The 138,170-nt window shown below is 41.0% G+C and overlaps 14 protein-coding genes across 30 annotated transcripts; 6 read left to right on the top strand and 8 right to left on the bottom strand.

Moving 5' to 3' along the window:
* Window positions 1–9,695: 9,695 nt before the first annotated feature.
* Window positions 9,696–13,300, bottom strand: LOC115743862 (ankyrin-1-like). The gene is made up of 10 exons (XM_048278173.1): window positions 13,270–13,300; window positions 13,032–13,094; window positions 12,728–12,898; window positions 12,418–12,549; window positions 12,103–12,242; window positions 11,452–11,538; window positions 11,141–11,269; window positions 10,515–10,664; window positions 10,040–10,141; window positions 9,696–9,914 (listed from the first exon to the last, which is right to left on the bottom strand). Exons 1-10 carry the CDS (start codon window positions 13,298–13,300, stop codon window positions 9,696–9,698), a joined length of 1,224 nt encoding a protein of 407 aa, XP_048134130.1.
* A 3,231-nt stretch (window positions 13,301–16,531) lies between these two features.
* On the bottom strand, window positions 16,532–35,080 carry LOC115743944 (ankyrin-1-like). 3 transcript variants are annotated; one of them, XM_048280351.1, is made up of 14 exons: window positions 34,958–35,080; window positions 34,758–34,820; window positions 34,455–34,625; window positions 34,141–34,272; window positions 33,818–33,957; window positions 32,859–32,945; window positions 32,225–32,353; window positions 24,682–24,804; window positions 21,912–21,914; window positions 18,098–18,118; window positions 17,427–17,528; window positions 17,112–17,282; window positions 16,947–17,026; window positions 16,532–16,688 (listed from the first exon to the last, which is right to left on the bottom strand). In XM_048280351.1, exons 1-14 carry the CDS (start codon window positions 35,046–35,048, stop codon window positions 16,628–16,630), a joined length of 1,374 nt encoding a protein of 457 aa, XP_048136308.1. In that variant the 5' UTR covers window positions 35,049–35,080; the 3' UTR covers window positions 16,532–16,627. The 3 variants fall into 3 exon arrangements, with proteins under 3 accessions (XP_048136308.1, XP_048136306.1, XP_048136311.1); XM_048280349.1 differs by lacking the exons at window positions 32,225–32,353; window positions 32,859–32,945; window positions 33,818–33,957; ... (1 more) ...; window positions 34,455–34,625; window positions 34,758–34,820 and adding exons at window positions 25,271–25,399; window positions 25,865–25,951; window positions 26,560–26,699; ... (1 more) ...; window positions 27,293–27,463; window positions 27,581–27,643 and having other exon boundaries at window positions 34,958–35,067; XM_048280354.1 differs by lacking the exons at window positions 17,427–17,528; window positions 18,098–18,118; window positions 21,912–21,914; window positions 24,682–24,804 and adding an exon at window positions 31,778–31,957.
* Window positions 35,081–36,619: 1,539 nt separating this feature from the next.
* Window positions 36,620–40,963, bottom strand: LOC115743865 (putative ankyrin repeat protein RF_0381). 2 transcript variants are annotated; one of them, XM_030678844.2, is made up of 12 exons: window positions 40,853–40,963; window positions 40,664–40,726; window positions 40,361–40,531; window positions 40,106–40,237; window positions 39,799–39,938; window positions 39,107–39,193; window positions 38,594–38,722; window positions 38,081–38,230; window positions 37,654–37,782; window positions 37,295–37,465; window positions 37,120–37,199; window positions 36,620–36,893 (listed from the first exon to the last, which is right to left on the bottom strand). In XM_030678844.2, the coding sequence occupies exons 1-12, from the start codon at window positions 40,881–40,883 to the stop codon at window positions 36,839–36,841; spliced, it is 1,338 nt and encodes a 445-aa protein (XP_030534704.1). In that variant the 5' UTR covers window positions 40,884–40,963; the 3' UTR covers window positions 36,620–36,838. The 2 variants fall into 2 exon arrangements, with proteins under 2 accessions (XP_030534704.1, XP_048136318.1); XM_048280361.1 differs by lacking the exon at window positions 36,620–36,893 and adding an exon at window positions 36,955–37,011 and having other exon boundaries at window positions 37,091–37,199.
* A 1,283-nt stretch (window positions 40,964–42,246) lies between these two features.
* On the bottom strand, window positions 42,247–47,759 carry LOC115743943 (ankyrin-1). Its single transcript, XM_030678970.2, has 13 exons — window positions 47,591–47,759; window positions 47,420–47,482; window positions 47,128–47,298; window positions 46,600–46,731; window positions 46,310–46,449; window positions 46,052–46,138; window positions 45,378–45,503; window positions 44,578–44,730; window positions 44,084–44,146; window positions 43,481–43,582; window positions 43,126–43,296; window positions 42,951–43,030; window positions 42,247–42,626 (listed from the first exon to the last, which is right to left on the bottom strand). The coding sequence occupies exons 1-13, from the start codon at window positions 47,619–47,621 to the stop codon at window positions 42,572–42,574; spliced, it is 1,374 nt and encodes a 457-aa protein (XP_030534830.2). The 5' UTR covers window positions 47,622–47,759; the 3' UTR covers window positions 42,247–42,571.
* A 1,052-nt stretch (window positions 47,760–48,811) lies between these two features.
* LOC115743866 lies at window positions 48,812–49,978 on the bottom strand. Its single transcript, XM_048280367.1, has 2 exons — window positions 49,229–49,978; window positions 48,812–48,955 (listed from the first exon to the last, which is right to left on the bottom strand). The coding sequence occupies exons 1-2, from the start codon at window positions 49,797–49,799 to the stop codon at window positions 48,876–48,878; spliced, it is 651 nt and encodes a 216-aa protein (XP_048136324.1). The 5' UTR covers window positions 49,800–49,978; the 3' UTR covers window positions 48,812–48,875.
* Window positions 49,979–51,060: 1,082 nt separating this feature from the next.
* LOC115743942 (receptor-like protein kinase ANXUR1) lies at window positions 51,061–54,533 on the top strand. The gene has a single exon (XM_030678969.2). It carries the CDS (start codon window positions 51,586–51,588, stop codon window positions 54,169–54,171), a length of 2,586 nt encoding a protein of 861 aa, XP_030534829.1. The 5' UTR covers window positions 51,061–51,585; the 3' UTR covers window positions 54,172–54,533.
* Window positions 54,534–55,026: 493 nt separating this feature from the next.
* On the bottom strand, window positions 55,027–56,977 carry LOC115743945 (40S ribosomal protein S15-4-like). Its single transcript, XM_030678972.2, has 4 exons — window positions 56,818–56,977; window positions 56,546–56,694; window positions 56,324–56,381; window positions 55,027–55,491 (listed from the first exon to the last, which is right to left on the bottom strand). Exons 1-4 carry the CDS (start codon window positions 56,818–56,820, stop codon window positions 55,243–55,245), a joined length of 459 nt encoding a protein of 152 aa, XP_030534832.1. The 5' UTR covers window positions 56,821–56,977; the 3' UTR covers window positions 55,027–55,242.
* A 6,298-nt stretch (window positions 56,978–63,275) lies between these two features.
* Window positions 63,276–64,269, top strand: LOC115743998 (histone H1-like). 2 transcript variants are annotated; one of them, XM_030679063.2, is made up of 3 exons: window positions 63,276–63,422; window positions 63,532–63,780; window positions 63,811–64,269. In XM_030679063.2, the coding sequence occupies exons 1-3, from the start codon at window positions 63,363–63,365 to the stop codon at window positions 64,054–64,056; spliced, it is 555 nt and encodes a 184-aa protein (XP_030534923.1). In that variant the 5' UTR covers window positions 63,276–63,362; the 3' UTR covers window positions 64,057–64,269. The 2 variants fall into 2 exon arrangements, with proteins under 2 accessions (XP_030534923.1, XP_030534924.1); XM_030679064.2 differs by having other exon boundaries at window positions 63,532–64,269.
* A 740-nt stretch (window positions 64,270–65,009) lies between these two features.
* On the bottom strand, window positions 65,010–69,733 carry LOC115743946 (renalase). The gene is made up of 10 exons (XM_048271360.1): window positions 69,195–69,733; window positions 68,665–68,934; window positions 68,087–68,213; window positions 67,577–67,638; window positions 67,239–67,469; window positions 66,795–66,916; window positions 66,230–66,368; window positions 65,835–66,014; window positions 65,340–65,427; window positions 65,010–65,250 (listed from the first exon to the last, which is right to left on the bottom strand). Exons 1-8 carry the CDS (start codon window positions 69,564–69,566, stop codon window positions 65,853–65,855), a joined length of 1,485 nt encoding a protein of 494 aa, XP_048127317.1. The 5' UTR covers window positions 69,567–69,733; the 3' UTR covers window positions 65,010–65,250; window positions 65,340–65,427; window positions 65,835–65,852.
* A 1,172-nt stretch (window positions 69,734–70,905) lies between these two features.
* LOC115743947 (protein WVD2-like 2) lies at window positions 70,906–75,269 on the bottom strand. 4 transcript variants are annotated; one of them, XM_030678977.2, is made up of 7 exons: window positions 75,037–75,269; window positions 73,212–73,683; window positions 72,711–72,796; window positions 72,512–72,614; window positions 72,346–72,417; window positions 72,082–72,192; window positions 70,906–71,584 (listed from the first exon to the last, which is right to left on the bottom strand). In XM_030678977.2, the coding sequence occupies exons 2-7, from the start codon at window positions 73,677–73,679 to the stop codon at window positions 71,270–71,272; spliced, it is 1,155 nt and encodes a 384-aa protein (XP_030534837.1). In that variant the 5' UTR covers window positions 73,680–73,683; window positions 75,037–75,269; the 3' UTR covers window positions 70,906–71,269. The 4 variants fall into 4 exon arrangements, with proteins under 4 accessions (XP_030534837.1, XP_030534836.1, XP_048129296.1 ...); XM_030678976.2 differs by having other exon boundaries at window positions 75,048–75,268; XM_048273339.1 differs by lacking the exon at window positions 75,037–75,269 and adding an exon at window positions 73,932–74,286.
* A 13,027-nt stretch (window positions 75,270–88,296) lies between these two features.
* LOC115743983 (uncharacterized protein At2g34160) lies at window positions 88,297–89,925 on the top strand. Its single transcript, XM_030679041.2, has 5 exons — window positions 88,297–88,518; window positions 88,825–88,873; window positions 89,145–89,207; window positions 89,303–89,367; window positions 89,468–89,925. The coding sequence occupies exons 1-5, from the start codon at window positions 88,399–88,401 to the stop codon at window positions 89,621–89,623; spliced, it is 453 nt and encodes a 150-aa protein (XP_030534901.2). The 5' UTR covers window positions 88,297–88,398; the 3' UTR covers window positions 89,624–89,925.
* Window positions 89,926–93,255: 3,330 nt separating this feature from the next.
* LOC115743961 (flowering locus K homology domain) lies at window positions 93,256–99,266 on the top strand. Its single transcript, XM_030679002.1, has 7 exons — window positions 93,256–93,372; window positions 93,833–94,200; window positions 96,551–96,800; window positions 97,641–97,789; window positions 97,874–98,155; window positions 98,368–98,562; window positions 98,865–99,266. The coding sequence occupies exons 2-7, from the start codon at window positions 93,838–93,840 to the stop codon at window positions 99,042–99,044; spliced, it is 1,419 nt and encodes a 472-aa protein (XP_030534862.1). The 5' UTR covers window positions 93,256–93,372; window positions 93,833–93,837; the 3' UTR covers window positions 99,045–99,266.
* A 4,019-nt stretch (window positions 99,267–103,285) lies between these two features.
* On the top strand, window positions 103,286–115,494 carry LOC115743904 (probable serine/threonine-protein kinase PIX13). Of its 3 annotated transcripts, XM_048272863.1 has the most exons (8): window positions 103,297–103,463; window positions 103,607–103,914; window positions 104,660–104,804; window positions 109,474–109,496; window positions 113,561–113,696; window positions 113,806–113,948; window positions 114,448–114,571; window positions 114,665–115,494. In XM_048272863.1, the coding sequence occupies exons 1-8, from the start codon at window positions 103,400–103,402 to the stop codon at window positions 114,967–114,969; spliced, it is 1,248 nt and encodes a 415-aa protein (XP_048128820.1). In that variant the 5' UTR covers window positions 103,297–103,399; the 3' UTR covers window positions 114,970–115,494. The 3 variants fall into 3 exon arrangements, with proteins under 3 accessions (XP_030534756.1, XP_048128820.1, XP_030534758.1); XM_030678896.2 differs by lacking the exons at window positions 109,474–109,496; window positions 113,561–113,696; window positions 113,806–113,948; window positions 114,448–114,571; window positions 114,665–115,494 and adding exons at window positions 104,979–105,118; window positions 105,523–105,646; window positions 105,800–106,403 and having other exon boundaries at window positions 103,286–103,463; window positions 104,660–104,795; XM_030678898.2 differs by lacking the exons at window positions 103,297–103,463; window positions 103,607–103,914; window positions 104,660–104,804 and adding an exon at window positions 110,360–110,673 and having other exon boundaries at window positions 109,152–109,496.
* A 2,033-nt stretch (window positions 115,495–117,527) lies between these two features.
* On the top strand, window positions 117,528–126,070 carry LOC115743867 (probable serine/threonine-protein kinase PIX13). 8 transcript variants are annotated; one of them, XM_048272976.1, is made up of 9 exons: window positions 117,528–117,540; window positions 120,545–120,547; window positions 122,361–122,670; window positions 123,017–123,162; window positions 124,611–124,695; window positions 124,832–124,926; window positions 125,170–125,233; window positions 125,387–125,489; window positions 125,709–126,070. In XM_048272976.1, the coding sequence occupies exons 3-9, from the start codon at window positions 122,572–122,574 to the stop codon at window positions 125,861–125,863; spliced, it is 747 nt and encodes a 248-aa protein (XP_048128933.1). In that variant the 5' UTR covers window positions 117,528–117,540; window positions 120,545–120,547; window positions 122,361–122,571; the 3' UTR covers window positions 125,864–126,070. The 8 variants fall into 8 exon arrangements, 4 of the variants coding, with proteins under 4 accessions (XP_048128933.1, XP_048128909.1, XP_048128955.1 ...); XM_048272952.1 differs by lacking the exons at window positions 117,528–117,540; window positions 120,545–120,547 and adding an exon at window positions 121,132–121,376; XM_048272998.1 differs by lacking the exons at window positions 117,528–117,540; window positions 120,545–120,547 and adding an exon at window positions 121,132–121,376 and having other exon boundaries at window positions 122,350–122,670; window positions 123,016–123,162.
* Window positions 126,071–138,170: the final 12,100 nt, after the last annotated feature.

Here is a 138,170-nt window from a genome sequence, read left to right as displayed (position 1 = left end):
AGTAAGTTGTGTTTTGTTTAAGTTTCTGTTTCTACTATTTTATGGGCTGAATTAGTCTAAGATTGACCACATTGTCCTTATTAGGTGGGATGTCGACAAACCGTGCAGGTTACTAACGTCGGACGAAGTCGGCCACCAAACCGAACAAGGGGGCCATTGGGAGAAGGATTAGACAATATGGTTATGGGCTTTTTACGGACGACCATATAGGAATGACTATTTTGAATGTGAGTTTTATACTTACTCATGCATTTATGTTATCTATCATTTTGTTGACAGTAACTTAAGATGGATATCTTGTTGTAGCCTGTGTTTCCGATAGAGATGCTTATCGGTGAAGGTGTCCCAACGCAAGAGTTAATGGCTGCGCCAAAGAAGACTGCTACTAAGAAGAAGATAGAAGGTGCTGCTCCAAGGAAGAGAGCTCCATCAAAGCATTGTGATACCACCAATGAGGCCTTACCACCAACTAAAAAGAGTGTTAGGCTTATGAATCAAGCCAGACCATGAAAAATGAGGAGGCCATTGCTTTTGGTTTTATATTTTTTGTAATTGTTTTTTGGTTGGGAGGTCGTGCATCTAATATGGGATGTCGGTTTCCTTTTAGATGTAAGACTCGGTTCAAGTGCGACACTAAGAGTGCTAGGCATATGAATGAAGCCAGACCATGAAAAATGAGGAGGCCACCGCTTTTGATTTTGTATTTTTTGTTATTGTTTTTTGGCCGGGAGGTCGTGCATCTAATTTGGGACGTCGGTTTGCTTTTGGATGTAAGACTCGGTTTAAGTGCGACACCATTGACACTTGTATGTGGATGTGGATTTGGTTTTGGATTCACTTTTGGTTCCGCAACAATGTTGGATGTAATGACTAAGTTGTAGATTTCAATATCAATTTGCTTTTCACATTTCATTTATTCGCTTTGTAGTTGTGTTATTTTGTTGGTTGTGGCTGAGTTTGTGTTGGTACTTCAGCAAACAAGTGTGAAGTTGGTGTAGGATGCGGTGTGGTGCGAAAGCGATTGAACCAGCAACCTGCTGCATGAACCAATAGTCGCACCACAGCAGCAAGTGTGTTGTTGTAGCAATTGCTGGTGCGGTGCTGGTGAACCACCACCAGCTACTACATTGGCAGCTTGTTGGCTCTGCTGTTACTATTGTGCACCAGCAAGTTCTTGTGGTGCACCAGCTCTAGATTGGAAGTTGGTGCTCGATGTTGCTACGGTGATAATAGAACTGAAATTATCACTTTGTAAAAATTTTGAAACCAAAAGTGACTTTTTTGCAAAAAAATTCAACAATGACTAATCACTTTGTAAAACTTATGGCACTTAAGTGATCACATGCAGAAAGTATTGGCCCTTAAAACGATCAAAATTTGGAACAATGGCTCTGATAAGTAATGTACGAAATTCTTAAAAATCTTGCAATTGCAGTAAAATTTGTAGCAAACGCAAACCAGCAAACATTGCAAGAAACCAAAGGAAAACTAAAGTGCTCATTACTCTTTTTTCGGACAAAGAAATACAGCACGTCTAACCATACATCGCAACGCAAACATTCAATTTTTGCAGGGAACCAACAACAAACTAGTTACTTCAAAATATACAAATACATATTTCACCCAACGTCAACTACGGTAGACTAAGAAAGTTCTTCTTATCGCAAACATTGCATTTCAACATGAAATAGACTACACAAGACAATGATATCGCAACGACCGCTCGATAAAACTTTCTTTCAAATTTCATTCTTGAAACTTCCTCCTTCAACTGGTTGGCTAGAGAAGCTAAACGCTTCATTTCAGCTTGCATTGAGTCCACATCCTCCAACTCGTCCATTAATGTACGTGAAGGTTCATGTCGTCCTTCAAGTAGTTCCAATATCACCTCTCTCGCTCGACCCGAGATTTTTGCATCAACCCATTTCAAATAGTTGCACTTCAAGCCTTCTTTATAACGGCCGCATCCATGGAATCTTCTGCCGGGATTTAACCGAGTCCAAGATGTTCTTCTTGGACTTGGGAACCCACAAAAACAATAACACTCATCTTCTTCTTTGCTTCGTTGAAACGAATTAGAGCCACCGCTGAAACTCCGACTTCGACCCTCCATTTGCAAGCTCCTACCTTCCATCGCAAACAGGCAAAAGGACAGCAACAAAAATAAAGATGAAGATTAAGCTTCACAAATAGAATTTAAGTGCCTCAAACCTCTCGTCGGTGATTAACCTTTGCAAGCCTACAACCAGCTCTCTTCCTCAAACAACTTCAAGAAATCACGAAATCAAGCGGTGTCATTTCATATACGAGGCACACAAGCATTCCAAAAGAACAACATCATTAAAATGGAAGCAAATGTATACCAAAGCACAAAACCATCCCGAATTCACTGGCTCCATCGATCCGACTCGGAAATAAGGTTGCAAGCCATACAAATTGATAAATTTGGCAAACCAACGAAGACAAGATTGAACCATCACGTTGGATTCGACGGTGACATCCCCGTGATTTTCGGGGCAAGCTCAATTGGAGCGCGATTTAGGGCTCTTTGCCGGTTGGGGGTTTCCAATTAGGGCTTTTAAGGTTCTTATTTGGAGCCACAGGTAAACGACATCATTTCTTCCTTATACAAGCTAGCATGGATCTCCGGCAACCCACGTAGGACAACTTAAATAATAAATAATTCCCACGTATGATTTCCGGCAGGCCTCGCTAGACTTAATACTTGAATTAACCTTTTTCAAAAACTTTGGTACTAAAATGTTCCAAAAAAAATATTAGCACTAAAGTGCACACCGTACACAAATATCGGCATTCCTACTGTCCTTTTCCCTAGTAATCGATCTCGAACATCTAGGAAAAATTCCACACCGATTAGTGATCATAAATGTCCAAAAACGTGGGCTGTTTTGGACCCCAAATAGAAGTGAAAGTACCCCCGGACAGCAGTTAAATCAAACCTCGAACAAGAACACAAATTTGCTCAGATAACGTTTCAAAAATTCACTCACCCAATCAACAAGACGAACTTGCCTGGATAATAGCCGAGGACAATAGGAGGGACAGCGAGATGGCATTAGCGGCCGAGCTGAAGGCAATACCGGATCTGATATATGGCCGAGCTAGTCGTGTCACGCCCCGATCCCCCGAGTACGCAGCATCTGTGTCATATCATCCCTCGGGTCATAAAGGATAGCGTTCCCGGCATACTATCGACCCACGATAATGTATCATGCATGCGGAAACGTATAATACTCCAAGACAATAAATGAGACAGGGATAAAAAGGCAGAATACACATTAACTCAAAAATATCGTTTCATTTACAACTCGTCTTTTCTCAATAAAGACAATACACTACTTGGCTCCATACTTCGGAGCGGGGTAGGGTCAACGTATCTACTCCAAACGAGAGGCTACGTCACCCTCATCCTCAACCTCAATTCTCAAAGTAACCATAAGCTTCATCACTTCAGACCTGAAAATGTTGTCTACGACGGGGTGAGATAAATTTCAGTGAGTCAAACGCCTAAACCCCGCTAGAGCACTAATTCGTCCAAAATACCCAATCAATCAATCACACATCATAAGATATACATCTCAATCATAGGTAACTTACATCGGGAATCGGGCATAATGCAAAGCATAAAATGACGTAACGGTCATAATCAATTAAACCACTGGCAAAAGATATCAATTATTATGCATACATAGGACACTATGCGGATATCTCAACCATATACAACATATTCACCATAATACCACACCCAATGCAATGATAACTCGAACTCATGCAAATGTGAGCTTCCGTCTTCCTACTCAATTCGTCCCATACCAAATTTCATAGTCGGGATGTGCTCACACTTGCCTATGAACGAATCACATTAAATACAGTCCATTTATTAAAAGATGATCGGTGCGTCTTGCGCGATTCAATCCATAAAAGGGTGAGGTTCACACTACTCCTTAGCAGTGTCTTCCGTACCAAGCATCATCCCACATCCTCTAGGCGACGGCAACTACAAGCGGTGACTGTACCAAACACGATGAGTAAGCATTCCAATAAGGAGCATCGGTCCTTCACAAGCCGGGACCAGCATCCGACAATCCATGCATTTCGTACCGGAAGTACATAGAAGGTCGTGCAACCGACAAGTCGTGTACCTCGTACCAGTGTCACACGAACTTCACAGGCTAGCATCATTGCTCCATCATATGATCATTCACTTCATCCGACACCTATTCAATTCTTATCTTTGATTATAGCCGGATGCTCACATAATCGTGCTCAAAGACTCAGCCTTCGGCCATTATCATGCTAAAACAAACAGTTTGAGTCACACCGTAACATATGAATACACAATGTTATCCACCAGACTTTGCAAGTCTATACAAGGCGAACAACTAACAAATGATTATCCAATCCAGCCAATAGCCAACCAAGGCAATCAATCACATAAGCAACCCGTATGATCAATCAAACAATCAATATAGACGATCGATTCAGGCAAGGCCAAGCATGCCAATATAAGAATTCAATACGACCTTGCTTATTTAAACTCAATTCATGCATCATTTCATTGTTAGCCAACCCGATTTATCAATCGAACGTACGTTCATCTCTAGTCTATCGCTCGCTCGCGATCAAGCAAGAGTAACCATTCAATCAATCAATCAATCAAATCTAATTATCCATAGAATCCTAGCTAATCGGACTAACTTAATCAATTAGAGCCACCGAACCTAAGCCAAGTTTCTAATCTAAATCGGCCCTAATCAAATTACCTAAACACCTAATCATCTAAATAAACTAATCCAAACATAATTAACGAATCCATCCAACCAAGGATTAGAGGTCAACTCACACTCAATTACTCGAGGCGAGTACGACGGCGATCCTTGAAAATCCTCGAGCACGAGCTTTGGACTCGGGCTCGGAAACTTGGCCCATGAACTTGGCCACTAGGCCCAAATTCTCGGCCACGGACTCGGTCGGTTGGGCTCACGGGCTGGGCCAATCGGCGCACTTTCCCGGACACATGGGCACACGGGTTCGAACACTTGGGCTCCAATTCTCGAACACTTAGCCCACGGCCTTGGCACACGGGCCTGGACACTCGGCACAATTTATCGGCCATCGTCTAGCACACGGCCCAGGAACTCGGCCAATTAGCCCGGACAAGTCCCAGGCGAAAATGTGCCACGGCCCTTAAGATGAACCCGCTAAACAGGGCACCGCAGCAAGAAACAGGGGAACCGGGACTGTGCGGGGCTGGTTTGGGGGATTCCTCGTCCAAAGGAAGGTCGGCCGGGGCTAGAGGGTTCACGGAGGGGCCAAGTGGACGGCGCAGTGACAACTGAGAGGCCAAGACGGCGGCAGAGAAGAAGCGGCAACAGCACGGCCAAAAAACATAAGCGATGCCGGTGCGAAACGGGGAAACTAGAGCGAGAACCGAATAGGGCAAACCAAGCAAAGGAGGTGTCGAAGCTGCAAAGCAGAGGAGCTCGGGGCTTCGGGTGGTTGTATGGTGGGCCTAGGTGATCGGGGGTGGTTGAAGCAGCCACCAGGTGGTCGGAACGGCGAACACCAGCAGCAAACAAAGGCAAACCTGAAGCGGAACGGAGGCGGGAGGCGCGGACCAAAACAGAGGAGGTCACGGGGTTCGGGGCTGGTTGCGCTGCGACGAAGGAGTGACGGCGGGCTTGTGGTGGCGTGAAGCGGTCCAGGCGTCGCACGAACAACGGAGGAGGAGAGGAGAGTGTTTGGTGATGGAAGGGGGCTTCGGTGCGGGAGTGTCGAGAGTAAAATAGGAGGAGGAAAGAAGAAGAAATAAGAAAAAGAAGGGAACGGCAGATGCGGGGGAAAAGTCGGCAACCCCACGTGAGAGCGAGAGAAAAGAGAACGTAAAATTTTGACTATTGAGGCTTAAGTGATAAGAAAGGGGCCCACCATCATAATTTTCTTTGTCTTGAAGCTCATCAAAACCTTAGGGGCGATTTGGTAATTCTGTATGTTGGCCAAGGGCAATTTGATCATTTCGCAACTTAGGGCAATTCAAAAGTTGAATTTTCGGGGTGTCACAAGTCGTCGCCGCACGTGAGCTGAATGGCAAACAATGGTGTGTTAGAGATATGCCCTAAAGCAACTATGTAATAGTTACATGTTAGGGATTTTAGTTGTATTTTCAATTTCTTATTTAATTACTGGCAAAGACGTATTTATTCATTTATCCAATTATTTACTTATATGAATAAATTCCATAAGATCGATTGTGACTGGACCTATTCTTGAGACGTTGAGAATATATGTGACAGGTTCACGGTTATACTGAATCTTTAAAATGTTCCTAGTCGATGGATCATTAAATGGATATCAATGATCCTATTGAGACCAAAGTGTTCTTAACTTCACCATTGAGTATTGGATACTTAAGGAATTGAGAAGTCACAAGTCATTGGGTATTGCGATGCCCGAGTTGGAACACAGGTGCTTGTATTGGACAAGTTCATCGAACGTGACACGCATTGAACGATTAGCAACATGGAAGCTTTTAGCGTGGTCAATGTCTAATCGTTCATGCTTTGGTATTGTGTAAATAATCCTTAGACCTGAGGCACAGTATTGACTTGTGTGTTGGATGGCTATGGTTCACAAGGACGCATATTGATGGTTTGTTGATCTGTCTCTTTACTTGATGGTTATAGTTCATACACATACAAAGTCACACGTGTGCGCAAAATAGAATCTGTGTCCTTGTTATATTCAAGGTATGATATCCTATGCGATTTAATTATGACAATGCATTGAAACCCTCGGCCGGGGTTATATTCAAGAATAAAATGTTTATGTCTAGTATAAATGTATGTCGATTAAATTTGTGCAAATGATCGAATTGATAGCTTGACAAATATTCCATGGTCTTTGTTCGATCGGGATATAGTAAGACAGAGGGATTGAATTACACTCGAGCCGGAGCTAACGGGTTCATTATGTTCTTAAAGAATTCACATTGTCCGGGTAGCCATGACATATTGCTAGATATCACTCATGGCTTGTGGGACCTAGAGATTAATCGGGACAATTAATTCTCTTGGAAGTACTAACGTGTTAGTGCATGTCTTATTGCCAGCTCGGTGATGAACCTAGGGATGTCACACACCTTAACAAATAAATAACGACGTTAAATGGAGAGGCGATATTGTAAATTTGTTTGCAATCACGACTATCGAATTAGTCGGACTAAAATTAGATTAAATGAGATTTAATTTTATTTTATTTTCGGTCATTGACATATGTGCATATAGTGACATACACGTATTGTCCGAACACATATTGATGTGCCCAATTTACGCACATAAGGGTGGTGTACTTTTTGTTTTCATAGTAATAATAATTGTTATTATTATTATTATTATTATTTAAATAAAGGTAATGCACTACGTGGGCAGCAAGTAGTTGCTGACCACACGGTCAACAACTACTTGCTGACCGTGTGCATGGGACACCCACGATTAATGAATCGTGGGTGTTCTTCCACGATCAGCAAGCGGTTGCTGATCGTGGGCGTTTCTCACGATCGGCAACCGCTTAGGGTTATTGAAATGTGAAAACGCATTGACGTAGTGAATTCGATTCAAGTCCAATGTGCGCACGGGTGCGTAAAAGTGTGAGAGAAAATAGAAAATACTCTCTTTGCATTTTACGTTTTTGCGGTGACCGAGAATCGAGCGTGCGGAGAATTGGCGCCATGAATTGCTAGCACAATTAAGGTGGTAACTTTCGCGTGTTCGTTCTTCCGTTCGTCTTCGTGATTGGTGGTGTGTCCGAACTAGAGGCTCAACACTTGTGGGGCTCGGATAGAACGTCTGAACCTTTTTCGTTTCAAGCACGCTTCAAGAGGTAACTCGTTGACCCTCTTTCGTTTAATATAATTTTCAATTGAAACGCATGAACTACGCCTCTGGAAATACGTGTATAGGTTTTTATTTACTTCCGCTACGTTTATGTTTTATTTGCCTATGCATGTCAAGCGAATCCCAACATGGTGGCGTCGGGAGCAAGGACGACCGGCGTTGATGCACTGGCAGTGAAGGCCTCGGCCCTTTTTGGCTTGCTTGCTGAGCTCTTCCTCTTATAGGAAGAAGGGAAGCAACCTCAGTAAATGGCGCCACCAGACAAACTTCACAGGCGCCCTCCTATTTTTATCGGCATGCATGCACATCACTTAATGAAGGAAGCCAAGGGAAGCCCGCAATCGTTTGCTTTGATCAATTCCTCTCACTCTCCGGCTGTATAGGACGATAGCTTGGCCACCGTCCCCTCAAGATTTCTTGTTTTCTTCGATTATGGTCATGAACGCGTGTCCTCCTCTTCTTTTGGCTTTTTCCTCCGAATCATGGCTGTATGCTCGAAGAAGATCGTGGCCGATCACGCGGGAGGGGAAAGCAGCAGCCTAACAAAAGGATGCTGATGATGCTGCAAGGCCAGGACAACGGTCCTGTCGTTGATAGAGTCGTCCCTCCCGGATCCCTTGCTCGATCCTTGTGCCGTATGTTCCAATTATCTGCAGCCGGTCCGGTAAATGCAAATACAAACACATGCTAAAATTAAATGTGTTATGCATGAAATGTAATTATTTCTGTAAGAACTAATTATAATTCTCATTTTTTGTATAAAATAAATGATTAAGGAAAAATCAAAATTTATATGTCAACAAGGATGGAAATGAAATTGGATAAATAATGAAATATCATCGGATGGAGACTCCAATTTCATTGTTGGTCGTTTGATGAATTATGAAACAACACGGAAGTGTACGTATGGAAGTGGATGAACATTCTCTTTTGGTCATGGTTTTGCAGAAAATGAAAAACAGATCAAGTTAATCTGGTTTGCCTCCAGATAGATCGGTCACACGGCTCAACGACCAAGGCCGAGCAAACCATTGTCGATGTATGGTGAAACCTTACAACAGAAAACCTCACCTCGGACAAAACTGCATAGAGCTCATTACCAAGAACACGATCTGCTACTTACGGACAAAATTCGTGCAAGCTAAAAAAGGAAAGAAAAGAAAAATATTAATGCCGTTGTTCTCGGGGAAAATGGCACATGGCTATCACAAGGAATTCTTGTGTTGTCGCATTCTTTTTATCAGTCCCTTCGACTCGAACATCAAGTTTCTTTCTCACGGCATCTCAAGCATTTCAAGTTATGAACTCGTTTTGTCCGTACCATGTAACATCCATCCAGCTTCGACAGCTTCTCTGCAAAGACCAGAAGACATGTCAAAAGGCTAAATTCATATTTCATGCAAACTTGTAGTTAACCAAAAACAACAACCGAAAATGCAAACTTCTGCATTTTCGACCACGAAATCTTCTCCACGGATAGAAGATACGGGATATGGTAGTGTCCCACAACGCCTTGACGCTATCACCCTATGTCGCAATCACAGCCAGTTTTCTGAGGCTTTAGTGTTAGGCACACGCAAACTTTTAGCTTTAATCTTTTTTTTGGTCACGCATTTGCTCGCAAATCTAAATTGGAGAAGTCTGCTCAGCATAACCTGTAAGCGTCTACAAGCTCCTTATTTTCAGGGACAAACTTGACACCCTCGTAGAAAGAATTGGCTGCTTCATCAAGGCTCTGCAGTAGATTTCCCAGTCATATATACGTACACACAGGCACGAAGACTATCGCCAATGATGGCCTAATGGACTAGAGAATAAGTGAACACATGCCTGCAGAATACGCAACGCTGCACCTTCCCTGTAGCGAACTTTGGGCCGATCTGGTCTAAGTTTGCTAGAGGCCTCTGCATCAACTAGAGCGTGTTCAGCTTGTCCCAAAAGAATCCAGCAAAGGCTTCGGTTGTAAAGCAAGGTCGCGTCATTTGGATCAAAGTCTATTGCCTGTGATAACCAAACCAAAAGAGTGGTTATTTTGAGCCATATCTGATACGGTAGCCAGAAAATTTTTCCATCTTTGCTATACAGGAGAAACGAGTTGACAAAAGTGAATCAGAATAAGAACTTACTTGCGTGTAAGCATCTACAGCTGCTTGATAGTCCTCTCTTCGAAAAGCATCATCTCCCCTTGATTTTGCTTCTGCAGCTTTCTGTTTTGCCTCTCCACTTACCTGAGAAAGCTAATGTATCTCAAGATTAAATAGATATGGCACTAAGTCCATTATTAAATTTTCAACCAACTTTCTGCAACCTCAGCTACTAAAGACAAACTTTTACAAACAACATTAGGTTAGTTGCAATTTTAAATCAAATAAAAGCAAATTACACCAAAAATAATTGCCACGGGAAGACTCCCTTCAGCCAAGTTCATGTCTTTGCTGCATTCATAAGATTTATGTACAAAAAGAGGCTTTTTGTAATAAGAGTTGCTTCAATATAGAAAAACCATCTGAATCATCCATCAAAATTTGGAAATTTTCAACAACATTCGTAGGAAGTAGGAGGAGGTACAAAAAAAGCCATACATGGCAGGGACCTCAATACCTCCATATCACCATATTCAGCCTGCACATACACCATGATTCCATCCACACTCCATGGAATAGTTTTGATTTCTGAAGTCTTTGGAAAAAGAATCTCCACGGCTGCACGATTGCCACTTCGTGCTGCAAGTTGTATGGGGGTCATCCCATCCTGTGATGACCAGAACAAATCATGATCTTTAATGAATGATCTCCTGCCAAAAGACCTTCGATGAATCTACTCCAATAAAGGAGGAGAAAATAATAAATGAGACTAACGAATAGGAATTTAAGTTAAGTGTTTAGGGTGGCTTTTCTTTTTCTTCTCTTGTATCGTTGGAATTGTACCTTCAATCAATGTCAAAGAACTTTTCAAAACATATAAACCTTGGTCATTTAGAAATTTTCATAATCTTTACATTTTAAATGTCTTTTTGTAATGGAGCTTTCATAAGAAATATTTGCGTTTTGGTTAGTGCAAAAATGTGAAACAGTCATCAATCCAAAAGAACTGTTCCTTTTTCTCTGCAAATAACTGCATTTGCATTTTAACAAGCTTTCAGAAGAAGAGGAGGGGAGAGAGAGGGGAGGAGAGACAGTAGTTATATATTAAAACATAAACAGAGTACTGAAGCTTTAAAGCTCGACCTCGTCTCTGACGTTGGGATCAGCTCCAGCTTCTAGTAAGCAATTTATGATGTCGAGGTTCCCCTTGAAAGCAGCAACGTGCAGAGGTGTTGCACCTTGAGGCAAAGTAACATTCACCTTGGCACCCCACTGTATGGACATCAAAATATGTGCACATGGGAGTTATAATGCTAGACGTAAGCGCATAAAAGCAAGCAAGGGGATCAGTTGGAGTCCCCGGAGATTTACAGAATAGCAAACGGCAAGGTAGCTTGGAGTACGTGAAAAATAAAGTGATCTAACAACAACTGTGTATCCAGGATGATATGAACCTGAATCAACAGCTTTAAGCATTCAAGCGAACTGTTAGTGACAGATGCAAAGAGCGGAGTTAAATGATCAACAGTTTCTGCATTTGGCTGCAAAACAGAAATAATAAAATTGAATAATCTCAGAACAATGCTGACATAAATGGAAAAGAGACATGAAATAGCAATTTAACAATGGACTATGCAAGCTGTTCCTTGCCATCTCCAATCGAAGTAATATCATAGCAATCATAATGTGATATCTCAACTTTCAATCCACCCATCCACTTCATCATTAATGCATCCAAAGATGAGACTTTTACTTCGAAAATAAAGCTAACTCTGTGCATTGTTCAGGGCCAAATGGTTATTGCTATAGCATCATCACAGAGCAGCTAAATTCCTCTAACCGGGCAACCATTTACACCTTTCTCTTTCTTCCTCTCTCTGTCTATCTATCATTGATTAAATAAGAATATATTTCTTGCCTTTTGTTCATGAAGACAAGTGCACATGCAGAAGGCATATCCATTAAGTTGAAGTTGCGCCTCTCTGTCTCTCTCTCTCTCTCTCTCTCTCTCTCTCTCTCTCTCTCTATGGATACAGATACTCAAGCTCACGAAAAGTCCGTGATGATAGAGAAAATTCAAGAGACTATGTATTTCTCAAGCTTACGTTTGCACGATGTTGTAAGAGAAATTTTACAGCATCTTGCTGAGCACAGCTAGCAGAAAAATATAAAGGGCTGCCTAAAGGGCTTTGACAATCAATGTTGACCCCTTTAGAAAGTAGAAAGTTCAGCAATTCAATTTTGCCTGCGAAGAAATAAGCACAGATAAGCATGTCCATCTTCAGTTCACCATGACAAGATGCAATGTGCACGTGCTCGTGCTTGATATAAAGAATCATAATTTCTAGCTATATCTGGGAAAGCAAATGCGGCAATTTGTAAACGTAGATGCTTACCAAATGTTACAGAAATTGACTTACCTGACCCAGCAGAGTAATGCAATACTGTTAGACCCTTATTATTAGGTATAACATGATTGGCACCTTGATCTATTAGATACTTTGCTGTTTCAATATGTGTCGATGCAGCAGCATGATGAAGAGGAGTGAAACCTGAAAAGGAAACAAATTTTCAGAAAATTATTCATCTCCTACTCGCAGGTATAATTGACAATGAACCATGGCAGGGTAGCCCGAAAAAACTCAAGTTTCGCAAGACCAGGCTTCCACTCATATACAAAAATCTCAAAAACTAACAGAACAAAATAGATACAGCAAAAAGCAGGGATACCCTCAACATCTTTCAGGTTCACATCAAGCCTCAACTCCTCCAAAAAGTACTTGCACAGTTCGATATTGCCCCCTATAGCGGCAAAATGAAGTGCCCCACGTCCCCTGTCATCCTTAACATCTGCAATAGTTCTTGCGATCCCTCTCCCATCATCAAGTTGCGAAGCCAACTCTGTTTCACCACATTATTCAACGGATGTAATGCATTATGTAGAAATCCCAAAGGAAAGAACCCAAAGCTCGGACCGAAAGTGCCAAAAAGAAGAAGAAAAAGACAGCAATAAAAAGAAGATGCCAAGATGTACTCTTGAGTAAGCCAAGATTTCCGGCCCCAACAGCACTCAGAAAATCCAGGACTTTTGGCGACACTGCAAAATTTGGTTCGAAAACGAAGTTAAAAACACTTCATCATCATAAAAAAGCACGCTACAGTCACTGCAAACTAAAATGGTGAAGATGTTCTCAGTTTCCCGTTCAAACGTTCATAACACGTACTCCTCTTTTTCCCGGCCCTTACACACACATACAGAGCGAGAGAGAGACCTCCGGGGGAAGTAGACGCATGAGAAGCCATGGTGGACGCTTTCACAGAGCTCAAAGAGAATGAAGTATGATCGGTGGATCTTGAAAGGGCCACACCCCGCGCAAAATATCAGAGCGGGAAACGGTGCTGAGTGGCGGTAGTTTACAGTTGGATGTTGTTGACTTAGTTTATTCCGTACTAACTGAATTCCAGGGAGAAAATTTGCGTTGCTTTCTTTTAGCGAACAATACATAAAATCGCGCACGTGACATCCAGAATTTGCACTTCCTAATATAAGTTTATAACTCAACTATACTTTCTTATAAAGATTTAAGATTGAAGTGAAACAAACAAATTATTTTTCTATCGACAGCATAAATGTATTTCGAAAAGGTTTCAAATAAGGGTATTGTGCTCATTTTTTCAAATAATGACATGAAATGGATTTTGATTCAAATAAGAATCTAAAGTGGCTATGTTAGTCTCAAAAAAGGGTCTGCCTTGCTGGCTAGTCAAAGGCATTTTCATTGTTTACTTTTTATTTTTTATCCAAAAAATTTCCATAAAAAAGACAAACTCACAAAAGAAAAAATTATTAATACCACAAAAAATCTCAAAGTGGTACACATGTGATAAATTTACCCCAAACTATTTTTTTAACCATTAAAAACCCTAAACAGGTATACCTTTAACACATTTACCCCAAACCGATATACCAATGGCAAATTTACCCTCTGTTAGGTTTTATTAAATTTTATCATCAAATTACTAATTTGGATAACACGTGGCAATTATCGGATGTACACGTTGGGTTTTTATCCCGTATTTGTTACAGGTGTATCAATATGAGATTTTTCATGGTATTAATCCAATATAACATAAACTAACAGAGTGTAAATTTATTACATGTACCAGTTTGAGGTTTTTTGTGGACAAAATAACTAGTTTAGAGTAAATTATCACAATGCACCAATTTGAGGTTTTTGGTGATCAAAAAAATAGTTTAAAGTAAATTTATCACGAATGTACTAGTTTGATATTTTTTTGTGGTCAAAAAAATAATTTAGGTAAATTTGCCATAAGTGACCACTTTGGGATTTGTCATGGTATTAATCAAAAAAAAAAAGACTAAAATCTAAAAAAGAGAAACACAAAAGACACAGGCAAGAGGGTTGCCCCTTCGCACGTAGCAGCCACCCCATCGTCGGTGGGGCGTCGACGGTAGTCGGCAGCCAAATGCGGAGGGGCAGCCCTCCCACATGCATTTTTTTCTTTTTGATAAACTTTTAATTTCTTCTTTAATCTAATTAAAATTAGATTAAAATTATCTTTGGAGAGATTCCTTTATCGGCCGAAATATTTTGTCGGCCAGCAAAGTGTAGCTCTTATTGAGTCATGGCCACTTCAACCCCTTATTTAGAAGGAAAAAAAGAAAAGCACTTCAAGTCTTTATTTGGAACACTCAAAGTTAGTAAGTGTAATTCATTCAAATTCATGGGGTTTTGTTTTTGGCTTATCTTGGCTTTCAAGACACTTTGTCAAACATGATATTTAAATCTTCACTACTATAGAATTTAATTTGTTCGAAATTTGAGGAGACTTCAAATGATTGTATTTCTACCTTTAAATTGGATAAACAACACTTCTAGAATAGAATTTCTACTTCAAAAGTGCTTCTGAAACAGAAATCCATTTGGTAACACAACTTTTAAAGTAGAAATCTATTTGATTACGTAACTTTATTTTTCTACTTCTTGAGCATTTTTTTGCTCCAGGAGTAGTTTGGATCCACTTGAAGAAGTAAAAAAATTTACTAGAAAATAAACTTTCTCTCAGAAGTAGAAATAGAAAACCAGCTTCCGACCAAAAGTTAATTTCTAGAAGTGTTGTCATGCGCGTTGCAGCAAAATGCCAAAACAAAATGCTAAAAGGACAAATCAGACTGGATAACACACCTGTGGCCAAAAGTTAAAAGAGAAAATAGATAAACACCAAATTATCTCACACAACCTGTTTTAGTAATGAAATGAAATAACGTGTACAAAAACTGTTAGCTTGGTGAATTGATCAGGTCTTTGGGAAAAATTATCAAAAAAAATCTTAAAACTAATATACTTTTACCAATTCAGTTATAAATCTTTTTAATTGTACCAATTGAGTACTAAACATTTTCACGTTGTGTCGATTAAGTCCATTAGATAAATTGTGATTGGTAATTACTGACATGGACGCCGACCGCCGTACGTGCATAATTTTTAATAATAAGAGATATGTTGAGTTCTTGGCGGGACTTATGCAACAACGCAACCCTTTAAAGTAATGTGATTCTATGTCTCCGATCGGCTAGAGGAAAGAGGCAAGGCTTTGACAGATCCAATGAAGAAGGATCGGGCTCGGAAACTAGTCTGAAGCTTGTCAAAAGGCTTTTGACTGCGCTGGAAGCCGAAACTCTTGACATCACTCTTTCATTTATTTTTTATGTTTCCTTTTTTTCTTCTCTTTGCCCTCTTTACTTTTTTTATTTTAATTGTGGTCGATGATGGTTGCTGGCCTCTCGCCCGACCTCGACCATGGGAGAGGCTAGCCTCACCGGCCACATTAAAAAGAAAAAAGGGAAAAGAGGAAAAAAAAAAAGAATAAAAAAGAATAAAGAAAAGAAAAATTACTAGAAAAATATTTTAAAAAATTTGTCCACATGCATGCGGCATTTATGTCAGTGATTTTCGGCCAAAATTTACTAGATAGACCCGATTGGTTAAACATGAAAAGGTTTAAGAATTGATTGGCGCAATTAAAAAGTTTACAATTAAATTGACAAAAGTGCAATAGGTTTATAACTTTTTTTATAATTTTTCCCACGTTGTTGAAGGCAACAGATTGAGAATGGAAAATGGAATTGGATAAATAATGAAATATCATCGGACGGAGACTCCAATTTCCTTGTTGGGTTGTGTATTGAACTATGAAACAACATAGAAGTGTATGTATGGTAGTGGATGAGCATTTCTTTTAGTCCTGGTTTTGCTGAAAAAGGAAACAGATCAAGTTAATCTGGTTTGCCTCAACAGACCATTAGAGAAGATATGCGAAACTTCAACTATGATGCTTGGAAACAAAAATCATTTCGCTCTTTTCGGCCTGTCAACGAGCCAAGACGAATAGATTGGTCACACAGCTCAAGGACCACGGCCGAGCAAACCATTCTTGGTGTATGGTGGAACCTTACAACACAGCAAGCCTCACCTTGGACAAAACTGCATTGAGCTCATTACCAGAACACGATCTGCAACTGATGGACAAAATTTGTACAAGCTCAAAAAGGAAAAGGGACAAAAAAAAAAGGTTAATGCCATCGTTCTCAGGGAAAATGGTGCCCGGCTATCGCAAGCAATGTCCCTCCGACTCGAGCATCAACTTCCTTCCAGCTTCCACGGCTTCTCTGCAAAGACCAGAAAACATGTCAAAAGGCTAAACTCATATTTCACCCAAACTTGTAGTTAACTAAAAACAAATGAAAATGCATTTTCCAGGAACAGATACTTCTGCATTTTAGACTATGGTAAGTGTCCCACAACTCCATGACACTATCACTCTATCTCGCAATCACAGTTAGTTTTCAGAGGCTTTAGTTAGGCGCACACAAATCTAGTTGCGCATTTGTTCGTAATTCAAATTGGAGAAGTCTGCTTAGCATCACCTGAAAGCGTTTGCAAGCTCCTCATTTCCAGGGTCAAGCTTGACTCCCTCGTAGAAAGATTTGGCTGCTTCGTCAAATCTCTGCAGTAGATTTCCCAGTCATATACAGGCACAAACACTAACGCCAATGATGGTCTAATGGACTAGAGAATAAGTGAACACATGCCTGCAAAATACGCAATGCTGCACCTTCCCTGTAGCAAGCTTTGGGCCGATCTGGTCTAGGTTCCCTACAGGCCTCTGCATCAACTAGAGCGTGTTCAGCTTGTCCCAAGTGAATACAGCAAAGACTTCGGTTGGTAAGCAAAGTCGCATCATTTGGATCAAAGTCTATCACCTGTGATAACCAAACCAAAAGAGTGGTTCTTTTGAGCCATATCTGGTATAGTAGCCAGAAAATGTTTCCATCTTTGCTATACAGGAGAATCGAGTTGACTAAATGACGATACATTTGCACGGAAGTGGAATCAGAAGAACTTACTTGTGTGTAAGCGTCTACAGCTGCTTGATAGTCCTTTCTTTGAAAAGCATCATCTCCCCTTGATTTTGCTTCTGCAGCTTTCTGTTTTGCTTCTCGACTTAACTGAGAAAGCTAATATATCGCAAGCTTAAATAGATAGATATTCGCGCATGCAATATGTACACATCAAACATTACCCGTAAAGCGTGTGATCTACAAGCCTGCACAAATCACATACATGATGGATCAACCAAATAATTTCATGTCTTTGTTGCATTCATAAGATTTATGTACAAAAAGAGGCTTTTTGCCATCTTGTAGTAAGAGTCGCTTCAGTATAGTTTTCCGCTTCAATATAGTTTTCCTTCACAAGTCGGGCTGACATATCTTGTTGGAAATTACCCTCCATTGACGACCATCACTTTCAAGATATGAGACCCTAGATACAGAAAACCATCTTTCTGGACGTAACAGTGAGCAAGGTAAAATGAACCTCTGCCTTCATCCCATTGGGCAAACTTATCAGTAAAGCTCTTAAGCACTAACCAATAAAATCTGAATCAGAAAAATCATCTGAATCATCTAGCCAAATAAAGACTAGAAAAATCCATCAAAATTTGGAAATTCTCAACAACATTCACATGGAGCAAGAGGAGGTAGAAAAAAGCAATACACAGCAGGGACCTTGATACCTGCATATCACCATGTTCGGCCTGCACATGCACCCATGATTCCACCCACACTCCATGGGATAGTTTTGATTTTTGAAGTCTTTGGAAAAAGAATCTCCACGGCTGCACGATTGCCTCTTCGTGCTGCAAGTTGTATGGGTGTGATCCCATCCTGTGATGACCAGAAAAAACATGATCTTTAATGAATGATCCACTGCCAAAAGACCTTCCATGAATCTACTTCGATAAAGGTGAAGAAAATCATAAACGAGATTAGTGATTAGGAATTTAAGTTGAAGTGTTTAGAATGGCTTTTCTTTTTCCTCTCTTGTATTGTTGGAATTTTACCTTCATTCAATGTCATAGACCTTTCCAGAACATATAATGTGATTGTTTTTAGTTTGAACAAATAACACGTTAATAATTTTTGAAGGAGCATGGACCACGCAAAAATATGAAACAATCATCAATCGGACATGAAATTAAAACATTAGGATTACTAAAGCTTCAAAGCTCGACCTCGTCTCTGACATTGGGATCAGCTCCTGCTTCTAGTAAGCAATTCATGACATCGAGGTTCCCCCTGTAAGTGCCAACGTGCAGAGGTGTTCCTCCTTCAGGCAACGTAACATTCACCTTGGCACCCCACTGTATGGACAACAAATTATGCACACATGGGAGTTATAACGCTAGACGTAAGCACATAAAAGCGGGCAAGGGCATCAGTCGGAGCTCCAACCAGCCACATTACTGTTTTCAAATAAAGTATAAGTGGTACTTTTGAACATTAAAAGGAGGTAAACAGACATAACCCTTCTGTAAATCTTCTGGATTAAATTGAGTCTTCCGTGGAACTTGATTGTTCAGGGATGCTGATTCCATTATGTGCTACTATAATCAAAGTTTAATTCATAGAATAGCACACTGCATGAACCTATGCAAACATGCATATCAAACTAGCCTATGCAATATAGTGGTCAACAAACCTATGCAAATTGTGAGCAGAAAGGCAGCTTTGAGTACAAGAAAACTAAAGTAATCAAACAACAACTGTATATTCAGGAAGAAATTAGCTCTTAAATGTGTAAAAGTCATACAAACCTGAATCAACAGCTTTAAACATTCCAGCGAACCGTTAGTGATGGCTGCAAAGAGCGGAGTAAAACCATCAACAGTTTGCGCATTGGGCTGCAAAATGGGATTAATAAAAATTAAATGCCAACTGCTCCACCACATCCCAAAACTCCTTTTCTGTCGCTGCTATTGAATAATCTCAGCACAATGCTGATACAAATGGAGAAGAGATATGAAAGAGGAAAACAAAGAAATGATTCTGAAAGGTTCCATCGTTGTTTTCTCTCTTTTGTTGCCAAAAAATTGTATGCAAGCTGTTCCTTGCAATCATAATGTGATACCTCTACTTTGAATCAACCCATCCACTTCATCATTAATGCATCCAATGATGAGACTTTTACTTCGAACATAAAGCTAACTCCGTGCATTGTGCAGGGCCACATTCTTATTGCTATAGCGTCATCACAGAACAGCTAAATTCCTCCAACCGGGCAACCATTTCCACCTTTCTCTTTTTTCCTCTCTCTATCTATCTATAATTGATTAAAGAAGAATATATATGTTGCCTTTTGTTCATGAAGACAAGTGCACATGCAGAAGCATATCCACGAAGTGGCAAGTCTCTGTCTATGGATACAGATACTCAAGCTCACAAAAGTCCGCAATGAAAGAGAAAATTCAAGAGATTACGTATTTCTGTAGCTTACGTTTGCATGATGTTCTAAGAGAAATTTTACAGCATCTTGCCGAGCACAGCCAGCGGAAAAATATAAAGGGCTGCCTAAAGAGCTTTGACAATCAATGTTGAACCCTTTAGAAAGTAGAAAGTTCATAAACTCAATTTTGCCTGCGAAGAAATAAGCACAGATAAGCATGTCCATCTTCAGTTGACCATGACAAGATGCAATGTGCACGAGAGAGATACATGGCCAACTTGGTATGAAGAATCGTAATTGTTAGCTATATGGGAAAGCAATTGTGGCAATTGGTAAAATTAGATGCTAACCAAATGTTACAGAAATAAACTTACCTGACCCAGCAGAGTAATGCAATGCTGTTAGACCCTTATCATTTGGTATAAGAGGATCGGCATCTCGATCTATTAGATACTTTGCTGTTTCAGTAAGCGCCAATCCAGCAACATGATGAAGAGGAGTGAAACCTGAAAAGGAAACATATTTTCAGAAAAGTATTCATCTCCTAGCCCAAAAAGACTCAAGTTGATAGTGAACCATGGTAGCCTAGCCCGAAAAGACTCAAGTTTCACAAAACTAGGCTTCCACTCCTATACACAAATCTCAAATATTAACCGAGCAAAATAGATACAGATAAAAGCGGGATACCCTCAACATCTTTCTGGTTCACATCAAGCTTCAACTCCTCTAATAAGTACTTGCACAGTTCGATATTGCCCTCTATCGCAGCAAAATGAAGGGCCCCACGTCCCTTATCGTCCTTGACATCCGCAATAGTTCTTGCCATCCCTCTCCCATCATCAAGTTCGAAGCCAGCTCTGTTTCACCACATTATTATTCAGATGCAGCGCATTATGTAGAAATCCCGAAGGAAAGAAACCAAAGCTCGGACCGAAAGGGCCGCAAAAAAAGAAGAAGCCAAGATGTACTCTTGAGTATGCCAAGATTTCCAGCCCGAACAGCACTCAGAAAATGCAGGACTTCCGGGGACACTGTAAAATTTGGTTCAAAAACAAAGTTAAGAACACTTCGTCACAATCAAAAAGCACGCTACAGTCACTGCAAACTAAAATGGTGAAAATGTTCTCAGTTTCGTGTTCAAATGGTGATGATACATACTCCTCCTTTTCCCGGCCATTACACACACACATACAGAGGGAGAGAGAGACCTGTGAGAGGAGTAGACGCACAAGACGCCATGGTCGACGCTTTCACAGAGTTCAAAGAGTATGGAGTATGATCGGTGGGTCGGGTGTGATAGAATCTTGAAAGGGCCTTGCCTTTTAACTGTTCCTTATGGCCAAACCCGCACAAAATCTCAGTGCTGAGTGGCGGTAGTTTGCAGTCGGATGTTGTTGACTTAGTTTATTCCGTACTAACTGAATTCCGGGGAGAAAAAGTGCGTTGAAAGTCTTTGGAATTGTTACTTAGGTGTACAAAATTGCGCACATGACATTCAGAATTTGCGCGCAAGTGACATCCATAAATTTATAACTCGACTATACTTTCTTATAAAGATTTAACATTTAAACAAAACAACCAAATTATTTATTTGTTGACAGCATAAATGTATTTCGGAAAAGTTTCAAATAAGGATCTGGCCTCGTTTCTCCAATAAGGGCTTAAAGTGAACATTGTTTGATATAAGGGTACAAAGTGCTCTCATTTTCTCAAATAAGGGCATGAAATGGACCTTATTTCAAATCGGGACCTGAAGTGGCTATGTTAGTCGTGAAAAAGGATTTGCCTCACTAGCTAGTCAAGAGCATTTTCATCCTTTAGTTTGCATATTTTTTCCAAAAAATTTCCATAAAAAAGACAAACTCAAAAAAGAAAAAAAAAAGGCTAAAACACAAAAAATACAGGCAAGAGGGCTTCCCCTCCGCATGTGGCAGCCGCCCCATCGCCGGTGGGGTGTCGACCACAAGTAGAGCGGCAACCCTCCCACCTATATTTTTTTATTTTTTTAAACCTTTAAGTTTTTAAACTTTTAATCTGATTTAATTAAAATTTAGATTAAAATTGTCTTTAGACAAAAATACCCTTGATCGGCCGGAATGTCTAACCGCCTAGTGAGGTCAAGCCCTTATTTGAAACGGTCATGGCTATTTCAAGCCCTTATTTAAGAAAATAAGGGCAATTGAGGCTTTTATTTGCAATTTTCCCAAATTTAGGACTTGTAATTCATTCAAATATTATAATCAGTAAGTTAAGCAGCAAAAGGCGAAATCAAAATGCTAAAAGGCGAAATCAAACTGGATAACACACTTGTGGACAAAAATTAAAAGAAAGAAATAGATAAACACCAAATTGTCTCACACAACCTCTTTTAGTAATGAAATGAAATGGCCCACATAAAATTGTTGGCTTGTTGAATTGGTCACGTTTTGAGGAAAAATTACCTTAAAAATCTTAAAATTAATGTGTTTTTACAAATTAAGTTATAAACCTTTTAATTGTACCAATTGAGTTCTAAATCTTTTCACATTTTTTCGATTAAGTCCATCCGGATAATTCTAGTTGGAAATCGTTGATGTGAATGCCGACTGTCCTACGTGACACGAACGGCAATGATTTTTTTCCCCTCTTTACATTTTTTTACTGTGGCCAGCGAGCAAGGGTTGTAGGCCCTTCGGCCATGGGTGAGGCTAGCCTCGTCGACCATAGGAGAGGGCAGCAACCCTCGCCAGCCACAGTAAAAACAAGAAAAGAAGGAAAAGAGAGAAAAAAGAAAAAAAGAAAACAAAAATTAATAACAAATTTGAAAAAATATTAAAGAATTGCCCACATCAACTTAGCCGGCATCTACGTCGGTGATTTTCGGACACATTTAGCCGGATGGATACACTCAACAAAATGCAATAAGATTTAGGATTTCATTGGTACAATTAAAAAGTTTAGAACTAAATTAGCATTAGTGCAATAGATTTATGACTTTTTTGATGATTTTCCCCACGTTGTTGAAGGTAACAAATTGAAGATGGAAAAAGAATTGGATATATAATGAAATATCATCAGATGGAGACTCCAATTTCCTTTAATGGTTTGTGTGATGAACTATGAAACAACATAGAAGTGTATGTATGGAAGTGGATGAGCATTCTCTTTTGCTCATCGTTTTGCTTAAAAAGGAAACAGGGAAAGTTGCTCTGGTTTGCCTCAACAGACCATTAGAGAAGATATGTGAAATTTCAACTACGATACTTGGAAACAAAATCATTTCTTTCTTTTGGGTCCGTCGACGAGCCAAGACCAAATAGATCGGTCACACGGCCCAACGACCAAGGCCGAGCAAACCATTCTCAATGTATGGCGAAACCTTACAACAGCAAGCCTCACCTTGGACTAAACTGCATTGAGCTCATTACCAAGAACACCATCTGCAACTGATGGACAAAATCAAGCTCAAAAAGGAAAACAAAAAAAAAAAAGCAAGCAATGCCCCGCCAACTCGAGCATCTAGTTTTCTTCTCACGGCATCTCATTCATTTCAAGTCATGAACTTGTTTTGTCCGTACCATGGAACTTCTTTCCTGCTTTGACAGCGTCTCTGCAAAGACCAGAATGTCAAAAGGCTAAACCCAAACCCATATTCTAGTTAGCTGAAAACAACAACTGAAAATGCATTTGCCAGGAACAGATACTTCTGCATTTTAGACCACGAAATCTTCTCCATAGACAGAACTCCTTGACACTATCACTCTTTTCTTTAATCAAGGATAATTCCAAAACCTAAAATCTAGTCACGCTTTTGTTCACAATTCAAATTGGAGAAGTCTTTTCAGCCTAACCTGAAACCATCTGCAAGCTCCTTACTTTCAGGGTCAAGCTTGACACCCTCATAGAAAGAATTGGCTGCTTCGTCGAATCTCTGCTGTAGATTTCCCAGTCACATAAAGGTAAACACAGGCGCAAGCACGAACGCAAAGATGGACTCATGGGCTAGGAGAATAAGTGAACACATGCCTGCAAAAGACTCAAAGCTGCACCTTCCCTGTAGCAAGCTTTGGGCCATTCTGGTCTAAGTTCCCTACAGGCCTTTGCATCAACTAGAGCGTGTTCAGCTTGTCCCAAGTGAATCCAGCAAAGACTTCGGTTGGAAAACAAAGTCGCATCATTTGGGTCAAAGTCTATTGCCTGTGATAACCAAACCAAAAGAGCGGTTCATTGAGTCAGATTGAGAGCACTCCATAGCTAGATGTATTCTTTGAGCCATATCTGATATAGTGGCCAGAAAATGTTTCTAACTTTGCTTTACAAGAGAAACAAGTTGACTAAATGACAATACATTTGCAAAGAAGTGGAATCAGAAGAAGAATTTACTTTCGTGTAAGCATCTACAGCTGCTTGATAGTCCTTTCTTCGAAAAGCATCATCCCCCCTAGATTTTGCTTCTGCAGCTTTCTGTTTTGCTTCTCCACTTACCTAAGAAAGCTAATATATCAAACACTACACGTAATGTGAGTGATCTACAAGCCTGCACGCATAATAAGATTCATATGGAAAAAGAGGCTTTTTGCCATCTTGTAATAAGAGTTGCTTCAATATAGTTTTCCATTTCAATATAGTTTTCCTTCACAAGTCGGGCTGGCATATCTTGTCGAAAATTACCGTCCATGGACGATCATTACTCTCAAGATATGAGACCCCAGATACAGAAAACCATCTTTCTTGTCATAACAGCGAGCAAGGTAAAACGAACCTCTGCGTTCATCCCGTTGGGCAATTTTATCATTAAAGATCTTAGGCATTAACCAATAACATCCCAATCAGAAAAACCATCTATCATCTTGACTAGATTATCCATCAAAATTTGGAAATTTTCAACAACAGTACCTGCACCATGATTCCATCCACACTCCATGGAATAGTTTCAATTTTTGAAGTCTTTGGAAAAAGAATCTCAACCGCTGGACGATAGCCTCTTCGTGCTGCAACTTGTATGGGTGTCATCTCATCCTGTGATGACCAGAGCAAATCATGGTCTTTAATGAATGATCCACTGCTAATAAAGGTGAAGAAAAAAGTAAACTAGATTAGCGATTAGGAATTTAAGCTAAGTGTTTAGAGTGGCTTTTCTTTTTCCTCTCCTGTATTGTTGGAATTGTACATTCATTCAATGCCAAACACCTTTTCAAAACATATCAACTTTGGTCGCGTAGAAATTTTTCATAATCTTTAGATTTTACGTATCTTTTTTATTTTCAGATTTTGAAGTGAAACATAACGTGATTGCTTTTAGTTTAAACAAGTAATTAGTCATGGAGCATGGACCACGCAAAAATATGAAACAATCATCAATCGAAAAGAACTGTTCCTTTTTCTCTGCAAAAAGGGGGAAGAGTGGGGGGGTGGGGGAGAGAAGAAAGTTGTCATATGAACATGACATTAGAACTTAAGGAGTACAAAAGCTTTAAAGCTCAACCTCGTCCCTGACATTGGGATCAGCTCCTGCTTCTAGTAAGCAATTTATGATGTCGAGTTTCCCCTTGGAAGCAGCAACGTGCAGAGGTGTTTCTCCTTCAGGCAAAGTGACATTCACCTTGGCACCCCACTGTATGGATATCAAAATTATGTGCACATGGTAGTTACAACACCAGACGTAAGCACATAAAAGCAGACAAGGGCATCAGTCGGAGTTCCGAGCAGCCACAGTACAGTTTTCAAATCGAGTATAAATGGTACTTTTGAACATTAACATGAGGTAAACAGACATTACCCTTCTGAAATCTTCAGGATTAAAGTGAGTCTTCCGTGGAACTTGAATGTTAGCAAGAAATATAGTTTTTGATTCATAGAATAGCACACAGCATTAAGAAGGCACGACTGAAGGATATGAATATCAGTGCAGACTCAATGAAACTTGAGTACAGCAATATAGTGCCAACTAACCTGTGCACTTTGTTGAAAGATACAATGACTATAGTGGAGACATAAAGGCAGCTTGGAGTAAAAGAAAACTAAAGTAATCAAACAACAACTGTATATTTAGGAAGAAATGTGTGAAAGTCATACAAACCTGAATCAACAGCTCTAAGCATTCAAGCGAACCGTTATTGACAGATGCAAAGAGCGGAGTTAAACCATCAACAGTTTGTGCATTTGGCTGCAAAAAAGACATAAAATTGAATACCAACTGCTTCACCCCATCCCAAAACGCCTTTTCTGTCACTGCTAATGAATAATCTTGAATCGAAGTAATATCATAGCAATCATAATGAATAATCTCAACTTTCAATCCACCCATCCACTTCATTGTTAATGCATCCAAAGATGAGACATTTACTTGGAATACAACATATGCTTTAAGTTGATTAAACAAGTCTCAGATTTTTCCCTAACATCAAAAAAATTAAAGAGAATCCACCGTATTCTGGAGGGAATTTGACGATGGAAATACAGCTACATAATGAAAAGCCACTACAACCACTACTGACCAAACATCAATGGCATGACATACAAAATGCCAGTGTATATAAAATTTTCTTGATTTTATTACATGCAGTAAAATCCGAACAAAAAAGCTAACTCCGTGCATTGCGCTGGGCCACATGCTTATTACTATAGCATCATCACAGAACAACTAAATTCCTCCAACCCGATAACCATTTCCACCTTTCTCTGTATCATTGATTACAGAAGAACATGTTTCTTGCCTTTTGTTCATGAAGACAAGAGAGAAAATTTAAGAGATCGCGTATTTCTTGAACTTACATTAACATGATGTTCTAAGAGAACTTTTACAGCATCTTGCTGACCACAGACGGCAGAAAAAATTAAAGGGCTGCAAGAAGAGCTTTGACACTCAATGTTGACCCCTTTAGAAAGTAGAAAGTTCATCAATTTGATGTTCCCTGCAAAGAAATAAGCACAGATAAACATGTCCATATTCAGTTGACCATGACAAGATGGACGCGCTCGTGATTTTGTGCACGCATGCATATACATGTTTGTGTCTGTGCTCGCTCGTGTGTGCATGTGTGTGTGTGTGTGTGTGAGAACAGAGAGAAGAGAGAGAGACAGAGTGATCGCTAACTCAATATGAAGAATCATAATTGTTAGCTATATCTGGGAAGGCAAAGGTGGCAATTGGTAAACATAGATGCTTTCCAAATGTCACAGAAATTGACTTACCTGACCCAGCAGAGTAATGCAAGATTGTCAGACCATTATCATTAGGTATAGCAGGATCGGCACCTCGATCTATTAGATACTTTGCTGTTTCAATGTGCTCCGATCCAGCAGCATGATGAAGTGGAGTGATACCTGAAAAAGAAACAAATTTGCGGAAAAGTATTCATCCCCTACTTGCAGGTATAATTGATAGTGACCCGGCGAAAAGCAGTAGCCCAAAAAGACTCAAGTTTCGCAAAACCACGCTTCTACTCTTGCACGCAAATCTCAAAAAATAACAGAGAAAATTAGACACAGCTAAAAGCGGGGATACCCTCGACATCTTTCAGGTTCACATCAAGCTTCAACTCCTCCAACAAGTACTTGCATAGTTCGATATTGCCAGCTGTTGCGGCAAAATGAAGCGCCCCACGTCCCTTATCATCCTTAATATCCGCAATAGTTCTTGCCATCCCTCTCCCATCATCGAGTTGCGAAGCCAACTCTGTTTCACCACATTATTTGAAGAAATCCTAAAGGACAGAAACCAAAGCTCGGGCCGAAAGTGCCGAAAAGAAGAAGAAGAAAAAGTCAGCAAGGAAAAGAAGAAGCCAAGATGTACTCTTGAGTAAGCCAAGATTTCCGGCCCCAACAGCAGTCAGAAAAGCCAGGACTTTCGGGGACACTGCAAAATTTGGTTCAAAAACGAAGTTAAGAACACTTCACCAAAAAGCACGCAACAGTCGCTGTAAACTAAAACGATGAAGATGCGTACTCCTCTTTTTCCCATCCATCACACACAGTACACACACACACACACACATAGAGAGAGAGAGAGAGAGAGAGAGAGAGAGAGACCTGTGACGGGAGTAGACGAAGGAGACGCCATTGTCCACGCTTTCACAGAGCTCAAAGAGAATGAAGTATGATCGGTGGATCGAGTGTGATAGAATCTTGAAAGGGCCAAACCCCGAGCAAAATCTCAGTGCGGATTGCGGGCGGGGTTAATGCTGAGTGGTGGTAGTTAACAGTTAGTTGTTGTTGACTTAGTTTTAGTTGGTACTAACTGAAATCCAGGGAGAAAGAGTACATTGAATGTCTTTAGAATTATCATGTATACGTCGTCTTCGATCTCTTTTTTAATTGAAAAAAGGGCATTTCCTAGGATAAGTTTATAACTCGGACTATACTTTCCGAAAAAAATTTAAGACTTAAGAAAAACAATCAAATTATTTGTCCGTTGGCAACATATATGTATAGCTCACAAATTTAAGGAAGAGTTGGAGTTTGAGCCGATCTCCTTGTTCTGTTGAGGTACGGCCCCTTGCATCGGCGAGGCGCCGCTATCCTCATTTTGTCGGTCCGATATATCATTCAATAAGTCGTTCACACTCACTGTATAAGCTTGATATATGTTTAATTGATGCCGATTATTGTCCACATTTTATGGACCGCTTAGCGGTTATTGCGTTCACTTTCATTTTGCTTAGGTAAAAATTAAAAGAAAATAAAATAAATTGATATGTTCCTAGTCACCCCGGAATTGAACCTAGAACCAATAACAGGGTATATTCTAACTTTCGGGGTATGACAGATAGCTTCCAAGTTCCAAAAATTGAGGAACATGTTTCAACATGTATGTTTCAAGTGCCGGGTAGAACTTATACGGAACTTAGAATCGATCATCCCTATTTAAAATAAGAGCCCGAAGTAGCCATATCAATCTCAAAAAATGGTGTACCTCACCAACTAGTCGGGATTTTCGTGCTTTACTTTTTATTTTCCTTTCCAAAATTTCTCCATAAAAAATTCAAACTCAAAAAGGAAAAAAAAAATAAAAACATAAAATTAATAAAATAAAATAAAAAAACACACACACACACCCAAAAAAAATTACAGGGGGAAGGCTGCCCCTCCACTTATGGCCGCCGCCCCATCAACAATGGGGCATCGGTGCACGAGGCTAGGGCAGCCCTCTCGCCTATATCTTTTTCTTTTGAGAAACTCTTAGTTTTTTTTTTTTTCATTTTTAATATAATTTAACTAAAATTTAGGTTAAATTGTATTTAGACAAAAATGCCCTTGATCGGCTAGAATATTTAGCGGGCCGGCGAGGGCAAGCTCTTTTTTGAAAGAAGATCCGCTTCATACTCTTATTTGATAAATAAGGGTACTTCGGGCCCTTATTTGGATTTTTTCCAAATTTAGGACTTGTGGCCAATTCATTCAAATTTTAGGGGAATTGTTTTTGGCTTATCTTGGCTTACAAGTCACTTTGTAAAAATGACACTTAAATCTTCACTCAAAAAATAGAATTTAATTTGTTGGAAATTGTAGAAGACTTCAAATGATTGTATTTCTATCATTAAGTTGGATATTTATAATAAGTAAGTTAAGTAGCAAGACGCAAAATCAAAATGCCAAAAGGCGAAATTAAACTGGATAACACATATGTGGCCAAAAAGTAAAAGAAAATGTAGATAAGTACCAAATTGTCTCACACGACCTGTATTAATAATGAAATGAAATGACCGATATAAAATTGTTAGCTTGTCGAATTGTTCACATTTTCGGGAAAATTTACTAAAAAAGTCTCAAAACTAATGTACTTTTACTTATAATCTTGGGAAAATGCCACCAAAAATCCTAAACTATGCCCGTTGTGATACATTTACCCCAAACTTTTCTTTATGACACCAAAAATCCTAAATTTGTACCCATGTGACACATTTACCCCAAACTTGTGCCCGTGTGACACATTTATCCCAAACTTTTTGTTGTGACACCAAAAACCCCAAACTTGTAGGCATATGACATATTTATCCCAAATTTTGAGGTAAACGAGTCACACGGATACAAGTTTAAGATTTTTGATGTCACAAAAAAATAGTTTGGGGTGAATATGTAACATGGGTATAAGTTTAGGGTTTTCGGTGTCATAAGAAAAAGTTTAGGGTAAATGCATCACATAAGTAAAAGTTTGGGATTTTTGGTGTCACAAAAAAAAATTAGGGTAAATGTATCACAGTTGGCATAATTTAGGGTTTCTGGTGGTTTTTTCCCTATAATCTTTTAAATGCATTAATTGAGTTCTAAACCCTTTCATGTTTTGCCAATTAAGTCTATCCAGTCAATTTTAGTCGAAAATCGCTAACATGGATGACAATTTTCTACGTAGCACGGTCGGTTCTAACGTGGAGAATTTAATAATACTTTTTATTTATTTATTTTAGCTTTTTTTTTTCCTTTTTATTTCTTTTCTTCCATTTGCCCTCTTTACAATTTTTTTACAATGGCCGGCGGGAGAGGGTCACCCGCCCCTCACTTGACCTAGGGCGTGGGTGAGGATTGCCAGCCACAGGAGAGGGCATCAACCCTTGCCAGCAACAATGAAAAGGATAAGAAGGAAAAATAAAAGAAAATTAGAAAAGAAAAAATAAAAATTAATAATAACAATCGTCTACATCAACTTGGCCAGCATTCATGTCAATAATTTCTGGCCAAAATTAGCCGGATGTAGTTATTTAGTAAAACTTGAAAAAGGTTTAGGAATTAATTGGCACAATTAAAAAGTCTAGAACGGAATTGACAAGAGTGTAATAGGTTTATAACTTTCTTGATAATTTTCCCCATTATGTTGAAGGTAAGAGATTGAGGATGGAAAAATGAAATTTGATAAATAACGAAATATCATCAGATGGAGACTCCAATTTCCTTGTTGGGTTGTGTGATGAATTATGAAACAACATAGAAGTTTCTGTATGGAAGTGATGAGCCTTCTTCTCTTTGAGTCATGGTTTTGCCTCAACAGACCATTAGAGAAGATATGTGAAACTTCAACTATGATACTTGGAAACAAAATCATTTCTTTCTTTTGGGTCCGTCGACGAGCCAAGAACAAATAGATCGGTCACACGGCTCAAGGACCAAGGCCGAGCAAAACCATTCTCAGTTTATGGAGAAACCTTACAATAGCAAGCCTCACCTCGGACAAAACTGGATAGTGCTAATTACAAAGAACACTATCTGCAACTGATGGACAAAATCCGAACAAGCTCAAAATGGAAAACCAAAAAAAAAAAAAAAAAAAGCCAAGCAATGTCCCTCGGACTCGAGCATCAAGTTTTCTTTTTGTCCGTCCCTTGGAACTTCCTTCCAGCTTCGACAGCTTCTCTGCAAAGACCAGAAAACATGTCAAAAGGATAAACTCATATTTCATGCAAACTTCTAGTTAACTGAAAACAACAGCAGAAAATGCATTTGCCTGGAACAGATACTTCTGCATTTTCAGAGGCTTTAGTGTAAGGCGCACACAAACTTTCAGCATTAACCTTTTCTTTAGTCACGGATAATTCCAGAACACAAATTGGGGAAGTCTGCTCTGCCTAACCTGAAAGCGTCTGCAAGCTCCTTACTTTCAGGGTCAAGCTTGACACCCTCGTAGAAAGAATCAGCTGCTTCATCAAATCTCTGCAGTAGATTTCCCAGTCATGTAAAGGTGCACAGAGGCACAAACACAAACGCAAAGATGGACTCAAGGACTGGAGAATAAGTGAACACATGCCTGCAAAAGACTCAGAGCTGCACCTTCCCTATAGCAAGCTTTGGGCCATTCTGGTCTAAGTTCCCTACAGGCCTTTGCATCAACGAGAGCGTGTTCACCTCGTCCCAAGTGAATCCAGCAAAGACTTCGGTTGGAAAGCAAAGTCGCATCATTTGGATCAAAATCTATTGCCTGTGATAACCAAACCAAAATTGTTTCTGTCTTTGCTAAATGACAATATATTTGCAAGGAAGTGGAATCAGAAGAAGAATTTACTTGTGTGTAAGCGTCTACAGCTGCTTGATAGTCCTTTCTTCGAAAAGCATCATCTCCCTTTGATTTTTCTTCTGCAGCTTTCTGCTTGATAGTTTTGAGTTCTGAAGTCTTTGGAAAAAGAATCTCCACGGCTGCAAGGTTGCCAGTTTGTGCTGCAAGTAGTATGGGTGTCATCCCATCCTGTGATGACCAGAACAGATCATGATCTTTAATGAATGATCCTCTGCCAAAAGACCTTCCATGAATCTACTTCAATAAAGGTGAAAACGAGACTAGCAATTAGGAATTTAAGTGGCTTTTCATTTTCCTCTCTTGCATTGTTGGAATTGTAAATTTCTGCATTTGCATTTGAACAAGCTTGCAGAAAGAGGGGGAGAGGGGGGGATGTGGGTAGTTATATGAACATGAAATTAAAAGTTAAGGAGTACTAAAGCCTTAAAGCTCGACCTCGTCTCTGACATTGGGATCAGCTCCTGCTTCTAGTAAGCAATTTATGACGTCGAGGCTCGCCATGAAAGCAGCAATGTGCAGAGGTGTTCGTCCTCCAGGCAAAGTAGCATTCACCTGGGCACCCCCCTGCATGGACATGAAAATTATGTGCACATTGGAGTTATAACGCTAGACGTAAGCACATAAAAGCAAGCAAGGGCATCAGTCGGAGTTCCAACCCATCTGTAAATCTTCAGGATTAAATTCAGTATAAATGGTACCTTTGAGCTTTAAAAAGAGGTAAATAGACATAACCCGTCTGTAATTCTTCAGGATTAAATTGAGTCTTCCATGGAACTTGAATGTTAGCAAGAAAGAGATGCTGATTCCATTATGTGCTACTATAATCGGAGTATAATTCGTAGAATAGCACATAGCATTAAGAAGGCACGACTACAAGATACGAATAAGCAAGAATGCATGTCAGTTGAGACTGACTGAAACTTAGGTAAAGTAATATAGTGTCAACTAACCCATGCAAATTGTTAACAGATACAATGGGTAAGACGGAGAATGGAGACAGAAAGGCAGCTTGGAGTACAAGAAAACTAAAGTGATTTAACAATAACTGTATATTCAGGATGATATGAACCTGAATCAACAGCTTTGAGCATTCAAGCGAACTGATAGTGACAGATGCAAAGAGCGGAGTAAAACGATCAGCAGTTTCCGCATTGGGCTGCAAAACAGAAGTGATAAAATTAGATAACAATTGCTCCACCGCATCCCAAAACTCGTTTTCTGTCACTGCTAAGGAATAACCTCAGCACGATGCTGATATAAAACAGAGAAGAGACATGAAATAGCAATTTGACAATGTGATAGGCAAACAAAGAAATGATTCCCAAACATTCCACCATTGGTTTCTCTCTTTTGTTGCCAAATATGTATGCAAGCTGCTCCTTGCCATCTCGAATCGAAGTGATATCATAGCAATCATAATGTAATATCTCAACTTTCAATCCACCCATCCACTTCATCATCATTGAATCCAAAGGTGAGGATGTGTCCACAATGATAATATGTTTGTCGATTAGATGTTTACTTGGAACACAGTATGCTCTAAGTTGATTCAACAGGTCTCAGATTTTTCCCTATCAAATTAAGGAGAATCCACTGTAATCTGTACGGAACTTGACAATGGAAAATACAACTGCTCAATGGAAATCCACTAAAACCACTGCTGACCAAACATAAATTCAATGCTAATTGAGATAATTTTAGCACATGCAGGAAACTTAGAACAGAAAAGCTTACTCCATGCATTGCGCAGAGCCACATGCTTATTACTATAGCATCTCACAGAACAGCTAAATTCCTCCAACCAGGCAACCATTTCCACCTTTCTCTTTCTTCCTCTCTCTTTCTCTCTGTCATTAATTAGAGAAGAATATATTTCTTGCCTTTTGTTCATGAAGACAAGTGCACATGCAGAAGGCATATCCACGAAGTGGTAACTCTCTCTCTCTATATATGAATACAGATATTCAGACTCACAGAAGTCCCTGACAAAAGAGAAAATTTAAAAGATTTCGTATTTCTCAAGCTTACATTAGCATGATGTTCTAAGAGAAATTTTACAGCATCTTGCTGACCACAGGCAGCAGAAAAAATTAAAGGGCTGCCAGAAGTGCTTTGACAATCAATGTTGACCCCTTTAGAAAGTAGAAAGTTCATCAATTCAATGTTCCCTGCAAAGAAATGATCACAGGTAAGCATGTCCGTCTTCAGTTGACCGTGACAAGATGCAATGTGCACATGCTCGTGATATTGTGTGCGCGCATGAAGAATCATAATTGTTAGCAATATCTGGGAAAGCAATTGTGCAATTGATAAACGTAGATGCTTACCAAATTTTAAAGAAATTGACCTACCTGACCCAGCAGAGTAATGCACTACCGTCAGACCACCATCATTAGGTAAAGCAGGATCGGCTCCTCGATCTATTAGATACTTTGCTATCTCAATATGCACTGATCTAGCAGCGTGATGAAGAGGAGTATCACCTGAAAAAGAATTAAATTTTCGCACAATTACAATCGATAGTGAACCGTGGCAGGGTAGCCACAACCCGATGAAAAGCAGTAGCCCGAAAAGACTCAAGTTTCACAAAACCAGGCGTCTTCTCTTATACACAAATATCAAAAAACTAACAGAGCCAAATAGACATAGCTAAAGGCAGGGATACCATCAACATCTTTTGGGTCCACATCAAGCTTCAACTCCTCTAACAAGTACTTGCAAACTTCCATATTGCCCTCTGTCGCGGCAAAATGAAGTGCCCCACATCCCTTATCGTCCTTAGCATCCGCGATAGTTCTTGCCATCCCTCTCCCATCATCGAGTTGCGAAGCCAACTCTGTTTCACCACATCATTTGGCGGATCCAGTGCATTATGTAGAAATCCCAAAGCAAAGAAACCAAAGCTCGGACCAAAAGGGGTGAAAGAACAAAGAAAGAAGAAGAAAAAGAAGAAGAAGTCAAGATGTACCCTTGAGTAAGCCAAGGTTTCCTGCACGAACTGCACTCAGAAAAGCCAGGACTCCCGGGGACACTGCAAAATTTGGTTCGAAAACAAAGTTACGAACACTTCATCATCATCAAACCCAGGACTTCTCTGTTTCCTGTTCAAACTGTGACGATACAGAAAGAGAGAGAGAGAGAGAGAGAGAGAGAGAGAGAGAGAGAGACCTGTGAGGGGAGTAGACGAAGAAGACGCCATGGTCGACACTTTCACAGAGCTCAAAGAGAATGTAGGTTTGACAGAATCTTGAAAGGGCATTGCCTTTTAACGGTTTCTTTCGGCCTAAACCCCGCGCAAAAACTCAGTGCGGAGTGCGGGCCGGGCTAATGCTGAGTGATATCAGTTAACAGTTAGATGTTGTTGACTTTGTTTATTCGGTACTAACTGAATTCCAGGGAGAAAAATTAGGTTGACTTAGTTTCTTTTCGTTTTTTTCAATTGAAAACAAAAAAATACGCACAATTGAGTTCTTTTAGCGAACAATACCAGAATCTGCGCGCACGTGACATCTAGAAATTGCACTTCCTACCATAAGTTTATGACTTGACTATACGTTCCGATAAAGATTTAAGACTAAAGCGAAATAATCAAATTGTTTGACCGTTGACAACATAAATGTATTTCTCACAAAATTTTGGGGGGAAAATTCTCAAATAAGAGTTTGAGATGGGTCTTATTTAAAATAAGAGCCTGAGATGGCCTTGTCAATCTCAAAAAAAGATCTAGCTCACCAGCCGGTCAAAGGCATTTTCATCATTTAATTTTTTACTTTTTTCCAACATTTTTCCATAAAAAAGACAAACTCAAAACAGGAAAAAAAAAAAGGAGGGGCTAAAAATTTAAATTAAATTAAATAAAAACACACAAAAAAATACGGGGTTGCCCTTCCACTCGTGGCCGCCACCCCCATCGCTAGTGGGGCGTCGGCAATGGTCGGTGGGGTTGCCGGGCGCCTGGTGAGGGTCGGGCATCCCTCTCACCTGCACTTTTTTTGTTTTTGAAAAATTTTTAGTTTTGTTTAATTTTTAATCTAATTAATCTAAAATATAGATTAAAATTTCTCTTTAGACAAAAATGCACTTGACCAGCCAAAATATTTTGCCTTTCTTTGAAACAGCCATAGGCACTTTAGGCCCTTATTCAAAGTCCTAGAACCCTAACACAAAATTCGAAGCGGTCCGGACTCAGCCAAATTCTCCAGGGTTTATAAGACAAAAGAAGTCCCAAAACAGGGGCACATTCAACGAAAATTTGATGCTTGATTGCTTCACGCCAGTCTTAAAACCTCCTCCCATAATGCATTGATTCCATTTAGGTATGCAATTCAAAGAGATGATCGTCATATCATACTGAAAGTGAGCAGGTTAATGTCATCCCTATCAAAATAGAAAAATTTCAACATATTATTTAAAAAGTGTCCATGTCAACGCCAGTCATGCCAAGTAAAACGACTTACGTCCATGTCAGCAATTTCTAGTCAAAATTGACCAAAGTGATTCAATTAGTAAAACGTGAAGAAGTGTGGGACTTTATTGGCACGATTAAAAAGTTTTCAACTGAATTGATGAAAGTGCAAAAGGTTGAAGACTTTTTTGGTAATTTTCCCAGCGTTCTTGTAAGGTAACAAATTGAGGATGGAAATGGAATTGGATGAATAATGAAATACCATCAGATGGAGACTCCAATTTCCTTGTTGGGTTGTGTGATGAATTATGAAAGTAACATAAAAGTTTCTGTATGGTAGTGGATGAGCCTTCTCTTTTAGTCATGGTTTTGCTGAAAAAGGAAACAGAGCAAGTTACTCTGGTTTGCCTCCACAGACCTTACAACAGCAAGCCTCGCCTCGGACAAAACTGCATAGATTTCATTACCAAGAACACGATCTGCAACCGATTCACAAAATTCGTACAAGCTCAAAAGGAAAAAAAAAACAAAAAAAGAAGGTTAATGCCATCAGTCACAGGGAAAATGGCGCACGGCTGTCACGAGCAATGTCCCTTCGACTCGAGCATCAAGTTTTTTTCTCACGGCTTCTCAAGCATTTCAAGTCAAGAGCTCTTTTTCTGCGTCCCTCGGAACTTCCTTCCAGCTTTGACAGCTTCTCTGCAAATACCAGAAAACACGTCAAAAAACGAACTCATATTTCATGCAAAATTCTAGTTAATTAAAAACAGCAATGACAATGCATTTGCCAGGAACAGATACTTCTGCATTCTAGACCATGAAATCTTCTCCACGGACAGAAGAAACGGGATATGGCAGTGTTAGGCACACACAAACTTGACACATTCGTTCGTAATTCAAATTGGATAAGTCTGCTCAGCCTAACCTGAAAGCCTTTGCAAGCTCCTTACTTTCGGGGTCAAGCTTGACACCCTCGGAGAAAGCATTGGCTGCTTCGTCAAATCTCTGCAGTAGATTTCCCAGTCATATATAGGTACATACAGGCACAAACAGGAACATCGGTGATGGACAAATGGACTAGAGAATAAGTGAACACATGCCTGCAAAAGACTCAAAGCTGCACCTTCCCTATGGCAAGCTTTGGGCCAATCTGGTCTAAGCTCCCTGCAGGCCTTTGCATCAACTAGAGCCTGTTCACCTTGTCCCAAGTGAAACCAGCAAAGACTTCGGTTGGAAAGCAAAGTTGCCTCATTTGGATCGAAGCCTATTGCCTGTGATAAACAAACCAAAAGAGCAGTTCATTCGAGTCAGATTGAGAGCACTTCAGAGGTAGATGTTTTGTTTTGAGCCATATCTGATATAGTAGCCAGAAAATGTTTCTATCTTTGCTATACAGGAGAAAAGAGGTGACTAAATGACAATACATTCACATGGAAGTGGAATCAGAAGAAGAATTTACTTGTGTGTAAGCGTATACAGCTGCTCGATAGTCCTTTCTTCGAAAGGCATCATCTCCCCTTGATTTTGCTTCTGCAGCTTTCTGTTTTGCTTCTGCAGCTTTCTGTTTTGCTTCTTCATCTAAAGCTTTCTGCTTGATATGTCCACATCGAACATTACACGTTAAGTGAGTGATCTACAAGCCTACACGAATCATAAGATTTATATACAAAAAGAGGCTTTTGCCATCACGTAATAAGAGTCGCTTCAATATAGTTTTCCTCTTCAATATAGTTTTCCTTCACAATAACATCCCAATCAGAAAAACCATCGGAATCATCTAGCAAAATAAAGACTAGAAAATCCATCAAAATTTGGATATTTTTAACCACATTCACATGGAGCAAGAGGAGGTAGAAAAAAGACACACACGGCAGGGACCTCAGTACCTGCATTTCAACATATTCAGCCTGGTAATGCACCATGATTCCGTCCACACTCCATGGAATAGTTTTGATTTCTGAAGTCTTTGGAAAAAAAATCTCCACGGCTGCACGATTGCCACTTCGTGCTGCAAGTTGTATGGGTGTCATCCCATCCTGCGATGACCAGAACACATCATGATCTTTACTGAATGATCCACAGCCAAAAGACCTTCAATGAATCTTCTTCGATAAAGGTGAAAACGAGATTAGCAATAAGGAATTTAAGTCAAGTATTTAGAGTGGCTTTTCTTTTTCCTCTCTTGTATTGTTTGAATTGTACCTTCATTCAATGTCATTTAGAAATTTTTCCTAATCCTTAGATTTTAATATCTTTCTAATTTTCTGATTTTGAAGTGAAAGCATAATGTGATGGAGCTGTTCCTTTTTCTCTGCAAATTACTCCATTTGCAATTAAACAAGCTTTCAGAAGTAGGGAATGAGCATGAGATTAAAACTGAAGGAGTATTAAAGCTCGACCTCGTCTCTGACATTGGGATCAGCTCCAGCTTCTAGTAAGCAATTTATGACGTCGAGGTTCCCCCTCAACGCAGCAACATGCAGAGGTGTTCCTCCTTTAGGCAAAGTAACTTTCACCTGGGCACCCCACTGCATGGACGTCGAAATTATGTGCACATGGGAGTTATTACGCTAGACGTAAGCACATAAAAGCAAGCAAGGGCATCAGTCGGAGTTCCAAGAAGCCACAGTACTGTTTTCAAATAGAGTATAAATGGTACTATTGAACATTAAAAAGAGGTAAACAGACATAACCCTTTTGTAAATCTTCGGAATTAAATTGAGTCTTCCATGGAACTTGAATGTTAGCAAGAAAGGGATGCTGATTCCATTATGCGCTACTATAATCGGAGTTTAATTCATAGAATAGTACACAGCATTAAGAAGGCACAACTAAAGGATACAAAGAAGCAAGCATAAATATCAGTGGAGACTGACTGAAATTTGACTTAAATGTGTAAAAGTCATTCAAACCTGAATCAAGAGCTTTAAGCATTCAAGCGAACTGTTATTGACAGATGCAAAGAGCGGAGTTAAACGATCAGCAGTTTCTGCATTTGGCTGCAAAACAGAAATAATCAAATTGAAAACCAACTGCTCCACCCCATCCAAAAACTCTTTTTCTGTCAGTGCTAAGGAATAATCTCAGCACAATGCTGATATAAATGGAGAAGAGACACAAAATAGCAATTTGATTCTCAAACGTTCCACTGTTGGTTTCTCTCTTTTGTTGCCAAAAAATGTATGCAAGCTCTTCCTTGCCATCTCGAATCGAAGTAATATCATAGCAATCATAATATAATATCTCAACTTTCAATCCACCAACATCCACTTCATCGTTAATGCATCCAAAGATGAGATGTTTACTTCAAACATAAAAGCTAACTCCGTGCATTGCGCTGGACCACACGCTCATCGGAGAACAGCTAGATTCCTCCAACCAGGCAACCATTTCCACCTTTCCCTTTCTTCCTCTCTCTATCTCCCTATCATTGATTACAGAAGAATATATTTCTTGCCTTCTGTTCATGAAGACAAGTGCACATGCAGAAGGCATAGCCATGAAGTTGCCACTCTCTCTCTCCATATGGATACAGATATTCGGGCTCACAGAAGTCCGTGACAAAAGAGAAAATTTAAGAGATTAAATAATTTCTCAAGCTTACGTTAGCATGATGTTCTAAGAGAAACTTTACAGCATCTTGCTGACCACAGGCAGCAGAAAACATTAAAGGGCTGGCAGAAGAGCTTTGACAATCAATGTTGACCCCTTTAGAAAGTAGAAAGCCCATCAATTCAATGTTCCCTGCAAAGATATTAATCACAGATGAGCATGTCCATCTTCAGTTGACCATGACAAGATGCAATGTGCACTCTCTCGTGTTTTTGTGTGCACGCTGCATATATCTGGGAAAGCAATTGCAGCAATTGGTAAACATAGATGCTTACCAAATGTTACAGAAAATTACTTACCTGACCCACCAGCGTAATGCAACACCGTTAGACCCTTATTATTAGGTATAACAGGATTGGCACCTCGATCTATTAGATACTTTGCTGTTTCAATATGCGTCGATGCAGCAGCATGATGAAGAGGAGTGAAACCTTAAAAAGAAACAAATTTTCAGAAAGTTATTCATCTCCCACTTGCAAAACCAGGCTTCCACTCTTATACACAAATCTCATAAACTAACAGAGCAAAATAGATACAGCTAAAAGCGGGGATACCCTCAACATCTTTCGGGCTCACATCAAGCTTCAACTCCTCCAACAAGTACTTGCACAGTCTGATATTACCCTCTGTCGCGGCCGAATGAAGCAGCCCGCGTCCCTTATCGTCCCTTGCATCCGCAATAGTTCTTTCCATCCCTCTCCCATCATCGAGTTGCGATGCCAACTCTGTTTCACCACATTATTCGATAGATGCAGCACACTATGTAGAAATCCCGAGAAACCAAAGCTCGGACCAGAAGGGCCAAAAAGAAGACAGAAGAAAAAGACGGCAAGAAAAAGAAGAAAGCCAAGATGTACGCTTAAGTAAGCCAAGATTTCCGGCCCCAACAGCACTCAGAAAACTCAGGAGTTCCGGGGACACTGCAAAATTTGTTCGAAAACAGAGTTAAGAACACTTCATCATCATCACACAGTGATGACGTACTCCTCTGTTTCCCGGCCATTACACACACATACAGAGAGAGAGAGAGAGAGAGAGAGAGAGACCTCTGAGGGGAGTAGACGAAGGAGACGCCATGGTCGACTCTTTCACAGAGCTAAAAGAGTTGGAAGTATGATCGGTAAATCGGGTGTGACGGAATCTTGAAAGGGCGTGCCTTTTTAACTCTCTTCACGGCCAAACCCCGCGCAAAATCTCAATGCTGGGAGGCGGTAGTTAACGGTTTAGTTTTATTTGGTACTAACTGAATTCCATTAGAATATATTTGAAAGTCTTTGGAATTAAATCTTCACTCAAAAAAAATACTTCAATTTATTCGAAATTTGAGAAGACTTCAATTGATTATATTTCCGTCATTAAATTGGATATTAGGCAAAATCAAAAAATGCTAAAAAAATTGAAAGGAAAAATAGATAAACACCAAATTGTCTTTCACACGCTGTATGAAATAGATCCCTATAAAACTGTTAAGCTTGCTGAATTGGTCGTGTTTTTGGGAAAATTACCAAAGAAAGTCCTAAATATATTGTACTTTTACTAATTCAATCTTAAATATTTTAATTGTACCAACCGAGCTCTAAACATTTTCACATTTTGGCAATTAAGTCCATTCGGTAAATTTTAGCTATAAACTGTTAATATGAATGTCGGTCATCCTACATGACACAACCGACACTAACATAAACAACTTCAATAATATTTCAATATTTATTTTTTTCCTAATTTTTTTCTTTTCTTTTATTTTCACCCTTTTCTTTTTGATTATTATGCTCGGCATGGGTTGCCGAGCCCTTGCGACGATTTGGGCGAGGCCAGCCTCACCATGGCCTCACCCAAATCCGACAAGGCAACCTTGCCCGCAGCCACAATGGCCTCGTCCTGACCTAGGCCGACCATAGTTAAAAAAAGAAAAAATTAATAAAAATTAATAAAATAATATAAAAAATAAATATAAATATTTAAAATTCAATTAGCACAAATAGGACGATATGTTTGGAAAGTAATAGATCCGTGAGGGACTCAGGCATTACACCTACAGACTAAAATCACTAACCAATCATGAAAATAGACCAAATATTTCTTGAGACGAGATGGGTGCCTTGATCTTTGCATAGTGCATGAGTGAATTGGTAAAAATTCCATAAGTTAAGACTTTTTAAGTAAATTTTTTCCACGTTTTTGTAAGGTAACAGATTGAGGATGGAAATAGAATTGGATAAACAATGAAATATTAACAGATGGAGAGTCCAATTTCCCTGTTGGGTTGTGTGATGAATTATGAAACAACATAGAAGTGTACGTATGGAAGTGGATGAGCATTGTCTTTTTAGTCATGGTTTTGCTGAAAAAGGAAACAGATCAACTCAATCTGGTTTGCCTCAACAGTCCATTAGAGCAGACAGGTGAAACTTCAACTATGATTCCTTGGAAACAATTTCTTTCTTTTGAGCCCGAGCCAAGACCAAATAGATAGGTCACATGGCTCAACGACCAAGGCCGAGCAAAACATTCTTGGTGGAAGGGGAAACCTTACAACAGCAAGCCTCACCTCGGACAAAACTGCATAGAGCTCATTACCAAGAACATGATATGCAATTGATGGACAAAATCCGAACAAGAGCAAAAGGAAAACAAAACAAAACAAAAAAAAAAAAAAAAGGATAATCCCGTCATTCTCAGGGAAAATGGCGCACGGCTATCGCAGGCCATGTCCCTTCAACTTGAGCATCAAGTTTTTTTTCTCACGGCATCTCAAGCATTTCAAGTTATGTACTCTTTTTGTCCGTACCATGGAACTTCCTTCCAGCTTCGACAGCTTCTCTGCAACGACCAGAAAACATGTCAAAAGGCTAAACACATATTTCATGCAACAACAACTGAAAATGCATTTGCCAGGAGCAGATACTTCCGCATTTTAGACCATGAAATCTTCTCGACGGACCGAAGAAACAGGATACGGTAGTGTCCCACAACTCCTTACTATGACTCTATGTCGCAATCACAGCCAGTTTTCAGAGGCCTTAGTGTTAGGCACCCACAAACTTTTAGCTTTAACCTTTTCTTTAGTCATGGATAATTCCAAAAACAAAAATGTAGTCACGCATTTGTTCGGAATCCAAATTGGAGGAGTCTGCTTAGCCTAACCTGAAAGCGTTTACAAGCTCCTTATTTTCAGGGTCAAGCTTGACCCCTCGTAGAAAAGAATTGGCTGCTTCGTCAAATCTCTGCAGTAGATTTCCCAGTCATATACAGGAACACAAAGGCACAAATACTAATGCCAATGATGGACTAACGGACAGGAGAATAAGTGAACACATGCCTGCAAAATACGCAAAGCTGCACCTTCCCTATAGTAAGCTTTAGGCCAATCTGGTCTAAGCTCCCTACAGGCCTTTGCATCAACTAGAGCGTGTTCAGCTTGTCCCAAGCGAATCCAACAAAGACTTCGGTTGGAAAGCAAAGTCGCATCATTTGGATCAAAGTCTATTGCCTATGATAAGCAAACCAAAAGAGAGGTTCATTTGAGTCAGATTGAGAGCACTCCATAGTTAGATATCTTCTTTTGAGCCATATTTGATATAGTAGCCAGAAAATGTTTCTATCTTTGCTATAAAGGAGAAACGAGTTGACTGAACCTACATTTGCAAGGAAGTGGAATCAGAAGAAAAATTTACTTGTGTGTAAGCATCTAAAGCTGCTTGATAGTCCTTTCTCCGAAAAGCATCATCTCCCCTTGATTTTGCTTCTGCAGCTTTCTGTTTTGCTTCTCCACTTACCTGAGAAAGAAAATATATCACACGCTTAAAAAGATAGTATGTCGACATCAAACATTACACGTAAAGTGAGTGATCTACAAGCCTACCCGAATCACATACATGATGGATCAACCAGGAATATCCCCATTCAAAGGCCTAAATTGGTGAGTGAAAGCTATTACACTAATATTTCATAGAAAACAAGGATACACTAAGCCCATTATTATTTCAACCAACTTTCTGCAATCTCAACTACAAAAGATAAACTTTTACAAACAACATCAGGTATCCCTAATCACCCACCTAGAATTTCCTCTTCAATTCATTATGCTATCAAAATTTCTTCCTTCACGAGTTACTTGCAAATCATTGCCACAACGATAAAGGAAACTGCTTGTATTTTCATTAACCATCAATTTAGTCTACCCGGACCAATAGAAGAAGGAAAGGACAAACAATAAATAGACTACTGTAATATAAAAGAGGATGTGATCAACAAGTGAAAATCCAATGAAGCATTACCTCGGGAAGGTTTTGAATTTTCAATGCAGTATCCTTCTCTCTGCTAGCTGCCTTGACTTCTTCCTGCAAATTTAATTTTTGAGCTAGCAAACAATACAAGAATCACAAGAACGTGATTTCATATCAAATAAACACCAGAAAATATGTGCTATAACCAACAAACTTTCAGTCCAACTAAAGGACTCCCTTCAGATGATGAACTTGTGGATGCCTTAGCAAAACAATTAGTAATTGAAAAGGAGATTGAATAAAAAAAAGGCTCTTTCTTAATGTTGGAAAAAGAATCTGTAATGTATTATCTACATATGTGATTAGCATATTCCCTTAAAAATTCCCCTCTAATTACAAATAACGTGTAAATTATGTGATCAAGCAAAAGCACTAGTAAATACAGAGAAGTTGACATGTGATCTTTTCTGGACAATTCCCTCCAATCCAATGAAGCAACAGAGGAAAATAACACCAAAACAAATGTATTAAGTACCAGCAACTACCTGTGCATTGCCAGCTTCAGTCTGCATATACTCGATGATTCCATCCACACTCCATTTGAGAATAGTGTGAACTTGTGTAGTCTTTGGAAAAAGAATTTCGACAGCTGCACGATTGCCTCTTCCTGCTGCAACCTGTATAGGCTTCAGCCCATCCTGTGATGACGAAAAAATTCTTGACTTTTGCTTGCTGTCTCATAAACCATTCTCAATGACAAGCCCACTCTAGTTATACTCTGTTTTTTGTATTCTTTTCTAACTATTCATATTTACAACAGTGTGAAAGTGACAACATACTACTGCTTCAAGAATTCATCCCCAGACCTATTGTGGATAATGCCTTCAGCATTCTTGGTTAAGCAAAATAAATCTTGGGCTTGTTTGTTTAGAGTTAAATTTAATAAAAAGAACTTTTTCTTTCCTGCCAAAATCTAAAAGGTTGTTGAAATTAAGAGGATCATGACAAAAATATGAGAACCTACGTGTCAACATTTGTATATCATGAAAGCTTCGGATATTTAGGATTCAAAAAAGAAGTCAAACTGCGTCTGCCGCAAGATTTACATTAAGCAAAAAGTAAAGGCTTTATTCAGATATGCCCTTATGTTTTAAGGCACCAAACCATGCAAAACTCTAAACGATCATAAACATCTATTTACCACCTTCAGTAAAAAGAACTCTTTATCGACCATCTTAAGTTAACATAATGACATACCAAACAAGCTTTCAGAAAATGCAAATGCATTAAATGCTAACATGAGATACAAAACTTAGGGAAACTAAAGCCTTTTAAAGTTCTCAACCTCATCCACGATATTAGGATCAGCTCCAGCATCTAATAAGCAGTTTATGATTTCTGGGTTCCCGTTATCAGCAGCAATGTGCAAAGGTGTCGCTCCTCCAGCACTAATATTCACATTAGCACCAGCCTGAATGGAAGGCAAAATCACAAGAATCATTTAAAGAGATAACTTAATTTACTTCTGAGTGCTCATGGAAAAATATGCCCATAAAAGCAAGCACACTGCACAAGGAAAAATATTCATGGCATCCACAGGATAAACCTCAGTTGAGAATAAACTGCAGTTTCCAAAAATCAAAAGATGCAATCAGATGGAAGTCCTAGTTAAATATCCAGAATAACACAAAGTTTATGATGAATATTTTGCAAGCAAATGGAAGTGGATTTCTTCATCTGCTAGTTAAACAGTGATAAGAGAAAATGTAACCAGAGTGTTAGCACAATCTTTAAGCAATAATTGCATAGTTTACAGAACTAACAAGGTAGATAAAAAGGAAAAAGGAAAGACAAGTATTAAGCAAGGTGGATTGAACCTTGAATAAAGCAGTAAAATGTCAAGGATCTTACACACATAGAAAAGGAGAGAAAAGCCTCCAGGGAAACTGAATTAACAAAAACAAACAACAGCATATCCAAGGCACGACTTAAATCTTAAAGGCCAACAAATCCTAGAACCTGAATCAAAAGCTTCAAGCATTCAACAGAACTGGCAGCCACGGATGACAAGAGCGGAGTGATGTCATCGTCAGTTTCAGTGTTGGGCTGCAAAAAAAGATATCAAAGTTGAATACAAAATGCTCACACCGTATTACAATACTCCTGTCTATGTAACTGTACAGGAAAATGCTGGACTAAATCCCGAAAGTACTTTTCAAAAGTACTTTTTCATTAAAAAGATATAAGTACAAGAAATAACAATTTCGACAAGCTTACATTAGCATGATGTTCCAAGAGAACCTTTACAGCATCTTGTTGAGCATGACCAGCAGCCCAAATTAAAGGGGTGCCAGCATCACTTTGAGAATCAATATCAACACCTCTAGCAAGTAGAAACTTCAGCAATTCAATGTCACCTGAAATCGAGTAAGCACAGATAAGCATGTCTATATTCAAATGATACCATAGCAAGATTGTGTGCGTTGGTTGCGGGGGTTGCTAAGTCAATCTAGGGAACCATATATACTCAAACATAGCAGTTTCCAAAGATACAGAAACCGACTTACCTATTCCAGCAGAATGGTGCAGCGCTGTCGCGCCTAAGTCACTAGGTATATCAGGATTGGCACCTCGCTCTACTAAATATTTCGCAGTTTCAGTATGCCCTTGCCGAGCCGCATGAATAAGAGGAGTCTCACCTATAATAGAGAAACAGTTTCCAGCAAATTGATCAGCTTGTGCGTGAAATGGATATTGAACAATTAGCCAGCATAACCCTGGCCAACCAGAGGCAAGAAAAGATTTGAGATCAAATAGAAACTCAAATGGACTCAAAACACATTCATTGCAAACTTAAATTCCACAACATCAGAATGCCAGTATCTTAGTACAAGAAGCTCAAACAAATTCAGTACATAGACACAACATGCTGTCGCTACTAGCCATAACTACTTTCGGGCTCAGCTCCAGCAAATATCATTAACATCACACAACTAGAGAGAAATTAAACCATGACACACACCGCCCCGAAATCAACAAGGTTACAAATAGTCAAAAACAGATAAACACATAAAAAATAGCAAAAGTTGGGATACCGTCATCGTCTTTCGTATCGACGTCGAGCTTCAATTCCTCCAGCAAGTACCTGCAGACCTCAGTCTTGCCCTCTCTCGCTGCAAAATGCAGGGCGCCGCGCTTGTTCGCGTCCTTAATATCCGCTATGGTCCTCGCCGTCCCTTTCCCATCATCAAGCTGCGACGCCAGCTCTGCTCTCCAAACTCAGTAATTCAACACAAATTACAGTGCATAACAGAGAAAACAGAAGAGAAAAAAAGGGCCCCAAAACCCACACTTAGGATTGAAAACAACAGTAGTGCCAAGACATACTCTTGAGCAAATCAAGATTCCCAGTTCGGGCAGCATTCAGAAAAAGCTCAACTTTTTGCCTCACTGCAAACATTAGCACATGAACGAAGTTACGAAATGTAACATTAGGAAAAAAAAATCTTTTCCATCTATTACACACGCACACTCAGAGAGCGAGAGAGAGAGAGAGACCTGCGAGGGCATCAGATGCATCAGGAGCCATGATCGATTACTTCGGAACAACGGAGGAAATCGACAATCTTGGTTCGTTTCGTGCTATGCAGAACGAAATATTTGAACTTGCTCGACAGTTCGTAGGTGGGTCTGTGTACGCTTCTGGAGTGAGAATGTGAGAGAACTCTCCGGGTTTCACGGCAAAGGCAACCCTCCGTGCAGTGAGTCAACACGGGTACGAGACTCCGAGTTGATTCCTGTTCGCGTCCATCGGGAAGGCGGTCCGGCCCGGCCTGAACCGGAATACCTTAGTGCGGTGCTCGGGCGGGCCGGGCTTTAGTAATAAAAAAGTACGGGTCGGCCCGAATTTGTTGGGACAGAATTCCTGAGCCCGATAAGCGGCTTTCCTTTTGGACTCTCTGTCTTTTGGTAATTTATCAAACTTAATGATTCAAAAAATTCAAATAATCTGCCTGTGATTCCCAAACAATTAAAGTGATCATGCTTAATCATCTACTTTAGTAAGTATAATTAATGATCACGGCTCGATCCCTTTATTTAAGTGGATTTGTGCGGCTTTCTAACTTATGTCGAAACTCCTCCAATAACTCGTCATCACATGCGTCATAGCTGTTTAATTGAGTGAATGGAGCTATACGCATTCATGATTATCTTGTCAAAATTGTTACTTTTTTTTTAAAACCCCTCACTTTTTTTCAATTAGTTCCTCGGTTTGTTGAACTCCATAAACAGTTTGGTTAAGGCGATTCAACGGTCATCTTGTTTCGGTAAGGCTCGATTCGACATTCCAACTTCCATGCCCGATCCGAAATCCGATATCACAATGGATATACCCGAGCTTCGCCGTGAAGAACTACGCTTAGCGAGTATAAAGCTATCGGACCGCGATTAGCGTCCGATAAGTCACTCGAAAGTGAGAAACTTTTTCGCCATCTTAGCTCAATCAACGTAAACCCAATTTGCCCACACAAAAAAAGGCTGAAAGCAAAGAGAAGAAAGAGCAAAATGCATTTGCCTTGGGAGTGACAGTCATTTGAGAAGGTAAGAAGCAAATATCTGTCTTACGCCCTTTATATTTGGCTCCGCATTTACACACCGTCAACCTCGTTTTGGCTATACACCAAGTATCATCAAACGAAAACCCTAATTTTAGTTCAGCTTCTCTCTCATCCTCCTCACGTTTTTTACTTTTTTTGCCCCTTCTTCTTCTTCTTCTTCTTCTTCTTCTTCTTCTTTTCTGTACAAGCTAGTCGTCAGACACCACACACTCCCAATTAGGTTTTCAGGATGATTGCATTAGAGAACATGCCACAGCTTGAGCCCAGTGCCTCAACTTGGTCTTCACATGCTGAGGATCATCACCTACAAGTCAAAAAACAGCAAAAACATACAGCATGAGTATGAACATAAGATGAAGCAATTCCTTCCATGTTGACTTTGAAATTGTTTATGACCGTTCAAGAAGATGATAGAGCATTGATTTTGTAGTCGTTGATGAATGAATTGTCAGTTGTTTCATGAAGCAAAATGCATGTTCATGAGAATAATCTCTGACTATGTTTTGTTGATTTTCATTTGGATTGAATCGTTTCAAGCAAAATCAAAGGATTCATGCATCTTCAAGAGTCTCTTCACCTGGGTTACAGATCTTCCAAGCGTCGGAGTCGCTCCTAGGGCTCTCGAAGGACATGGACCGCTCACCCAGCGAGGCCGGCGACGATAGCCCTTGGCTTGGCGGGGTCGACACGGGGCTCAGCGAGAGCTGCCGGTTCACCGCGAAGTAGAGGTCGAGAGCCGGCAGCGTGTTGCACAGCTTCTGCCCGTCCTTCTCCTCGAAGCCGAACCCGAGCTCGATGCTCCCCTTGAGCTCGTTCAGGTCCTCGTCCGTGATGTCCTCCTGCATCGCGCCAAGGCAGCTCTTCCCAAGGATCTGGCGCCGCCGCTTCTCCCACGCGATGTCACGGGGGGTCTCGCACATGGACAGTTGCTTCGTCAGCCGCTTCTGGTTCTTCCACCGCGGCGGCGCCAGCGGCATGCGCTGCAGCTCCTCCAGGTCGGACGAGCTGTCCGGGTACAGCGGGGATGACAGGGCTGACGGGGCCGACGACGAGCTAGAAGACAAGGGCGAGAACCGCTTCGCTTCATTACACCGCTCGCCGTCCTCCATGTCGAGCTGTTGCCGCTGTAAGGCATTTACCGCTTCCATGCCGCGCGTGTTGAGGCCCGGAACAGCACGTCACGGGCCGCTGGCCGGGGGGGCTGCAGCCGGGATTTCGGGAGCAGGGTAGTGTCGAAAATGCAGGTTCAAACTAATTTGTGTTCAAAAGACAACCAATATTATCATCAAGATCATTATTATTTGTTATTATTAGGTTGAATTTGATGATACAGCACCATCCCGACCAGCTCGGAACGAGAAGAAGATGATGATGAAGAGAGCTTTAATGGAGGACACCAGTTCAAAACCTAAATATGGTTAGAAGAGGCGTCAGCCACGCCCATCCATTAGAAGGGTTGTTGTTATTCTTGCGCCGTCCATCTGTAACCAGAAGGAGAACAATCCATGGCATCTACGTTTGAGAATTTACGCATGAAAGGTGAATAATTGGTTTGCATCAGAAGCTTCCATGAACGGGCCTGGTTGATTAACTTGGACATGTTTGATCAGATCTGTCTCATTACACACGTAAAAACAGAAAGCTATGCGCAAGATTCATAATCCGTGTCGTATGGTTTGCCGCCGAAATAACAACAAATCCTAAAAGCCGATCGCTCCGAATGAGTCATCTCCGCAATCTAACAAGTTTAAGACATCCGATGCTTTGAATGAGACTTAAAAGAATCGAGAATTAGGGTGTGTTTCTTCAAGTGAAAAAAAAAATTCGTAAATTAGTATTATGGGTTATCACGCGTTTGGTTTGCTGAAAAACGATCTGTCAACAAAAAATCATTCACAATCAAAGGAAATATGTATGGTTAAAGTTAGGAAAATAGAATTCCTAGCCTGAAAAAGGGAAAATACTTTCCTAAAATATGATTTCCCGGAGAGTATTTCCCTTTGTCATGAAACTTTTTCCAAAACAAAGATGCCCTTAATTCAATTTATTTTCGATTTATGGTTTTGAGACCCTCTTTCGAATGTGCTTAATGGAGTGATTTAGAGGGTAAGCATAGGACTGCTAATTACTTTGGGTAACTGCTATATTGATCAGTTAAAATATGTAATAAATATTTCTGCGTACCGGTGGTTATGGAATCATATGTTGGGAGTGGTACCGATGTAGGATACCCCAACATCATAGTAATCAATCTCAGGATGTACTATTGAGAGCATTTGCATGGAATATTCAGTCTCAATCGCAGTCATGTGTTTGCTTGTGCACATCAAAAGGCCTTTCGAGAAATTCGATCCCCTTCGAGTTCGATTCTATTCATGCACATACATCAGTTATGCCAACAACCTTGTGCAACTGTATTATGCTCTATTCCTGGAGAGTTTTCAGGAGGATTGCTGCTAAATTTAGGCTTCTAGTTTCCTGAATCACTCTCCAGGAAAAAGCGTCAACCTTCGGCAAAACCAACGTGTCGGATCTCCCTCGCCTTCGTCAGTTTTTAACCAACTCCGACCTTTGGATCGATCCTCGGGTGAGCCCCCAAAAATGGACAGCAGAAAATAGGAGCGAGAAGACAGAGACAGAGAGAGAGGTGTTCCATTCATCGTACAAAAGGAAAACAAGAACATTTGTCATGTTTTCTTGCCTGGTCCTGTTCCAGGTGAGTGCAAAGCATGTTTTGAGCTTCCATGGCTGATTGGAGCCATCCGGCGTGATCTCTGGAACAGAACAGAGAACCGAGAATCCGCAGATCATTCCTGTTTTGGCGTACAGGAATCGGTTTCTTTCTCTTTCCCTGTTTTCGGCTGAATTACGACTGATTAATCCAATAGTAAATTGTTCTCCTGTACGCCTAGTGCCTCTCTTTGTTGGGTAATCATGCACAAAATCATCCAGATTTTGCTCTCTATTATTTCTGTATCCCTTCTTTTCGATTCCCTTTATGCGTCGAGTTCGGACCCTGCCCCGTTGATCCTTAGCTGTGGGTCGACGGGCGGCGGGAAGGATGCCGATGGGCGGAAATGGGATTCGGATTCTAAGTACTTCACCTCCAACAACTCAACGTCAGAGAAAGCCACGTATCAAGACCCCTCTCTCCCCTCCGATGTCCCGTACATGTCCGCCCGGATTTTCACCTCCGAAGCAACGTATAAGCTGCCCGTGAAATCCGGCAACCGCTACTGGGTCAGGCTCCACTTTTACCCGTCTACGTATGGATCCCTTGATCCTGCGGACGCTTACTTCTCAGTGGTCGCCGGCAGCATCACCCTGTTGAAGAATTTCAGCACCTCGGTCACAGCTCAAGCTCTCACACAAGCCTACCTCGTGAAGGAATATTCTCTGGCGCCCTTGGAGTCGGATTTCGTGAACATCACTTTCGCGCCTTCAGATAAGCACAGTGGAGCCTATGCCTTTGTGAATGGCATCGAGCTGATTCCAATCCCAGACTTGTTCGACTCGGCACTGATGGTCGGGTTCTCAGACCAACCCGTCGATGCCAAGGCCGCGAATCTACAGACGATGTATAGGTTGAATGTTGGAGGGCAGTATATTCCCCCGAACAATGACTCCGGTGCACTCACTCGAACATGGTACGACGATACGCCTTATCTGTATGGAGCAGTGGCGGGGGTCACAAACGAGGCCGATAAAAAAGTTGAGATCCAGTACAATGACTTGCCTGACTATGTCGCGCCGGTTGATGTTTACAGAACTGCAAGATCCATGGGGTACGATAAGAATTTGAACAGGAACTACAATCTGACTTGGCAGTTTCAGGTGGATGCTAATTTCACCTACCTTGTGAGGATGCACTTCTGTGATTACTTCTGCACTAAGGTCAACCAGAGAGTTTTCAATATCTACATCAACAATCAGGTTGCCCAGGAAGCAGCCGATGTGATCGGATGGGCGAGTGAGCAGGGGGTGCCGGTCTATAAGGATTACGCAATTTTTGTCAGCGACGGGAAGGGGGACGAGCAAGTCACGATAATGATGAATCCCTCTGTCACTGCAGATCCTCCGCCGGAGTACTACGATGCTCTCCTAAATGGGCTGGAGATATTTAAGATAAGCGATGCAGCCGAAAACTTGGCAGGTCCCAATCCGGAGCCATCCGAGATGTTGATCAAGGCTGAGGCCGAGGCCGCGGCTAAGGCTAGTGAAGCAAAGGCTTTCACTTCATCAACAGCAAGCAATGTCAAGTTGATCAGTGGAGCGGCTGGAGGAGCCGCTGCATTCGGTGCCTTGGCAGCAATATGCATCACGGTGTATGTTAAAAAGAAGAGAGTCCCCGGAACCGAATCGCACACGACTAGCTGGTTGCCTATCTCGGGTTTCTCCCACACGGCGGGAAGCAAATCGCACGCCTCTGCTGCCAGCCACCTCTCATCCGAGGCTCAGTGTCTCAGCAGACGTTTCTCATTGTATGAAATCAAACAAGCAACGAAGAACTTCAATGAGTCTTACGTCATTGGGGTCGGAGGCTTCGGCAAGGTCTACAAAGGAGTCATCGATAAGACCATGAAAGTGGCCATCAAGAGGTCAAACCCTTCCTCAGAACAGGGAGTGAATGAATTCCAGACTGAAGTGGAGATGCTTTCCAAGCTGAGGCACAAGCACTTGGTGTCGCTGATCGGATACTGCGAGGAAGATAATGAAATGTGCTTGGTTTACGACTACATGGCGCGGGGCACGATGAGGGAACACATCTACAAAGGAAACAACACTCCGCTCTCATGGAAGCAGAGGTTGGAGATCTGTATCGGTGCGGCGAGAGGACTTCACTACCTTCATACGGGGGCGAGGTACACCATCATTCACAGGGATGTCAAGACCACCAACATTCTCCTGGACGAGAACTGGGTGGCGAAAGTCTCAGATTTCGGGCTCTCGAAGACCGGTCCTAACATGGATAAAGGCCATGTTAGCACTGTGGTGAAAGGAAGCTTTGGGTACTTGGATCCCGAGTACTTCCGCCGGCAACAGCTGACAGAGAAATCGGACGTTTACTCCTTTGGGGTTGTCCTCTTTGAAGTTTTGTGTGCAAGGCCTGCATTGAACCCTAGCCTCCCAAAGGAGCAAGTAAGTCTGGCTGACTGGGCTCTGCACTGTCAAAGAAAGGGTATCCTCGAGGATATCATTGATCCTCAGCTCAAGGGCAAGATCAACCCTGAGTGCTTGAAGAAGTTCGCGGAGACTGCCGAGAAGTGCTTGTCCGAGCATGGACTCGAGCGTCCTTCCATGGGCGATGTGCTGTGGAATCTCGAATTCGCTCTCCAGATGCAGGACAACGGAGACGGTTCAGGCCATTCCTCTCGCCGAGCAGGAAGCAATGTTTCCGAGGAAGTCGCTCCGCGACTGGACTTGAACAGTCTGAGCATCGGCAGCGAGCACGAGCTGGACCAAGATTCGGATGACATGAACGCTGTTTTCTCACAGATAGTGAATCCGAAAGGCCGATAAGGACACACCCTGTTACTGTCCCATTTGCCAATTTACCTAGATGATTCTGACTTTATTTTCTGGTTTTTCTGATAGTAACATTTAAGTGGATGCATGTTCAAAGCAACACCAGGTGAAGCTGCATCTGTACCTGTGAAGTTCAGACTGAATTGACAATTGTTGTGAAAAATCTATAAATTGGCGTTACTTATTACCGCTACTGCTTTATGTTCTCTCATCCCACCATATGAACTTTCAACCTACGACAGCCAAGCTTTGTCCACGGATAGTTTTACTTTCCATTTTCCGGCGAGCTAACGTAACAGAGATCCAGCAAGCCAAGACGCGAATACCACCGGCACTCACACTGCCATGTGCCGTTGATTCCCCACTGGATAATCACATGACTGGCTACTAGCTAGTACCTACTCATCTCCCCTCTCACTTGATCGTGCACACTTACCGGCTAATGAAGGCATGAATTGCTGCAGAATGCTATATCAAGCTGCTCTGAAAATAAAATCAAATCTGAGGGATACAATTTGGTAAACCGGTAGGATTTATTTCGATTAAAGCTTGGTGAGACGTGGGTAAAGGTCAAAACTAATACTCCAGTTGTACACAAGAATTTCTGGAGGACAACTCTCCTCAGCAAAATTGTATCAACCGTAGTTTCAGAAATACTCGATGCTCCATATTGCATTGGCGTTCCAACATACACTGTATTGTTCCAACACATACCGCAAGATCGTAAGGTAACGATCTTGCAAAAACGAACAGTTGCTATCGGATCGAAGTTAAAAAAAAAAACCTAAGCATTTGCAGCCTTTTTCTTCCCGCACCTACCCATTTCCTTACTCAATTACTCCCAGAGCATCCAAGTAAAAACTACATATAAGATAACGAGATGTATACCAGGAAACTGGGTGAAGTTTCAAATTCAAAATTTAAAATTTAAGGTCAGCTGGCAACAAAAGCACGACAAACATAACTAGAAGGACATCAAAATTGAGTATCAAAATCTAGTGTCTCCAACAACTGCTTCAAAATGGACGAACAATAACAAAATATGTCATCGAACACATTGTCTTTTTACTTGAGGGGAATGAAGCGAGAGGAATGGGTAGCACCAATACCGGGCCTTCCATGCTTAACGGGTTTATACGAGATGGAGAACTCAGCAAGATAGTGGCCAATCATCTCAGGTTTGATCTCAACTTGATTGAAAGTCTTGCCGTTGTAAACTCCAATGATACTTCCAATCATCTCGGGAACTATGATCATGTTCCGCAGGTGGGTCCTTACTGGCTCAGGCTTCTCACCAGGAGGAGCCTCCCTTTTCTGTTACAAGGTTCAAATAAAGACCCAAATTATAGCATGTGCTAAGTAACAGCATTGATGAAAACACACCGCAAAGAAACATGAATGTCTATCAGCTGATTCTCAAATATAAAATCACTGAAAGAACCAAGCTTTTTACAACAACTAATAATATCTGGTCATGAAATACATTGGACCTCAAAACTTGACGACTAAGAAGGCAAATTGTATTGCAAAAGTAAGTTGAACCAAACTTTACTGTTGGCCAAAAAAACCCTGCTTACCTAAAAACTTTTTAAAAGATGCGACATCAGACTAACACAGTAATCAGGATCAGAAGATCACAGAAGAGTACTTTATCCACAAATAAGACCATATATAGTCATGCCACGACATGGCCCATAGCTGTCGAGGGAGATGAGAAGCAAGGCCAGTGTGGTTCGACTATCATGGCAATACAATGTTGCAGACTCCTAGCCATCGGAAGCAGGTTTTATATCTGTTCAACAAGACTTCCTTTCACCGTTCGAAGATGTGCCCACAGAATTCTTTTGAAGACTATCATCCCTTAAATCCAAGCCAATGATTTACTAGCCATAACACCATGCAGATCCCCTTTATAAGAATGACCACCAAAATCAGCAGCGTGAGTTTTAACAGCTATTTCCAATAACCAAGAGAGAAAAGTCCATCTTAGCTGACTATTCCATACACCTTAATCGACAATACTAACCAAATCAGTGTTTCTTAAATGTCAGAGATTTTCAATTCTACATAAAACAATTCTATAAAATCATGTCATATAGCATTGCATATATCCAACAGAGATTAAAAAGGAAAAAGCAGATCTTACCGCCTTGCGCAGCTTCTTGATCAAAGCCATTGGCTTTCGCTTCAGACCTCTCTGAAACCTACACAATTCCGCAAACAAAACCGACCTCAGACAATCATTTCCAGCAACAAGAAAACACCGAATGCAAAGCAGACACTTTGAGCCCAAACTTCCCGATTCAGAAACAGAAGCAAAACTCAAGCAGCGCCAAATTCGCAAGCACACTGCAAAATGTCCAGATACCTTCTGCGAGGTCGGGCGGTAAAGAGCTTGACGAGCTCGTCGGTGGACATATCGAGGAGCGCATCGAGGTCGACGCCCCTGAAGCTGAACTTCTTGAACGTCCTCTTCTTCGGCTGACCTGGAACCGCAACATCGGCCTCCACATCCGCCTGTGGAAACCCGAAAAGGCACGAAGAAACGGAGGGCACAAAAAAAAAACCAAACTTTTCCGGTCAAAACGTGGTTAAAATCGGAGAAATCGAGAAGAGAAGGAGATCGGAGCGAGAATTCACCATGTTCGATGGAGAGTCGCGGTCGAGCGAGCGAGCTAGCGGGCGGCGTTGCAGCTCACTGTGGAGATTAGGGTTTTCGGAGGTGGATTGCCTCGCTTTTTCTTTAGCGAGATTTTATATGGTTCTCGCTACGCGGATCGGGTCGGGTCAGGGTTAAGTCGAGTTTTGTAGCCGAACTTATTATTCCTGTCGGACCGCCGCCATGGCCCAGCCATTATTTTTAATTTCCATTTATTATTTTTCGATTTTGGTTTTTTTAAAGTCTTTGCCTTTTGTTATTTTCAAATGCTAATGAATTGAGTACCGAGCACGACCATCAAGGAGCTAGACACGAGCACCAAGGTCTTGAGCGCAACCTCAAGGGACTTGGATCCAACCTTTATGGACCCGGGCCTAGCCGACAAGGACGGACCCAGTCCGAGGTGTTAGTGACTTGGGCATTGGTGTCGTTTGCTTAAGCATGGCCACTAGGGACTCGCATAAGAACCGAGATCCCCCGAACTTAAGAAGCCCAAGCTCAACTTCTATAAAATTGGGCCTTAACTTGAGCATGGGAGTGAGGTAACCAAGCGTGGTCATTGAGGACCCAAGCATGAGAATCGGCACCTCGGACCTTACCTCAAGAGTCCCGAGTCCAGCCTCTATGGACCCAGGCCAAGGAACTAATAACTTGGATGCAAGGATTGAGTACATGAGCAAGTCCGTCGATGCTAGGGGTAGCCTCTCTAAACCCGGGGCCCGGTCATTGGACCGAGGTATGCTCACTTATGACCCAACTACAAGCACCGATGACTTGGATAAAGGAGTTGGGTACTTGGATCTAGGTACCATATGAGAGTATTGGGCCTAACCTCAAGAGATTCGGGCTCGGACGTTAGTGACTCAAGGGTAGGAGCCGGAGACCCGAGCATGGCAATCGAGGACTCAACCCGGATGCTAGTAACTTGTGTGCAAAAGTCGAGTACCCAGGCATGGTCACTTGGAACCCGGGGACATGTACTAGGGTCACACGATCGGCATTTATGGACTTGGCTTTGCCTTTAATAACCTAGGGCGGGGCATTAGTGACTTAGGCACAAGAGCTAGGTAACCGAGTATGGTCGCTCGGGACCCGAGCATGGGCACTAAGCTCTCGGCCTTGGTCTCTATCTATGTAAACGATCCTGGAATCCGTGACTTGGATGTAGGAGTTAGGTACCCAAACACGGCCAATGGCAAAAGCACGTGAGTCTTGCGCTTGCTCTTGAGGGACTTAGGCTTAGCCTTTGTGGACCTGGGCCCGATCATTAAGAAATCTACCTCGGCCTTGAAGAACTTGAGCCTTGTTGACATCTAAATTTTGATTTTTCCTTAAATCATTTATTTCACATAAAAATGAGAATTAATTTTAGTCTTAGCAAAAAATAATTAGTTATGCATAGCATTTTTATTTTCTGTCAATCATGCATTGCCTTGCATTTAGGCCGACAGTGAAGGAATTGAGCTTAAATTGACAGGCTCGAACCCAAGTCAAATTTTTGGCAATTAGAGGGGAGCATGTGCTGAAAATTACAAGGTCATTGGAGCTTATTTTTTAGCTCAAATCAACTCATTCAAGTTGTAAAGGCTTTTAATTAACTATCTATTATTCAAAAAAGGCCTTAATTAAGCCCAAAAATGTGTAGTGAGCCCATAATTTAATTGGAAAATTCAACAAAGGCTTAGATGTGGGTGTGCCGAATTTCTTATGGGGGCTGGACCTAATTTTCAAATCTAATTCAGCCCATTTTTGGCCATTTAAATATTTGAGACCTTTAATAAATTATCCATTTAATTAATTAAAGCCCGAATTAGGCTCAGAATTACGCAATTAAGCCCACAAGAAGCTAGAAAATTCGACCAACCCATAGATCCCTTGTTTGGCCGAAATTTGCAGGAGTTTTAGGGGATTTGGACTCTTAAAGTTCGAATTAAATCAGAATTTATTTAAATTAAGAGTCCTACCTTAGATACGAATTAGAGTTTTAATAGATTCCGACTATTGAAATCCAACGGTCCATATCTAATCCTACTCTAGCTAGATTTCCTAATCCTAAGGTCAAAAACAAATCCTACTCCTACTAGGATTAGCGAACCTCACTCTATATAAGCAACCTTAGGCCTAGGGTTAATAGACAGACATTCTCATGCACATTCTATTCAGAAAATTGAGAGGAAGTTTACAGCATTCAAGGAATTCGAGAGCTTCCCCGAGTTCGAGAGCTTCCCTAAGGTCGAGAAATTTCTTTCTCACACAAAGCCGAAGTACCCCTAGCTCGTGCGGCACATCATCCAGGCCGGACCCCATTGCCCTTCGCCGTTCAACCCCGCTTTGATTCGATTTGGTAGATGAAATTGGTTGAATTTTATGATATTTTTCAGAATTGGTGGAATTTGATTGAAAAACATCTTTTTTGACAATTGTAAATTGTTTGGCAATTTTTTTTTCTAAAGATCAAATTGGATTAATTGAAAAGGATATGAATTTTTGGTGAATTGGACCTTGATTTTCGGCATTCTCTCCCTTTATGGCCGAAATTTGCTTATTGTGGATGATTCTTGTTTTGATAATCACCTCTTACATATTTGGTTGGTTGAATTACATTATCCATGTGGTTATTTGGCTTTATCTTTATGTTATGGCTATGATTGCATTGGATGGATAATATCTTTCTAAATTTGGGGATTATCTGAAAATACTTTGAAAATCCTAAGAGATAATTTCCTAAATTTAAAAAGATTGAATCTTGGCCGATGGGAATGTGGCCCCACATAAATTGGGGTTGCCCCATATAATTTTCAAAATTTATGAATATTGGTGGTTAATTTTTACTTCTCGTCTGATGATTGCATATCATTTGTCATATTTGTTTATTTTTATGTGATTGTCTTGCTTTGTTATAAAGTTTGCACAATTATATACAAATATGCTCATAATATATGCTCCCCTATGTACCTTGACCCTCATGTGTAAAAAGGGCAACATCCAACTTGAATCTCAAAGTACGATTGTGCCCGCATCGAAATTACATACCTTAATCTAGATCTGGATGGAATTGGCCGATAATTTCGTAGAGAATTTTTTATTCCGCCCTTCTTGGAATGGGACGATGAAATTATATACTATATCGATTCATGACTCGAATATAACAATACGTTACGGATAAAAATTGAAATTTTTCGGAATGTAATTTATATTATGGACATATTTGTTTAATTTTTGTTCATTATTTCTTTGCTTTAATTTATTCTGAAAACACAAAAAAATATCATTATTTTTCCGTATGTCATATGGCCATTTGCATTGCATTTTTCTAAAGAAAATCATTTAATTCACATCATCAATTTAAAGAGGTCTTCACAAAAATTGATATCGAAAAGGCATTAATTTTTTTAATCAATGAAACCAAGTTCCCGGACTCTTTTTCTCCGGTTCGTAAACATAATTTAGTTCTCCCACTAATTTACTTAGGTGCTAATTGGCATACCCAGAAAACTATTAGCGACGGCTCCAAATTGAATAAATTTTGCATGAAATGAACCTAAGTTGCGATTTGGCAACACTTGAGAAAGTCCGAATTAGGTTAATTAATTTAATTAACCTGATAATTCATTAATCTGGAATTTTCCGAATTTTAGGTCACGACGGCTTAGAAGCCAATAACTCAGGCAGCCGGCTACTCGGGCAAAGGCATCGAGTTCTCGAGCCCGCTCTCTGGGATGGAGCTTGACCGCCGAAGACCTAAGCACGGGGTGTCGTGATTCCCATGCTCGACTTCGTGATTCCCATGCACGGTGTGTCATTTCCACACCAAAGTTCTGATATTTTGAAAATTCATTTTGAATGTTTTAAGAAGGAAACCATTTTCCTGCATTTAACCTTAGGTTTGTTCGGTTCCTTATGAGAAAAAAATTTGTTGACTAGTTTTCCCGAATATTTCAAACATCAAAGAATGAGGAAAATGCTTTTAAAAATGTTGACACCAAAAAATGTTTGGTGACCAACGAAAGTCATCGACATCAACACCAATGTGTAACTGATGAGTATCAATGGTTTTGGAGACTAAACTACCAATTATTTGGGACGAAGTTATCGATACCGACGTGTAACCGATGAATAACTATATTTTCATCTATTTAAACTTAGAAAATATTAGCTTATTGGAGTGAAGTCATCGACATTGCAAATCAGTTAATTTTCATACTTTAGTACTTTAGTCTTAGTTTCGGATATCTCGTTGTCGATTAAATTTCAGCATTGTATCTTCGTGTCATCGCAATTTATTGCCGATTAAATTTCAACAAAACTTTTTATGTCATCGGATTTCATCATTGATTAAAATCTATTGAAGCATATCTATTCTTTGTGTTCTATTGATACCACTGCTATTCGAAATTTGCTAGGATTCGGCGCACAATTACAACGAAGTAAAGCATAAAATTGAGAAAAAAAAATTGAGACGTAAGGTTTTATCGTGGTTCACAATTAAATTGGGGCTACGTTCGGCAGAGAATTCTACTGTAATTAGTACATCGCATCTCTCCGTTACATCACTTAATTACAATAGAAAAAGATTATATAAAGCGGTAGTTATTTATGGGTCCAAACCCAAACCATCATTGAAAAAATACGGGCTCAAACTATAAAAGCCCTCTAATATCGCAAGATTCCATGATTTTCTATCAATGGGAAGTATGAACACACCCATTGAAATTGTGATAGAACCGTCTTCTCTTAATAAAAACCGAATAACAAAATTCAGTGAAAGATATTTCGTATTCCAGTCAAACAAATAAACAAAAAATCCGTAAAACAAACAAATCTGATTTACGTTTGGCTTTCATGATGAGGCATGATGAGCTCTCAAATTTCAACATTTAGAGGAGATTGGAGATCAACTGCGTAGCCGCGTTTTATTTAGGTCGTGATTAGCCGATGCCATTTGTACTAGGTGTGTTATGTCATTGTCGTTTCAAATCTGAAAACGTAAACGGTCGATCTTTATTTCCATAGCTAGGGTCAATCTTTATGTTTGTATCGGTCGATGTGTGCTTGATTAATCATAATCATTATGGCTTGACTACACTTTTACCTTGCAAAGATTTAGGATTTGATTGCATTCTATACGTGGCGTGTTATTCTCTTTGTGATTAGTGTTTCAAAATTGTCATTTTTCTTGATTTGAAAAGATGAAGAGCAGTCGACACTTGAAAACAAAACAATTGTTCAACAAATTGGAGGCATTTTGATCATCTTTGATTTGGTAACACTCCATTTGTATTGTGAAAGAGAAGAGGCATCTATCCTCGATTTCTACGAATTCCTACCAACACATTGCCTAGTTCCTTCGTCTCGTGACATATTACATCTATGGTTCGTTTCCCCTCCAATCGAGTGGCATTGCTAGGTAGCTGGGTTCGATTGACCGGTAGCATGTACCATAAATTGCATTCATATTGTTCGAGATCATTTCTTCTAAACATGCCTAGTATAACAGCGCATATGTTTTCTAACATCATGCAGAAGCGATTCTTGTTGACGTATTAAGTTAACCGATATTGTTACGACAGATCCGAGAAGCCAAACTTTGAGTTATGGAGATAAACAGGTGTTCAATAAATTGTCGACATCCCAATCGCATCCAGTTATGCCGAGTTCGAAAGAGAGATTCTTTCCTTCAAGGCATTCATTGTCTTTTCTTATAACAAAAATGCTCATCGGTTTCGGGACATCTCATTAAACCTGTAGCCAAGGACTTGATTCTCATCAATAATAATCGCTTCAACATCGACCCACTCCACAGTGTCCCATTCGACTTCATTCCCAGGAGTTCGGAGCACGAAATGTTAGTTGTTGCATCTTCTCGACACATGTTTAATGCGGATCGATCATAAATTCTCCAATCCCATCATGTCGGCTTGGATCATCATTCCCAACTTCACAGGAGACGACGACCTCAGCCTCATTCAGGAATCATAACGACACATCGAGAGAAAAACCGATACGAAGAAGATCACGCCCTGCTCCGGCGAACCCCATCGTCTTCACAATCGATTTTCCCCATCCATCCCAACCTTAATCACCATGCAAGACGCACCATCACAAAGCACACATCTCAAGCTATCCCACCATTAAAGCTTCACTAAAATCCATCCAGTCCATCTCCACCCTTCACTCATGCCAAATCAAGCCAAAAACACAACCCCGAAAAACCCAACGCCTCCCCCCGACTCTTGCCGCTATCCAAAGGAAGGGGAGACGCTAATCCGTCGCTTAACGGCGAAACGACGTTTCCAACCGTAGATAAGCCCTCGCATCCAACGGACCGTATTCAAACCCGGACACGGCCTCGACCCTCGATCCATGTCACTCTCCCCTCCGCCAATCAGATCTCTCCGTTCCATTCTCTCTCCTACTATATAAACTCGCTCCTCTTCAGCCTTTCTCTTTCAAAACTTGCCATCTCTCTCTTTCTCGGGCTACAGTCACGCATAAGCAAGCTCGCTCTCTCTCTCTCTACGCTCCGATGGCTGCCGTGACCGCGAAGAAGGCTCGATCCCCATCCTCTCACCCTCCATTCTTCGATGTATGCGAAGTTCTGGGTCGTTTGCAAGCCCTGATTTTTTTTCTCCGCATTTCGTGGCTGATTCGCGATTTTTTGTTTGTTCGTGCGGTGGTGGTGGTTGTTGTTGCAGATGATAACGGATGCGATCGTGACGTTGAAGGAGCGGACCGGCTCGAGCCAGTACGCCATCCAGAAGTTCGTCGAGGAGAAGCACAAGAAGTTGCCGGCCAATTTCAGGAAGCTCCTGCTGGTCCAGCTGAGGCGGCTCGTCGCCTCCGGCAAGCTTGTCAAGGTCAAGAACTCGTTCAAGCTCACCGCCGCGGCCAAGCCGGCCCCCGCCGCCTCGGCCAAGCCCAAGGCGAAGCCGGCTGCTGCCAAGCCGAAGACTGTTGCGAAGCCGAAGGTGGCTCCCAAGGTGAAGGCGGCTACCGCCGCCAAGCCCAAAACGGCCGCGAAGCCGAAAGCCGCGGTTGGTGTGAAGAGAAAGGCGGCTGAGAAGCCCAAGTTGAAGCCCGCGGCGAAGGCGGGGAAGACCTCTGCGAAGGCGACGCCTGGGAAGAAAGCTGTGAAGAAGGTGGCCGTCGCGAAGCTGAAGAAGACGCCAGTGAAGAAGCCGAAGAGCGTGAAGACGCCGGTGAAGAAGGCGAAGAAGTGAGCCGGTGTTGTGTTCGTCACTAGCGTAGGGGGTGGTGGATTTTAGAGGGGAGGGTTCGGTTGTGTATAGGAGATGGTTTGGCAGCCTTTGACATAGCCCTTTTCTTTTCTTGTTTTTTTTCCTCTTGGCTTTCGAATTGTGCTAACTCTATTCTTGTTAGTGCATGTTTCTATGTAAGATTTCTAAGGCGGAGATTATTAGATGGTTGTGTTTGATAGTGGGGAAATGGAAAGCTCTGAACTTATGTGGTGCTCCAATGGCGGTTTCTTTCATCTGGGTCTGGCGTTCTATCTTCCTCGTCGAACGCTAACTATTCTGTGATCATTGGCGATGCAAAATAGAACTGAAGATTCCGATGATGAGAGCGAAATGGTGTATTGGTCTCTCGTGGACCGAACAGAACTGGGTCCACGCGTATGGTTCGTCTGTATCGGTACTCTTCTCCCCCTTCTGTAGCAGTTTCTGCAACCGTAGAAACGAAGGAATCGTCGCTTTGGCATCTAATTCTACGGCGGAAAAGAGGGGCGAAATAGAAACTTTTTCGTAGACGCTGTCGTTTTGAACTTGGAGCCAGAAATTGCTTTTTTGGAAAAGGTCATCTCCTTTTGAAGCGCTGTTATTTCATTTCGAACATTGGAAACCGCCAAGGAATTCAAATGGGTCGGATTAGGGTAGTGCGTAAAACAGTGGACAATGTAATATGCAGACTCATGGCGAATCCTGCGTCGTTTCCATGTGGGTTCTTCGTTAGAAATGATATCAAACGGGAAAAACGATGCCCGGGAAGCTAAAAGAAACTCGATCGTCGCCTGGAAGGCTGTAACTTGGATCGTCATCGGGGTCTTTATTCACACATTTCCTCTTCAGAAGAGAAAAAGTTGGACTAACAGTCAAGCAAAAGCGATTGAACTGGATTTTTTTTTACCTTCATCCCTTGACGAGTGATGAGCATGTTCACGCAACTGAGGCCGGCTCTAGCACAACCCTTTTGTTTACCTTTCACAAACCGAACCCCATGAACTATAGCGTTTTTGCACGTTTGATTGTGGATGGCGTCCTAGTAAACATTTTGCTAGTCTATTCAATTACACCGATTGGAAGAGCCCGGCATGATCAGATTGGACATGTAATTCTGGCGAAGCCTGACCCAGAGACAATCTCAAGCGAATCCGGTTATTACGAGTCACCCAAGTCCTGCAAAGTGGAACAAAAGACGGACCACGGTCAATGTTAATGCAAGCAAATTATCCTTTTTGACAGGAGAACAGTGTCAAAGTAAATACTCTTTGTAAGAAGCTTCTTGAGAGAGGATTGACTTTGATGTCGCACCAGCGCGGTATCATCCTTCATACTACCAGATTGCCAAACAACCTAACTCCAGAAAAGAATGATACAGGTTACAGGCAGACGTAAGTTTAAGATGAAACCGGCACAATTACCACATCAGTTAGCCATAAAAAATTTTTTGAATCACTGTCGCATTCAAGATAGAGAACTGGGAAAACACGAAATGACGCTTGCAATGGGAATCCACACACGTTAGCGAGAGCTAATGTATTGGTTACAGTGGATATCAAATTTTGGCCCTTGATATCGCCATTTGTGAATGTTGGCTGACCGTCCTCGAGCATTACTACTGCACAAGAATTTACTGGATTTGTGAGATCTGACGATGTTCACTTAACGCATGAGACAAGCACAGAATAGACATCGGACAGCATATGCAAGTAAGTTTGGCTTCCGGGATTATGAGTGCAAAGACAGCAGTGAAGACTCACCACATCTTATTCCCATTTTCATGCAGTAAGCTGATAATTCTGAATATCATCCTTTTGCATTTCTGAGTCCAATCCAGGAAATTGTCCAATGTCACGACCTTCTAGTTGTCGAAACTCATGGTGTAACCCAACTGCAAACTCCTCGGGCGGAGCTCCACCACCTTGAAAGTAGTCACCAATCTGCATGTCAAAGTATAGCAATTAACATTATCTGCACAGAAGATTAAGATTTCATTTCTATTGGAAGACAAAACAAACCCAATAGACTAACAGGAGAGAAAATTATCTTACAGCACACAGTTAAATAAATGTATACTGGAACTGGAAATCAAGAATCCTGTGAGAGAAAATTCCAGAGAAGTTAAAAGGTAAAAGCAGGACTCCAAAACACATACATGATTAGCAAGAGCCATTCCGCTTAGAGCTGCTGACTCTAGGCTAGAACCCAGTAGCCAATCACCGCATATCCCAGCTCTTCCACGAGGGTCAAAGATGCAGGGGATCCTGGGGCTGTTCGTAGGCAGTGCAGCACCCCTGTACCAGATGATGTATGCTGTTAAAAATCATTACCAATATAAGTAGAAGCTTCAAAGATAGGAGATATAGCCTAGCCTGCATACCTGATTATCTTGCTTACAAAGCGATCTCTAGTGTGTAAGAATATCTAAAACCACATCATGATGCTGCCAGGTTCTCATTTTGATGGATCAATCATGGAAATTTCACAATTGATGGAACAGCCCAATAGTTTGCAGTGAGAAACTCTCTCTATCACTAGAGAAGTGATAGGCACAACTGATATAGGTCCAATGGTGATAATGTCGGAAATCCAGGTTGTTCAAAAGACAGGACACCATATAATTTAACCGGATATACAGGTCACACTGTCTTTTTGCCCTCGTATTGAACTTCTTTCATGCTATTGCGAGTAGAAGTTGAAACAGCAAGTAATTTACTCACCAGAGCTGGACGCGGGTATAAATTGGTGTAGGAAGCGATCCTTCTGGCAGTCCAAGAGCTTGTTCAACACCAGCAAGCATACCCGCTTTCACCTTCTCAGCAGTGGCAACTGGGATATTTTCCTATGCGATACACAAGTTTCGCATTGAGTCAAACAAGCATCCTTAATAGATGAAGCGGTGCAGTTTAATATCAAGCCCACATTAATTTTTTCAGGCTGAATGGTCTATAGCAATTCAATAACTCCGAGTTAATTGACAAGCATTTCTGGCACCGGCATCCATATCATTTTCTGTGGTATCTATTAGTGGCCAGTACGTTCCCTATGGAACGAACACAGCCAACAGTTATTTGGACCAGCAGTAAGTGAAATATAAAGTGACACAGATCGACTATTTAAGACGTGATAACTCCCTCCACTCAGATATACAAGTCATAACCAACCTGTGGGACCTTGTTTCGTTTCCCATAAGCCGCTGTGCTGAAAAAGGTCCAACAGTGTGGGCCATTATCGGGAGATCTCACAAGTTTTCTAGAATTATTGGCCATCCATGAGATGGAGTCAACACCTTTCACAAAAGCCCCTTCAAAAGGTGGAGTGGCTGTGTTACTTGGAATAGGAAGTGGATCCTCAAATGCTGCAAGGAGAGCCCATATAGAACTAAGTTCCAGTCTCTGCAGTAAAAGAAGGCTACATGAAGCACTAACTCAATGGACCAGCCATTTCATTAAGTATAAAAGCTCAAGAACCTCAATTTCACCACATGATTTGACTCAAGTACCTTCATTTGCCTAGCAATTAACGGCAACCCTGAGGAAGCTAGCAGACGATTTGCACATTTGCCTGTTTGCCAGAGAATTTATCACCATAAGCAAGAGAAAGTATTCCTTTTCTTCCAAACACTTCAATTGTAGCTCTATAACATGCACGAGTAGTTGACAGAGAATAATCTGACAGTGTTTAGAGCCAGGCGTATCCTCCTCTACACAATTTTTATGAATCCAAGAGACAATGGCCATCAGAGAGGATAAAATAAAACTATGAATCATCATCATCTCACAGATTCCAGTACATAGCATAACGTCAACAAAAGCACAGACTTGATCCTATAGCAGTTTTCCAAATACGGAGACTATGATGAATGACCACATCAGTTTCAATACTAATAAGTGAAAATTATTGCTGACCAAGTAAGTGTGCATTATATTTTTGCTGGATCATGAAAATCAACTCAGAAATGGTACTTACTAATTCCTTAAAATCAGCTATTTAAAAAGACACTAAAGCTTACCATTATGTGCTATAACTATAGCATTAAACTGCCCACAATGCTTTCCATTCTCACTCAAATGCCACATTCCATTAAAAGGCTCCAGTTTGCTTATCCAGCAAGGTCTCACCACATTTACCATAGATGTCTGCATGACATTTTAAACTTTAGCTGGTTAGCCCAGAAAACTCTCAAGGAAAGGAAAAGGCCGGAAATATGGCCAGGAAAGTTCATGCCAAATTCCTCAGAAGATGGATTTAATTCTTCCACAATTTATCACCAATGAGACTGCAGAGTCAAATGTCCAGTCATTGCTCAGCAAATCATGGAAACTCATTTCTAGATATCTTAGCAATACCACTCCCAAAAAAGTAATTGGAGCATTGTTAACTACCAAATATATAGAGCAAAGCTTAATTGAAGCACCACCACTGTCAAATTCAATTAACTCCATGAAATAGCTCTCAAACTTAGCCTAGATTGCACCTCGACATCTTAGTGAGGTATCAAGTTCCTAACAAGATGATATTTTTTAATAATGCACCAACAACAGCGGAAATTGAGAGACACGAGCATATGTATAATGTTACATGAGTTACCTCTGACAACAATGAGTCAGCTAGAGGCCGCATTCCATCCACACCGATATATCTTGGTGGAGAAGAAGGAAGAGGAACAAACTGACCACCAGCTTCAAGCTCCCCAACAGTACCCAGCCACTCTCCGACCAGGCCTTTTTCCCGCCAAACATTAACAATCTCGGCAAAACGAGCATCGCTCACTGAAAAAAACTGTGCCGCGTGGTCAAATATCAGATGCTGAGGTTCTATCACTCTAGTTCCCATTCTTCCTCCCAGACCATGAATTCCCTAGAGCAACAACATTACCATTAAACCTCTGGACCATGTATCCTAACGAAAGTTATCATCCACGGTTATATCCTTCTAAGACAAACGTATTTGTTAAGCAGAGTCAAGCGTTTGAAACTTATATTTCATTGTTGAGTTGCAAGAGCAAAAACAAAAACTATAGCACATAAATTTCAGGTAATACAAAAGTATGGAACTTTAGCTTGTCGCCGCGTAAGATTAGGACGAAACTCCAAGGATTGAGGAAAAAACTAACCGACCGTGTCGAAAACCGTGGACTTGATCCCTTTCTTCTCCAAATTCAGGGCACAAATCAATCCAGACATGCCTCCTCCTATGATTCCGACAATGGGGTCATCAGGTATTGGAGCAGTGAAATCCACCTGCTCTTGATTGAACGTCTTCTTGAGGATGGACCTCCTGGACGTCCCGTAAGATGATTTCCCGCGGTTCTTGGATGTGGGTCTGCTGTTATTCATGGAATGCTTCTTGGAACTTGTACCGGGCTTGTTCTGGGAAGTGCAGAGTATGAAGGGCTTAGAAGAGAGAGAGCGACTTGTAGGTTTGGTGAGGTTGAGGGGTTGGAGGAGGAATGGACTGGAGACGATGGACGGGAAGAGTGTAGTGGTCATGACTTTTGGAATGCAGAGTGGACCGAGCTAATGCTTATCTCTCCCGTTCTCTGCTTTTCTCGGATGATGATTTTGGCAGAGAGTCCATTGCGGGAAGATGAGAATGGATCCATTTTCGCGAATGCCCCTTTTGCCCTCCAAACTTAGCGAAATTGGGTCATCTTCCTGATCCCAGGAAATCACCGGTAAATTATCGGGGCGAGCAAGTCGGACCAACCGAATCGAAAATTGCCTAAACTAATGGTCTGGTTCTCCGTTCGCAGTTTCATAGGGTGACAATCCGTCTCTTCGAGCGATTTTTGCTTAACCCTTCATGTCTCGTTCTTCGTAATGATCATGCTCGCTCTGTTCTTGCTTCTTAGTTGGTAATCTTCAGCTGCTTGTGCTCTTGGAGCTGTTGCTTTTTTGTCTTTCGATTGGGGCTCGACTTTTTCAGATATACATTGTACTTGTTAGGATGCATGAATGAAGTGTGAAGTTTGCCGGCGGTTTCAAAAATTGAGACTCCGGGACCACTAGTCCAGCTCCCGATTCTTGAGAAAAACTATACCGAATCGAGAACCAATCATCCTAGAAAATTGACACTCTTTAGCATATTTAAGCATCAAATGAGACGAAAACAAAAGCCGTTTATTTGACTCGCTTTGAGAGACTTCAGTACTCTTCAAGAGGCTTTTGTCTGGTAGATGAGTTTATTTATCCTTCTTTCTTATTACCTTCTTTTCGTTCTTCGCGACCCCGTCGTAACTCCTACAATTTTCCACGTTCCAACTTAGACAGAAACTTCGACCCCACCCCAAAAAAAAAACTTGGACAGAAACCCGATAAACCATAAGTTTGTCAGCCATAGATAGCGATTGGTGGCTGTCGACCACCGTTGGGGTTATTGCATTTGCTGTCGCAGCCGCCAATGCCGCACAAAGGGAGAGCATCCACGTCGGGCGAGGCGACCACCGTGCTAGTGATCATCTCGAACAAGAACAGAGCCATAGCAAGATGCTGATATTTGCTTGCTTCTTAGAAAGAAAAAGGAGATTCTTTTAGTTGCAACAGACTTCAACATCTACCTAGATGGGATTATTTTCATCCACCCGCGAAGACCACCTGATCTGGACTTACACAATCCGGAGCACATCGCCGAACGCCTGATTCAAGAATGTTCATCTTATCCAGCCTTTGCTCTTGCTCCCAAGTGCTTCCACGAGCAACTCCTGAGCTTTCCTTTCACCTTAAAAGATGCCATTGTACCGGGCATTTCACAACAAAGTAACTTGCTCATATCATGACAGTGGCAAAAGAAGCTTCATTCTCTTCCCTCGACATTCCAGACACAACAGGCAACATGACACAACTAGTTTCATCAAAAGGAAAGGACAAAATATATAATTTCTATAACTACACAACAAACAGAGTCAAGTTCTTTTCCCCAGAAACACTAGTTACTAGTACAGTTGTTCATGAAAGGCACCAACTCTCCGAATATGTAATGATATAACAAGTTCCTTTTTCCTCGACGACAACAACATTGATGCGACAAAGTTAAATAAACATATACAAACTCACCACAACAAATAAGCTGTCTTCAGATGACAAGAAAACAGGCTATTTTCCTTGCAAAAGCCCTAAACAGCACCGAGACACTCAGAGTAGTCCGCTTCATTTTCCCAACTGAAGTTAGATGTAAGAGAGAAAAAACGCTTCGCTCACGATTGGACTGCGACATCGGTAATTGTTTGCTCCAGGATATTATAAGGAGCTGAAGTTGGGTTCGCTGTCTCTTCTTCATGTGGCTGCTCTCTGACTTTAGCTGCGGTGTTACCACGTCGAATCCCCGCTTGATTCTTAGTTTTTGGAGTTTTGGGACTATTGACGGAGCTGGGTTCCTGTTTGCAACTGCCAATGCTGTGGCGGACTGCCCGGGCACAGGCTTTGCCCTTTTCCTCTTGTGCAGAGCTAACTGCATCGCTGCAGCTCTTTCTTCGGCCAAATTTTGGTGACTTTGGCCGAGTGAGTGGCAGCTGTAATACATATAACCATCCTTTTAATGAGAGCTGGCACCAAAACTCAAATGGAAATTAAAGAATGAATCTAAATAACAGGACCCAGCTCAAGTTGAAGTTCAGGTCAGAGAAAGTCATCAGATAATGACCCAAATAGACAATAAAGAAGTAATTGGACAAGCGGTAAATGAGCTAGTTGGTTTTCATTAGTAAATGAAAGCAGTCCCGCGGTACTCTTAAGAGTATTCAAGAGATTCCCCAAAAGGCTTCTTATCCTAATTTGCTATAATCAACTGACAAGCGTGCGCACGTGTGTATGGTGGAGAGAGAGAGAGATCCACACTATTTCATATCTGGCTAGGCTCAAACATCAGGAGTCCTGTTACACACCTATAACTGAAACAGGAATATCTGGTGAACATCACCAACAGTCTATGCAGCTATGCCTACCAGAATCACAACTTTTGTCATAACAGTTCTCCCACACTAACTGAAATAAGTACCCATCATATTACCTTCTTAAGCTCAGTTTTTGGAGGAGGCCCTTCATAATAGAAGGTTGGCACTGGATTGGCTCTAACAACCATGCTCTTCCTGAGCTGCTTGATAGCTGCCTCTTGCTCTTCCTGAAAATTCATCATACAAAGGACAAATCAGATTAGTTAATCAACCGTTTCTTAATGAGTTTGAATTGAAGTTAATTGTTGGAATGAAGAGGACATGAGCAAAGTTGGAACAAATGCACAAGCAAAAACAAGAGGTACGGAAAAAGAACATGCCTTGTTCCTTGCTTCGCATTGACTTTTCTCTGCCTCCAGAGCCCGGTGTTTTTCCTCCAATTTCATGTAAAACTAAATGGAAAAACATGCAATGGATAGGTGAAAAGAAAATGGATGTGGAAACAGATGCCATTGAAAGGAAAATTACAGTTGTCGTGAAACTTACCTCCTTCCTTCTCTCAGCACGTTCACTGGACCTAAATGTTGGAGCTGAACCAACAGTTATCTTGGCTTTACCTGATCTTACTGTTCGCACAGATACAGCAGCTCTATGCAAAATTAAGGACAACTGAGTTGATACCAATAATAATAAATATTGGCCATTCCTTTTATTGGACGATCAGTATACCGTTCATAAAGGATACGAGGAAGCGACAGACCAATTGTCGTCGTCATCTTGATGCTTATTACTAGATTGCAGTGGCTTCCTTGAAATTGGAGGTGTGCTAGGCTGGATGACCCGAAGAAGAAGGAATTGTGGTTAGACCGAATAGTTCTAAGAAAATTCATGATTCGTCGACTAAAGCATATATCCGTGCTTGCAAGGAAAGCGGCATGCTAACTAAGAGGATAGAATGATGCCAAACTAAGCACGCTTTTAGTGCTCCATTTGACACACCCACAATCTCTTCATTCCAGAACATAAACAACATAAATTATCATCTATCAGGAGTATACAGTTAAAAAGAGTTCTCTTCACAGGTATCTACTTGGAGCATGGAGGGTGTCTCGGGACTTTTTGTATGGCTCAGACCATTGTTCTTTATGCCTACCTTCAACATAAAAGACTGCCTTACTACCGGCAAACCATAAGTTAGCTTCTACAGAGCAGAGATGAAAAGCAGATAACTTCGCTCAAGAATTACCTGTGGACTTCTGGAAGGGGAATTCGCATTATTAGCATTCGGCGAGTTCACACTGACAGGAGATTCAGCTCCGACATGTCGCGCTACACAGGTATTCCGCTTTTCAGTAGCCAGCCTGAATGGTTGGGGAACGGTATGATTCATGCGCCCGTTGGCACCGGATGTCGTCACAGGAGAATTCAACTTTTTGTTGCTACTCAGCTTCTGATCCTCTAGCCTCTCATTCTTTTCATCGGCCACGCCACCGTTGAAGTTCGTGCTCTTGACACCCAGCACCTCTTGCTTCTCTTGACATTCTTCGGTTGCCGAACTTTCTATCGTGCACTCCTTCACCTCAAACTCCTTGTCAATACTGTCTTCTGCGATTCTGGGGGCAACATGGACTTTCTCGAAAGAAGCGCCGTTTGCGATCATGGCGAGGCCATTTACCTTCTTGTCCAACTCCACATCTTTGAGTTCCCTCCCCATGGCACTGCATGGTAAGATTAGAAGCAGCAGAATAGAAAGTTAAGAAAAGGAAAGGCGACATAGCAACCAGCAAAAGGTAAAAGAATTCATTTGATCTATTTATATGCATCATTCTTACAAACCAGAAATAAAGAAACAGCAAAGGGCAAAAGAAAGAAATCAACCCAGAAGAACCCAGAAGAACAACTCTGTATATCATGCTCGACAACAAGTTACATCCCAAGTATTTAAACTGTTCTTGATCGTGTTTACCTAGTTCCTTCCACAAGCAAAGCTAATCCTTCCATAAGAGAAGCTGACCCAGAACACCTTTTCTCCCTTCACAAGTTACGGTCAAAGCTCACCAAGACAGAGCCAAAAAAAAGAGAAAACCTTGTACTTCTCACGCAGACAACTCTCTTAAACCATGGATCACCGCAAATCTAACGTTGGAAAGGCGGTGATGGAGCTCCCGAAGGGCTAAACAAATTTTGGATAGCACGCAAACGAAAAGGGAAACAACCCGAGCACGAGGGCAGACAAACACAGAGAAGACGGAGCGTGCTAACTGCCTATTCTACTTAAATGGCCGAAAGTCATTTTCACACCACAAAGCTAGTTCAAAAGCAGAGCGTTGAAAATTCCTCTCCTATTGTTGACTGAGCTTCGACCTTAACCACAAAGAAGGTATTCAGCGCTCCACCACCCGCGACAAAAATCTTAAGCATGTGCAAATATCACCTGGTAATTCCGTGACTAAATCAAACAACAGCAAAGAAAAAAGATGCTCCTAAGTAGGATCAAGAATCAAATTTTGGGACAGAAAAAGATGTTAGAAACAGGGGCAGGCTTTGGAAAACTGGGGAAAACTAGAAATGCCAGACAATTTTCAAGCACACACAGAATAGCTTTGTCAGCGTTTCATCTGCTCGAGCAGAGAGGGAACAAAAATCAAACGGGAGCGCAGAAGATGCGCCAAACAAGCTGAAAATTAGCCCTCAAGAGAAAATCTTGCTCCAATGAAAGAAAAAATGAAAAATCTTAAGCAAGTAAAATCAGCAGGCCCCAAAGAGAGAAGTAGAGAAAAAAAAAAAAACAAATTTGAGCAGTGGGAGGATCCACTGAAAGAAACCCCAGACGGATAGACACAGAAAGAGCACCAAAAAATCTCATTTTCAAGCACATTTCGCATGCACCATTAATTAAACCACCCAAAACAAAACCCCAGCAAGATAACAAAGCAGAAAACCCAACACACCATCTCATCCAAAAAAAAAAAACCACAGCTTGTGCATAAAACCCAACAAGAAAAACGAGAAGAGGAAGACAAAGATTGACCCACATTGCAAGAACTAGATACAAATCCGAAAGAAAGAACCTCGTGAGGACCTGAAAGGGGGCGGAATGCGAGCGATTTGCTTCGGCTCCTGGCCCGATCTGACAAGATCTTTCAACACCCTTCAACCCTTCTCCTCTTCTCCTCCGCCCTCCTCTCTCTCTCTCTAGAAAACTAAACAAAGACGCATTTCCGTGATTTTTTTTTTCCCCCTCTTCTTTGTCGCGCCCCTTTTCCTCTAGCTAAGAAGAGAGACAAAGAGAGAAAGGGAAGGGAAAAAAAAAAAAACAGTTTTTAATGTTGTCTCTGTTGGTGGTGGTTATATATAGTGCGGCTTTTCTAGTGGGCGTTTTTCTGTTTTTTTTTTTTTAATTTAATCGACCCCGTTGTCGAGTTCGATTCTATCCTTGAAGGATAACTTCGGTTGTGGACTGGACGGCGGTGAAGGCTCTTTGAGGTGACGGCGTTTGAGAAATTAACGGCGCAAAGTCTGTGCACTGACTTTTGTCAATTATTATTATTATTTTCGTGTCTTCTTTTCGTTTTAATCTCGTTTGAATTCCTTTGGCTCTTCTTCATTTCGTGCACGCACCCAAAAGTGACGAGTGAGTTCAAAATTTCTGGAGGGGGGCTCTAGAATTTATTGAGAAATTTACTCTCGCGTGGAGAGTGCTTTTGAACGAGGAGATTGATGTGGGTCCCGACCTCGCTCGGCGGCTGACCGGATTTGATCTGGCTAGTTGCGGTTCGGAGTTTTTATCCCTATGATGGATTCGTCCGTTTTCGTCTGGAGAGAGCTAATTTAATTCCAAGTTTCACCGTTGAAATCGGCAATTGCATTTGACAATTGAACCGGCCGAGTCAACTCCAGTGTTAAATCCATTGCGCAATCGATTTGACACTAATTCGGCTCATGAGATTTTTAGTTCTATAGCTTCGAGACCTTTCTCTGCTTTTTTTTAATATAAATTTCTTAAAGTACTCGGACTATTGTTTACCCAATTTGTGTTGCAAAGGTATTATTAGTGCTCATGTTTTCACAAAATTCGAACCGACTTAATAACGCCAGTCTCGCGATTGCTTTAGCGTTTCGGATTTGAAGATTTTGAAGAGGCCTCTTAGAGAGAATATATAGAAAAAAAAAAGGGGGGCATTTAGCGAAATGTCACCAAGGGTGATTGGCTTTAGGATGGATTCGTTTCGAAGTCCAAGTCTCGATTCTGTTTGACCAAACTTGCTACGCGTAAAATCAGCCGGTTACCCGTTCTATTCAGGAACCAGATCTTATTTGACGGTCTTAACAATTCATCGCAAATTACTTTCGCTTGACAATCAAGTAATGACCTTACGGATCTGCGGTTGGGAGAGCGTATTCGCTTCTCGTGGAACTTCATGTCCCGCTCGTTCAACTAGACTCCCGTCTATTTCTTCCGTTTTCTCGATGCTCCATTCTTTTGTCCATAGTGGAAAAAGCTTCGGGTGGACATGGAGCAGGAGATTTCCAGGGCAAATAATTCCGTAGAATACAAGTCACGTTGAATCGGGTGGTTAACCTTCCTAATCTCCAGTTAATTAGCAGACAAGATTTGATTATGGAAAGAAGAATGTTGAATTGATGTGGAAAAAGCGGCAGATACAAACACGACTTCCGTATCGATTGCGGCATTGAATCTGGTTCGGAACGGCGGGCTCGTCTTTTCTACCATGGCGTGTAGAGTGGAAGTTTGACTCCGTGGGCTGACGAAGGAGACGTGGCTTTAGGGTCACTGTATTTTTGGCCTAATTTCTTTTAAAAAACTCAATTTACTTCGAGCTTTTTATTGACTCGAAAAAGGCTCCTAACTTTAGAATCGATGGCAAATCTATATCGAACTTTTTTTGTTTAAAAAAAAATCTCAACCTTTATGTACAGTTCAAAATATGCCCCGAATTTTATTTTGTCTTAAAAAAAAACCACAAATTTTCAGTAAAAATCAGTGGTCTCGACATGAAAATAAAAAAGGCCCACGTTGGCAAAGTAAGTGGCGATGGGTATAGACCAACATGGCATTTTCACATGAATATTAAATCCATCCTAATAAATTTTTCAAAATAAACCCGTTTTAGGATATGAAAATTGTGGACGACTGATGATGACGGTATTTGGACAGAGGGTTAATGGAGCAAATTTGATGTTAGAGTAAAAAATTGTGAATTTTTTCTTAAACAAAAAAAAAATTCAAGGTAGATTTGCGACTGCAACTAAAGTTTAGAGTTTTTTTGTTTTCCGAGACAAAAAAGAAATTTGGGAGAACAGAACCTAAAGTTTTGAGTTTTTTTTTCAAGATAAAAAATAAAGTTCGGAGCAGATTTGAGATTTGATCGGAAGCCGCTATGATGTTGTTATTTATTATTTTAATTTTCTTCATAACATCAGGTACCGACGTGTCCTCCTTTCGCTTGATTTTGTCCTCTCCTCTTTGGAGGTCCCATGTCAGAGACGATTCCTCGTGGGGATTTTTATTATTATAATTGATTATAATATTTTTCCATAATCCCCTTTTTTTTTTTTTTACAGATTTTGGTTTAGCTGCATCAACGACGAAATAATAATTAAAATAAAAAAGGGAAAGATCAATATGTGGTAGTTGATTTCTAGTTCGGGCGTTGGGCTGAATCTGCACAGCAATGACATTGCTTTTGCCATGAGCATGAACAAAAATTAAAGCATCACGAGCTACCCTAACAAGATCGATGCTTGCCGAGTCCGCGGTCGTTTTTAATTTAAGAAGTATTCTTTTTCGTTTTCGATTTCGCTTCAGCATTTTGATATTACTGAAGTATCTTAAAAAGACGTTGAACAGTTTTAACAGTCCGTATATAGTTTTTTCGAAAGATCATGAATGATTGCATATGAACCATAGTCGAAAGAACTCGTGAAAAAAATGAGGCGCAAGAAACATAAAAGTGACTCCTTAGTAGTATCTTTTTTTGTCATACAAAATCATATTATGTGTATTTGTACTCAAATTGAAATTGATTACGGAACGAGAATAGTCCGAGTGGATCCATGACCATTAGAATACCTGCCTATTAAAAATTTAATACGGCTTTCGAACAAAAACTTTTTCTCCCCTTCATTAAAATAGGGAGTTTGATAACTCTATACTTATTATGAATAATTAAGCGAAAATTCTACGAAAGTAAGTGTGGCGTCCAAATCGTTGAACAGTTAGGACATGTTTGGTAATAATTCTGTTATTGAAAATAACTTGTAAGCAAAAATGACTTTTTCTAATTATGTTTTCGGAAACATGAAAGTAGATTTTTTTTTTCACTTATTGTTTATGTTCCAAATCTATTATCGGGCCACCGATCCGTTCCCGAGAGCAAGAAATTAACCAATGTTGCCAAATAGGTTTCTATTATTTTTTTGTTATAGTGAACAGAAAAAAGAACAAGAATTAAAAAAAAAAGGCAGAAGTATTATTGAGCAGGCCCTTAATCACTAAATAAAATCCACATTTTAAATAAATTTGCAATTTCCCCCACAATCATCGTGCTGACCATGTCTTCTCATGACGTCCATTCAACGAAATTGTAGGTAAACGCCACACATAATGCACGCCACAGCCAAGTAATAATTAGTTATCAAAAATGATTAAATTTAAGTTAGATTAATTATTTAAATTTTGGGCTTTGTGATCATGGGAAAGTAGTTTAATTTGGTTGTGGTGTCCCATCATGGCGTCTCTTCAAAGGTATCTGGTACTAAATCAGTTTTGAGGTTTTGTGCTGGTGTAACCAACTTGATAATGGGACTCCTTAATCAGCGATTGTTCCTCGTACATTATCAAAATTGGGCAACTTAATTAATGTAACGTAACTTATTAATTCCATGTTCCATATAGCCAGGTATCTCCCACACGCCTAAATTCATAAATTAATCCCAACTTCTCTTTGTTTCGGTAGCTGGGTGTAATTCTCAAAATACGGTACGAAGTTAATCTCCATGTTGGTGCAGCTGATTGGGGCGTCAGAGAATTTCCAGCATTGAAACTAGAGATTATCCATTCAAATTTCACCAAGTGCAGGCAAATTTCTATGGACCAGAAGTGGGGGTGTTTGTTTTAATTCGATTATAGGTTGGACATGGTCGGTTCTTGGTTCATGACAAGGAATTGATCTTGTCTAGTCCAAATCCCGATTTCAAAATGAGAATCGATGACCTTTGGCCAGGACCATCTACACAAGCCAAAGTTTTGAATTTATTCGATCCCGATTTCCTTGAAATCTACTTCAGAACCACTGAAAACACATGGCATGCCATCCTTTTCAAACATGCATTTTTCAAGTCATCGTCAAACTTTCGTTCTAGAAAAACTCAAACCATGATGGTACGAGGGTATTAGCCATAACTCACGAGCAATAATTTTATTTGTGAATGCACTGCCAATCTTAATTAAGGGATAGTGATGGAAAGCTAACTCGATAATGTGCAAGAACACATCTATATCTGAAAAGGCTATGCCCACCTAATGCGTCTTGATTTAGAGCTTAATCACTTCCAACTTAATCAATTTTATGGACTACACGTATTGTAATCATTTTGGGGAGGACCCCAAATCATGGACGCAAGGGAGACAAGATGGGAAAAGATTGTCCAAATCTACTGTGCTCTGTGTACCTTTTGAACCCCCCAATTTGCTAGAAAAGCCTTTCTTTTCCTGCTTTCTTTTTTACTTTGAATAATTCAGGAGAAATCCCACTTTTTACTTTAAGGCTTGCTTATTTTAACTTCTTCTACATTAATAAAAGGGGTTACTGTCGGTTTTCTCACTGGAACTTAGAATACCATAACCTTAAAAAATTTATGAAGCGCCATAGGTAATTCCATATCTTGGTATTCTTACATTTCCGAAAGATTTTGAGCGTCTCTCGAGTTTTGTAAAAGTTAAATGATAAGAAACCGGTGTCTTTGTCGCAACTTAGAAAAAGTCTAAAGTAACTTTATAATTTTCGTGCCAGAATTTAAAGGAAAAAAAAAATCAAATTTTGAGAAAATGCACGGAAGAGTATACCAGAACATACAAGTCGACATTTAGATATTTCCTATTTCGAGCACTTAAGATTTAAGAAAAGTAACGGGTGCAATCTTTGCAAGATTCGAAATAGAAAAAAAGTCTAAAGTAACTTTATAATTTTTGTGCCAGAATTTAAAGAGAAAAATTAAATTTCCAGAAAATGAACGGAAGAGCATACCAGGACATGCAGGTCGACATTTAGATATTTACTAGTTTCGAGGAATTAAGATTAAAGAAAAGTAACGGGTGCGTTCTTTGGAAGATTCGAAATAGAATAACAAGTCGGAAGTGAAAAATCGCTCCGAATAAACTCGCAAAACCTGGAAGGAAAGTGAAAAGTAAAGCTAATGAATCAATGATAAAACCCAAAGAATTGGGTCCACTAGAAATGCTTCCCACATTCAAGACCGTTTGTTCACAAAGATGAATGTCACAATTTATATAGCACATACCCGGGCAAGTTTATAAACTACTTTGCCCAAGGCATCATTCAAACCTCGAGATTTCTCAGATGCGAAACAAGAAGAGAGAATTCCTTGTCATTAGAAAAGACAAAGATATTATTGGCAACAAAAGGGGCCCAAGGCATGTAGGTACCGCACTAGCACGTTAAAATAAAGAACGTATCTGTGGACCTCGCCATCCCTATATACCAAACGGACAGACCGCACAAGGTCCCTGTAAGAGAGAGAGAGAGATCTCCTTTCCTTGGTGAGGTAAATCTTTAAACAAGGAAGCTCCTGGTTTCAAAGGTTTAACCACGTTCGAAATTGTTTGTTCAGAAAGATGAAATCTCCCAACTCATATAGCCATCGTGGAAGCAAACGGCCCTCCCATTCTGCTAAAGGCAAAATTTGCTTTCTCGTGCTTGTCCGTACTCAAAAGCCCACTGCTTTATCCACTTTTGAACTTTGCACCCGCCATGGAAAAAACATAAAGCACAACCACCCCCATCACTATTCCTTTGCCCTCTTCTCTAATTTGAAATTTCACAGACTTTTTTCTCTGTGGCTCCACCTTTTTTTTGCAATTTTTATTTTATTTTATTTGATCTTTTTGCTTTTCAAGACATTTTGAAATTGGATGTGTGCATACATAAAATTTCAAGATTTGGTGTTTTTCGGTATCCACTGGGGACCAAGAAGGCGAGACACTTGTCCTTTTCCTCCGCACAAGACTTATCTCAGTTATGTTATGAAATCTGCAGCTCTTTTGGAGGTCATCCATGAATGAAATTCGAGAAAGATTCCACTCGGTGCAGACAACTTCTGTGACAACACTAGTGTGTCTTTGCTACAAAGCCAGTTTTTGCTCATCTTGGCTTGAAAAAGTTCCTGTAATTTTGCCTCTGTTTTTTTTTTGTTTGTTTGTTTTTTTGGGCAAAAGTTTGAACAACAGTAGGGTAAATGTTCCAGGATGTTTGTGGTCAAAACTGGAGACTGAAGGGTCAAGTGACTTTGGACAAGAATATCAGTGAACTGTCCAATATGAGACCAGGGGAGACATTCTTTGTTTTTGGCCTCTGAAAATTAGAACCATTTTCCAGAATCCCGGGAACAAGTCCTGAAGCTCCGACTGTAGTTGTTCCTTAAAGGTCACAGTTTAAATTGGTATTTGTTTTCATATCAGACCAAGAATCTAAACTCTGGATGTGGAATTACTGTAAAATACACTCTTTTTTTTTTGCAAATTGGATTAAGCTCGATCTCAAAGATGCCAGGAATTGAATTCGCATAAAGTCGAAATTAAAGCGGAAAAAGATGTGGGTAATAACAATGAGTTGGAGTTGTTCTGGTTGTTGAAGTTAACATTGAACGAGATCTCTGGTCTGAAGATTCCGAGGAACAGGAATTAGGAGGACACGATTGATGAGGTGTTCTCTTGTGTTTTATTTAACGTTCACAGGTAAGGATAGGACATGTTTCGTTGAAAATTTACATATTACTATGATGTCTCTCGCGGTTTTGACGCCGGTTTATTAGCCCGAAAGTCGATCGTAGTCAAGCGTAAAAGGGGTTAGATGTGTTTTCACTCTTTCCCTTTTCTTTGCACGTTTTTTTTTTTTTTTGGTGCGTGCTAAACAAAAATAGATTTGACAAATTTGTAAGCCGACCATTGCGATTCCAACACCTCGTTGGTCATGCATAAAATAGATTAGATGCCTACTCCATATGCGCACAGATGTGTCAAAATGGATTGAAAACACATATTTTAACTCATGGTCAATGAGATCGGTCAAATATGGACTAGTTGAGTTTTAATAAATGAGTTTAAGTTGTGAACTTAATTAGGTTTAAAGACAAACCCATGTTTTAACCCATTTACAACCCATTTAGTCTATAAAGGTTATTAGTTGGGTCAACCCATTCATATATCTTTTTCAATATTTCTGATTTTTTTTAATTTGTAATTTGTTAATTTCTTTTTTTTTCCTTTCTTTTACATAACAAATTAAAAGCCCCATCGCCGCCGGCTGGGTCGAGTTTAGGTTGTCGGCCAGATCACAAAAAAACAAAATAAACTTTTATTATACATAAGTTTTTAAAATTAGTTAAATATGAGAGTGTTAAATTAGTCAATATGGTTCTGATCATTTTCGATCCGATCCTCCCGTCTGATAGGTCCACAACGCGATATATCTACAGAACGACTAATCTACTCGGTAGCTCACCAAATTATAACATGGACAAAAGTTAGAATTTCCGATGCATTAACTGGTCCGAAACCCTGGGAAAGGGGTGGAGTCCTGGGCAAAGGACTGATGAAAAAACTCCACCAATCTGCTGCCCATACCTAACGCAACGAACCCAAACTGTAATTAACCGTGAGGACAGGAGGAACCTCTTTCACGACCCACATTCCAACACGAGCATTTGCATTGAAAATACAATAAATTCATCCCCACCTGCCCCCCCACCCGTTCACTTTCTTACTTACACCTTAGGAATTGCGTGAAGATTGTCAATGGAAACGTGTGGTCGTGTGTGAATTTGTTGGGAGTGGCGTTCATTGACCGTCCTTGATGGTGGGTAGAGATGGAGCCAGAAAAGTGAATGATGGATGGAGAATTGAGAAACCCTAAATTTCAAAATCAAGTGGACTTTTTGCCCACCATGTCCCCCCTTTTGACTATTCCCACTCCTATTAAAATAATGTGGTGCCGGTCAAAAAGTTCCCACCATTTTTTTTTATTATTGGAATTCAGATTGTTTTGGGATTAAAAAAAATTAAGGGATAAGATGAGCTTTGTTCAAGTTTCGCTTTGTATTGGCACACCTAATCATTCCATAACTCCCATTTAATCTTATGGTTATGGGGCACCATCACACTCCATGGGGAGTTGGAGGAATGGAATTCTAACCTATGGATTACATTCTCTTTAACGGCTGGTTCTTCTATCTCAAAAATACAAGATTGTAGAACCTTTTTTTTTTTTAGAGAATTAGCGTACAGAGCTCGACGGCTACTAGGAGATTATGTTAGAATTTTCCTAATGTGGTCTATGTATTGGTCTATTAAAATATGATATGTATTCTTAATTAGTTTTAATATGGGTTGTCTAGTGTGAACCGAGTTAGGCTCAGCTTGCCTGTGATGAGATGACCTGAGTCAGAAACTCTATGTAAATGCTCAAGTCCCTCCTCTAGTCCTCTTAACGCTAAAATCAAAACATAACTTTTCGCGATAGTAATTGTTTCATTGGACCAACGATAAGGAAAGGGAATAGAGGGGAAGGTTCGTTCTAAACCGTCGACGTTCGGCACCAATTCCGATGGATTCCAAACCAGGTGCGCGAATCCCCTTTTCCTCTATCATGTGTGCGTTTCCGAATCTCATCACGACGATCTTCGGGTGTGCCGTTTTCACGGATTACAAATTCGTCCAGGAGACTCTACATCTTGCCCTCGGTTCACTATATCGATGTGTGCGTATTTCCCTTGATTTATGCATATCTTCGATTGAATTATAACCGACGCCGTAGCATGTTGTTACCTTGAACCATCGTATTATGATACTTATAAAGAGGCTCGTGTATTTTCAATCATAGCTACCCATCCCGCAAAATCCCTTAGAATAATTTCCTTGTACTGTACAAGAAAAGCTTCATTCTCATCAGTACAGCAAGATGTGCACAAGTTGAAGACCAAAATTGAAGTAGGCGATTTTGTGTCGGTACCCATTCTTTGAAATTTCCGCCTGGCATACCGGGCTTGCTTTGCTTTCCTGTCTTAAATCCTAGATCTTTGTCATGTACTGGGGGCACCTCTTTATGTCAACCTCGCACCTGCCTCCTTCCACACCATATTCTCTCCCCCACACATCGATCAAAAGAAGAATTCTTTCTCGAAAAATTGGAACAAAATGCAGAGAACGGAAAGCAGAAAACCATGTGTACAAGTCGGAGTCGAAGAAAGCATAATGCCAGTAGAGGAAATAGGCGGCAAGTCTTGACAAAACAGACGGCGAATCGAATTTGGCTTGCCTTTTGTTCAAGAACCCATGTTGGACCACGCCCCACCCCACCCCCCCTAAAATTGCCTATGTTATCTTTATTGTCGGTTTGAGTTTCATGTCAAGGCAATTACTTTGGATGCTATCTCATCTCGACATTTCATAGGTACAGCTATGTGGGTACGGGGAATTTACACCGTGTTAAGATTTCGTGATGCGTTGTCGCACTTTGTCATTTTACAATGAATGCATGAGAAAATCGAGGTTGTTTAATGTTAGGGAAGGGCAAGCACCTTCTTACGGTGCATTATGTCCGGCCGAAAGTGTCGTGTCTCTTGATTGTAATGATAGAAAGGATTTTGCTGTCTTCCCAGCATGTTTCTAAATCTCGGACTAGTAAAGTACGGCGGAGGCGGAGGTTGCAACCTTCTTTGACCTAAGGAAGCCGGCGTTAGTGAGACGACTGTGCTCGGAGAAACGAGAAGTTTTAACCTCAACATGGCCCCGCGGGTTAGGGGGGCGGGGGAGGGAGGTGTGTTTCTGGTGGAGTACTAAGGGGGACCATAAAGACGATTATCACAATGGACCCGGGTCAGTTTTGAAGCCCGACCTCAGTTGTTTCCTAGGTTAGCTTGGGGCCAATTGGACTAGGTCGAGTCTTATGACCAAACGAACTTACTCAAGCCTGTCTCGATTGGTTCGTGCATTCGGTCGACACGACGGCGATGCCTGCATAGATTTCTCCTCCTATATAAAAGTTAGTTTAGGATGCTACCTTCCCGAGTTGAGTTCCACGTTACCCAAACGACTCAGGACGACAAAGTGGGCGCGGAAAGCGCACAGAAACAACATCCACGAAGTTTCCAAGCAAAAAATTAAAATAGCATATGTTCCATTCGATTATGGGCCCAATTTTTCACCGAATTTAAGATTTCGGGGGCATGATCGAAATTAAAATTAATTTTCCCTTGCATTTATTTATTTATTTAATTATGTCTTCCTTGCACGAATGGGAATCTCTCCGAATCGAATCGAGACCCCCCTTTTGGTCCAATCTTAAACGTGTCGCATCCTACATGAAAAAGCACTACGTATCCGAATTGTCATGGCCCATCACCCTATGTCTGTTTTGCCAATCTTAATCACCGACTGATCCGAGCCTAAAACGGCCTTCGTGGCCGTGAATCGTGGCCTCTTATCCTCTCTTGCCGCCCCTCAAAAGGGGTATGGCGATTGGACATAACACCCAGAATTGGTTGGTGCAGGAAGACCAGGTCTCTTGCCTGACCTGAATTTGGGAAGAGGAGCACTCTGGAGATGCCCATGCCTGCTCATCAGATACAGCGCAATGCTCTCTCTGGGTCTGAACCCATTCCGTAACAAGTTGGAATCTTTTAGGAAGCCTACGTGTGGACCTTGCCTTACCATATGCTTTTTCCTTCCCTCGATTCGGTTTTTGTTTCGAGAGATTCGGGGTGAAAGATTGTCCGGCTGGCTTTTTACGATTCCGCGGTGCTTTCGAGATGAACAGTACATCGACAGGAATCGAACGAGTGTCGGTCGCGATAGATCCAAGCAAAGCATTTTGGCCACCGAAGGACTGAATTCCAAGAAAATAGCGAATGAAGACTCTGCATAATTGCGGGGACTTTCTCTTGCTATTTTAGGTGCTGGGGTTCTCCAATTGCGCCCGAATGTTGCTCTTATCCGCAACAGCCGTGGAGAAAAATTCATGCTTTAGGTGGGTTTAAGCTTAGTTCAGCATTGCTACTGACGATGGCCAGCCAAGGTGTGATTAAATTTTTTTTTTTGGGGGGTCACAGTTAGTGAAATTTTGGGCGGAAGTTTCCCCTTGGAATGGGACCATTCACAGGGGGAGAGAGAGCATCCCAATGATCTCTGTCCGGTCTTGTTCCAAGGTAATTAAAGTTTAACAAAGCCCTCTTTCTAATGCACTGTCAAGTGTCAACCTCACATCAGAGTCTCACCCTGTTTCACCACCATTAGTGCACAGCATTCCAATCCAATCATTTTCACACAGAGATGGAAATAGAAGGGGTGGGGCCCGTGGGGGGGGGCCCAAATTGTGGGCAACTTTAATTTGTTAGATGCAATTACTGGTGATGGATACAGAGGCACAGTTCCTAATCAGAGGTTGGTCCCGATGGAGACCACCATATGCATTCCCTTGGCCTTCTTGCCAGAGCTCAGCAAGCAATTTCAGAGTGTTTCGATTTGTCGGTTCGGCTTGTTGCTTCGTTTTCAATCATTTCACGTTCGGCTTTTTTCTTTTTTTTCTCCTCCTCCTCTTTATGGGGATTTCAACATTCCATCTCGATTGATCGTCATAATGACGAGCGGACCGCAACCTTAAACCAATGGTTTCATCAAAGCTTTCAAGAACTGCACAATGAGTACTCTGTTCTTAAGCATGCCCGCTCTCCATTTTGGCTTCTCTTTTTCTTAGCTTTTCCTTGCTACAAAAGCGTCAACGGGGTGAGTCGGGTCGGATCGTGTCCAAAAGTTTTTGCCCGGACCCATCTTTGATTTAGCAAGGTATCGAATTTTTCGCATATCATTGGATCTATAGGCGGGCCCGTGTGGACGGGCCCTAGTCTGATACGAAAATTGCTTGCCTAGGACCGTCCAAATTGTAATTGGGACCTTGTTGGCTCGAGTGCGCTTCGACGGACCCAACATGGTCCTAGCTCATGAACATTAGCTTTCATGAGTCTTTCATAGCTCATTCTTGCTTAATTTCTTCTTCAAACACCTTTGCCAAGACCTTTTCTTCTAGGAACAAAGAGGAGTAAAGAAGGGCAAGTGGGCCACTCCAAAATAGGCGTACCTCTTAGGCCCAAAATAACTCCATGAACGGGCCCATTGCTGGGTCGATGTCAGTGTTTTTGGTCCAGTTCTCACGTGAACATGCACGCTAAAATGGTGTTCGGAAAAGTCACACTCTCCTAAGCCCTTTTGCTTTTATTTGAAAAAACCCTCAAAAGAGACTGAGAACCTGCGGGCCACCGAGACTTTTTTCTTTTTCCCGGTCTGGGGCCGGTGAGACTTCGACGAGGCCAATCTGACGCGGACAGCCTCGCTTGAGGTTGCACGATCTAGGCGGCCGTCGGCTTGGATCACGCGAACCCCGCGACCGTCGGCCTGGGTTGCACGAACCCAGGTGAATGTTGCCTCGGTTCGCGTGACCTCAGGCGAGGCTGGCTGTGGCTCGCCGGTCGCCTGCCGAAGGTAAGGGTTTTTGAGGACAATTTTATAATTATGAAAGTATAGCGGGAGTAAAATTAGAAGGAAAAAAAAAGTCTATTCGTATGCCGGAAATGCGGCATTTTAAAGTATCCGGGGACCTGCTTTGGGCTAAATGCCTTTGGAAATGCAATGACATTTTCCCAAAACTATCCAAAAAAATTGCCAAAATGCCGGGATTTTGGAGGCCCCAAAGCCCTTTGCAAATGCCGAATCAAACGAGGCCCATATTTTGACGGTGTCTTGTATACAGTGGGTCTTTCCCTCAACCATGAAATCGGGTCATCACAGAGCGCAAGGAATCACCAAATACTTGGTCATACTTTCTCAGACAAATGGTCACCTCCCAGTTTTCTCTCGCAGAACAATTGCTGTCTCCCTTTTATTTTGCTGTTTTCACTCCTGGCCATCAATCACAAAGTCACAAAAACAGATTGCCCCACAGACAAGTGGTCACTCTCTTTTCTTGGCAAACTCCCACCATTTTAGGCTCTGGATGACTTCTCACTGTTTATATATAGTGGGGAACTTCCTCTGCATTCTCTTGCGTGATCCCCTTCCTTTTCGTGGTTGTGACCAGAAGTGATAAAACAGATATAACAGAAGAACTTGGACAAATTTTCGCATGACGATGGCTGTTGACACACTGGCGGTGCCGTCGGAGAATGTTCTAGCCCCGAAGAAGAACAGGATTCAGGTGTCCAATACCAAGAAGCCCCTCTTCTTCTATGTCAATCTTGCCAAGGTGCATTATCTTCTTGTTCTTTGCTTGCTTTCGCCTCGTTCTGGAGCGACGCAATGTGATGTCATTCCGTTATAGATTTGCTTGTTAATGAGAGGTATCGGACTCGAGTTGGGTTTACATGGCCGTGTTGCAAGCTGAAAAGTAGTGAATTTCTGGTGATGTAAACCGCGGAAACTTCGTGATTTGTGACAGTTTGATCTGAATGGTAGATCATGTGGATTTTGGGCTTGTGTCCTGCCACTAGTAGTTCTCCAACAGGGTGTGCAGTTTTAATAAATTCTCAAGTTTCTCAACTTTGTGGTGCAGAGGTACATACAACAACATAATGAAGTTGAGCTCTCTGCTTTGGGGATGGGTATTCTATTCTTCAACTCTCTCATTTCACTTTAACCTCCTCCTGTTGTTCGAAATCGATTATTTGTCAGCATATCCTTTTCGTACGAATCTCGTCATAGAATGAATAGACCTGCATAAAATTTGGCTGGCAATGCAGAGAGCAAAGCTTTTATACCACACCTCAGTTGCACATACTATTGGCAGAGGGAACAAATTACTTATCTAGGTTCATTTTCGGATACTGCAAGTCATTAGAAGTATTCTAATAACCGACGTGCATGTAATTGCAGCAATTACGACCGTTGTCACCATTGCTGAGATACTCAAGAACAACGGTGTTGCTACAGAAAAGAGTATGCCTGTGCCTCCTCTTCACGCTACTGTTATTGCTTGACAGATTAATCAATCCCATCTGATATCTTTTGATCATTTTGCTGTGATGGAACAGAGGTTTTGACTTCATCGGTTGGAATGAAGGACGAGAACAGAGGGCGGGTGATCCAAAAGGCCAAGGTTTCATATTCTTTTTTTTTTCCTTCCTATTGCAATTGCAGTCGATCTGGGCATAGTTAGAATCCTTCCAGGCTATTGACCACTCTCATTTTGACATTAGATTGAGATCGTGCTAGAGAAATCGGATAGAGGAGAAAGCCCGCCAGCAACGGCTAATACAAGCACAGAAGCGACGACAACTGATACAAAGACAGAAATGGCGAAGACTGAAACAGCTACAGAACTGGCTGCCACCGCCTCTGATGAAAAGAAGTGACCATTAGGATTGTTCGCGTCAAATTTCGATCTTTACTGAATAGGGTCATTCTTTCTGAATCTATTTTGGCATTGCCCACCTTACTGGAGCAACTCTGTGGCTAGCGTCTTCGTTTTTAATAGCAGAACCAAAGATGGATTCGAGTATAGAGTATGAAGTTGAATAGAATGCAAAAAGAAACATTATACTGAATGGTTAAGTTAAATAGGGGAAGTTGCAGCTGGATGTTTCTCACATGCAGAGTTGTAAAGTACCATTAACAAAGTTTTCTGATTCAATCCTGGCTCTTTTGCTAATGCGCTGGACTGCCGATCCCCACTTTTTTCTTATGTCAATCCTACCTTTTCCTATATATAATGTCTCTATCATATGATAGCAGCTATCAGAAGATTGAGAACATCCAAGGAAGGTACTGTCTTTAGGGGTTTGATATGATTATCTCGCTAACTCATCCCATCACCTCTTTCTGCATAATCAAACAAAAGCCAAAACATGGTTTCAAGCTTACAAGTTTCCTGATAAAATTCATGGAAAACCATAATGAATTACAATGACACAAGATCAAATGAGGGGCCAAAGCAGGAGCAATGTATGGAATGAAACTAAGGAAGCACTCCTGCAAAAGTTGGGAGGAATCGGAATCCCCTCGTTCTAGACAAATTGGCTGTCGACATTTCGGGTCTATTAGACACCCGATTCTTGTAATGAATGTTAGATTTTAGGTTTAGATGCTGCCCTCCGAGCTCTCTATATCGCTTACGGAGATAGCTTTTACCTTCCATTTACCGCTGCGACTCTCCCATTAGATAGCTTTATTCCATGACTTTCCATCCTCACCTGCCTTCCTCACAATGATCTGCACACATTTTCAATCTCCTTTCCTACCTTTAGTTGCCACCCCATTCCCTCAAACCTCCTATTGATGGCTATATCTTCTCTGTTTCAATCCACCCTCACCTACATTCATCATAATGGCTCACATTCATCTCCAACCTCTTTCCGTGTTGTGCCCCTCCTCAACATGGCCCTCAATATCTAGTTTGTTTATTCTATTTCCCTTCTCCTTCCCTCGATATTACTGTGGCAGATGAAGACACTAACAAGCGCCCTTAGCGGCGGCCTCAATGTCGGAAAACGGGCAAGCTTTGGGATGAAGAAGAAGACGTCACTGCCTCGGATGCCATTTCATCGCTGGAACATCGTCAGGCCTGCAAGCTACTAAGATTATGGTGCTTATGCGATTCGTTACAGCGGATAAGAGCCCATGATCCTTTGCTCATACGCTTTTACTGTTGAAACCATGGGAGCTGGATGTACCTGCTCATCACTGGAAGTTCACACACTGCCTTCCTGGGATACAGTTGCATGGTGTCCCCTCTTTTGATTGGTATGCTCTAGGGGCAATTGAAATACTTGCTGCTGGAGTGGGCAGACTTTGTCAAACATGGTATGGATAGAAAGAGCTGAAAATGCCAAAAAACATGAAATGGATAGAAAGAGTTAAAATGCCAAGAAAGTCTTAAACCCTATTGAACTCATTCCAATTCCGTTCTAAATCTTTTAATTTGGCTAATTTTAATCCTAAGCTTTTGACAATTTACCTATTTAGTCCTAAGTCTTTTGTCAATTTGTCAATTTAACGATTTATCTTTCTCAAAAAAGGGAAATCATTCTCCTCAGATTTAGAAGGACATTTTCTATTGATCAGAAAATATTTTTCTCAACCACTCATTCTTCGCCCCCCAAACACTGGAAAACGAGGAAAATGTTTTCTTGGAAGATATTTTCTGCCCAACAAACGAAGCCTAAATCTTGTAATTTGGTTGATTTTAATCCTAAACTTTTGGCAATTTGCCAATTTAGTCCTAAACTTTTTAATGATTTGCTAATTTAGTACTTTTGATCAATTTTGGTCGGAAATCTCCGACATGACAGTTTAGTCAAAGCCGATTGTTCTACGTGGACAATTTTGGCAACTTTTTAACTTTTACCATATATATATTCTTCTTTTTTTCAACCCTAAGCCAACAGGTCACTTATCAATCTTATCAATGACTTTCGGCCAAAATTAGTTAGAAAAACTAAATTGAAAAATTGTTTAGAATTAAATTGATAAATCTTCAAAAATTTTATGATTAAATTGGCAAAATTAAAAGTTTTCGGTATAAATTGGCAAATCGTAAAAAAGTTTAGTTGGCCAAATTATAAGGTTTAGAACTGAATTGGCACAAATACAATAGATTTAATTTGGTAATTTTCCTATTAAATCGATAATCATTTCTCATAATTTTTTTTAATCTTATTCTATCTTATCTTATTCTACTATACAAGCCACTCCCTCCTTAGGATTCCCACCCTTTCCTCGAAGGTGGGGATTCCAATCCCCTATTTTTCTCTTCGTAAATAGGAAGACAGGCTCTTGGAGTAATCCCCCGTGATTTATTTCTTATAAGTTTATTGGAGTCTATTAAGCATGTTGTGACTTAAGACTTTAAAACCAAGTTTCGATTCGCTGCCACATATGAAGATGTTGTGTAGCGGCTAGATGTTCCGTTTCTCCTGTGGACGGACATGACATTATGTAAAGTACTGCAATAATTATAAATCGTATTTTCTAATTCGGAGGGTGAATTTTGAGTTTCACGGAGGAAATGGAAGGTGAAGAATTTCGTTAATGAGTATTCTTATGATCAATCTAGATCGTTGAAAATAGTAATAACTTATATCGACACATTTTAAAATCACGCCATAGCGTAATATTTAAAAAGTTGCGATATTTTACATATTAGCGTTAGTATCTCCAAAGTACAGCTAGTGGCCCTTTACAAAGTGCTCCAGTGCATTTGATTCAGCATTTTGAAAGCCTTCAGGCGAAAATTTGAGGTGTTTGACAACTATTCTCAAGAGTTTTGGTGAAAGCTGTTCTTAGGAAGGCTAAAGCCCTATTAATGAAAATAGTCAATTGCTTATTTTGGCCTCAAAATTTTACTAAAAATTCAATTTTACCTATCTTAAAATGTAAAACCCTAGATCTACTGTTCATATTCCTTTTTGAGTAAGGGTGGCTGTTGAGGGCCGACGAATGGTCACCCGGGGGTTGAGCGACCCCAAGCAAAGGCCGCTTGGGTCGTGCCACCTCGAGCCTTGTCGCCCGGGTCATGCGACCTTTAGCGATGGTCGCCTTGGGTCATGTAACCCCGGTGATGGCCGCTTGGGGTCGTGTGACCCCCAACGATTGTCCCCGGAACGCGTGGCTAAGGCGATGGTCGCCTAGGTGGCGCGACCTTAGGCCTCGTCACCGGGTTTGCGCGACCTCGGGCGGCCTCGGTCGATGGCGCCATAGTTGGTTCACCGGCTGCCTAAGCCTTTGGCCGGTTGATTTTTTAAATAAAAAATGAAATTATTCAGCCAAAGCCCTTTACAATTTTTTTTTTTTTTGACAAACACAACTTAATCCAAAGTTGCTTTTGAAAGAAGTGTTCGCCAAATGATATTTACATTTCCTCTTTAGCCCATTTCCAAAGACGAACCAAACCCGCAAAACTCGAGTTGAAAGGGAAGGGTTATTTTCGTCAGTTCAATAAAAATCCAGCGGTTCCACACGAAATTACATGTTTATCCCTGTCCACAAAAGCGAATTCTCCAGCTATCTCATCGCGAAACAACTCCGTTCTCCCCCTGTTCTCTCTCTCTCCCTCTCTCCCGCGAGCGAAAACCTAGAAGCCAGATTCTCCTGTCTACACCCTCAGGTGAGTAAAGCTGCGATTAGGGCTTACTGTTGTTCATGGGCGTGCATCTGCCACGCTTCTTCTTCGTGGGTTCCCTTGGTTCCGTCGTCTCCGATCGTTCAGGATAGCGATTGTTTTAGCCCCGATCACTTTGTTGAGCTCGATAGTATTATAGCTCGTGCTATGTGCCTGTTCTTCGTTCTTTGTTTGGGCGTGTTTTCTTTTTTCCTTTCAGGCCGAGCCTCCTTGTGGGTATGCATATCTTGGGCCTATTGATGTTTCACGCCACTTAGGGTTTTGGGTTTTTGATTCTTTTTTCGTTTCGATGAGAATTTATGTTCTTGCATTGTGTTAAGTTGGTATTAAGTGGTCGCGCATCTATTCTATCATTTGTGGAAAAAGACTGGCCGCTGCCAATTAGTTGTGGTGTCTTGATGTTGTGGAGATGCGGGCACGTTTATATCCATTTCCTCTTGTGCAGAACTAATGGCTGAAGTGGAGCAAAACCTTGAGGAGCAGAATGATGCGACTGAAGCCGAGCAGAGCCCTGAGCAGGAGCTCGAGCAAACCCTTGAGCAGACCCTCGAGCAGATGCCTGAGGAGAGCGTGGAGGAGTTACCTGCAGACTCACAGCCTGAAGAGAAGCCGCAGGAAGACAGTCCAGCAGCTGGAGCTGCTGAGAAGAAGTGGCCTGGATGGCCGGGAGATAGTGTCTTCCGTATGTTGGTTCCAGCCCAAAAGGTCGGCAGTATAATCGGGCGCAAAGGGGAGTTCATAAAGAAAATTGTTGAGGAGACGAGAGCTCGGATTAAGATTCTTGACGGTCCTCCTGGAACTGCTGAAAGAGCTGTAAGTCCTCTTTCCCACTTTTCCGATGGCTTGCGGTTTTCAAGGTTTACTCATTCAATCTGTCTTGAAGTTCTAGTGGCACATATTTGCTGATTGGAAAACAAATTTTCAAAATTAACGTGTCTTTACCAGATTCTGATTTGGATCAGGTCTTAGTATTAAGCTGACTCCTAGATGGAGAATAAGCAACAGCTCGATGGATGTATGGTTTATTAGTTATTGTATGTGTCTCTGCAAAACAACATCTTTGGGAGATGCTGCAAAGTGTTTCTGGAGAAACTTTTGTTCAAGCTGATCACACAATCCGTGAGCTAATTTTGCTAGAATTTCCTAGATGCTTGTTCTTTCTGGTGTTTTCCTCTATCTATGTGGGGGCAAGCACAATGGCTTGTCATAGTCCATTGACTGGACTGGTGCTAATGCAGAACGGCCAGGTAGCTTATCCTTTCTAACTGGGGCTTGGTGCCAAGAAGGAGACTAAAAGTCATGTTGGCTCATAGTCCATTTTATCAGCAGTATCTAATGGTTAATCCTATGAAAGGTTCCAAAATTTAACAGCCAACAGTGCAAACTAGGATATGCTATTCTTTGTGGTTTGTTGAGGGTAAGACCTAATATTCACCATATAGATGAGTGGAAGTACGAATAACTCTGGGTTGATGGTGTAGATAAAATATAGTGGGAGTTTGGACCTTCGTGAAGTAAAGGCGTGGGAAAAATGTTTTAAGTAATGGGAGTTGTTTCTTGAAAACAGTCATTTGAAATTTGTGAAATCCCAAAGCATATTATAATAAAAAATGATGAGTGGTGACTTAATCAATGCTCAACATTAAAAATACAATCATTATATGACTCGAGTACCGAAAAGAAGGTTAAAAAAAGGAAGAATCACTGAAAGAAATATGGAATATGAAATGCAATTCCTTTACTTTAGTAACCAAAATGGGTCTGTGCAGGTTCCGTCGGCAAATTTAAGGCCACGAATCTATCCTCAATAAGACCCCAATATGCAGAAACAAAGTTCCAGGTTGCAGGGATCAGCTTTGAGCATTACAAAGTGCTGATAAGCTGGCCTGATTAATTTCAGTCACCTCATGTACGAACAACTGTACCAAGAAGCCCTGCGTGCTATCGGGTAACTTCAGAGCCTGGATGATTGATTTGCTGCAGGTGTTAAACACTGCGGGGGGAACCTTATCTACTTAGTCAGCATGTGAAGATATTAAAAGCAGCATTAGATGTAGAGTGCTTATGAGATACTTACAAAGTGCTAATAATACTTCTAATGTCACACTAATGTCAATAAAGAATGTTGTGAGAGTAACGTTGGATGGACTTCTGTAATGCATGCATCGGTGCCCTGTTCATTGGTAAACATTAACTCTCATGATTGGGCATCTGATAGGAAAGTGACGTCTAATCTTTGGGAAAAGCAGCAACAGTGCAATCGAACTTTTGACAAAAATAAGAACGTACCTTTGTAATCCAACGTTTGATAAGTTTATTTTTCAGGCTGGATCTCAAATTCACTTGTTCCCTCTTGTCCCCATGGAATGACGAGAGCAGCAGCTGAGAAATCAATTTTATAAGAAGTTATTGTATGGCACCGCCACTTAAACGAGTAGAATTATACTGATCTTGGACTCTATGTTGTCTCCTTGAATATGGAGAGCATGATTTAGTTAAAAAGATGAAGTGGTGGGCTAATTACGGGAATATGATATGCCATACTTGCAATATAGTTGATCAAGAATATATAACATCTGGAGAGTTTGGTCATTCATTTGCACTGGACGTTTCTGGACTCATTTCTTCGATTACTTCAGAAGCTAAGCTCCAAAATGTACCTGATCCAAACATGGAAAGATAAGTGTCTCCTTGTGTAGGTAGCTTTGGCCATCCATAGGAATAGCACATGCTATTATTTTAGCAAGTAGTTTATTTAGGAATTTGGTTGACGTATTAGGACTTGCTAAAGGAGCTTGAGTTGTTTATACGAGCGATTGAGTAGATGGAATCAAATGGAAGGCAATCATCAGATTTCTTGTTATAGAAGGGGACAAGATTATGGGCCTCCTCTCTATCAATACATTAGGAGCTAAGAATATTCTATTTTTCGGCTCCCATTTCTTTCACCATGTGAGTCTTGAATGGTATCTGGTATAACATCTGGTTGCAGGTAGATAGCTATGCTAGATAACTTTCATAATCCGACCTTCATAACTTGTGAATAATACCCGGTTGCACATATGCCAGATGACATGTAATCTATGTAGGAATTGTCTTTAGCTGGCAAAGACCCGATCAATTTAGTGCTAAAACTGATGTCTCTGCCTGTAATCTATTGAAGGTAATGGTGTCTGCGAAGGAGGAGCCTGATTCTTCTCTTCCTCCTGCTGTGGATGGCCTTTTGAGAGTTCACAAGCGCATTGTTGATGGGTTGGATGGTGACTCTAATCCTCCCTCTGGCGCAGCTGGAAAGATCTCAACAAGGCTACTGGTGGCGGCCTCACAGGCAGGAAGCTTAATTGGAAAACAAGGAGGGACAGTTAAATCCATTCAGGAAGAGTCAAACTGTATTGTTAGAGTTCTCGGCACAGGTTCCTATATATAACTTATTTCCTTTTCCAATTGCAATTGCATTCTGCAGCAGAGTGATTCTATCTTTGTTTGCTAAGCTAGTCTGAACTGCATTTTTTGTGTTAATTTGGTTCCTTGGTACTCCAAGATGCATAGTTGTTAATTTGTCGTTCCATTTGCATTTAACATTTTTGGGAGTTCAGATGCAAAGTATCCTTAATTCTCTCATCTCTGGAACCTATTTGGTCTAGATCAAAAAATGAAATGACCCCTACCGCAAATTCTTTCGGGTTGTGGCTGTCATGCAATCATATGGCTTACGTGCTTAATATTGACGTTTTATTACTTTTTAAGATCATTGAGATTGAGCTGTAGCCTGTGGGTGTGTAAATTCGCGTTCGCTGAATTGTGAAGTTTGTTCCTATCTATCATTGATTTGGTGTCAGTTTCGAGCATGAGTCTATGCAGTTGGTGCATCATGGATGAACAGAATGCTCTTTCATGCACATGCATTGGGTTTACATTCTCCCCTTCTGCGTAAGGAGAAACCTCTCCAATTTTTTAATTTGGATATCGTATTAAGTCCTTAATTTTTATTGTAGCCTTTCAATCGTTGGTTTCCCCCATTTTTCCTATCTGGCGTCATGTAACAAGTACCATGTAAGCAACCATTGGGGACACTATGAGATGGGTGGAATGAAACTTCTCAAAATGATTTGTGATTAAGACTACACTGCACAAATTAAAAAGATTTAGTTCTTGACTACATTTTGTACAAAAGGTTTAGGATTTTTGGTGTAATTTTAACATATGTGTGTGTTTGTCCTTTTGACATAATTTACTTCGACTAAATGGTGCAGAAGAACTGCCAGTGTTTGCTCTTCAAGATGATAGAGTTGTTGAAGTTGTTGGAGAGCCAACAGGGGTTCACAAAGCTGTGGAGCTAATTGCATCTCATTTGAGGAAATTTTTAGTTGACCGCAGTATCATCCCATTGTTTGAGATGCATGTAAGTCCTGTCCTTCCCTTGGCAACAATTTGTATGTTTTATGGTAAAAGACATGTGAGGGCCTTACACTAAATTTTAAATCAGATGCAAAAGGGAAAGAATCCTCCAATGGAGCATATGCCACCACACCAATCCTGGGGTCCACCACCTGGTCTTCCTCCGAATGCTGGTGGTGGCCCTGGTTATGGACATAATTCTCAATATATGCCCCCTCCGCGGCAGCTTGATAGTTACTATCCACCTCCTGAATTGCCGCCTCCTATGGAGCCACAGTCTCATCAGGGTATATCTGCTTATGGAAGAGATGTACCAATGGGGATGCATGCACCATCCAATGCCCAATCGGCACCTTCCATGATCAAGCAGGTAATTGCTGTGTTTCCTCCGTTATTCTTCATCTTGTCATGATTTGGTCATTATTATTTTTAAACTTGATTCAGAAACTTGGGCCGTCTCCCTCCCTCCCTCCCTCCCTCCCTCCCTCCCTCTCTCTCTCTCTCTCTCTCTCTCTCTCTCTTGTTTGCTGAACTTTGTTCGTTTGATCCTTTCCTAACATTGCTACCATTTCAATTTTGCAGATCACACAGCAAATGCAAATTCCCCTTTCTTATGCCGATGCTGTCATTGGGTCAGCTGGTTCCAGTATAAGCTACATTCGACGAACCAGCGGAGCTACTGTTACCATTCAGGAAACTAGGGGAGTTCCTGGAGAAATGACGGTTGAAATTAGTGGAACTGCTTCGCAAGTTCAGACCGCACAGCAATTAATACAGGTAAAGTCCCTGCATTTGGAGAAACGCTGGCTTTTATATCATGTCAAATGTTCCAGCTGTTAATGACTCGGCTGCCATTTGGCCCTAGTTTGAACGTTGTTAAGTTGGTGTAATGGCTTGTGCATATATATATATATATAAAGTGCCTCTACTTCCATGTACATTCTATATTTTGGTAGACACAGTTGTTATAGTTTTTCAACTGAGGAGAGATAAATGTTGTTACTGCATTTCCTTTTGACCAATTTATGTAGGCTTCTGCTCATTAATGGCCCAAAAAAAAAAAAAATCCCATTTTGCAGAATTTTATGGCAGAGGCAGCAGCAGCACCATCGCAGGCACCAGCAGCTGGGCACATGGACCAAGGTTATAATTCTTATGGAGCTCACGGTTCTGTTTATGCATCTCCGGCATCGAACCCAGGACACGCAGCACATGGTGGAGCTTATGGCTCGGTCTATGGGGCCAATTATGGGTATTAAGCGGGGTTGTCCAATTAATGCTGTTGTGTATCTGAGAGGGATGTCAGCTAAGCTCGATAGGCACATTCCATACTTTGTTAAGGATAGTTTTGAATGATTACCTTGCTTTTTCATCAAGTTTATTGATCGTCTAACAACTAAGTAGGTATGTGCATGACATTGTACTCCTGTAAGTTTGTTCAATTTTGAGTTCATGAATTTGCCAGTCGGTTGCTCCTGCAATGTCTGTTTGACGACACCAGTGCATGTCTGATGATGATTCCTAGGCTCAGCTCTACATCTTTATCTAAAGTTAAAAGAGGTGGTTCAGGCAGTGTTGAGCAACACAGCTTTCTGTAGTTCTGTAGACATAACGAAAGGAAAAGCTCATCTTAAATGACATCATCATCTTTGCCTGGCTGTTTAATGCTTTTAAGAATGCATTTTGGATTGGGTAAATACAAAATTAATGGCCAAGGCTGGTGCTTTTTAAGGGTTCCAGGCTCATTGCTGGGAATCATGTAGGCTTTGAGGAAATTGTGGCTTGATGAAACTGGCTTTCTGGGCAGGTGAGCGGCATTCCTGGAACTGTTAACACAGCCAAGCTCGTACGGTAGTGGCCTGTTTATACAGTAGCTCTAGGTCTGCTGCTTTGGAAGTCAAGTGTAGAAACCCAAGAATTTAGAGAGGATGCACGTTTCGAAGGTGCAAGGTAGTTTGATTCGTAGGGCCCTCAGAGAGAAGGCTATGATCTTCAGCTCGGCAGTTAAAAAGAGTTGCTAAGCCAAGCTGCCTGAATTTTTCGAGTGAACCTAAAGATCAGAGCTGGTCTTCCCTTGATCTATTGCCTCAGAGAAGAGAATTAACACGTGCGGTGCAAAACCCTCCATTGACATAGACATGTCCATCAAGTAGAATTGGACATGATCTTTTAAGTGATGCGGGAGCATTAGAGCTTGAGATTTCCATTGATCTAACTCGCAAGCCCTACTCAATTCTCATCATGTAAGCAAGTGGGAACAACGGCCAGGATTTAATCCAATGGGTCCAAAGCGTCCAAGAATGGGCTTCTACAATTTGGAAAGTGTATGCAAAACGATGATCATGGTTGGTGGCTGATTTGCAAGGTTGAAATTCCCGTATTTTTGATAATGTTTTGCTTAGTTCCTCTACAAATACAGACGAATTCTCAAATATATAGATTTTAATTGAGTTTGATAATACACAAGAATTCCTCTCAAGTGAGCGAATTTCGTTATGGTTCTTTATCCAAGTTTTTGGTGGCGAGACTATAATTCTTTGACATTGGCCGGTGGATCATTCCTTTATGCCTTGACGAAGAACTTCGTCTATCTGATCCTTTGTTTCATCCAAACGCATCCCATTAACACATTCTCCTTTAAAACACATACCACAAAGGCTTCTTCCTTACACTTATCCATCATACACGTTGAGAATCCCATAATCCTCACCCTGTATCATTAAGGATGATCGACTCGGATGAAAAAGCGTTGACCTTTTATTCGGGTTTTAGTAGGGCAGACGACTTTCTGATAAGAAGAGGAAGCTTCTTCTCAATCAACTTCGTGGCTTTCTACATTTCTACTGGATAGAAGTTGGTTTCATCCTGCCTTGTGTTCTGCAAGATTAGTGAAGAAACGTTAGGATAACCATGCCATATTGCTCCCTCGCGCAGAGACAAAAGGAAAACTTCAATGGAAGATGCATCTTAAAGTATCAATATCCACTCTGAAGTGCCGAGAACTGTCTTAATCGTTCTGGTGACTCATGATATTGCACTTACGGTGGTTGCTCGGACATGATCGTTGTCAGGAGGCCAGGAATGATGAGAGAAGGAGATGAGATTGGGTGGATTCCTCTTCATTGTGCTGCTTGCTTTAGTTGAAGTTCAGCTGTTCCGGCGACATGATAACTGTGCGGCATACCTCATAGACCGATATGCAGAATCCCCTCTTCTTATTGCAGCATTTCAAGGCCACGTATTGTTGACGAGCTGGTTAGATTTTGTCCGGAAGCTTGGGATGCATTAATAAAACAAGGAGCAAACGACCAGATTAACACTGCACAAGCATTTAATAATTTAATAACATCTTGGCTCTAGGATGCTTCCAGGCTAAACTGCATCAAGCAAATCTCATTGAAATGTCCATCTCTAGTGTATTGAAATGGAAAAGAGAAAACTTGAGAGGAGAGAAGTAACAGAGGTGCAGTGCAAACACCTTCGTCGAATGATGTCTCTGTCGAATTTCTTTTGACCTGATACTTCGTGACATCTACGTAGTGCCTTACCCTTCAATTTCAGGAACGAAAGAGCAGACGATTGCCTAGATGAACACTAGAGGAATCCTCTGCCAAAAGCTTCTGGCGTTTAGTTTTACATATGTATTAATTGCACCAGTTTATCTAAGAGAAGCAAGGATGGATGACAGACAAAAAATCAAGATAACCACGCCATGTATGCTGCCGCATTGCCCCCAAGAGCGCGGTAAAGAGAATTGAGGAAATAACACATCACAAGAGTCAATCTCAAGCCTGGAACAGTCTTAATTATACCTTGTGACCCTCATATAATCGAGATTTGGGAAGGTTGCTGTGAAGAAACCGACGCATGACAGAACACTGATGATCAGAGAAGTAGATAATATTTGGTGGACTCCTTTTTGTTATGCTGCTTACTACGGCAATGTCGAAGCAGTTCAACTAGCTCATCGACTGTTTAGATTGGCATGAGAACAGCAAAACACGTGTTGAGCAGGTCCGTTCACTTATTGATTAAGTCTGGCAACAATAAGATTGGTCAAGAGTCGATCAGCTATGAGCAGGACCAAACAGGAAGCAATATGATCAAACAAAGAACCATGCTCGAGCTTCAGATGGTTGGTGTGGTGCTCATAGCTACCGTCACCTTCACGACTGCATTCACCATGCCTGGTGGTGGTTACACCAACGATGGGCCTGACCCAGGAATTGCTGCTCTAGCAGGGAGGCCGGCTTTCAAATGCCTCTGTCATAGGGAACATACAAATGCTTTTGGGGCAATTTCAAGAGGGTGAGATATGCCAAACTTGCGGTTGCCATTGGTGGGATGGTGCTCGCCTCTCCTTCTGGTACGTATGTCATATCGTCCAAATCCCGAACCATGGGTCTAGGAATCGTTCCTCATGTCATGGCCGGGGCCGAATTTCTCGTGATTATTACCTGATTGTTGCTATGATTGACCCTGCTTCTGCTTTGGAAACATTTGCCACATCAACGTGCAAACTATGTCCTGTGAGCTGCTTCCTAAGTATAGGATAATCTAGCACATCTTTCTACTAACATAGCCTTTTGGCAGACAAGATGCACGCCTCAGCAGAATTTGAGATGGAATTGGAATCAAGAGGACGAACTAGTTTTTGCTCAGTCTAGCAGCCTTTGTTTTCTTCACCACCTTAATATATTTTTTGCGAGAAGGCGAATGTCGTGAAGTCGTAGTATCAAAAATTACCGGCCTTTGAAGAGGAAGAGAGAACCTTTGTTAATCATCAAAATCACGCAGATGAAGAAAATATTCACGAGAGACAAACTTGCTCATTAGCCACTACAGCAGTTCTCATTTACGACAAGACATAATGTACTGAATTCGCAGGAGGACATAAGCAGAAAATGACAAAATCATAGAATGCGGTGAGCTGCCAACGAAAGATGTGAACTGAAAATAGAGAGAGCATGAGAGCAAACATGCATACAGTTTGTCTATTGTCAACCGTTCAATTTTCTTCTTGTTTAACAATCTGGAAAAGCAGTCTAAGGTAAAGTACGGATGTAAATCTCATCTGTTGCATGCTCTCATCAATTTTCTAAAGGTTTTTTGTTAACAAACGCGACCCAAAAATACTGTCGAAAGCTATTAAAAGTAAGTTTGCAACTTTTCATATTTTTTTTTTCCTGTCATGTGTAATCAGATTTTAAAAAAAAAAAATTCGTATTAAATATGCTCAATGAGTGCCCAAAGCACATACATACATGGCTAAAGGTGAGCTTTTTTAACGCAGAGGGATCTAATTTTCTTTGCCTCATCGACGAACTGTCCCTTTTTGTTTCCTATCCGTAGAAGTCGACGGTGAGTCAATACGTAAATGCATTGGAATTTTGTGTGGAAAGCGATGTGCGAAGCCAGGCTGCTTCTCTGCGGACAGTGTTTGGTGGTCCAGAAAATATCAGCATCGAAGGACATTCGAGTGGTTTCATTTGTCTAAATGTAAGAACAAGTCAATGTCCTCTACTTCCGGGGAAATAAGATTTGGGAGAGGCAAGGAAGAGGAAAGTAGTTCCTGCTGTGAGAGAGAGAGAGAGAGAGAGAGAGAGAGAGAGAGATGGGGGTGTGTTATGGTACTCCTGACTTCCCTACTCCTAGCTTTACTGGTTATCTCAAATCAGGTACTCTTATAGTTTTGCGAGAGTGCTCTTCATCTGGATATCTATTTTGTATCTGGATCTTTGTGCTTCAGTTTGGAGTCTTAATCTTCCTCTTGTGATCGTCTGAAGCAATTTTCTCTGTTCTTTCCTTTTGGAAACTGCAGGTATGAAGTTGACAATCACTGATTCATCATCTTCTGACAGCAAGAGCCATGACTTGGTGGCTGCCCACGGCCATCAGGCCTCTAGAGAGAGAAAGATTTTGGCAGAATCCAGCTTGACCGTCTTCACTGTTGCGGAGTTGAAAGAGGCAACCAAAAACTTTGGAGGCGATGCGCTGGTTGGAGAGGAAGGATTCGGTTGTGTCTATAAAGGGATGCTTCATGGGAAGCAACAGTCTGGAAGGACAAAGACTATAATAACTGTGAAAAAATTGAACCCGGATGGTACTCAAGGGTATAGAGAGTGGCTGGTAAGAACTAGCTTGCTTTATCGATTACGAAAAAGAAGCAACCAAAATGCATGATGGTACTGATGGGAGCTTGTCATGCCCAACTCTACTGTGTCGATGAAAATAGCAGGAGCAGGACTACTAGACAACCCAAATCACGATGGCTATGTGAACCACAAATCCATATGTAACTGAAGTTGGTTATTCCAGTAGTTTCCCTGAGTAGTGGCCTTGCCTTACAATTTTGTTTAGGAAAGGGCCCTTGTGGAGTCACCGCAGATTTTGGTTACAGAGAGATCAGATAGATATTCCTGATAGTTCATTGATTGCCTCCGGCTTTGTTAGGGTCCAAAATGATGGCAGTAGTCAGCGTACAACAGTATTGCTGATGCCTGACTGGGTAGCATTATTTGTTGAGTGCTATTGCCTGCCAGTATGTTCACGATCTTCGCGAAGTCTTCACGATCCATGTACAATTGCAAATTATAATTGGTTTCAGTTTCAAAATTCTATGGTTCTGGATATCTACTACTGGTTTCTTGCAAGCTTGATATTTTCTAGGCTAGTATGATCTGAAGTACATTTTACCAATATAAATACGCAACTTTCGTCACAAGACACGCAATGACGACGATCTTCAGCCAAACTACTAGTTTAGCTGAAAAACATTCTACCTGGTCTATTGTGGGGGCTTAAATTCCTTTCATATCTTTAATACTCACAATGTGGGAGCATCTCTGTTGCTTATTTTCCAATTGTTGTGTAGACGGAGATACAGTTTCTCGGAAGGATATCTCACCCTAACCTTGCCAAGCTCCTGGGATTTTGTCAAGAGGATGAAACTTTAGCTCTTGTCTATGAGTTCATACCAAAGGGCAGCTTGAACAACCACCTATTCCGAAGTAAGTGGCGTAATTGATTTGTGAATTTCTGAAGAGTCATCTTAACGATGCCAAGTTTAGCATATCTTCTTGATCATTTTGCCAGTCACAGTTGACGAATGTCCTCATTTCAAAATTCAAGCTAGTTTAAATGTGGTATTTAAGCGTTACTCACATTGTACACTGTCCGTTACTCTGGTACAGAGGGTTCCAATGCTCATCTTCCGTGGGATGTACGCCTCAAGATTGTGGTCGGGGCTGCCAGAGGCCTGGCTTTCTTGCACAGTTCTGAGAGGAAACTGATATTCAGGGATTTCAAGACTTCAAATATTTTGTTAGATGGGGTTAATATCTTATCCTCCTCATATTGATTACGGCCCTGTATCATAAAATTCATGTGAAGTCTATCACTAGTCTAGTCAAGTTCTTGGGAGAAGGATAATGATGACAATGACATGCCTAGTATTTCCTTTTGAAGACCTGGAATTGTGCCCTCTAACTAGGGAGAAGAGTCATTGTAGCAAGTGGAGATCCTATGCTTCCCTCTGCTTAATTGATGAGAGATCTGCTGTTGATTGCAAATCTGTCCTTAAATTTGATATTAAGTTTAAAACATGAGACGAGACCATGAACCAGCCGACAGCTTCTTTTAGATATCTTCATAACATTTTTTGCTAGATTCATGAGAGTTTGCAATTGATGTTTGGGCTGGAAACCAAGTCTAATCCGCTGTCCGGCTCTTCTGCAGTCTTACACGGCCAAACTCTCGGACTTTGGATTGGTGAAGTCTGGTCCTCCAGAGGGGCAGTCGCATGTTTCAACACGGGTTATGGGTACCATGGGCTATGCTGCCCCTGAATACATACGGACTGGTAATCCAATACAACATTTTCCATTGTAACGTGCTTTCTGGTGACTCGGTGCTGAACGGATGTTCAGTCTTGAATTTTGACAATAAAAGGAGTTGTATCAGGAATGTATTTTTGGCGCTTCGCAGCAACACCTAACACTCTTGGATTTTACAGGGCATCTCTATGTAAAGAGTGATGTTTACAGTTTCGGCGTGGTGTCGCTTGAGCTACTAACAGGCTTAAGGGCATTTGACACGGACCGTCCGAAAGGGAAACATCTTTTGGTGGAGTTGGCCAGACCCCTATTATCCAGTAAAAGACAACTGAAGACTATAATGGACTCTAGATTGGAGAACAATTACTGTATAGATTCTGCATACCAAATAGCACGGCTTGCTTTAAAATGCGTTCGCAGAACTCCTAACAAGCGGCCTTCCATGACTGAAGTCGTGGAAGCACTAGAATCAATAGAAGCTGCCAATGCTAATAAAATACCTAGGGATGCTTGAATTCACTTATTCTGTTGTTCGTGCTTGGCGTGACTTGGTCATCAAAGTCTTTTGCTCCACATTTTTCCATTTGTCCCAGGATTGATCTTGGGCTGTGAATGTTCATCTCCATTGTACCCAGCAGTTACTCGGTGTTGTGTTCTCTCCTGAGTCCTTCGGAATAGTCACGACGTGTATATCCGTACATGCATCGGCTTGTCACTTGAGATGTGATCTTACTTTCTTTAACAAGTACAGTTTCTATGGTTAATATTTGATTCTCTCAGCAATCAAAGGTTTACATAAGAAGTCTGTAGCTCTTCAACTGTCTGAGCTCTTTTTCTTTTTTTCATGCTTGGGCTCTGAACACCAGCAGAAGTTCATCATATTCATTGCCGTCATGGAATTGTTCATGTGGTACTCGGTCTGCAATCAATCTCCAGTAAGTTTTATGCTGGTTCGGTCGATTCTCACAGTGATGTTTGAGCTCTGAGACATGGTTGGGTTATTGATGGAGTCATGTAAAGCAAAGAGCCGCTCAGTCGTCCATTCAGGATGAACAAGATCATGTCATTTGGTGAAATCCTGTTGCAGCTAAACTTTATCTTTCCTGTTACTATCTCAAGAATGAGCAAATGTAGGACGAGACATCAAAAGGATGCTTCTCAAGAATGAGCAAATGTCGGGATTTTCTTTAATTAGCAGTAAAATTAACAATTTTATAGTCATTTTTTTCCTTCAATGTTTGTCGGTTACTATTTTTTCTACAACCATCCGATGTTATTTTTCCTCTCTTGCCATCCAACTTCCTGACATCAACATATTATAGGATATGTTTATTAGAAGTTCTAAAACTTATCATGAAAGTGTAATTGAGTCCTAAAACTTGTAAATGAGTCCCCAAACTTGTCAAATTGATGCAATCGAGTTATTCAATTAATTCCGTCCAATTTGGTTAACGGAAAATGCTGATGTGGCTTTTCCAAATATCTTCTCTTTCTTACGTGACGATGACGTGATTAAAACGACGTTGTTTTGGTCCAAATTTGATTTTTAATATACTTTTTATTTAAATTAATTTTAAAAAAGCATGCCGCAGAAGTAGAACCAACAACGAGGGTGAAAAACACTTGCTGCCGGGACCCCACCATCGCCGAGGCCGGGCGACCCTTGCCAACCAATGGCGAGGGTGTGCTGGTTTGTTCCGCTTTGCATCTTTTTTTTTTTAATATAAAATTTAGCTTATTTTTAAATTAATTTAAATAAAAATTATATTAAAAATAAAATTTGGATGAAAACGAAGACATTTTGCCACGCCATCGCCACGTAGAGAGAGAAAATATTTAAAAAAGTTGCAAATTGAACGGAATTAATAGTAGGATTCGATTGCACGTTTTACAAGTTTTAAAAATCAATTATATTTCCGTGATAAATTTTAGAATATTCAGTAAACATATCACATATATTAGGGTAAATTTCAAAAAAAGGGCCCCAAATGCCCTCACTTTCTCAAAAAGGGGCTCGAAGTGAATTTTGTGTCAAATAAGGGCCTAAAGTGCCTTCTGTGTTTCAAAAAAGGGCCTGGCCAGGGGGTTTTGGGTCGTTTTACATTTTCTGATTTATCTCCTTTGTTCTTTCCTTTTTTTTACTTTTTCCTTTTTTTTTAGGCCTCCACCACCGCTCTCTCTCCTCTCTCTCTCTCCCACCGTGCCCTTCCCTCACCCAGATCCAGCAAGCCCATGCTCAAATCGTCGCCATCTCCGTTGTTCTTTCCTTTTTTTTTTTTTCCTCCACCACCGCTCTCTCTCCTCTCTCTCTCTCTCTCTCTCTCTCCCACCGAGCCCGCGCCCTTCCCTTACCCAGATCCAGCAAGCCCATGCTCAAATCATAGCCATCTTCGGCCACGCTGCCGCCGTCAAGAATAAGAAGCTCCTCCTGGGCCACCTGCTCCTCCACCTCTTCCTCTACAGCATCGAGCCCCCATCTGTTTTTGCCTCCAATAACATGATCTGATACCTCGCCCGGAGCTATCTCCCTTTTGGATTGGTCTTTGTCTAAGAGTCGATGCTGCAGTGAAGGGCAAGAGTCGCCCGCCCAACCCAAGCGAGGGCGACCATCACCCTCATTCGACGTCGGCCCAAGGGAGGCCCGGCTACAGTTCTTCGTAGGCGATGAAAGGGACGTTGCAGTGAGAGAAAGATATAGACGGAGAATATTGGACTGTGGGGGAAGCAGAGGGAGTGTAACTGGGTCGGGTGCCGGTCCAATTCCAGTAAAAATCTACGCACAAGTGGAGATCGAATCTGAGTGTCATCGAGCAAGGACTGTGCAGTGGTTTTGGTAGCGAAGAAAAGCAAAACTGCGTTCGAAAAAATGGACCTCAGGACAGAACAGAGGGAGGCCGTCTCCAGTACGCGAACATCTTCAAATGCACCACCACCAGCCTCGGCCTGCGTTGGGCAAGGGTCGCCGTCTCTTGGGCTGGGTGGGAGAACCTTGCCCTACGCCAGCGACCACAGCCGGTGGACCAGATTTGCGTGGGATTCAATGGTGGCCGGATTTGCCCGATCTGGCAAGGGCTCCCCTCGCCGACAGCCGCTAGGCCGGCCTGCCTAGGAGAGGGCTGGCCTCGCAGCCGCCGGCGAGGCCGCTCAGCCCACGGCCGCCGATGAGGGAAGGAAAAAAAAAAAGAAAAAGTAAAGAAAAAAAGAAAGAACAAAGGAAATAAATCAGAAAATGTAAAAAGACCCCAAAACCCCCTAGCCAGGCCCCTTTTTGAAACACAGAAGGCATTTGAGGCCCTTATTTGACACAAAATTCACTTTGGACCCTTTTTTGAGAAAGTGAGGGCATTTGAGGCCTTTTTTGAAATTTTCCCCATATATTATACTGAAGTTCGCACAGTTAAATTCCTTTTACCTCTCGCTTGTTTCCCTCGCTTTCTCGTAATTCTTGTTCTACCCATTTTGCCTCCTCCCCCACGTGGACTCGAAGTCAGCGTCTTGCACCAGTGGAATCCAAGCAGCACAAGTCAAAGAAAACCATCCTCTATCTCTCTTCTGAGAAAATTCTGTTGCCGCACAAAAAGAATATGAAAAACAAAATAAAGAACGAAAGAGAGAAGAAATGAGACCCCCATGAATCGAAATTGTTTACGAGATTTGACAAAAACGATTCCGAGTGATATTAGTTCATGAACCATGATCAGCATCGGAGGAAAGAGCCCTTTTTTCTGCTTTCACACTTACCCATCTTCTTCTTCTTCTTCGTTGAAGCTTGAAAGACTTCGTTTTGAGGAGGAGGGAAGATAAATCTTCGCATGGGAATTTGCTGGGGAGTTCCTGACTATCCAACTCCTAGCTTCACTGGTCATCTTAGACGTGGTAATTCCCTTGTTTCTTCTGGAATTCTTTTCGTGCTTTCTTGTTTTGTTTTCATTTGGTGTATTTTACACCATGGATTGCGCGTTTCTAGGATGATGTAGTCTCCAGCTGGTTGTCCTGAGAATGCAGGTGGTTTTTGTTCCCTTATAGTAATTCTGAACTTCTATTGTGATTCTACGGGTTAAAGTTTTGATATTTGGTTGATTTTGTTGGCATCGGTTAGCAAGTAGGAAAATTTTTGACACAATTTTGATTTCATTGCCTCCTGATGATGGAATTTGTTACCTTCGCATTTGGGCTGGGCATTTCATTGGATGAAAGGATTAATTTTTTGATGCTTTAGCTAGAATACTGAGGTAAAAAGAGATTACAAAGAAGTAGAGACAGAGAAATGAGAATAATCCGATTGAAAGAGGTGGATATGAAGGGGGGAAGAAGAAGGCATTTATTACGAGAATGAAGCATACTGGTGATGGCATACATATGGAATATGTTTGACATACAAGATGGACTCAGTCCCAATGGTTTCAGCATTCGGGATAAAGGGCTGTTTGGTGTCGGCATTTCAATGCAAGAGATCGAATCCTAACTATACATCTTCTAGATATTCTTCCTGTTATTCTGGTTATTGTGATCCTGCTTTCTGATTTGTCTTGAAATTCATGCAAGCCTTAACTTATAGACAAAGTAAATATGCTTTATACACTCGTCCAATGACAACTTCAGATTCTAACTACCCTAACTAACTCTTTTCCCACCAACTGATATCTCTACAACTCAATTAGTTGCTGCTCATCTCTAGCTCCTGTCTTCAGCTCATGGAAAGTTCTCCACCTTTTTTCTCTTCACTTGTGTAATCACAGGAGGACCTGCTCTGACTATAAGCAGTTCATCGTCTTCTGAGGATGGCCTGAGCAGGAGCTTGGGAGGAAGGTCGAATGAGTCTATTCCCAATGGTTATGTTGCTCCCAATTCAGAAGTTAGGGTCTTTAGTTTTGCAGAGCTGAAAGTTGCAACGAAAAACTTCAGATCTGACACGATTCTTGGCGAGGGTGGTTTTGGTAGAGTCTTCAAGGGCTACCTTGATGAAAAGGGGTCTTCGCAGAGCAAAAAAATGACTCCAATTGCCATAAAAAAATTGAACCCAGAGAGCATGCAGGGATTTCGAGAATGGCAGGTAATCTTAGTTCTCTAAGGAAAGCTCCGGTTGCATGTTCTTTGTGGTATTTAATGTCATCGCTATGGAATTTTTAGCAAGAAGCTCTATCATGATGGTGGGAGAAGAATCACGTCCAGATGTGTGGTTTATTGTAGAGCGATGAGAATGAGAGGATATATGTTAGTGCCCTTTTTTGTAGCTAGATTGGTCTGGTTCTGTGTGGCTAATTTCATTTGATGCTCAAGCTTAGTTTGCTTTCTTCCTTTCGAGAATTTACGTCGTTACCGAACTGAACACATATTTCTGGGGGTTTTAACAATGATGCGGACCTGTTTAGGATTGCATTATTTAGGAGAAGACAGTGCATATCCTCTAACTAGGAGCATGTCCTGGCAAGAGCTTGGAGAAAAGTCGGCTTGCTTTTCCATTGTATGGGTCAAGTCCATATAAAAGCATTCAATAAATCTTGTGAGATTCTGTTTTCAAGGATTTCTGGGGTTATTTTGTTTTGTTTTTGGGTTTGTTTTTGTCTTCTAGACATGCAATAGAAGAGTAAAAATTGGCTTATCCTGCGCCTGCTGCCGTTAATTCACCAGTTTTTATTTTAATCTCTATTCCAACCAAAACAGCAGGAACAGTGCTGGTTGAAATACATGGCCCATATAAGTTTCCGTATGCATGTACTATTGGACCTTCAGATAGTCAAAAAATTTCAAGAACAGCTGCCTTAGCAGATGTGCTGAACAGGTTATTAGTAGGGGTGAGCAAACCGGACCGGACCGGACTGGCCGGGTTGGTTGGTCCGGTCCTTTAGGAGGGCAGTCTAGTCCTCGGTTCCATGGTGGATGTGATCGGATTGGACCGCTAGAATATATATATATATTTATATATATAGTTAGAAAAAAAATTAGAAATTTTTGAAGAATTAGTTAATGTAATTTCCCCATCTTCTGCTAGACACTCACTCCTCTCCTCTCACTCGACGCTTGCGTCTCGTCTTCTCAACGCAGCCTCCGATCGTGTTTATTGATATGCAGTCTCTGATCGTGTTTTCTCTTGACTCAATCTGTGTTTTGCCTTTGTTCGCGCTTGGATTCAGTGAAGTACAAGTGTAAATTCTGTTTCAATTGTTTTAAGTGTTTTTCTTCCTAATTTAGTCTTTTCTCATTTTTTTAGGATTATGAGTACACATGTGATGGTTGTACAATGGTCATGTGTATGTTTTATTAGTTTAGATGGTTGAGATTGGAAGTTGTTGATTTAAATCTAAGGGTTAGATTTCTATAAGTAGATGATGTTAGCGGTTTCACTGGGACCGGATTGGACTGCCGGTCTCGATCTGATCACCAGTCGTGAAAATTTGGGGACCGGACCGGCTCGGACCATGCACACCCCTAGTTATTGGGATGAAAAGCAATGAGACATGGTCACGGCATATCTGTTTTGGAAAGCATGTTTAAGTGATGGTAAGGGGGTGTGTGGATGAGAAGGCAAGCTGCTGCAAATCCCCGGACCATTTGATCAATAGATACACTGCTCTTGATTTAGATCTCGAGATTCCGCAATCTTGTCCCACAGTTACATCTATGTTGTGTAGTGCATATTACATGTATGTTCGTTTTCCAGCAGCCAAACAGCATGAAGTGTAGGAAACAAGTAGGAGAGAAACTTTGCCTGCTTAGCTTCTATCTTTGAGGTTCTTGAGAGCTGGAGTAGAACAGTCTTCTGAATCTTTTTTTTTTTTTTGGTCGAAATATTCTGAATCTTGTTCATTGTCTATAAATAATATGCTAAAGTCCAGTGATAGTTTGTAAGTTACAAATCTAGGAAACTTCTTGCATTTCAGAGGACTTTATGCCCTGCATCAGAAAATATTATGACTTGTATCCTTGCCTTTTAAGCTCAACTCGGAGTATGTCACTACAATGTGTATGAAACCATCAAATCCCGACATAATTTTTATGACATTAGAGCCGCCCTCTAGAATTTCTCAACATACCGCTAGTAACTAAAACCAGCCTTAGTGAGGATAATCTATTTCTGGATAAATATACAGGCCGGCCCTGAAAGTGAGGTGACATAACTGTTTTGAGTCCAAACTTGTGCTACTTTAGGAGAAACTGGAGATAACTATTCTTCTCCACTAGCCTAAAGGAAGAATGAATAAGATCCTGCCACTTCCTTTTTATGGGTCACCTGGTAAATGGCAGTCAACATGTTATTAGCATATTAGTCTATTAAAAGGTAAAAGGTGTGGAGGGAAGGACTTAGCCTCCTCATAAATCTAGTTAGCACTTGCATTTTTCAGAATTGATCATCACTCAAGGTGCTATTGTCTTTCTTGGAAGGCGGGCATATACTGTTTACTACACGAGAGGAGTGCATTCTTTTCTATCCTGTTGCACATCAGAGTTGTATGATTCTATATTTTTAGACTCTACATGGTCACCCTTACAGCCATCAATCTTATGCTCTATTGTCTTTGCCGATTGCAAAATCATGTGAGAGATGTTTACTTGCTCTATAAATAAGTTGAGCTCTTAAAATTTGCTTACTCCCCGGGCTATTTTCATGAATATGAGGCTGTGTACAGTAAGCCAAATGAAATCCAACCATGTGGATCACATGCGAGGATTTACTATTGAACATGGGTGCTGATGCATCGTTGAATATTTCATCCCAGTTTTTATCTTAGATAAATTTGTTAACATCTAAAATTTTTAGCATGCATCCATGCTAGATGTCCCTAGGGTGCCATTGTGGGTTTCTTTAATTTCTTTTCACATAAATTGATCGTTCTGTCTCCTCTCTCTTCCTTCAGGTGATGCGTGTTTGCTTCGTTATACTTATAACAAATTTGAAATTATTTTTGCCTATTTGAGATGGGATTGATGACTTTTTGCAGTCGGAGGTGAACTTCCTGGGCAGCTTATCTCATCCAAACATTGTCAGGCTATTGGGATATTGTTTGGAGGATAAAGAACTACTTCTTGTCTATGAGTACATGCCAAAGGGTACCCTAAAGAACCACCTCTTTGGAAGTGAGGTTCTTTCTTGGGCATTATATACGCGCCTGCTTTGAATATATGACAACTATGGTCTTTCCTTTGTTCAGCGTACTACATGAATCATGTGTCTTTCCTGTTGCAGGGGGCTCAGCCATTAAACCACTTCCATGGGTCTTGCGGCTTAAAATTGCAATAGAAGCAGCTAGAGGATTGGCGTTCTTGCACCAGTTAGAGAGGCAAATAATCTGCCGGGATTTCAAGCCCTCAAATATATTGCTGGACTCAGTAAGTTTAATTTTCATTATCTAGATTAGATTAAGCAATACCACCTTGTTGTTACCTTTAAAGTTTGGCTCCAAAATCTTCTGTGCTTGTTCACAGATGTTTGCAACATCCCTCTTTTTTCGCAATCCCCTCTTGCCATTCTGGAAGCAGCAAGAATTTGAAACCTTATGCTTTCAGGCTTTCATTCTGGCAAGTTTTTCACATAAAACACGGGAGTTGTCATGGCAAAGCATCTTCAAAATGATGATTAACCTGGTTCGCCAAATCTGGCTTCCGAGTATGTTTTCCTTGTTTTTTGATTGGAGGATTTCTTTAGTACAGTCATTTGAAAATGTATATTCCCAAGCTACTCTTTTCATAGTTGGTTTATAATTGTAACCATGGGCCCTAGCTAGCTTATTAAGTTTGCACAGTCCAAGTTTACCCATATATAGATCACACTAGCAGTTAAAAGTAACCTTATCCGCTTTGACCTTTTGTTTGGCATGTGTTTTGACAGTCCTATAATGCCAAGATATCAGATTTTGGGTTGGCAAGAAAGGGTCCGGACGAAGACAGATCACATGTATCAACGCGGGTTATTGGAACTTATGGCTATGCAGCACCGGAGTACATAGCCACAGGTAATATTATGGGTTTTCTGAATAGATTGGGTGATCATTGAAGCTGTGTTTAGCAAACTCATGTTAGAGTATCACATCCTTCTGGTTGAACAGGTCATTTATATGTGAAGAGTGATGTCTATAGTTTCGGGGTTGTACTGGTTGAGCTTTTGACAGGGATGCGAGCATATGATGCAAATCGTCCGACTGATCAGCAGATTTTGGTGGAGTGGGTCAAGCCTCATCTTTCTAAAAGGAAATTGACAAGAATCATGGACTCTCGGTTGGAAGGGCGGTATCCTCTGAAGGATGCTCTTGACGTAGCAGCGCTTGCATTTCAATGCCTCCAATATTCGCCCAAGCACCGGCCGTCAATGCACGAAGTCGTTCAGACCCTGGAACGCATTAGTTCCAGCTAATAGAAAACACTAGTGCCTAGACGATTGATTCCAACTTCGCTGTCTTTCTCAGACACGGTCAGTAATTCTTTATTCCTCACCTGCGCCCATCGCAGATTCATCATCTCTATTCTATGTAAATGCTGTTTGTCCAGGTGACTACTTTTTGTAATGCAGTATAGGTTATCGATGTCACTGTCGTAATGACTCAGCAAGCCTGGCCAGTTATGTTTAGACGTACTGGGAGTCGGTTCTGATATTATCTGTATTATTCTTTTGGGGGGTGGGGGAGGCCTGGCAGTCATTGTATTGAGTCCAAGGTCCTCAGTTTGACTGTTTCGGATGTTTCCGGACCATCTAGATGAGGCATTGGGTTAATTCTTGGGAAAATGTATTCCTTTTCTTGATAAGCACTGGCCATGGCGTTTGTTTGACACTCGCAACATCAATAATTGCTTTGTACTAGTGTGATACTACGAACAGGATACATAGACTTGTAAACTTACATAGTTCGGTTGAGCAAATAAAGTTAGTTTTGCTGCAGAAGCGAAGCTAGTTTGATCCTGTGTGCATCATGTATAAAATACATAAGACTAGTAAACCTATGCGAGTAATGTAGAGTAAGTTATCGTGGTCACTACTGTAGCTACTCAGCAGCCCTGGCGAGTGATGTTTAGTCATCCCAGGAATCGGCTCAAGCTTATTTACGCTGTAGAGGGTCCCCGAGCTCTTCTCGGTGAATGGTTTGGATGTCGCAGAACCATCCGGACGAGGCATTGTCCTTTTCTCGATATGTCTCCGGGACGGCATTTATCCGGCACACTTTGGCAACAATTGCTCTGTACACAGATCTTGTAACTTTGTAGGGACAATAATTTTTCGTGTATGTGGATTGGATGGGAATTGCTGTAGTGCTTCTGTGTCTATTGTGTGTAGCTGCATTTCTCGCTTCATCCTGAGTTAAATAGTCAGGGTCAAGCCTTTGAGTGCATCAGACTATCTGGGCCGTGACGAACTTATGCGTGAACTAGCTCGGCCGATGGATTCGCTTGTTGGCCCACGTTGGACTAACCCTTCCATGGGAAAATTACCAAAAGAATTTTAAATCTATTATATTTAGTGTCAGTTCAGTCCTAAATATTTTAGTTTAGCCAATTCGGACATAAAATTTTTGACAATTTGTCATTGTAGTCCACTTGATCAATTTTAGCCTGAGGTTGATGACGTGGACGTTGTCATCCCTACGTGGCACGACCGAAATTTTTCGAAATTTTTTGAAATTTTTTGAAATTTTTTATTTTCTTACCAAATTTTTTCTTTTTCTCTTTTCTCTTTTCTTTTCTTCTTTTTATTGTTAAGGGCCAATGAGCCCTTAACAATAAAACAAGGAAAAGGAAAAGGTAAAATAAGAATTAAAAAATTTTCCACATCGAGGTCAACCACATTACGTAAAACGGCCCGTGCCCATGTTGTCAAATTCCTTTTCGAATTGTTCGAGTGGACAACATTGACGAATTGTCAAGGTTTAGAATTAAATTAGCCAAATTAAAAAGTTTAGGACTGAATTGGCACAAGTACAATTGATTTATAACTCTTTCGATAATTTTTTCCATCTCCTAACTCATTTAATAGACTCGAAAATACGTCTCGATAGGTCGTTCTCACGGAGCACAAGAGGCCTATATGAAAAGAAACATTGAAATCATAGGGCGTGACTTACTTGATGGAAACATGATGAATAGAACGAAGCGCCTCTCAAGTGTCTTTGCCAATGACTCTGGCTCAAGGTGGTGGAAGTTTTACACACGGTGGCATCCACGCATCTAAGTACGTGGCGCAGCACATTTGCAATTTTGCGGCTGAAGCCTATGCCATGACTTTCTGCGAATGCTTTATATGATTCGTGTGCAAGTTTTGCAACAATTCGACTCTTATTAATGGAAGCAGAAATAGGGTAAGAAAAAAGATAAAAAAAAAATTAGGGGAAAAAGAAGGGGCAGCAATTGATTAATACACGTGGCACCAGGAAAACCAACTTTCTTTCTCGTTTCATTGTGGGTTCGAATTTTACGGATTGAATGCTAATTTGTTGTTCTTTATCTTTTGGCATACTGACATGTTGACGCCGGAATAAAAATCGTTTCAAGGGTCGGCTTCTTCATCAACTATGAATCACCGACATTTTATGGAGGTCTACGTGTCGTGTGCTACACATTCTCCGACATGCGACCGATCCGTGGTCGGCGCTCTAGATACGCTAGTGACACTCAGTCCAAAGATTCCGACATGTCATTTTGACATGCACCAGCTAATTTTAAGCATTTGTTAGGGATCAAAATATAAATTTATCAGAAATATATATACTTAAGTTATATACCCAACCATTCTAAAAATAATATACTCAGCCAACAATAATAATAATAATAATAATAATAATAATAATAATAATAATCGTGATATAACAAATAAAGAAGAAGAAACTCATCAACGATATAATTTATGATGTATATGTAAAAATACACATTTAATATATAACGTATTTCAATGTATTGAAATTCTCTATTTTTTTAGAATGACGTGTCGACATATCGTGTCGCATATCGCGTGTTGGTGTCGATGCTACTTAGATCATTAATGGCATGATTCGATCCGTGGTGAAAAAAAAAAAGTATAGTCGATTTTTATATGGCCTCGCGCTCATAGCAACCCTTCCTCATGTAGACATTAGAGCATTATACTCCGTTAGGATTTAGGTTGCATCTCATTATATTATGCATCCATAGGTTAAAGGTTGACTTTTTGGTCAAATCGAGAAGCGCATACTTTCTTCGGGGTGTGTTCATATCGGGTATGCCGAGGGATTAGCTGAAGCAAGGCTGGGAGATAATCTAAGTCGAGGCATTCGATTCCGAGAAAAAGAGAAGCCGACAGTTCGTGCTCAAATATGTCATGCTTGTACAGGAAGAAATTGCCTCGAAAGTTCTAAACCTATTGCACTTTTATCAATTCAGTCCTTTAAATTTTCGATTCTGCCAATTGAGTCTTCACATTTTGCTAATTGAGTCCCTTCAACCGAATATCTTTGACATGGACGCCAAAAATTGTGTCATAAACCCTTTTCACATTTTACCAATTGAGTCTATCCGGCCAATTTTGATCAAAAATCGTTGACATGGATGCCGATCTCCTACACAGCATGACTGGTGCTAATGTGGACAATTTTTAATGATATTTTAATATTTTTTAATAACTTTTTTTTTATGTAATTTATTTTTTTTACAGCTATGACCGGCGACGTGGCCGGCTACCAGGTGAACTTTCTCTGGCACGGCCACTCATTCTTTAGTCAGCATCTCCACTAGTTGCAGGTGTGTAATGCTGTTCACCGGGGAGACAACCTTTCTCCTTCCATTTCAGGATTTGGATTTTGTAAAGCAATATCCGATCCCTATGTCACCGTCGTTATGACTCAGCAAGCCAGGCCAGTTATGTTTAGTCGTGCTATTCTTAGGGAGAAAGTTCAGGGAGCCATTGTAGCAAGTCCAAGGTCCTTAGTGAATACTACGAACAGGATACACATAATGAACAAGAGGAACAGTCACCGACGGTGGTGATCTCGCTAGCCATTTTCGATTCCCTCCAAGTGTGCGGAGGTCGGCCTTCTTTCGCGAGCGAAATGCAAATGAAAGGAAAAAAAAAAAGGTCCTTACCACAGCCCAGAACATATGGGTTATCCCATTTTCGAAGGCTTTGATACCGGTGCTCATTCGGCCGGCACTCCGCTCGCCGCTTGGGCCGATCGGAGAGGAACAAGTGCTCCGATCGTTGACTTTACCCAAGTATACGGCCCGAAGGCATTTGACTAGTGGTTAGGCTGCTTGATGGTACCTCAGTAACTCACTCCGGCCAAAGGTGGGGAAAATCGCTTCTATTCTCTTGAAAAAGAGAGTGTAGAGTTCCTGATCTTCCCTCGGGTACTTTTCCTTTTTTTTTTTTCAGTCATTTCTTTATGTGTTTGAAGTGAATAAATTTCAAATTATCTAGAATCTTGGGACACCACATTTAGATATTTCTAAACACAAGAACACGCGTGTCGGGGGATTTCTCCTCGAGCTGTTTTGACTTTTCCCACCGGAGAAGCGTATTTGTTAGCTTGATAGATTCATAATTGATTGGATCATTGATGGAAGTTATATCCAAGTATCAAATCTCAACCCTTTTGTTCGTTGCGATGTAAGAGAATATAATTCTGTATATGACGACGATATCTTTAGGTTATCAAAAGGCGTGTTCCGGCCAGGATTCTAGGTTTTCTTATGACTGTTTTGCCAAAATTTAGAAATTACTCTACTTGAAAGTCTTATTGGAATTATTTGAAATAACATTAAGCACTAACACTGACACAACATTACAAAACATTTGAGGTGTGCAGCATGTAAAATAGCTCTTTGGGTGGGGCCTTGAAATGTAGAGGGTAGAGATTAAAAAGTGTCAAAGCGAGTACTCTTTAGTATATGCTTTGTCTATTAATTTAAGCTTAGTCGTGGTTTCGTAAAACCTCATAATATTTATATTGATTTAAAAAAAATGTATTAATATTGGAAGTCTCTCGTCATTATTGCCATCCCCACGTGTGCATGGTAGACAGAAAGAGACATTGCACTTTCTCTTTGTCGGTCAAAAGAGGTATCGCTCTTTCAATCATGATTGATGGATTGTGAAACGAAGTCAAAGGACACGGAAAGGAAGGATCTTTTTCTTTGTCTTATTGAGATAAATAATAATAGTAATGGGGCCGAACTAGAACTTATTATAATTGTAATTAAAAAAAGATATATTAAATGAAATCTTACTTTGCCTTCTTTTTTTTTTTATAGTTAACTGGACATTGGAAGAGACTTTTTTAATTTTTTTGGTTCCAAGACAACGGTAAATTTGGCCGGTTGATCAGGTAACCGCGAGCTCATTCAGGTTGTTGATTTTGCGAATAATAAATAATTCGATGAATATTTCTTTATAAATGATCATTTGTGTCGCTTGATAATTAATCAATAAAAAATGTTAATTATTTTCCTAAACGACAAAACGTTCGTTCATTTTCTGTGGGCGACACGAGCGATCATTTTTATAAAAACATTTTATTTCGAGAATTGCTAATTTTTTTCCGTGAAACAATAAGCCCGAAATAGTTAGTCAACGAAGAGCGTTTAAATTAAATTGTCGGAATATTTTCGCGGACGATAAAAACGTTTTTTCGTGAGCGATACGGAGGGCCATTTTTAGGAAAATATTTTTCGAGCCATTCATTTTTTCGCGAAATAAACGGAATCTTAATCATAACTATTTTTCTTTTCCGGAGTAGTAATCGATAACTGGTGCTAAATAAGCTTCCCAGAGGAGTCGAATCCACTTTGACGTGGTGCTCCCATTGGGACTTGTTAGCAGGCGAATCCAATTCAACGTCCGTCTCCGGAGGCTCGGCAAATGATCTTTGCTTTCCTTTTTCACGTTACACAGGAGGCGAGCGGATGCCCCTTGAATTCTTACCGAATCCTGCGAATCGGTCACCTCATAAGCTATTGTGAACCCATTTGAGCTGGTTAGGTGCCCCTTTTCAGCGTAAATTCATTTCAGGGCTCTTTATTTATTTATTTATTTGTGGAATCATAAAAATAATCATTTTTCATGTATATATATAAAATATATATTTTTTAATATACAACGTGTCCCAGCGTATTAATTAAGTCCACGCAATTTGCATTAATTTAATCCTAAACTTTTTTTTTATTAATTAAGTCATAAAATTTTTGCATTTGTGTCCATTCAATCCGTCCGGCAAATTTTGGGAGGAAATAGCCGACAAGGAGGCCGGATGTCCTACGTGGCATGACCAACGCTGAAGTGGACAATTTTTAATAATATTTTAGTCTCTTAATCTTTTTACTTTAATTTTTTGTTTTACTTTTCTTTCTTTTTTTTCTTTTCTTCCCTTCTACCTTCTTTCTCTAGCTGGTCGTTGGACCTAGGCGACTGGCCAGATGTGAGGTGCGGGCCGGTGAGGGCCACCTTGGTGGCCCTCGCCGGCCCTTGCCTCTAGCTAGTCACTGAGGTCTGGGGACTGGTTAGAGAAAGAAGGAAGAAGGGAAGGAAAAAAAGAAAGAAAGAAAAAATGAATGAATAAATCTTCGAATGGGAATCGTAAGAATTGGGCTGTGGATAAAGGGTGCTCGAAGCCTCGAGGCCCATGTGAGGCCACTCAGCCCATCTAATGGGGTTCTTCTGTTCCCTGCAGAGGGGAGGCCGAAGATCAGAAAACAGAAAAGCATTGGCAGAAAGTGAGGAGGAAAAAGTAGAAAGGCAGGATCTTTTGCATGCGCGCTGTGAGCGTCACGACGACAGGTCGGCTTAGCTTCGTTTCGCAGTATTCGGTAAGAATTCAAACTCTTTATTGATTCAATCGAAGGAAGTTTTTTTTTTTGTAGTTAAGCGAATTCTGGGTTGCTAAGTTCAATCTGAGAGTTAGTTTAGCTGCAAAATCATGTGGTAATGAAAATTGGTTGTGTCGTGGAGCCGTGAGATTTTACAAACGTCAGATTTGGCGTTACGGTTTGGTTGGATTGAATTTTTGAAGTTGCCCGCGCTGCTGGAACCAGGTACTGATTACCGTGTGCGTTTGGCGCTGCTTTTCTTCCACCCATGACTTGTGCGTTTTTAGGATGTAATCTCCAGTTGGTCTTGGCCACCTTACGATAATTCTGAACTTCAACTGGTGATTCCATGGGTTAAAGTTCTGAGATTTGGTTGTTTTTGTTGGATATGAGTAAAGCAAGTAGGAAACTTTGTCACGGAATTTTGGTTTTAGTTCCTCCTGTGGCCGGACTATGTTACCCTCCTCATTTGGTTGATGAATAGATTAAGTTTTGATGCTTTAGCTGGAATACTGAGGTAAAAGAAAATAAGAACGAAATTGTGACGAGAAATGAGAATAATGTGATTGAGCGAGCAGATATGAACGAGGAGAAGAAGTAGGCATTTGCTACGAGAACGAACATATTGGTTATGGTGTACTTGTGGAATATGTATGATATGCAATATGGACTCAGTCCCAACGGAGCATTAGGGATGGAAGGTCTGCTTAATATTGTGTCGAGTTTCAATGCAAGAGCTTGAATCATAAATATACATCTTATTGATGTTCTGCATCTTACTAGTTATTGTGCTCCTGCTTTCTGAATAATCCTGAAATTCATGCAACCTCTAACCTACGGACAAAGCGGATTATGGAGGAATATGCTCCCTGACTCTTTTTCCCGCCGGCTGACATCTCTCTAACTCAATTAGTTCCTGCTCGTCTCTGCTCCTGTCTTCAGCTCAAATTCTTCATCTTTTTCTCTTCACTAGTGTAATCACAGCAGTACCAGCTGTGACTATTAAGCAGCTCGTAATCTTCTGAGGTTGGCCTGAGCAGGAGCTTGTGAGGGAGGTCGAATGAGTCTATTCCAAATGGTTATGTTGCTCCCACTTCAGAAGTCAGAGTCTTTAGTTTTGCAGAGGTAAAAGTTGCAACAAGAAGCTTCAGATCTGATACAATTCTCGGCGAGGGTGCTTTTGGTGGAGTTTTCAATGGCTGCCTTGATGTTAGGGGTCTTCCCAGAGCAAACGAATGACTCCAATTACCATAAAAAAGTTGAACCCAGAGAGCAAGTATTCAAAAAGTGGAAGGTAATAATTTCCTCTCAGGAAAACTTGGGTGGCATGTGCTTTGTATTATCTAATGTTAGCACTGTTGTTTTTTCAGCAAGGAGCTCTATTATGCTGGTAATACGTAGTTTGTTTTAGAAAACTGAGGATGAAATTTTAGTGACCTTTTTTGTGGCTAGATTGTTCTGGTTTTGTGTGGCTAATTTCATTGGAAGCTCACTATCTCAGTTTGCTTTCTCCCTTTCGAGAATATATGCTGTTGCCCAACTGAACACGTATTTCTGGGGTTTTGACCAATGATGTGAACCAGATAATTCTGTTAGGATTGCAATTGACAGTGCTTGCTCCTATTATCCTTTAACTTGGGGTCCGTGACTTGTCCTATGACCACGAGCAATTCTATGGAAGAGCTTGGAGAAAAGTGAGCTTGCTTCTCCGTTGCATGGTTCAAGTCCGCATAAAAACATTAAAAAATCTTGTGAGATTCTGTTTTCAAGGACTTCTGGGATTAGTGTAAGTCCTCTGCAGACATGCAGTAGAAGAGTGAAAATTTGCCTATCCTACGCCTGGTACCGTTAGTTTTTCGGTGTTTATTTTATCTGTATTCAAAATAAAAAAACAGCAGGCACGGTGCTAGGTGAAATACATGGCTCATATAAGTTTCTGTAAGCATGTACTATTGGAGATTCAAATAGTCAAAAAAGTTCGAGAAGAGCTGCTTTCACCATTGAGATGAACAGGTTGTCAGGATGTAAAGTGATGAGACGCAAATGGTTAAGGCATATCTGTTTTGGAAAGCATATTTGAGTGGCCGTCTGGGGGTGTGTGGATGAGAAGGCAACCTGCTGCAAATTTTTAAATGTAGGAACTCTTCTTGCATCCCACAGAAGGAATTTAGGCCCTGCATCAGAAACTATTGTGACTTATATTATTGCTTGTTAAGCTAAATTCAGAGGATGCCACTTCAATATACCTGAAACATTGAATCCCAATATGAGTTTTATGACATTAGAGCCACTTCTGGAATTTCTCAACATAGTTCTAGGAACTAAAACCATCCTTAGTGAGGATATTTTATTTGTGAAAAAATATGCTGGCCGCCCCTGAAAGTGAGGTGAAATAATTGTTTGAGTCCAAACTTATGCTACTTTAGGAGACACTGAACATATCTATCCTTCTTCATGTATCCTTGGAAGAAGGAATACGATTATGTGGTTTCTTTTTCATGAATCGCCTGGTAAAAGGAGGTTGACATGTTATTAGCATACGAGTCTTTTAAAAGGGAAAAGATGAGGAGGGAAGGACTTAGCCTCGACATAAATCAAATTTAGCATTTGAATTTTTCAAAATTGATCATCACTCAAGATGCTATTGTCTTTCTTGGAAGGTGGACATCAACTTTGCACTACACAAGATGAGGGCATTCTTTTCTCATGTTACATATCAAAGCTTGTTTGGTTCTGCGTTTTAGATGCTACATGGTCACCCATACAGTCATCAATCTCATCCTTTATTGGCTTTGCCGATGCCAAAATCGCTCGAGGGATTTTTACTGGCTTTATAACTAGGATGAGCACTTTAGATTTGCTTACTTCTTGGTTTACATGAATTTGAGGTTGTGTAATTACAAAAAGGCATGTGAAATTCAACCCGCATTTGTCAGGATTTACTATTGAACATGAGTGATGATGCATCATTGAATATTTCATCCCAGTTTTTATTGCAGATTATTTGCTACCACAAAAAATTTGTAGGGTGCATCCACGGTAGATGGCTCTTAGGGTGCCATTGTGGGTTTCTTTAATTTCTTATCACACAATTGGCCGTTCTATCTCCTCTCTTTTTCTGTGGGGGATGCCTGTTTGCTTTTTATTCTGAAAAAATATGAAATTATGAGGTTTTGCCCTATTTTGGTATGAAAGTATTAACGTCTTGTGGTCATTGGTGAACTTCCTGGGCAGCTTATCTCGTCCAAACATTGTCAGGCTAATGGGATACTGTTTGGAGGATAAAGAACTACTTCTTGTCCATGAGTTCATGCCAGAGGTTATTCTAAAGAACCACCACTTTGGAAGTTATGTTCTTTCTTTGATAATATATACATGCTTGCCTTAAATTTATTGCAAATATGGTCTTTTGTTGTTTCAATGTACTACACAAACATATGTCTTTCCTGCTGCAGGGGGGCTCGGCCATTGAACCACTTCCATGGGTCATGCGGATGAAAATTGCGACAGGAGCAGTGAAAGGCCTCACGTTCTTGCACCTGTTAGGCAGGCTAATAATCTGCAGACATATCAATCCCCCAAACATATTGCCGGACTGAGTAAGTTTCACGTTCGCTACTTGGGTTAAATTAAGCAATACCACATCGTTGTTACCTTTAAGATTTGGTTCCAAAATCCTGTCCTGAAATAACTCACATAACTTTGCAACATCCCTCCTTTTGCAATTCCCTCCTCCATTCTGGAAGCAGCAAGAATTTGAAACCTTATGCGTTCAGGTTTTCATTCTGGCCAGGTTTTCACATATAACACAGGAGTTACCATTGCAAAGCATCTTTGAAACCTGGTTCGTCTCACGAGTATGTTTTCCTCATTTTTTCGGTCGGGAGGCCTTTGTGGTTATGGTCGTCTGAAATTTGATGTTCCCAAGCTACTCTTTTCATAGGCAGTTTATAGCACCAGTCATTGGCCCGAGCTAAGCTTTTCAAATCTGCATTACGCCAAAATATCAGATTTTAGGTTGGCAAGAAAGGGTCCAGACGAAAGACAGATCACAAGTGACAACACAGGTTATTGGATCTTATGGCTATGCGGCACCCGAGTATGTAGCCACAGGTATGCTTGGGGTGATCGTAGTAGAGAACATTGCACTTTGGACTTAGTTTGACCATGGCTGAAGCCAAGTTTAACAAATTCCTGTTAGATTATCACATCATTCTGTTTGACCAGGTCACTTATATATGAAGAGCAATGTCCATAGTCTCGGGATGATAGTGGTTGAGCTTTTGACGGGAATGCCAGTGTATGATGCATAATCGTCTGCCTGATCAGTAGATTTTGGGGAGGGGGTCAAGCCTCATCTGTCTATAATGAAATTGACTAGAATCAATGTGCTCACGACCGGAAGAGGCACTCTGAAGGATGCTCCTTACGAAGCTGCACCAGCATCCCAATGTCTCCGGTATTGCCCAAGCACCGGCCATCGATGAACGAAGTCATGGAAACCCTGGAAAGAATCAGTTGCAGCTGATAGGAAACGCTGTAGCATAGACGATTGATCCCAACTCGGCTGTCTTTCTCGGACACGGTCAGTAACTCTTTATTTATCACTTCCGATCATTGCACATCACTCTCTACTCTATGAACTGGCTTAGCCTGGCCAATGGATATGCTTGTTGGCACAAATAGGACTGACCCAATCCATTCCTCAAGTTTAAAGTTCGGCCATGTTGATTTTGTGTGTGTGTGTGTGGCGGTGTGACTGATAGAGAGAGAGAGGGTAAGCCCGTGCCATCACGATTTGGCCGAAAGTGGCCTTGTTCTCCGAGCTCAAGAATTTAGTCGAGCGGCTCTAGTCTGCCCAACAAAATCGAGTTAGCTCTCCGTGCCCGAGTCACCGCCCAAAACCCCGCCAACATGTCCTGCCGGTGACGCCTTAACTGCACGGTAAGGCAAGCTGTGTTTGCGAGGCCGGTTAAGAAAAATTAATTATTTTAGAACGATCTTTAAGCATTAAGGGATTCCAAATGCTCATATCTCAGACATAAAAAAAAGTTACAAGAGCAAAAAGACATCCTGACGGGGGCACTGGAAATAATTAAGAACTGGCGGTGGTGGTCTGATTTGGAATGTTCCGCGTGCCGTTAAGAATTTAGATTTCCCCACCTGTGCCGAGCATTTTCTAGAAAAAGGACATCCCCTGTAACTGTCACACGTGACAGAACTCCCAAGAATCTGTCCAATCTAAGGTATATCCTCTTTTTGCCGTGTGGGGCCCATGTGTCCCCATCACTTGCGCTACTTAGAAAGGCCCAATCGAACATCATTAAAAAGGTACTCGTCATCGTTTCTGGCCGTGGCTCATAATTTAATATTATTCTCACCAACAATAAAAAATTATTATGCTAATAAAATTCAAAGATTAATATACCGAAAGTGTAAATGACATTATATTTGTCAGGGTAGAGAGAGCGAGTCAGAGAGAGATTCCTGTTTCAATGTACGTGTGTAACAAAGTCTGATTTCACTGGCTATTAAATTGGATCGAGAAAACTATATACTCTCCATTCCTTTTACCGCTCGTTGACAACAATAACTCTAAAATAAGACGATGATAATTGCTGGTAAAGAGACAGATGGTAGAGGCAAAGATGGCCGGGTTCTTGGCTCACTTGAGCTTAACGCCCTGCAGAATCTTGATTGCACGGTCTTTGACTTCCTTGACCTTACTCCAAAAAGAGCCGATCAATGCCGTCTGCGCGCTTGCCGGAACACCAGTCCTGCAAAACGTGGCGAAGTGCTCGCAGTTGTTATTCAAGAGGTCGTACTCGCCGAAGCTGTCTCCCGCGAGAAGCTCCCAAGCCTTGTTCACGACTTCGTCGGGCAGTCTCATATCGGGCAAGGTCGTGCAGGTCCCCGCTCTGGTCAGGCAATACACCAGCAGTGGCCGCCCGTATGCATACAAGTGGAGGGAGTGGAGTTGGTCGCCTTCTGTCCGGAAGGATTGGAGAGAAGTCTTGTCGACTCCTGTTCTTGTGAAGTGAATCACGTAGCCGCCTCCAATGTAGATTCCTGTCCGAATCAATGGTGAGCACTGAGCATGGGCGACGTAGAAAAAGAAACAATGGTCCCCAATCCCCGATAGCAAATATTTACGGACTTCACTAACAGGGAATGAGAAGCGGATCTACGTGGCCCGACGAGCGAGGGAGGATTATCACAAGAGAAACACATTTTATAGTTGTGTTTGGCCCAAAGACTTAAATACCATGGTTAAGCGAAAATAATTTTCAGGAATTTTTTTTTTTAACTTTCCGGCGTTTGATCCATAAAAAATAAATGAGTCGAGAAAAATATTTTCTATATGTGAAAAAAAAAATACCTTATAAAGTTAGAAAAAAGATTTCTTCTATTTGAGAAGAAGAAAATATTTTCTCTTATCTTTCTTCCCTCCATTCTTTTTCTATTTTAATAATTTCTATCTTCGAATCTTTTATTTTTTTTTATAATTTTTTGTATCTTTTTCTTGTCTCTTTTTTCTTTCTTCCACTTCTTCCTCTGGTGGACTGTCGACGGCCGACGACCGTCTACCTGCTCGGCTTGTTCTAGCCTCGCCAGATCTGGCAAGGCGAGGCTTTGCTCGAAAAAACCCATCTCATCATCCCCTGCCCTCTGCGCCTCTTCCACCCTCGCCACTGACGGACCCCGACCAGACCGGCGGGATGATGGCAACGACTGCCATAGATGAGCGTCGACCTCTCTCGCCAGCCAGGCCGATGGCAACGCTAGCGTCCGGATCTGGCAAGGCTTGGCCTCACTCAAGACCGGCGAGTCCTCGCCACAGGCTGGAGTTGCTTGAGCTCGCCGGCCCAAGCAAGGCCTGGCCGCCAACTCCGCTGGTGGGGATGGTGGGAGAGGCGCGAAGGGCGGGGGATGACGAGATGGGTTTTTTTTTAGCAAGAGGGACCGGAGGTTGACGCCGGGGAACATGGCGACGGCGATCGGAGAGAATAACAGGTGGAGGCGGCGGCTTGAGGGCGACGGCGGAGAGGGAGGTGTCAGAGAGATTGTACGTGTAGTAGAAGCATATGCGGAGCTGGGGAGGTGGGTGCAATTGACGGTAGAGCTTCTTCGTAAACTTCTGGGACGTGCAGGTGAAGGAGTGGGCCGGAGGCAGAAGGATGCAGAGAGAGAGAGAGGCCATTATTGTTGCTAATGACAATGGAAAAGGGAAGGAAGAGGTGGCTAACCGTGGTGTGTGTAGAGGCCATGCCGCCGGTAAGTGTAAATATGATCCCCGGGAGTAAGCTCTCCCTGGCCTATCACGGTCCACCACGACAGCAGCATCCATATTGCGAGTAACTTGTAGATTATCCGATCCGCCATTTTTATCCCTCTGGGTCCTTCTTGAGCTGTTTTTGAGTAGGAACTGTTGGTTTTTTTTTTTGGGGGTTGGGGGTGGTTTGTGTGTTTTTCTTGGTCGCGACCAAGTGATTAGAGGATTTGGATAAGTTAAGGGCACCTTGGGTCTGGCTTGGTGAAGAGAGAGAGAGAGAGAGAGAGAGAGAGAGCTGGGTTTTACGCCGAAGAAAAATGAGGGAGTTGCAGAGAATGATACTGGTGAGAAGCGGTGAAGTTATTAATGGTTCAGATGTTTGAAATGGAATCAAGTCGACACTTTTCGGGTTTATGTTGCTCGGGTTTGGCCTGAGAAAGCCTGCCTTTCATCAGCACCATCTCTCGTGTGCAATGCTGTGAATTAGCTGGGAGTGGGACAAAGATATCACCGACCATTTCCTTGGATAGGGAAGACTTTCTCTTCGTGTTCAATGGGACCACGCCCCGCCACACGTGCCCGGCGATCACTCGTGGGAAAGGCAACACCATGCAAAGCCAGAGTAGAGAGCAAGGAAGGACAAGATTACATGACGATATCGAAAGCACGAGCTATGGTGTAATCTGGCTCGCCGTCGCCGTCGTCGTCTCTGGTTTGCCGGCATTTAATTCGGGCCCATCAACGAGACGCACAATGCGTCCAGAAAAAGTGTTAATGAATCCCATACAATCACACCCAACTTATTGGATTTTATCCTAGGCTGCTCGTTTTGCTGCTTTCGACAAGACGAATTACACTTTTTTTTTGGTACTGCAACAGAGATGGCAACAGACGGACGGATATTATTGATGTTCCACATCTATGTACGGCTAGATCTGATTGTGGACATGGTTGCTGATAGGCCCGCTCGAGCCACAGTGGTCCAAACGTCACCTATAAACAAAACGTTTAGTTATAGAGGCCAGGCCAAGCCCAGCATGTCATACATTAAAAAAAAATTTATTTTGGGCAACTCTTTAGCCTGATTTATGAGCTATGGGAATTTCACGTCTGAAAGTCCTCTGTTGGGTGCGTCTCGATTTTGATGATACATGATTTTTGGCACTGATTAAAGAATAGATTAATTGACCAAAAAGAAAAAAAAAAGAAAAGAAAAAGAAAAGAAAATGGGGAGTGGGCTTTTGACTTTGACCAGATGAGACATTTCCAAACGGGACGATGTTGCTTCTTGTCGTGGATTTTCGTTTGCGCACGTTCTGGTTCGGCCACTATCGGCCATGACAATCATCGTCCTAATCGAAGAACTCCATGATTGCTTGACGGGCTCACCTCGGAATATATATATATTATTTTTTCGTTTCCGAGACTAAACTTACTTTTTTTGATTTCTTGATAGGTTGATGTCGCTCATTAATCAAACCCGACGTCCTCATCCTTTATTTTTTCTTTTTTCTTTTTCGGTCGGAGTCCTCATCTATTTCATCCTTTTCCTTTTCGTTCGATGAGAGGAAAGGCCTCTGTTCTAAAGTGCAATAGAATTTAGCATCCACCTCTTGCGATAAACTCCTACAAAAGTAGAGAGACCATCACGTATCGAGATCACGTACGACACATGTCGCGCAAAATCGAGCCGCACATAGCTAGGAAGGTCGGGTGAGACGACAAAAGATAAAGAATCGTCGTCGTCGAAGGGGAAACAAAACCATTGAAATCAACAGAAAATGCTATTCTCTTTTTATTTTTTTTTTGCCCTTTTCTCGATGTTGGTTCAAGTGAATTGTAATCTTAAAGAGAAGAAGTTTATAGCCCATAATAATGAAACAGCACTGGGTGGAACAGTGGCATATGTCGACATACACACACGCCAAGTATACTTTATAAAAAAAAAAAAAAATTCTGAATCGGGTGCATGGTGACGACATCCCTCGGTGGGTCCCATCATCTGTCAGTGTCATCCTCGGATGTTGACAATTTTCGTAGGTCTGTCTTTTTTCAGGAAATAAAAGAGAAAACCGAATATCCACGTCGATGCGACCAGATATTCTGTCTCACGCGAGAGAGCAAAAGTCAAAGCAACAGGTTTCTTCTTGCGCACGTCGATCGATAAGTCAAGCAAAAAGACATCGATTCCCCCGGCTCCGTTGGACGGGATGACATGATCGATTCGGGCCGTCCAAATAAAAAATGGATGGTCCGGATTGATTCATATCACTTTTTCAAAATTTTAAAATTTCCTGTCAAAAAATTTTCCTCCCTTTTAAAAGATGATATGGATAAATTTGGGTCGTCCATTTTGAAATGGACCGCCCAAATCCATCAATATCTCCCCTACCTTTATGGTAGGGGATCCGGATCCCCGTTGAATGGTGTGAAGTACATGATTCTTTTGGAATCAATCTTGAACCATATGCTAGAAAGTTGTAATTGTAACAATCCCGAACGATCCACTGCATCGGGACCCCTTTCGACACCCGCACAATAGCTATTATTTTCACGTTCAACCAGCACTGAAATGCTTATTCCTAGTCGAAATTGGTAAGTTTCTTTCTACCCGTGTCTTTATGAAAGGCTTGCGATTTATTGCACTAAAGCAAAAACTTTCAGTGAATTATTGAAGCTATCGAAACAGTACCAAATACCTACGTTAACGAAGGTGGGACGCCTCTTGTGAGTTTTAATGGACTGTGGGCCCGGCTTTCTAGTGAGAATCTTCGATAAATTATATGTTGATAGTATCAAACCCGTACATCTACTTTAGTTTATTCTGGGAGATGAGAAAGTCCGTCCATTTTTCAATGGTTCCGCACATTGAAAACTTTGATTCTCCCTCACCCTATTTGACAATATCATCAATTTTTTCTTCATAGGAGGTACGTACCTACGTATGAACTTTGCCTTTTGACAGTCTGTTTCTCCATATTTGACTAGTGGTTAGACAGTTTCTATGCTCTTTTCGAACAGAAAGAGGGGGTTTGACTAACCATCCTTGATAACAAGAAAGTTCTATTTTACCTAGCTTCTCGAGGAAGGTCAAAAAGGCTGCGCTTGCTTTGGTTTCAGTAGTTTTATTTGACTTGATTAGCTAACGCTAGAGTAGGCAGGATCGATCCTAGCACCCCGAAGTTCTTATATCTAAAAATAGAACGCGCACACACCGATAGGCCGTGCTCTTATTCGCACCAAACATGTTTGGATTAGGATGGCAAATCGAGTTAGCGTGGGAGCTCGGTGTTCGGTTATGGATTTGGTGGCGTAAAGGTGGTGATGAAAGTCCGACCTAGGCCATCCAAAAATTATGAAACGCATTCAGGCATTGGTTCGAAGTTAAGATGACATTTTCTTAGTTTTGTGGTCCATTTAAGTATAAGACTATTGTTTACTTTTTTATCTTATCGACGACGTGTATTAAATCTTTTTTATTCGTAGTTTCAAATATACTTTTCAACTATCGATTCTTGAAGACTTGATTCGCAAGAGTCAAAACTGTTTGGCGTGCAATATATAACTACCACTCAAATATGTTTTAATAGAGGGATAAGAATAGCTACGCATACTTTTTCAATAAACATTAGTTTATAAAACAGAAAAAATTCAAAAAATGAAAAGAGATTGCAAAAGGAAAGACGGTAGCGAGTCAACTCAACGAAAATGCCCGCTCGCTCTTTGTCCTCGGGCGGTGTTTAATTTTTATTTTTTTATTTTTTAGCGAGTCAAGACCGAGTGAAATGAAGATAGAAATATTGGAGCTGGAAAACGGACATACGTTGAATATAAAATCCTTACGTAAAAGGCTACTCCTAGGAGGAACGGTAGGTTTATTTCTTATCATGTCTTTACGAAGGACTTGCGGTTAATGACACCAAAGTAAAGGCTTTCGATGAACTATTGAAGCTATCGAGCTAGTATCAAATGCTGACAGTAACGAAGGTTACCGACCTTCGGTGGACGCAGCGGTGTCAAAGAGCACGTAGCAAGTAACGGCGACTGAAAGGCCGTTGCGCGCTAGCTTGTATGGAGTAGGAGTGCTCCTTTTATTGGCACCAAACATAAAGAACAAAGAAGTAGTCGAACGTAGAAGAAATTACGCCAGTTTTAAGGACTTTCCCCAAAATAGAGCAAAGTCAATGGAATGACCGGTCTCTAGAAGAGAAATATTTCCTTGATGACAAATGTTACGAATGTTCTACCAAATCGAGTCTCTATCCCCATAAGCGAATTAGACCGAATGAGTGGGTAGCTAAAGGTTATGGTACGTAAATTATTAGAACAGACACGTGTGGGTGTGTTAAGTCTCCCATCAATGGACCCGCCATATTCAAATTATTAATACCAAAATCTGACTGATCTAAGTTCTTGAAGTTGCATGAATTTTCTAATCAAGTCTCATGTTGGACTTTAAATCTGGTTATTTAAATCCGATATATCAATCGGGGTGGGCAAGATCTAGTTAATTGAAACCGATGTATTCATCCGATGAACAAATTAGTTAGTTTCAATTGACCCGATTAGAACCCAAAGGAACTTGATTATATGTAACGATCTCAATTGTGATTTTGATGTCCATGAGTGTTATAATCCAGGAGTACAACACCTAATTGACGATATGCTTTGCCTAATATGTTGGGAAAGTCTCGGGTGAAATGAAATAGGGTATATTTCATGAAAGACGCATTTCATAGTATTTGGCAATCACGGCGGAATCCACTTATAGTAGGACTCTGCTTTATGAAAGGGTTTCGTTTTAATTTTGACAAGTGAACGGCACTTTGTCGACATATATGGGAATTTCCCCATTTAAAAAAGATGGCAACGTAAGTGAGATGACAATTAACGGTTTGACACGCAAGTCCCCAGACAGAGGGGGTATGATGGACGTGAGGTCATGTTTTGTTTTCATCCTCCATTTCAACGCACGTTAAAGCACATCTCATGCGACTCGTCTGAAAATGGTCCTCCGTTGTTAGGGTTTGGTCAGAAAAAGTCTGCATTCATGATTAATCGAAAGCACTAATCGGTTCAATGCACGTTTTGCTTCCGTGATATGAAGCTTCCATGGCTATAATATCCTGACTTTTGTTTCCCTTTATAGAGAAGATAAAGTTTCACATGAAGATATTAGCTAGCATGATAAAAGCATATGATTTCAATATAGTTTTTTTTTTAAAGTATAGAAGGACCAGAACATTATGTCGATTAGACCTACAAGTTTGTTTGTCTCACACTAGAGAGCAAGTCAAGCAAATAGGTTTCTTCATGCATATGTCGATTAGCTAAGTCAAGCAAAGGTTAATAGATATGCGACTCTGCTGATAAATGATTGATGATGGGGACATTAGTATCATTGGTGCGGAGTTCGATTTTCGCATTCTGCAAAGAGGCAGAGCAAACGTTAAAGAGAGAAGAGTTAGAGATAGGACAAATAAGAAAAAAAAAATCAAGCACAGAGAGAGAGAGAGAGAGAGAGAGAGAGAGATTGGACTTTTCATGATGGTGGGATTGCTGTAAGTTTTGATGGTGATAATCTTCGATAAATTATATGTCGATAGCATCAAACCAATACATCTTCAGTTTATTGTTGGAGGGGAGATACTAGGTCCATTTTCAAAGGTTCCACTCGTTGAAAAGTTCGATTCTCCCTCTCGCTATTTGGCAATATAATTGTGTTTAATTTTTTATGTTTTATAGAGGTACGTATTTATGTACAAAATGCAACCTTTTTGACCAGGTTTCTAGAGAGATTGGACTTTTCATGATGGTGGGAACGCTGTAAGTTTTGATGGCGATATTGTTCGATAAATTATATGTCGATAGCGTCAAACCAGTACAACTTCTTCAGTTTATTGTTGGAGGGGAGATATTAGGTCCATTTTCAAAGGTTCCACTCGTGGAAAAGTTCGATTCTCCCTCTCGCTATTTGGCAATATAATCGTTTTTAATTTTTTTATGTTTTATAGAGGTACGTATTTATGTACAAAATGCAACCTTTTTTACCCGATTTCTAGAGAGATTAGACTTTTCATGATGGTGGGAATGCTGTAAGTTTTGATGGCGATAATCTTCGATAAATTATATGTCGATAGCATCAAACCAGTACATCTTCTTCAGTTTATTGTCGGAGGGGAGATATTAGGTCCATTTTCAAAGGTTCCACTCGTGGAAAAGTTCGATTCCCCCTCTCACTATTTGGCAATATAATCGTTTTTAATTTTTTTTTTTTATGTTTTATAGAGGTATGTATTTATGTACAAAATGCAACCTTTTTGACCCGGTTTCTAGAGAGATTGGACTTTTCATGATGGTGGGAACGCTGTAAGTTTTGATGGCGATAATCTTCAATAAATTATATACGATAGTGTCAAACCAGTACATCTTCTTCAGTTTATTGTAGGAGGGGAGATATTAGGTCCATTTTCAAAGGTTCCACTCGTGAAAAAGTTCGATTCTCCCTCTCGCTATTTGGCAATATAATCGTTTTTAATTTTTTTATGTTTTATAGAGGTACGCATGTATGTGCAAAATGCAACCTTTTTGTTCCGGTTTCTCTGTATTTGACCTGTGGTTAGATAGTTTCTATGCTTTCTCCGACCAGAGAGTATGGATTTGACTAATCATTCTTCCATCCAGTCTCATTGATCTTGCTCAGCATGCCTCCCGTTTCGCTCTCGAGGCATCTTTGGACCAGTAGATGGTTATTTTCACAGGCATAACAAAGGGGTAGGCTTTGCAAGCCTGTCGTACAAGATACAAGACAAAAAAAAAAAGCATGAATTTTGAGAAAAAATAAAATATTATTAAAAAAATTTCCCCGTCGGGCGTTGGACGTATTACGTTAGACAGCCGGCGTCTATGTCGACGGTTTCCGGCCATAATAGGTCGGATGGACTCATTTGGCAAAATACAAAAATATTTAGACTCAATTGGCATAATTAAAAGTGTTCGGGATTGAATTGACAATATGCTTAGGATTTTTTTTTGCTTCAACTTTTGATTTGATTAATCAAGCTCTTGAAGTTGCATGAATTTTTCTTATCAAGTCTCGTATTGGTCTGTAAATCTGGTCAATTAAAACGGGTATATCTATTGGAGTGAGCAAGATCTAGTTAATTAAAACCGATTCATCCATCCGATGGACGGACTAGTTAGTTTCAGTTGATCCGATTTGAACCCAAAGAAACTCGATTATATGTTACGATCTCGATTGCGATTTTGATATCCATGAGCATTATAATTCTCTGAACAGAGCCCCTAATGGATGACATGTTGTGCCTGATATGTTGGGAAAGTCTTGGGTATTGTTTTATGGTTCACTTAAAGTATAAGACTATTGTTTACCTCTTATCTTATCAATGATGTCTATTAAACTTTTTTGTTTCGTAATTTCAAATGTACTTTTCAACTATCGACTCTTTAAGAATTTGACTCACGAAAGTCCAAAGGTGTTTGATATGCAGTATATAACTACCACTCAAATATATTTTAATATAGGAATGAGAATAGCTATGCATACTCTTCCAATAAACATTATTTTATAAAACGCAAAAAAAAAATTTAAAAAAATATTCCAAGATTATGTATCTTGCGACGTATATAGGGTGGCGGAAAATTACCTAAAGTCACGGTAAGAAAATCCGTTTTTCGGGGAATTATAGAGCTTGCCCTCCTCAGGTACTTGTAATTTGAGATTAAGAGCACTTTCTCACCCTAGCATGTGGGATGATCTTAATTTTGTGTTCCTTTCTGGTCGAGACACTTACATACATTCTTTTTTTTTTTTTTTTTATGTCTATAGTCCGATGTAGAATGGACGACGGCGCTTAGTGATGTGGTCGTTTTTGTCTGTTGTTTTGTATGGATCAACCACCAGTCATGAAGAGCTCTTGGGCGGGCCAAAGCATAACCGGCGACCAAAACGCAAGTGTGAAGACCGTGCCTGTTGATGCAATGAACACCCGTCGATGTCGCGCGTTTAAGTTGTTCGGTCAATTTTGGTCATTTTCGTTTTGAACCGGACTTCATTGAGCGCGTGCTTTGTCCATGGTGGATGCACAAGAGCCCTGTCCAACGTCCATATTCTGGACGACTTAATTTTACTACGGCTCGTCGTTTCGCCATCAAGAAAAGTCAAACCCGGAGACCTTCTGCAACCCCGACCCCCCGGAGGGGAAAGGAATAATCATAATACCTCCACCGTCGCGTCAGTCGCGAGCCAATGAAATCGCTCTCGGTCTGCCATTTGGCGGCTTATGATTGGCCTGTCGTGGATGTCTTATCACAGCCTTCGTATACGACACGTAAAATGTCAACAGCTCACACGAGAGAGAGTAAACTCATGAAGGCTGCCGCCGAGAAAATCATTTAAGGAGATAGACAAACAACAGATCTGGACCTGGTAAACTAATGATAACGTTGTGGTCCAAACCGAAGTTAATTTGTATTTCATGTCCTTTTCTTTGGGTTTAAAAAAAATTCCGAGGACGTGATTGGATTTAAGTGGGTTTTAAGGGAATCGGAACAGAGGTGGTTCACTTTTGTTTATACCAAACCGGTTGGCATGCGTATTTACATTCAAATTTCTTTATCCGATCATCCTTCCGTTCCTAGATTTATAGTACTTTTGCTAATTCAGTCATAAGCTTTTTAATCTTGCCAATTAAGTCGTAAACATTTTCACGTTTTATCAATTAAGTCCATCCGATCAATTTTGGATTGAAGTCGTTGTCATGACATGACACGACCGGTGTACGATGGACGGCACTAACTTGCGTAAATTTTAATTATATTCTAATATTCTACTAATATTTTAAATTTTTTATTTTATTTTCTTTATTTTTTTTCTTTTCTAAAAACAATGGTTGGCGAGGGTTGCCAAGCCCTCGCCCGAACCTGGGTGAAAAGAAAAGAAAAGAAAAAATGAAACCAAAAATCTAAATATTGTTAAAAATTATCCACATCAGCACCGATCGTGCCACGTAGGATGACGAGAGTCCACGTCAGCGATTTGGCTAAATGAATTGACAAAACGTGAAATGATTTGTGACTCAATTATAAAATTAAAAGATTTGTGATTGAGGTGGTAAAAGTGGAATAAATTTAATATTTTTTGGATACTTTTTCCCGACGAAATAGTGGGCAAGGGCGGAGTGGCTATCATATCCCATACAAAAAACAAAGTCAAGAAGTTGCGGCACGTGAGCATGACTAAACATTCTCTTTCAACCACATGCTATCGTTTCACCCTTTGACCTCGTTCACATTGTTTTTTTCTGGTCGTAACCGTTCCCATCTTGGTGATTATCTCTTTGGGCAGTCCCAAGCTAACCTGCTGACTGTTAGCATCAACGCAAAATTATAGCGAAGTAAAACGAGTGAGAAAAAAAAAATAAGATACAAGATTTTATTCTGGTTCACTAGGGCTACGTCCAAGAAAGGATTCTACTATAATTAGCATATCGCACATTTCG

This window comes from Rhodamnia argentea, chromosome 1 (genome assembly GCF_020921035.1).
Source record: "Rhodamnia argentea isolate NSW1041297 chromosome 1, ASM2092103v1, whole genome shotgun sequence".
NCBI lineage: Eukaryota > Viridiplantae > Streptophyta > Magnoliopsida > Myrtales > Myrtaceae > Rhodamnia > Rhodamnia argentea.
The sequence above is the reverse complement of the archived record's forward strand: the minus strand, read 5'-3'. Positions and strand labels throughout refer to the sequence as shown.

Excerpts from the sequence above, each read along its gene's own strand:
- LOC115743862 (XM_048278173.1), bottom strand. The coding sequence starts at position 13,300 with ATGGCTTCTCATGCGTCTACTTCCCCCGGAG. Across the intron at positions 13,095-13,269 it reads TGCGTCTACTTCCCCCGGAG|TGTCGCCAAAAGTCCTGGAT; the intron begins GTCTCTCTCTCG and ends CAAATTTTGCAG. Across the intron at positions 10,142-10,514 it reads CTGAATATGGTGATATGGAG|GTAAGTGGAGAGGCAAAACA; the intron begins GTATTGAGGTCC and ends TAGCTTTCTCAG.
- LOC115743944 (XM_048280351.1), bottom strand. The coding sequence starts at position 35,048 with ATGCCCTTTCAAGATTCTGTCAAACCTACATTCTCTTTGAGCTCTGTG. Across the intron at positions 17,529-18,097 it reads CCGAACATGGTGATATGCAG|TTAAGTCGAGAAGCAAAACA; the intron begins GTATCAAGGTCC and ends TAGCTTTCTCAG. Across the intron at positions 17,027-17,111 it reads CAGCATTGCGTATTTTGCAG|AGATTTGACGAAGCAGCCAA; the intron begins GCATGTGTTCAC and ends AATCTACTGCAG.
- LOC115743865 (XM_030678844.2), bottom strand. The coding sequence starts at position 40,883 with ATGGCGTCTCCTTCGTCTACTCCCCTCAGAG. Across the intron at positions 40,532-40,663 it reads AAATCTTGGCTTACTTAAGC|AGTTGGCATCGCAACTCGAT; the intron begins GTACATCTTGGC and ends GTGGTGAAACAG. Across the intron at positions 38,231-38,593 it reads ATCCCAATGTCAGAGACGAG|GATGGGATGACACCCATACA; the intron begins GTCGAGCTTTAA and ends TGGTCATCGCAG.
- LOC115743943 (XM_030678970.2), bottom strand. The coding sequence starts at position 47,621 with ATGGCTCCTGATGCATCTGATGCCCTCGCAG. Across the intron at positions 47,483-47,590 it reads TGCATCTGATGCCCTCGCAG|TGAGGCAAAAAGTTGAGCTT; the intron begins GTCTCTCTCTCT and ends TAATGTTTGCAG. Across the intron at positions 44,147-44,577 it reads CTGAAGCTGGCAATGCACAG|GAAGAAGTCAAGGCAGCTAG; the intron begins GTAGTTGCTGGT and ends TTAAATTTGCAG.
- LOC115743866 (XM_048280367.1), bottom strand. The coding sequence starts at position 49,799 with ATGGAAGCGGTAAATGCCTTACAGCGGCAACAGCTCGACATGGAGGAC. Across the intron at positions 48,956-49,228 it reads TTGGAAGATCTGTAACCCAG|GTGATGATCCTCAGCATGTG; the intron begins GTGAAGAGACTC and ends TTTGACTTGTAG.
- LOC115743942 (XM_030678969.2), top strand. The coding sequence starts at position 51,586 with ATGCACAAAATCATCCAGATTTTGCTCTCTATTATTTCTGTATCCCTT.
- LOC115743945 (XM_030678972.2), bottom strand. Across the intron at positions 56,382-56,545 it reads ACCGCCCGACCTCGCAGAAG|GTTTCAGAGAGGTCTGAAGC; the intron begins GTATCTGGACAT and ends GGAATTGTGTAG. Across the intron at positions 55,492-56,323 it reads TCAAGAAGCTGCGCAAGGCG|AAAAGGGAGGCTCCTCCTGG; the intron begins GTAAGATCTGCT and ends ACCTTGTAACAG.
- LOC115743998 (XM_030679064.2), top strand. The coding sequence starts at position 63,363 with ATGGCTGCCGTGACCGCGAAGAAGGCTCGATCCCCATCCTCTCACCCT. Across the intron at positions 63,423-63,531 it reads CTCACCCTCCATTCTTCGAT|ATGATAACGGATGCGATCGT; the intron begins GTATGCGAAGTT and ends TTGTTGTTGCAG.
- LOC115743946 (XM_048271360.1), bottom strand. The coding sequence starts at position 69,566 with ATGACCACTACACTCTTCCCGTCCATCGTCTCCAGTCCATTCCTCCTC. Across the intron at positions 68,214-68,664 it reads CTGACTCATTGTTGTCAGAG|ACATCTATGGTAAATGTGGT; the intron begins GTAACTCATGTA and ends AATGTCATGCAG. Across the intron at positions 66,917-67,238 it reads AACGAAACAAGGTCCCACAG|GAAAATATCCCAGTTGCCAC; the intron begins GTTGGTTATGAC and ends TGTATCGCATAG.
- LOC115743947 (XM_048273339.1), bottom strand. The coding sequence starts at position 73,966 with ATGGAAGGATTAGCTTTGCTTGTGGAAGGAACTAG. Across the intron at positions 72,418-72,511 it reads GTGCTGAGAGAAGGAAGGAG|TTTTACATGAAATTGGAGGA; the intron begins GTAAGTTTCACG and ends TTTTCCATTTAG. Across the intron at positions 72,193-72,345 it reads AATGCGAAGCAAGGAACAAG|GAAGAGCAAGAGGCAGCTAT; the intron begins GCATGTTCTTTT and ends ATGAATTTTCAG.
- LOC115743983 (XM_030679041.2), top strand. The coding sequence starts at position 88,399 with ATGACGATGGCTGTTGACACACTGGCGGTGCCGTCGGAGAATGTTCTA. Across the intron at positions 88,519-88,824 it reads TCTATGTCAATCTTGCCAAG|AGGTACATACAACAACATAA; the intron begins GTGCATTATCTT and ends TTTGTGGTGCAG. Across the intron at positions 89,208-89,302 it reads CGGTGTTGCTACAGAAAAGA|AGGTTTTGACTTCATCGGTT; the intron begins GTATGCCTGTGC and ends GTGATGGAACAG.
- LOC115743961 (XM_030679002.1), top strand. The coding sequence starts at position 93,838 with ATGGCTGAAGTGGAGCAAAACCTTGAGGAGCAGAATGATGCGACTGAA. Across the intron at positions 98,156-98,367 it reads CACCTTCCATGATCAAGCAG|ATCACACAGCAAATGCAAAT; the intron begins GTAATTGCTGTG and ends TCAATTTTGCAG. Across the intron at positions 98,563-98,864 it reads CCGCACAGCAATTAATACAG|AATTTTATGGCAGAGGCAGC; the intron begins GTAAAGTCCCTG and ends CCCATTTTGCAG.
- LOC115743904 (XM_048272863.1), top strand. The coding sequence starts at position 103,400 with ATGGGGGTGTGTTATGGTACTCCTGACTTCCCTACTCCTAGCTTTACT. Across the intron at positions 103,915-104,659 it reads AAGGGTATAGAGAGTGGCTG|ACGGAGATACAGTTTCTCGG; the intron begins GTAAGAACTAGC and ends ATTGTTGTGTAG. Across the intron at positions 113,697-113,805 it reads AAAGAACCACCTCTTTGGAA|GGGGCTCAGCCATTAAACCA; the intron begins GTGAGGTTCTTT and ends TTCCTGTTGCAG.
- LOC115743867 (XM_048272976.1), top strand. The coding sequence starts at position 122,572 with ATGGCTGCCTTGATGTTAGGGGTCTTCCCAGAGCAAACGAATGACTCC. Across the intron at positions 122,671-123,016 it reads AAGTATTCAAAAAGTGGAAG|GTCCGTGACTTGTCCTATGA; the intron begins GTAATAATTTCC and ends CTTTAACTTGGG. Across the intron at positions 123,163-124,610 it reads CAAGGACTTCTGGGATTAGT|CTTATCTCGTCCAAACATTG; the intron begins GTAAGTCCTCTG and ends CTTCCTGGGCAG.